This window comes from Salvia hispanica, chromosome 6 (genome assembly GCF_029641045.1).
Source record: "Salvia hispanica isolate PSC_SH4W2 chromosome 6, Shi_PSC_v1, whole genome shotgun sequence".
Taxonomy (NCBI): domain Eukaryota; kingdom Viridiplantae; phylum Streptophyta; class Magnoliopsida; order Lamiales; family Lamiaceae; genus Salvia; species Salvia hispanica.
In genome coordinates, this window is record NC_142697.1 from 16,462,203 (window position 1) to 16,603,499 (window position 141,297).

Sequence of the window (141,297 nt, forward strand, 5' to 3'; positions counted from 1 at the left end):
ATGCAGCTGGTGCATTAACTAAAACCTTGCCAGTTTCTAAGCTCAAGCATTGCTTGAAGCTGGTGAGTGTGGTGTCAGTTTAAGGTGGAGCAGGTTTGAAGGGTTGAGAGCAGATGTTTGTTGATGTCACTGCCGAGGTGGAGATTGTAGGATGCGGCCGAGACATGCATGAGCATGGAGTGAGCATTTGGCTCGTTCATTGGTTCATTGGTTGAGGGTGCATGATAGTGAGTTGCATGGGATCAAGACTTGAGAGAGGAGTCAGTTAGTAACTAACTTGAGCTCTCTACAAGTGTGATATATAAAAGGCAGTTGCCTCATTGTAACTAACTACGAGAAACAGAGAGTGTGAGTAGTGAAGGAAGAAAAGAAAGAGCTGTGAGTTCACCATTGTAGAGTGCAGTCGCTCGAGAGAGTTTTCATCTTCTTGTTTCCATTTCTGTGTAATCCACCGAAAGAATAAACATCTCATCCCTTCCGTGGACGTAGGCAAATTGCCGAACCACGTAAACCGCGTGTGTTATTTCTAGTTTCTTGTTTCGTTCTTATCAATCTTCGATCAAATCTCAACACATACTAACAATAGTTATAGCCTAATGAGTCGGGTCCTGGTTTTAAGATCAAGTCAAAACGCATAACTATGGAGATTTCATGCACATGTGGACATTTTATATATGTATACACACATTATGTTCATTACAGGGAGGTAGTCCACTATACCTATACAAAATGTCAATTATAGATGCATGAAATCTCTGTTGTTATTCGTTTTGACAAAAGATTGAGTTGTTTTTTTAACCACTCCCCTAACGAACCACTATATCCAAATATGTATGTCAAACGTAAAATTCATAATACTTTCTTTAGTGGGTTACATTCTAATTCAAATTGTGATGAAAAAGAGTAGCTCATGAAACTTATATATAATGGTTTCAATTCTCTATTTATATTGATACAGAATATTTATTAATTATAAGTATTTGTTTTGTTTCATTTGCAAATAAGTCCTTTAAACTATTTAAGGTAAACCTTGGAGGAATTGATAGATTTATCATTCTTCCGTTTCACTCCAAATATATACTCCCTCCGTTCTAAGGAAGATGATCCATTCCTTGGACGACACATGATTTTGTGCAGCTTTATGAGAGTAAAGTAAAAGAAAGGAGATAAAGTAGAGATAAAAGAGTTTCTAATTTTTGTAATGGATCATCTTGGGTGGGACAAACTACAAAGAAAAATGAGTCATCTTCATTGGGACGGAGAGAGTACTATCGTATTTGTTAGAATAATTTAACCCACCCTGATATCGATCATATCAAAAGTTCATGAGTTTCATTCGAAAATTAAAGGAATAACATATGAGATTTATATAATAATAATAACATCATTTATTTGAATACTCCATCCGTCCGCCATTAAGAGTCCCGGTCACTTTTCCGCACTCGTTCTCTTACTTTACCATTTCTCCACTGAGTGCATAAAAGTGATCGGGACTCCTAATGGCGGACGGAGGGAGTATTTATTATATTTGTTTTGTTTTCATTTTACTAACACCCTCCCTCCTAGGATATTTATTGTACTTGGTTTCGTTTCATTTGCTAACAAGGCGCACGTTGATTGTTATAAAAGTTGATCTCTATTGTGATACATATGATAATTGACAAATGAAACGCTATGTATTTGAAATAATTTTCGGATATTTCAATAATGCTTTTTCCAATTTTTAGTAAATTAGACATCTGAAATTTTTCAATATTCAAAAATCAAAATCGTATCCTAACGTGTTTATTAACAATTTTTTGTCCCAATAGAATTTTGGTCAATGTATTCCTCGACTCTGAATAGTCGGAAAAATTGAGCGTGTTATCTGCTGCAAAGTGAAAAGAATGATGTACCGAAACGATTTCAAATTTAATTAGATGAGACTTGAGAGTCAGATCTAATCTAAAATACATTATGATTGCCGAACCCAAAGTGTTGTAGGCTCCATTTCAAACTCGGCCTAGCTTGTCGGCCCATCACTTGTGCCTAATTTATAAATAATGGCCCAAATTTGGCTGGCAGATATATAACCAAACATACTAGTAATATTTTCTAAAAGATTCTAAACATATTAATAATTTTAAAATCCATAATTTTCAATGAATAAACGCTCCATTTAATCTTGGATTTTATGATCATTTAAAATGGAAAGAGTTTTGAAGGAGTATGATATTTGGATTTATGGAACATTGGAACCAGTTGAATAATTTCTATCGACCCAATCATATTAAATCTAAGTAATTGAGGCATCAAAGCATCTATATATAATTAAATTATAAAACGAAATAAGAGAATCGATTGTGATTTTTTAGTGAAGAAAGTATTATGCGCCGCTCAAAGTTGATGTAAAAGAAGAATAAAGGACAAAAGCATCTTTTATGAGCCTTCTTCTTGACTATTGCATTTCCATTTGAAATCATAGCTGGATTTATTAAGGTCTATTGGTGTCTATGTGAGAATGGCATCTGATCTAATGCTAGGAATCTATGAAAGCTAAAATGGTAACACATTTTCTAATGTGATCTAGTGATTTAAGAATCTACAAAAAGCTTAAAATGAAACTCATTCCAAGTGGAAGTTTGTATTATTTGAGTAATTGAGTCAACTTGAACATCTCACGCATGAGACGGGGAAAAATATTCATCCAAATAATTAAACTGCCTTATTATTCCAAAAAATAAACCTGATTGCATTTACAAGATTGCCACGAATTTGGCGATATTAATTGAAATAGTGTAAATTACATTATTGCGCAATTTACACAAAATTTGCAAAATTGTAAATTAATGTAATTATTACATTTTCAAGTTTTTTAAAGTCTTTTTTTTTTCTTGACATTTTTAGTTTCATAGTAAGTTTTTTTATACAGTAGTACTATATATTTAGAGCATCCACAATGGATGCTCGATCTCACGCCCGATCGCCCGAGATCAGGCTCGGGCGTGATCGGACATCCATTGCAGAGGTTGGGCGTGCCTGAGGACGACTGAGAGTTCGGTCGCGACCGATCTCTCGCCCGATCCATCAGGCATGAGATCGGGCGCCCATTGCAGGGTCGCGCTCGATGACGCGTTGGCCCGATCGACGCGTTTTTGCTATTTTTTTTTTCAATTCTATAAATATACCTTAAATTTCACTCATTTTTCACACCACTCTCACACATCTCTCTCAAACCTCTCTCCATTGCAATCTCTCTCTTTCACTCACTTTTCCAAAATGTTTCCCGGGGAAGATATTGGTCGGTCTATGGAACGCGCAATGTTTGCTTTCGGGAACCAGATTCTCGCAGGTATTCGTGCAATACAAGAGCAAGAGTAAGCCGAACAGCAGGCCCAAGAGCAGGTCCCGAGGCCCATCCACTGACGGACATCCGTCCATGTCCATCGAGAGCATGTCCTAGCTCATCAACGTCTGTTCGAGGACTACTTGGCCGATCAGCCCCAGTGGGGGTCAGCGGTTTTTCGCCGACGGTTTAGGATGCGGCGAGAACTGTTTCTCCAGATTGTTCACGCGATGGAGGCGCGCGACGAGTACTTCCAGCAGCGGAAAGATGCGGCCCACAGAAAGGGTCTATCCCCGCTGACGAAGTGCATGGTTGCGCTTCGTCAGTTGGCATACGACACTACGACGGACATGTTCAATGAGTATCTTCACGTTCGGGATACAACTGGCCGGGAGTGTTTGGTAGATTTTTGTGCGGGCGTTATTCGGCTCCACATATTTGGGCAAGCCGAATGCCCAAGATTGCCAGAACCTGATGCGGATGCACGATAAGGTGCACGGCTTTCCTGGAATATAAGGGAGTATTGATTGTATGCACTGGGAGTGGAAGAATTGTCCTACAGCGTGGAGAGGCCAATTCACCAGTGGTTATAAGGGTACCCACCCGACGATGATCCTTCATCGTTGACCACAGTCTTTGGATTTGACATGCTCACTTTGGCGTAGAGGGGTCAAACAACGACATCAATGTGTTGAACTCGTCGAGTCTCTTCACCGAGCAATGCAATGGTAACGGTCCGGTTATCAAGTTCACTGCCAACGGACGGCAGTATCATATGGGGTACTACTTAGACGACGGCATTTACCCGAGATGGCCAGTATTTTTGAAGACGATCTCCTGCCCAACGGATGAGAGGAGAGAGCTTTTTGCATCGCGCCAAGAAGCTGCACGGAAGGACGTGTAGCGAGGATTCAGTGTGCTTCAAGCACGTTGGGGAATAGTGAAAGGCCCGGCTCGTTTCTGGTACATGCATCATATCGCCAATGTCATGTACGCGTGCATCATCTTGCATAACATGATTATTCACGATGAAGGTTGTGCAGCTAGCGAGGGGTCCGACGATGAAGCCGCTTAGAGCGCAGGTCATGCAACCCCGCCGATCGTTCGAGGTTTACCCTATGAAGTCAGCGAGAGATTACAAGCTCAGGAGAGCATGCGCAACCAACAAGCTCATCTTCAACTCATGAACAACATGATTGAAGAAGTTTGGAGACGTAGTGGTCGTTGAAATTGTACTTCGTTCGTTGTATTTTTTTAAAAAAAAATTAAGTAATGTATGTTTTTTGCTAGTTTTTTAATTTGGAGTCTAATTTTACTATTTATAACTAGTAAACATAAAAAAATAAAATTAAAATTGAAATGAGAAATGGATAATAGATAGGGCATGCACTAGGGCTTCATCATTGCAGAAAGATAGAGTATGCTGACGTGGCAATCACTAGGGCTCTCACTGGAGCTTTCACTAGTAGATTATTTTGTAAGCAGTGTGGACCCTATGCAGCTATGCTACTCCCCCTCGTGCTATATGAAGTATACATTCATTATCCCATGAAAATAGAGGATTTGAGAACTACACAAGTATTAATGCGAAATTAATAAAATACTTATGAGAGAAATAAAAAATTTATTGGAATGTTAGTTATAAAGAATGAAGTCCATAATATTAGGAAAAAAAAACTTATCAAAAATAGAAGTTTGACTAATTTTAGGAAGGCTAAAGTCCAATTTGGTCCTTTACAGTTGCCCTATTTTTTTGGTCTAATATATTAAGTTCGTGACCTTTTTATTCCTATTTTTCTGTTAAAATTAACAGTCAAAATGTTTAACCATTTTCTGTTAAAATTAACCGTCAAAATATTTGACCAATTTAATATAGCAAAAATTGTCTATTTTTACCTTTATGAGAATGGATGGAGTATATTTTTAATTAGACCACACATTACCTCCCATAAAATTAATCCACTTTATATTTTAAAAAACATTTTCATCATATGTTACGCTACTAATAAGATGAGTCTCACTATTTAGTACACTATACTTCAATTTGTAATATCTTTCTTTCTTAGACTTAATTAATTTCGTATTAAAATTCATGTCCTTTCTACAATCATTAATTTAAGTGGACAAATGGAGTATGAATCAATATTTGATATGGGAACAAAAATAGAAAAATTTAAATAATGTCTTTCTAGTCTGTAATCTGTATCTCAATATAGGTTATTGGTACAATTTCATGAATTGGATCTCCAAACTTCCTTGAACGAGATTATTCAAGAATTCTAGTAGTATAAAATTTGTACTACTAAGATACAAAAAAAACTGCATTATCATTCTAGAATAGAGAATCTGGTTAGCTTTAGCCCTCCTTCCTTAGCTACCAAGAATTAGCATAATGCTGTACCACAGATTATGCTCTCTCTTCAAAAAAACTACTACTACTATGTTGTAGCCTTTCAAATATTACCAAACATTTTGCTCTCATACGAATCAAATTTTCACATACAACGTTTACATTTAGAAGCGATGACCAACCGAGACGACTACAAGATCAAGGACACGAAGCCGCAGCTGGGCGAGCGGTGGCCCCACGGCGGCGTGCGCGGCGGCGGAGGCTGGATCACGAGCGACAGACTGACCAGCACGTACGACCTGGTGGAGCAGACCTACTACCTCTACGTCCGCGTCGTCAAAGCCCAGAACCTCCCCCCCAACCCGGTCACCGGCAACTGCGACCCCTACGTGGAGGTCAAGCTCGGCAACTACAAGGGCAAAACTCAGCACTTCGAGAAGAAGATCAGCCCCGAGTGGAACCAGGTGTTCGCCTTCGCCAAGGAGAAGATGCAGTCCTCCTCCGTCGAAGTCTACGTCCGAGACAGAGAGATGGTCGCCAAGGACGACTATCTCGGGAAAGTAGTCTTTGATCTCAACGAAGTCCCCACCAGAGTCCCCCCCGACAGCCCCCTCGCCCCTCAGTGGTACCGCCTCGAGAACACCAAGGTCAGAGGGGAAGTCATGCTGGCCGTGTGGATGGGGACGCAGGCCGACGAGGCCTTCCCGGAGGCTTGGCACTCCGATGCCAGCTCTGTCACGGGGGAGGGTGTTTTCAGTGTGAGGTCCAAGGTGTACGTTTCGCCTAAGCTGTGGTACATTCGGGTTAACGTGATCGAGGCTCAGGATGTGGAGTGGGAGGACAAGAGCCAGCCCTCTCAGGTTTTGGTGAAGGCTCAACTTGGGAATCAGATGCTCAAGACTAAAATATGTGCGACAGGGGGGAATAGTCCGTTCTGGAATGAGGATTTGGTGTTCGTGGCGGCGGAGCCTTTTGAGGAGCAGTTGGTGATGGTGGTTGAGAACAAGACGAAGGCGAACAAGGATGAAGCCGTCGGGAGGCTGAGCTTGCCTTTGGGGAAGCTGGAGAAGCGTCTGGATCATAGGCCGGTGCATTCGCAGTGGTACAACCTTGAGAAGTTCGGGTTCGGGGCTCTCGAGGGGGACAAGAGGAAGATAAACAAGTTCTCCACTAGGATCCACCTCCGAGTCTGCCTCGAAGGAGGGTACTCTATTCTTTACCATTCTTCCACTCTTATTATCCATCGTTGACTGCTCTCATACCATGATAGAAATTTATAAATTTCCAGTTTCAGTTCTCTTTTTACACTGATTTTGATTTGTTTCATTTGCCAACAGGTACCACGTTTTGGACGAGTCGACCATGTATATCAGCGACCAGAGGCCCACCGCCAGGGAGCTCTGGAAGCAGCCCATCGGGATACTAGAGCTCGGGGTGCTCAGTGCCCAGGGGCTCGCCCAGAATGGCAACGCATACTGCGTTGCCAAATACGGGCATAAATGGGTGAGGACAAGGACCATACTGCAGAGCAGCAGCCCCAAATGGAACGAGCAGTATATATGGGAGGTTTACGACCCCTGCACGGTCGTGACCCTGGCCGTCTTCGACAACTGCCATCTCGGTGGCAACGACAAACCCTCCGGGGCGAGGGACTCCCGAATCGGTAAGATACGGATCAGACTATCCACCTTGGAAACTGACAAAATCTACACCCACTCCTACCCACTACTCACTCTTCACCCCACCGGTTTGAAGAAAATGGGAGAGTTGCAACTCGCATTTAGGTTCACTTGTCTCTCATTAGCCCACTTGCTCTACCTCTACACCCAGCCCTTACTACCTAAAATGCACTACATCCATCCTTTCACCATCAGCCAACTCGACAGCCTCCGGTTCCAGGCCATGACCATCGTGGCCTCGCGCCTAGGCAGGGCCGAGCCGCCCCTCAGAAAAGAGGTGGTGGAGCACATGCTGGACGTGGACTCCCACATGTGGAGCATGCGGCGGAGCAAGGCCAATTTCTTCAGAATCGTGTCTCTGTTTTCAGGGCTAATCGCCCTGAGCAAGTGGCTGGGGCAGGTCTGCGAGTGGAAGAATCCGATCACAACGGTGCTAGTGCACCTCCTGCTGTGCATCCTGATATGCTACCCGGAGCTGATCCTCCCGACGACGTTCCTCTACATGTTCCTGATCGGGCTGTGGAACTTCAGGGCGCGGCCGCGGCACCCTCCGCACATGGACCCGAAGCTGTCGTGGGCGGAGGCGGTGGTCCAGGACGAGCTGGACGAGGAGTTCGACACGTTCCCGACGTCCAAGGCGGAGGCGGTGGTGAGGATGAGGTATGACCGGCTTCGGAGCGTGGCGGGGAGGGTGCAGACGGTGGTGGGGGATCTGGCGACGCAGTGCGAGAGATTGATCGGGTTGCTGAGCTGGAGGGATCCGAGGGCTACGGCGATATTTGTGGTGCTGTGCTTGGTTGCGGCGGTGGCTCTGTATATTACTCCTTGCAAGATTGTGGTCATGTTGGCGGGGTTTTATTGGCTGAGGCATCCCAGGTTTAGGAGCAAGATGCCTTCTGCGCCCAGTAACTTCTTCCGCCGCCTGCCCGCTCGGGCTGATTGCATGCTCTAACTTCACCTCTTTACACTCTCTTCTTTTCTCTGTTTTTTTTTTTGATTATTCAATCTTTAATGTCTATTCATAAAATTAATTTATACTCCCTACTATACAAGATCTTCTTTTTTTTTTATCTAATACACGTATTCTGAGGACTGACCATTTTTGATTCGACACAAATTCGCACGAAATTAACCCAACACAAACAAGCACGTTTAGAATTTGGGTCCTTATAGGATCGACCCAATAAAAACCCGAAGATAGCGGTCAGGTTGGGTTTGGATTGACCCAATAACTACCTAAAACGCACGATTTGACAAGTCTATTCCGGTTAACTTCCATGTGCCACATGGCAGAAGCCAACTCACAGTAGTAAAGTGGAACTACAAAAAAAGAGCAACATAGCAAACAAATAATCTGGTGGAGACATGGCAGGGATAACATGTCATTTCTCTCAGAGTTAATTCACTAATGCCTTTTCAAATCTTTAAGCAACCGAATTCTATCTACGACCTTATATGCCTTCATTATTTGTTTTTTTATTTATGTAATGCCTAAAACCATATTCTCATATACGTAATCGAGAACAACAAGCAACTCATACATCATAGAGCATAATTTAGTCCAAGTTTTTGTTTAATTTAAGATCTTGTATATTTTGCTTAGCTTCATAAATAGATTCTCACATTAACACCAATGTTAATTTTTTTTGAAGTTATTCAAAAACAGATTTTTGCTATCCTAAAAACTCTCTTGATGTTTTGCTATAACTGAAATTTTGATGATCACCTCACCAACCTAGAAATGTGGTGTCAGGAACTTGAGTCTGTCATAGGGGCATTAAAAAGCTCGGTGACAAAGGCAGAAGCAAGCTTCGTGGACCTTGATGAAGCGAAGAAGCTGATAACAGTCAAGGGTGGCTATGGAGTTGTGATGTTCGCAACAAACGTCAGTTTGATAACAGTCCAGGGCTATGGAGTACTACATAAAGCAAAGGGGTAATATATAAAAATGCAGGGAAGGTGGTTTGATTCAAATTCAATGCAAAATCTCAGCAAGTATCCTGGGTTTTATGGTGCATTCTCTTCATCTATTCATTTAACGATTGCTTGAATGTTGCCTAGGTGCGTTTCTGTCCATTACATTCTTCCCTGACCAAGCAGAAAAGCTATTCCAGTTTGCCCCAGCATTAAAAGCTACTAGCATTTTTGCTGCTCGTGTAAATCAGTACAACTTATACTTTGCACCTGCGAAGTTGAAATATTTGAACACCACAAGGAAATAGATTATTTGGTGTAATTATCAAAGCAGAATCTGCAGTTTTACAGTAGCTTCTAAGAGCCCCGAAAAAAAATACTAACTTTTTACATTTTTGCACTTTTCTTGTAGTTAGAATTTGCCAACAATTATATTGAACCTACAACATGATTCGTTAGCGAACTCGGCCGCGTCAAAGCCCCATCAGCCTCCAGATCAACAAAAACGGAACTTGAATCACCTAAATATTAATTTAAAGGGGGAAAATGTAGTAGGAAATTTCACTTCATTCTTGCTTAATTTTGATCTTCCTACAGCATGTGCTCTTATTCGCCCGGTAAGTAGTAAAGCTGTCGAACGTTTCCAGATGCTGTCCATTTGTACAGAAAGGGAAGAGAAAATTAACCACACTTGCGTTATATCAGTTTTGAAAACAAAACAATAAGATCTGCATCTTAGTCACCACACAATATCTTTAAGCGGCAGCATTTAACATAGCATAAACAAGGTGCAATTTAAGTTCTCAAAACTTAATGAATACTGCAAATTAATGCGTAAAACTTTATATAGAGAGGGGTTGCAATATGCCTTAACACAAAGAGTAGATAAAGTAGACATTACCAAATAACCATTCTTTGAAACAAGAATGGAGTGCGCCTGATAATTCGCGTTTCTGGGTATCGTCAAGTTTAGTATCCCTCAGAAGTTGCTTAACTTCTTCTAAACTTTTATGCTGAATATCAAAGAAATGAATCGATTATCACTGTCATATGTATGTGTCAAAGAACAAAAGGCATCCTATCATAATGAGGCACATAACATGAATTTACTTAGAACATACATTTTTCTGTTGTGATGCAAGGTAAGGATCAGGTAAAGGGAATGGGTTATCATTTGTCGAACCAGCTTGTTCACTCACCAATGAGCTTGGAATCTGAGATGATTAAAGTGCATATTAGTCTCTGTAAGACATTTACCAAATTCAGAAAGAAGACAGAGAAAAAAACCTAAACTGAAACGACCCAAAAGTACACCAGATGGCCAAATGGAAGCAAGCAAACAAGAAAGGCATAATCATTAATTAAACAACTTTCATAGAGGCGGTGCAGAACCCATATATGATATTCCCCCTAAACGTTCTATCAGATAAAGCACCTACCACAAAATTGGTATAGTGATCTGGATCAAGGCATGTGGCAGATTCAGATTGGATATCTGAGCCACCAGCCGGATGAGATAACGAATCATGCGGGTCAATCACCCCAAGAATCATAAGTTTATCCCAATTGTTCACTTTTGGATCAATTCCAACTTGATTCATGTGCTCCTCCAGTTGTGGGTAGAATGTGTTATAAGGGGCCACCTGATGAACAAATAAAACAATGGAAAAGAAATTTCAATCACAAAAGTTGATTTAAGAAAAATGAGGAAAACCACTAGGGCAACTTTCTATTAAGGTTAGAATGATCTGAATGATAATGGTAAGAGGAACATATTAGCAAACTAATAAACTCATAAATAAGCCAGAAAGTCGATTGTTGGCTTCACAGGCAGATCCAAACACTACATAAGGGAAGTCTCACCTGCAACTTGTGATTATCACCAACAATGAGGGGTTTCTGATTAACCCCTAAGAAGAATACACATTCACGGCAGTTCGCAATGCAGATACGCTTGGTTGTACTGATAAGATGAACACGTTCACAGTGTTCAACTCTAACAGCCTGTAAAAGAATTACTTTGACTTTTACTTCCAATTACTTAAACGAACAAACTATGAATACTCTAGATATACAAATGGAATCATGTTGCTAACTTCGACTACCTTGCCAACAGCTCCAAGGACAATAGTTGCATCAGAACATCCATAGACTGTTGCATATTTCACAGGCGCCATGATGTAAATTACTGATTCATGGCAATTTACTACCTGAGCAAAATTCGAATCAATAGAAGATACACAAGAGAAGGGTGAAATTTCACATGGTAATCATCAAATATAGAGAAGCTTTAAAAGAAACACCAAATGTAATAGAATTATTGGTTTAATCCTTATCAGACAACAGTTATGGAAACTTTTGGCTCAAAATAAAACTGAAAGAAGATTGTGGAGGATATTTAGAAATTAACAGATAACAAAATTCACCTTAACAGATGTGCCCTTAATATCAGATGTCTGCTTTACGCATGATGATTTAGAGACCCCCTCAATCAAACTTGGACCTCTGATGCTGCTTGAGGGCTTTGCAGAGCTTGCGGCTGCATCAGCCATTGCAACATCCTGATCAGAAGAACTACTAGGCCCATTTTCTTTTGTAGACCTCTCAGAAATATGTTCCTGGGCAGAGGATATGTTCTCAAGAAGCCAATCTAGAACGAGTGGTGCAGGAACAGGAGATGCAGGCATGTTGGGATCTGAATTCGCAAAAAATGGAGTATTCTGGCTTAAGGGAAATCTCTGAGATCCATTATCTCCAAATAAGAGCAGAAAGCCAAGATGTTCGAACTTATCCACAGATAACACCTGAAGAAAGGAGAAGTCAACTCTAGAATGCAAAGCAATAAAGCAAAGCTCAAGTGAATTATAGTGACATGTTCATTAACAACTCTACCTAGAGAAACAATTTCTACAAGAATGCAGAATAAGGAAAAACATTGCATACCATAGATTCATAACCTTCCTCTTCTGCTTCACCTTCCTTATTCCCTTTCCCATCTACAGAATCTGCCAAGAGGCAAAGAATGTTGCCGATGTGCTTATGTAGATACGATAACTGATGAGCCTCTTCGTCACCTTGGGATGGCACAAACCTACGGCTGTTGCTCCGCACCAGCTGAAATAGACAGAGCCATACAGCGACAATGAATTAAGACAACATGCCTGAACCAGTATGATATGAACTGGTGGTTAATTTCACTTTTGCTACACTTAAGAAGTAACTGCAAAAAGTAATGTAAGTTTTTAAGGTAATGAAAGAGTAATGAGAGGTCAAGAATGAGCATATAGGAATGAATAAGGACGTTATTGGTATTAAATGAATATTGCAAACATGAGATTCAGTCAAGTAAAACTCCAATATAACAATATGAAGCAATGCAGAAACAAAAAACGAGAAGCTAAAAAATGATGACCTGCAATGGCGAGAGTACGGATAAAATTCCATCGAAAGCCGACGTAGAGGGCCAAACATCAGCGACAGCAGCAGAATCCTTGTGGCTTTTGGGGAGCAACCTCTTGTAATTCTGTATGTAGAGAAAGAGAAGCAAATCAAAGACATTGACCCCTGCTTTATCCATCTCTTGGGGAGTGGTAGCCTTGAGAAGGGGATCGGAGTCGCGATGCAGGACAACGGATATGGTTTCGATGAGAAGGCGCGAATGGTCGGGGGGGATTTGAAGGACGCGGGATAAGGTTTCGGAGTTAACTCGGTGGTTAGGAGTGGATGAGAGAATGTCGGATTTGATATGGGACAGACTTTGCAGGCCATCTGTGAAGATGAGCTTGGGGATGGGAAGGAGGCCGTGCTCGAAGGCCTCCCGCCGGGGGTGGAGATACACTTTCGGCGGCTGTTGTTCGGAATCCATCACTGCGGATCTGCCAAATGGGAGCTCAGATCTAATGATTTTTTTCAAAGGAAGATACAAAAATAAAATGTAGTCCGTACACTAGTAAATTGGACCCGGCCCGAGAAATATGAATACTTGGCTTACCGCCATATACGGCACATTCATCTCACAAGTAAAGTGGAGTAATAACTATGGATGAAATGTTTACAAATTTATTATCTCACATCACGCAGGGGATGGTTTCACAGTCGAAAATGTGTGAACTGATAAGCACAATCAATACATCAAATGTTTCTTCTATTTGAAAATGTTAATTTCATGTGTTGTATTTTGTGTTAAAATTCAAGAAAACAAGGATCCTGCTGCGATTTGCAAAACAAATATCCAACACCAATAACTTTACATGTCACTGGCCAATGTTTTTAACCACAAATTCTGCGTAAATAATGATTCTCCTCCTCAAAGAAAGTAGTACATGAAATTTATTTAAATGGTCATTTACCATATGTAATGGTACACAAAACAAAGCTCAGTACAGTATTGTTTCACAAAGAGCTCAACTGGAACTGCACCACCATCAGTATCTAGTTGACATTTGGGTTAGGCCTTTTCTCGCGGGTGTACACATAATTAACCCTGCCAGTCTCCCTTTTCTCAATGCCTAATACTTCGAGGATGGCAGAAGTGGCTGCGAATGCACCTCCTGCAGACAAGGCTGATGAAACGCTCCTCCCTGCATTTTGGTCACAGTTCAGAAAAAGCATAGGCTGAAACAGAATAATAGACGAATAGCTATAGCATCTTAGAAAGACACAGAAAGTAGAAAAGATGTGTCCACCAAATATATTGGGGAGATGGACCGAATATGCTGGTTGTGAGTTGCACAGCCACGTCACATGCACTAATTTTTCAGTTGCCTGAAATGTACCTAATTTGATTAGTTTTATGTGTTTCCATTAAAATGTTCCAGGCACCCATCAAAACATGTATTAAATAATGCCTCTCATTCCTTAAGATCATTTTTTAGATTCATAAAGAAGATTTATGTGCAATATACATTAAATAACAAAAACACATCATGTACTTGCAGACTCTCAAATTTTGCTACATTATTATTTTGCTTAAGAAGGTGAAAGATGCCTAGTGTATGAAAAATATTCTTAAAGCATGCCAATCATTGACAAATTTAAATGATAGAATTCCAACAACAATGGGTGAAAACATCAACTTCTGGCAGCTATATGGCATAAATGACACTGAATCAGGAACACCAAAATACACAAAAAAAGCAAATATGAAGAGTCACCTTTGAAGCCAAAGACAGTGGCACCAGCAACAAATCCTCCAACTGCTCCATTAATATAGTCTCTTTTCATACGCTGCTTCTGTGTTAACTGCTCCACCCCCATGTAGATTCCACCAATAGCAGCAAATGTCGCTCCATGGTTACCCATCATCTTCAGTGTCCGGATCAAGCCAGGAAGTGCAATACTTCTTTCGACACGGGGTACATCATGCCAAGTAGCAACAACCATACCCCAAACGGTGCCAGCAACAAACCCGGTGGTTGCCCCTTTCATTGTTTTCATGACAGAAGATTCTTCATCTTCCATCTTCTTAAGCTCCTCAATATCCATTTTAGTTTTCTTTTGATTAATACAAATAGTCTGGACAACAAAGAATAAAAGAACAGTCAGTCCTAATATAATAACATACTATAATGCTATTTTTCCAAAAATCAAGAGAGCCAATATAACAAAAACAATCAGAAGAAGAAACGTAAGGGAATGTGAATGACAGAGCAATATAGCGTGATAATGACTACATCATTGCAGAACAATGTAGCAACAAGAACTCAAGGAAATCAGCATTCAGGAAAACAATAACTCACACTGAAATAATATTAAAAAAACACTAAAAAACATCCAAATAGTTTCACAAGTATGTGACAATTAACAGTAGCAGTCCAACTTCTACTTCACCACTGGCTTTTAGGGGATAATTAAGAGAGAACATTATCAACAGTGTACTACTTCTTTTAGGTGAATTATGTATTGTTAATCAAACGTGAACATTTCAAGGGAAGCTGCAGTCTGCAGTCTAAGCATATAAACTAGGTCAAAATCCACAAATTAAATAAAAACTTCTCCTCCTGTATCTAACAAAAAAAGCTAGCACCTCGGAGTTTCCATAATCTGATCAAAGGTTTCCCTAAGTCAAATGTACGCAAACAGTCAATCATGAAAACGACACAAAAATAATTTTTGCAAAACCACAAAATTCCACCATCAATTCAAACCTCGAATGATAAATTTCCTAACCACAGAAGTACAAGCCCTAGAATCAAATTGAAGCAGCTCGTAACTAAAAATTGAAAAGGGGGTAAGATAATGAATATACTTAAATCGGTACGCGGTTATCCAGTAAGTCGATCCGAGTCAAGGAGCTCACCTGATGAAAATGCGAATTTAGATCTGCTGGAGAGAGAGGGAGAGAGGGGTGGGTGAAGTGGGGGAGCTGAAATGAACTGGATGAGCAAATTGAACATCACGTGCGGGCCTTATTGGGCTTTAACTGTTGCATGAATTTATTGTTTGGGCTTATATCGGTTCTAACTTCCTATTCCACAACCAAAAGAAAGTTGTAGTACAATAAGGCCAATTCTCAATTAAATTACTCCTATCCTATGTGCTTCAAATCATTTTGTAATTTGAACGCATCTTATACAAGCAACTAGTGTAACAGTGCCATTTTTTTAGCTTTTTCTTCTTTAATTATCGTTACTTTTATACTTTTTGGTTTTTTTTTTTTTTTTTTTTTTTTTTTTAAATACTAACACACAAAATACATTCTTCCAATCTTAATATATTGCTCTCAATAATAAATTTAATTATTAAAATATACTCCTCTAATTTAACTGAATTTAAATTTGTATTGTTTTAGGGGCCGGATTGTACTTAAGTTAATATGGACATTTCTCTTCTTTGGAAAATAGAGAGTCCAATGTGCCCACGTTAAAATTTAGATATTAATATTTCCACTTTGAGAGAATGTTATATTGCTAACTCATAACTTAATTGCTAGCTACAACTAAATAATAGCTATTAGATATTCAATTAAGAGCTTAGATCATTAATCCCCAAATGTCAATACGATCAACGAAAAACGTCAATAAGGCCATAAGATTGATTCAAAAAAATATCAATTGGGGTATTAATGTCAATTAACTACATGTTTAGTTATAACTAACTTTTAAAAGAAATCCCAAAATATTAAATTCATATAACATATATCAAATTAAAGATAATTTCATAAGGATTCCAACGATATCATACATGCATATGTTCCAACGTCAAAATTTGAAAAAAAATTCAAAATTTTTTAATTTTTTCGTACAAGCAGAAATGTCAACATACTATATAAAATATGTCAATATAATACATGTAAAATGTCAATATAAGCAATAGGTTAACATTCTTAAAGCATTGTGTTGACATTCTCAAAGCATTGAGTTGATATTTTCGAAACACTATATTGACATTTTCATCCAAAATCCTAATTTGGAGTTTTTTTTTATCTTTTTCGATTTAATTAATAAAAATAAAAATTACACGTGGCAAATTGTAAACCACATGTTTTCTAAAATCCTATGGCCTTAAATTAGTTGTAGTTAGCAATTAAATGTTGAGTTAGCAATTGATCACTCCCCTTCCACTTTATTGGTGTGGCATGCACAATTGCTCATTAATTTCTTAGGACTAGAAAACAATTGACATTAAAATTTAGTTATTAATATTTCCACTGTATTGGTGTGGCATGCACATTAATTTCTTAGGACTAGAAAACAATTGATTTATTTTTCAAAATTTATGAATAATATATTTTATAGATGTATAAATATAAATGTGTAGGTTTTAAATTTGGGAAGTTAAATTTTTTTTTCTAATTCTAAGTGAAAGGTTTAGAAGAGGAATCTAATTCTTTTTTTGGGCTATAGATATAGTATATATTTGGTAGCTTTAAGTCCACGCGCTCACTATCTTTTTTCATTATATTTTTATTTGAATTTTGTGCTAAACAAAATAGGGATACAGTTAATTCAGTTGGTCGGCCTTCTCTACCAGGTTTGGGAGCAGCAGCAGACGTACGAGAGCACTTATACAGGTACTATACCTGATAGATTCTTCTTTTTAAACGAGTAGAAAAATGGCTAGTGTACATGCTTGCCTTTCTTGAGTGCTATCTAAATGGAATTTCAATCTTTTTGTATCAAGATATACCATTTTCAAAACCTATGGTATTCGGCATATAAACATAGTCACATTGGTCAAAAGGAAAAGCTAGTCATGTAAAATATGGTCACTAAGGGGTTGATTGGTTGCCTATGTTGGAAAATGAAGGAACCCATATACATTGGCCACTTTCTAGTTTTTGGTGATAGAGATAAAAAAATTCTAGCTATTGTTTGGTAGTTGATAAATCATTCCTTCGCTACATGAACCTATGTTTGTTTCATTCATCCCAAAAATAGGATATGATCTAGACCTGCCCAAGGTTTACCAAACCGGCGGTTAAAACCGAAACCGTAACCGGCGGTTACGGTTCCAAACTGAAACCGTGAGAATTTACCTGAACCGAAACCGTCGATTTTTGAACTGTGGTTCGGTTTAGGTTTAAAATTTTTTGAACTGAAACCGTGCTGGAACCGCGGTTCTGGGCGGTTCCAAACCGTAACCACGAAAAACCGTGAAACCAAGCCGGAACTGCAAAAAAAAGGTGGTTCAGAACCGTGAAAAACCGTAAAAAACTGCCGGAAAACCGTCGGTTTGGAACCGAAACCGAAACAGGCAGTTTTGGAACCGGAACCATAATCCCGAAACACCCTCGCAGTTCGGTTCCTATTCGGCAATTTCCAAACCGGAACCGGCGGTTCCGAACCGTAACCATTGGTTCCAAAACCGTGGGCACCATTATGATCATGAAAAGACCACTACACCCCTAAACATAATATTCAAATCCCATCTTACCCTTTGAAAACCTAATTTAGCGGTAAAATTTTGGTGAAATTTTCAGAATCTTGCCAATGTCTTTTTCTCCCCTCTACAAATATGGATTCTCTGAGACCCCAAATTCATTTTCTCCTATTGCGTTGAGCATTTGGAAAGACTCGCAGCAATCTCTGTGCGTGTGTTCGAGCGAACAGGACGACGCGGTGCGGTCCATCAAAGCAGAACTCAAATGTTTGTAGGTTAGAGTCATTATAAATTTGAGCTTTCCTGTGTGGTGAACTGCTTCGTGGATTATGTTGTGATTGAGACGCACAAATCTATATATTTGCCTATCTCATTTCTTCATTGAAAGTATTTATTCAATTAGGAAGTATTTTGTGAGTCATGGTTTAACTTGTGATTTTTTTTTTCCGCATGATTTGTTCTACATCTGACCTAATATTATGCTAATGTATGGATGGTGTTAATAATATATAATTTGTTGAATTGTATACTTGTGCCATATGTATGCTAAAGTTGTTTGGATTGTTTTCATAAGAGATGTAATTGTACGTCATATGTTCCTTTGTGATGCTATGTTTTTTAGAACACAAGCATAAAGCCCAATTTATGAAATTGAAGTTTTTGAATGTGTTACCAGTTTGTTAGAAACATTCTCATTGTTCCGCTATGGCGAACTACCAAAGACGTTCAACTATTGTTGACTCAAGCCAGGAGACAAATGGTTAGCTCCCCTTAAACTACTCTATTAAAGTCATTGTATGTACATCCAAATTTCTATCGCCTTCTGCATCGTTTGTGTTGTTCATGTTCAACAGGTCTTGAGGAATTTGGTGGAGGTAATTCATCTTTAAGTGATAGGTCGGTCCAGGCGGGGTTGATCAGATAAGGAGGAGACCATTCTTATTATGGCGATGAAAGAACTCATTGCTGCCGGATGGAGACCATTCTTATTATCTAACACGCGTTGAGAATATAATGCGTCAACACCTTCCTAACACCGATCTGAGGGTCCATCCACATATTAAGTCGAAGTTCACAACATGAAAGAAAAACTACTATGCATTGGACTTCATATTGTCGCGCAGTAGCGTAGGTTTTAATGTCAACAATGACTTCAAGATCGACTGTGATGACGAACAATGGTCTCAGATTGTTAAAGTAAATACTTGTTTCCTTTGTCTTTTGCATTATTTGTTTTTGTATTTTGAATTGAACTTGGTTGTTGATTTGAGTATGGATACAGGGTGATGGAGACACAAGGTATATGCGCAACAAAGCTTGGCCGTATAGGTAGGATTAGAAGGAAGTATTCGGAAAGGATCAAGCCTCTGATAGTTGGAGTGTGCCTACGCATCAGACGATCAATAAAATTTACCCAACCAGTAACAATCTTAGTGATGATCTGAGTGATGTTTATCATGTCAATTGTGACTTTTTAGATGGCGAGGGAGTGCCCGAAGGTTTCTTTCCTGATACCGTTGAAGAGACCCAGTTAAGCAACGAAACAAGTACTCCAAAGTGTACCAAGAAAACTGGAAAGAAGCGCAAGCATGATGATCAGCTGGATAGGGTGTTGGACTTGATGAATCGGATGTATGATGACACAACAGAGCAATTGAAGAATCTGTCAGCAAAGATAGGTTATGAATTCGATCTTAGCAACAAGAGGACGTAGGTGCCCGATCTGCTAAATGTGATACCGGATCTCACACTCAAAGAAACATGCGATGCGTGCGCAAAACTTGTTAATGAATCAGAGCCTCGCTGAGTCAGCTCGCCCATGTTTTGTGATGTATCTTCTGGAGTTGTACAACAAGTGACATTGCCGGCTGATCGGCTCTGCGAATGGGTGATGAACGACTTTTGGGGTTTAAGCATCGGAGGTTTCTGACTCCTATATTTATATGTAGTAATGTTTGAATTGGAGGCCATGAACATCTTATATAGGCCAATATTTTTCCTTTAGCTTTTGCGTGTATTTGCATTAGGAACTCTGTATTAAATTACCTCCGTTGTGTGTTCAGTAGACTTATTTTCATCAGTTATGGTATGTGCTTATCAAATTTTAATTGGCATTGCATTCACTTATTACTTAGGCCTGTCGAACAGAACTCTATCAGGGTAGATCAACCAAAAAATATTGCTAAGACTCATAAACTAATCATACCAACAAGAGAAGCTAAGGTACAACACTTAAAACATCACTAACATTTCACATACCACGTGGAGATCGACAGAAACCAAAGCTATTAATAAACCTCATTTTAAAGATTTAGTTCGAACTAATGGAGTTCCCCATTCACCTCTATGTGAACATTAACCCATAAAACAAAAGAGGGGATATCAACCTAACATAATTTAACAACACACACATTCATCTCCTACAACAACGTCGTCCAACTAATATAACGTACTATTGGATTGACGCTTTAATAAGTTGGTATCCAATCCTTTCCAAAGGGGCTCCACGAAGCATATGAGCTTGCGTTAGGTGATGATTTAGGAGCGGCCTTAGCTACTGGGATCGAGCGACCACGACTGACATTGGATGACTCCCTATCCTATGTGGAGATGATGGCTCCAACGAACAACTTACGACGCATACACTGAGCGACGACAGTAATGGGCGAGGTAACCTCGTCCGTATCTAATGGTAAGAAAACATTCCTGTGGCGACCATTGTCCACAACCTCGGTGGTGTCTGATATTACAATCACCTCAGTTGTATCTAAGACGAAAATCACCTCAGTCTCTTCTTCGACTTTGATATTCTCCATCCCGAACATAATGACGAGTTGGCTAAAAGCGGGTTCATCTTGGTGATAGTATGCTCCAGCAAATAGGTTGCACTACGAGCACATGTTAGAGATGGAGTGATTTAGAAAATAGTGCATTTTCTACCTACATATACATATTAAAAATTCGACAAACTTTACAAGTATACCTCAAAGATCTTCTTCCACACTTCATCGTCAGCCACCACAACATTATCGGGCATATTCCAGTACACACCCGCAGTAGCCACCACTTGGTTGAAAGTGGTGTGTCGTGTTAGGTTTGGTATACTGAAAAGCATGTTTCGAGCAAGTTTCGCTCGAATAGAATCTTGCTTGTATACGTAAAACTCTATAATCCACTTTTAACCTGATTCAGTATTATTCGAGCAGTTCCGCACGAATAGAATCACTATTATTATTACATTGTGTTTGCTTGTGCATTTATAAGATGTTTTATAAACATTTAAATGCATAAGAAGTAAACAAAGTCTAAGTCTTTTGCTTAGTAGACCGGTTGTGGGCGTCGTCCACTTTAAGGTAACACGGTCAGATCTATGCAATGCTTTGCAAAAGAAAAAGAAGAATTTCACAACCTAGATAGGCTTTGGCTACCTATCGTGAAAGGTTGCAATGTCAGTCCGCATATTTCTAAGCCTTACTGAAATAATTTGACATTGGTGTGGTATAGCACTGAACGGATCTAACAGCAAGACGTGTCTTTATGCTATCTACTGAAAGACTAGGTCTTGATAAAATATTATTTCTTAATCTACATATGTTAGCATTGAGCATACGGTATTGATTATGCACTACTTTGACTTATCAAATGGTGCGGGTTTTTCGCAACCCAATAATCCTGATATACTGGGTAGTGGTGATTAATATCTAGCGGTGCTAGGATTGCTATTATGTTGAAACGTGCACGAGGTGAGTCTCGTTTGATAATGTCCTCAAGAGGAGCTCGAACAAGGTTTTATTATTCGGAAAACTGGCCAGTTGGAGTTTTATTACTCTATGAATAATAAATAAATGATTCTTGCTAAGTCCACTCTTGGAATTAATAAGATATTAATTAATTAAGTCCATAGCAGACATTAATTAATTAATGGACATTTATATCTTAAGCGCGGGAAATAAATAATAAAAGTGGAAACCCGGATTACTTGTAATTTCGGATTTGGATGGGGAGAGTTCAATATTACTTCTGTAGTGGCTGCTCGTAATATTCCAATATAAGCTTGTATTAAATTGTGGGTTCAATTTAATTAGTAAAAAGCTAATTGGGCGAGCCCATATCCAAAACCTTCCATAGATCCCTGTCTGGGCCCAAAAGGAACTTAATATAAATAGGAGAATAAAGGAGACAGAATAATCACAATTTTCATTACTGAAATTTTCGAAAATATCAGCCCCATCAGCTGTAGGAATTTTCGAATTCCACTCCTTTTCCCAAAAGGATTTCTTCTGTCTTCTTTATTCGAGTCCTAGTGTTTTGATAAGATCAGCCCACCCTGATATCGAGATACAGTTCGGGAACCAGAGAGAAGATCCGTGGTCTAGTATTGAAGATCATCACGTGGAGAAGGCGCGAGCAATCGACGATTCTTTGGAGAATCAAATCGGTAACCCTAAACCGTAGAATTCATGTTTTAGGATTTACTTTCTTAGAGCATGAATTATTTGCGTTCTAGCATGCAATTATCTGTTTAACATGTGAATTGATTAATCGCATAATCAGTCAAATAGATCCGTATCTGATTTATTTGTTTTGTACAAGTCTTCCGCTGTGCAAGGGGCACCAAACCCCAACAATTGGTATCAGAGCCAATTTTTGGCTCTGATCATGTGGATTAATTTCATGTTATGTGAATTGCTTGAATGCATGAGTTTCTTCGTTGGTTTGTGTGTTTGTTTTTCTTGTCACAATAATGAAGAATCGTGTACGATTGCGTTGCCAAATTGGCAAGCCACGCCGTCGAGAATAGCCGTGATGTGCTGGAAAGTTTTTCAAATTAGATGTAATCAAAAAAATTAATTATTATGTAATTGACCTGTTTTGAATTACTATGTAATGATTAATTGCCATGATTACATGACTCCCACCTCTAATTGTTTGCTGCTGCACGAGAATTGCTTAATTCTCAATTTGTAATTGCGGCTGCGGTGGTTGATCATTGTTGATCGGCGGACACCGAAATTGCTGAAATTTTGACGATCGCGGGCCAGCAGAATTTGGGTTTCGAATGGGAGCTCCTTGTGGGCAGTTTCCCGGGCTCGGAAAACCACCAAGACAGCAGCCGCAGCGCAGGCAGCGTCGCAGCAGCAGCCATGAAACGAAGCGGCGGCGCTGGCAGCTGGAGTGACAGCGATGTCCCAGCAGCAGCGAGCAGCGCCGGTGGTAAACGTCGGCGGTCTTCGCGCAGTGAGAGCTCTGGATTCACCGAGTAGCAGCTGCTGCGAAGGCGACGTCGCAGCAGCGACGTCGACGCAGCAGCAGCAGCGCCGGAGAGAATCGAGCAGCAGCAACAGCAGCTCCGGAGGAGCGACGTCGATGCAGCAGCGTCGGAGACGTCAGGCTCGGAGAGCTCGCGAGACGAGTGGGAGCCCAGCAGCGGCTGCGGTTCAGTGGGAGTACGACGACGCAAGATTAGAGTTTCCATATGCGTGATGTCGTTTTGTCTCGTCTCACGACTTCGCTTTCCAAATTTAGATTAGGATTTCCAAATCCTTGGATTCAAATTTGGAAATAATTCAAGAATAATTTAGAAATAAGATTTGGATATATCTTTTGTGGATTTTATATATTATATAAGATTTAATTTTGTATTAAATCATGGATTAATTATAGATTTTATCCTTATTTTATGGATTTGTAGGGATTTAATTCCTAGATGAATCCTAGTTAAATTTGGATAATGACAATCTAATTTTTTTTATTTATATCCAATGGATTAATGTGGATTTATCCCTAGACAAATCCTAGTTGGATTTAGATAAAAATAATATTATTTTATTCTTATCCTATGAGTTTATTTGAATTTATTCATAGATAAATTCTAGATGGATTTGAATAGTGATAATATAATATTTTATTCTTATCTTATAGATTTATATAGATTTGTTCCTAGATAAATCATGGATAGATTTGAATGATTATAATATAATATTATCTTATTCTATGGATTTGTATGGATTTATTTCAAGATAAATCCTAGATGAATTAGGATAAACATTTATATTAATTTATTTTATCCTATAGATTTGAATAGATTTAATTCTATTAAGACAAATCTTAGATGGATTAAAATAAGAATTAATCCAAGTTATCCTTATCATTTGGATGTATATCCTAGATAGATTAGGATAAAGATGATATATAAGAGATCCTTAATTAATTGGATTTAGATAAATTTATTTATCTAAGAAATCCTAAGTAATGTTTGATATATTCTGGATGTCTATTCTAAATAGAATTAAGATTTGTACAAATCTTGGTTGATAGGAATTTATTTTTATCTTATGGATAATGATGGAACTGATTCTATCTAGTAATACCCTAGTACGATTTAAATAATGATAATCTTAGATCAACGTTATCTTGAATTGTAGGATTTGATTTTATCGAAATAAAATCTTGAATAATCCTAAATGGATTTAGATAGTTAACTCTATCTTGATAAATCCTATCAGTAATTGGATAATTATGATCCAATATAAAACTTAATTATTTAATTAATTCTCCCTTGACTAGATTAAATAATTGTCGATAATTATCCTGTGTTTAAATGCCATGCATTAGATGGATTTATCTGTTTATTTGGTGTTTATCTATTTTAAGTGAATTATCTGCTTTATCTGCTTATGTGATAATTATGCAAAAACCATATAAAAATATCTAAGTGATGATTACAACAAGTGCGTTGTATATGGTCTCCATCGGTTGGACTGTAAAATTTTGTGAAGCTGATTTTCTAATATTATCGCCACCTACAGAGTAGGGACAATAATCCTACGAAAACAGTAAGTTCATAAGGGCAGACTTCTCACATAATAAATAGAATGAACTAGAAAGTGGTTCCCAATATTATTGCCACCTGCAGAGTGGGGACAATAATCCTAAGGAACTGCGAGTTTCAGGGTTCAATCAGAATTTATGAGATAGCTTGATTTTGTTATCAACACATGAACATTGTTATGGGAGTGTGTTGTAGAAATAAAATTCTGTAATGCTAAATCTGATGGTCGCGCTTAGGCAGCATTAGGCGTGTCAACCTCCAGAGGAGGAAGCTATTGATGCGTTGGTGTTGTGACCAGTAAAATTGTCAAAATTTTAATGCGTATTAACCTCCAGAGGAGGATACAATTTATTAATTTTGCAGTTGTAAGATACATAATTGTTTTGTGGTTATTTGTGATTATGTATTGAGCATGAGTATGTGATAATAAGTTTATTTGCCAAATCTTCATTATGTCTTTTAATATTTGTCTGCGATCCTTATAGAAAGTAAACTCGAATGCCTAAATTATGTAGACCGAAAACGAAAGTGGATAAGATTCTCATAGCTGAAAGCTTGAAGTTTATACTCAAATGATTCATGTCCTCCATTTCCTCGACATAATTCCACGAAGAATGTTCAAGAATGCATTATGCATGTACTTGACAAACTCTTTGAGGAATAAGGTCAAGCTATTTTCCTTTAAGTAGCTCGACAAGTCTTGGTTAATGACAATGAAAGATGGATATCAATAGAATCTGTCAAGATGATTCGATTGGAATATCCTAAAGTGACAGAATGTTTTGAGGATCTTTTGATCACTTAAATAGTTTCTGACACAAGTCATCGCCTAAAGTAACAAGAAATGACTATAAGAAGGTTTAACTGAAAAGTAGAAAATCTTCAGAATAATAGTCGTTGTGTTACTATTAGAGGAAAGTAACATGATAGATGACGAATTCATAAAGGCTGCATTTTTCTTAAGTCCTAGTTCATTTGAACAAAAGACTAGATATGGAAATGGGAGAGCCTGGATTGTCATCAATGTTTGTTTAAAGCGAGAAAAGATGCTTTGTGAGTTGGATTGACCTATTTTATAGAAGGACAATGACTTACATGACAATGCAACTTCTAAATAAGAGATCTTGATCCAGTTAGGTTTTTGTTGCAGTGGGAGCTATTAATGCTCAACTATTGTTTTATGGTTGATGCTTAAGGCATCATAGTATTAAAATAATATAATTGCGACAAGGTTGAGTATTCAACAACACATCAACTTCTTAATCATTGAATGATAAAGTATTTATTGCTCTTAGTCTTAAGGCCAAGAAAATACTTAGAAATTGTTCGAACTGATCTAGACTATCAAGATTTTAACATTTCGTTAAATAGCTTGACAGTTGAGAAAGTCTGTTTAATGCACTTTGAGTTAGAATCATTTGATTTTTCAAGAGATTCAGAATACTTATAGAAGTGCAACATAGAAAGACTAGCAAGTCTTAATGGTTTACACCATAAGGAGACGAGCAAAGGGTTATGATCAGTAGTGGGAGTCTAATCTCCATTAACGAATCCAAGCATTCATCTAATGAATGGGATAGTTATGTAAGAAGGAATCAAAGTCTTTCTAAGACAAGTTTGATTAAGTGATGAGTTGTACTCATTAAAATCTTATCATTGATGGGATAAACATTAAAGAAACTACCAACATCAGTACCTTCTACAAAACACGAGTTGTGGACTAGAGCGTCTCTAGTCTAGCACATCTCAAGGTGGAATGTTGTTCCAACACGTGTTGGAAAAGTGTCCAAGAAATTGGAGTTGAGTACTGAGGCATGTTTTAAGGTTTGTCCCAAATGATGTAAGGTTATAAGTTCTGTAATCTTCAAAGATATAATTCTTGTATGAAGATCAAGAGATGAACTACAAGCCTAACAGCGTGATAACTCTCAAAATAAAGAGAGAGATATCGGATTTTCCACATTACCAAGAAGTCATACCATTAGAAACTTTTGCACTAATAAAATCAACTTCAGTACCTAAGATTGTAAGAACCATATCGTAGTGGGAGCGTTCCACTGGAACACAACAAGTTCATGGGTCTAAGAGTGTCGTAAGACTCAGTCTTAGATCAACTTGAACATAATCCCTTTAACTACAATGTAGTATTGGTTCATTTGGATATTCATCTTTGAAAAGGTGATAGATTTCAAACTACAATCTAAGATAGACAACATGTTTTACAAGACTTGCAAAACTACCTATAGGCTGTGTCAGTCAGTGGGAGCTAGTATATTTGCAAGTGTAAATATGGATCTTAAATGGCTAGACAATGACAATGGGTTATGCCCAAAGAGAATTATCTTCTCGCTATCGTTGTGCCAGGATTTATTCGATCCTATTGTCTATTAGAACTTACATAAATTAGAATATATGTATTATGATTGTCTAGACAGCCTTCTATAAATAGAAGTCTTGAGGAAATCATCTACTAGAACATTCTAATAGATATGTAATTAAGGGCAAGAAACGCATGATTGGAAGCTCATATAGACCTTCGTGGTCTTAGGCAAGCATCTAAATCATAGTATATGCATTTTATCAAAATTGTCAAATATTTGGAATTTGACTTGTGTCCTTAACAGTGCTGTAAGCACAAGGAAGTTGAAAGTGCATTACATATGGAATTATTGGTACTCTACAATGATGAATCTACAAAAGTTGCAAACAACTAAGATTGGCATCTAGCGTAGGAAACTGGTTGTCTACCCAGTTAAAGATAAATGATTTAAGAGAAACTAATTACATTCTTAGCATCTAAGTCCTTTTAAGATTGCTAGAAAGAATGTTGAGATTCTCTTAGGAATCCTATATCTACACATTGCTTGGAACATTTAAGCATTAGAAATTCCATGAAAAGGTTTATACCTTTCAAGGTGGAATTGTCTTGTCTCTAGTCAAGTGTCATTTGACGCTTAGTGAGATCAAGAATTATGAGACTAGTTTCGGAGATAGTTGTCTCATGTATGCTATAGTGTGTACTAAGTTTGATATTAGTTGTGCTTTTGCATAGCAAGTATATATCATAATAACCATGGCAAAGGATTTTGATTGAGGTAATGAATATACCCTAGTGCTTGAGAAAGACTAGTAACTATATTCTAGTTTACCAGTCATTCATGTAATGTCCTTGAGGTTACACTGTCTTAGTTTTATTACTAATCAGTGATCGAGTAAGTTATCCTTTGATTATGTGTTTACCTTAGGAATATCTTCCTAATAGCTTTAATCGTAAGTTTGAGTATGCCTATGAGTATTATATTTAATTACTCTAGTGAAGGCTAACTCAAAGGACACACGAGTTTATTAAGCTAAGCAATCACATATGGGGATGATATTAATTAAAGATCAAGTACGCAGCAAAGACATTATGGTGACAAAGATATAATCAGAGAACTACCAAGCAGATTTTTCTTTCACTTAGTGAAATGAATGGTAGTTCGATATATCTAGTATCAATACCTGCTTTGTGTATAAGTGGGAGAGTTTTTGGCAGTGGGTATACTCGAAAGCATGTTTTGAGTATAAGTGGGAGATTGTTAGGTTTGGTATACTGAAAAGCATGTTTCGAGCAAGTTTCGCTCGAATAGAATCTTGCTTGTATACGTAAAACTCTATAATCCACTTTTAACCTGATTCAGTATTATTCGAGCAGTTCCGCACGAATAGAATCACTATTATTATTACATTGTGTTTGCTTGTGCATTTATAAGATGTTTTATAAACATTTAAATGCATAAGAAGTAAACAAAGTCTAAGTCTTTTGCTTAGTAGACCGGTTGTGGGCGTCGTCCACTTTAAGGTAACACGGTCAGATCTATGCAATGCTTTGCAAAAGAAAAAGAAGAATTTCACAACCTAGATAGGCTTTGGCTACCTATCGTGAAAGGTTGCAATGTCAGTCCGCATATTTCTAAGCCTTACTGAAATAATTTGACATTGGTGTGGTATAGCACTGAACGGATCTAACAGCAAGACGTGTCTTTATGCTATCTACTGAAAGACTAGGTCTTGATAAAATATTATTTCTTAATCTACATATGTTAGCATTGAGCATACGGTATTGATTATGCACTACTTTGACTTATCAAATGGTGCGGGTTTTTCGCAACCCAATAATCCTGATATACTGGGTAGTGGTGATTAATATCTAGCGGTGCTAGGATTGCTATTATGTTGAAACGTGCACGAGGTGAGTCTCGTTTGATAATGTCCTCAAGAGGAGCTCGAACAAGGTTTTATTATTCGGAAAACTGGCCAGTTGGAGTTTTATTACTCTATGAATAATAAATAAATGATTCTTGCTAAGTCCACTCTTGGAATTAATAAGATATTAATTAATTAAGTCCATAGCAGACATTAATTAATTAATGGACATTTATATCTTAAGCGCGGGAAATAAATAATAAAAGTGGAAACCCGGATTACTTGTAATTTCGGATTTGGATGGGGAGAGTTCAATATTACTTCTGTAGTGGCTGCTCGTAATATTCCAATATAAGCTTGTATTAAATTGTGGGTTCAATTTAATTAGTAAAAAGCTAATTGGGCGAGCCCATATCCAAAACCTTCCATAGATCCCTGTCTGGGCCCAAAAGGAACTTAATATAAATAGGAGAATAAAGGAGACAGAATAATCACAATTTTCATTACTGAAATTTTCGAAAATATCAGCCCCATCAGCTGTAGGAATTTTCGAATTCCACTCCTTTTCCCAAAAGGATTTCTTCTGTCTTCTTTATTCGAGTCCTAGTGTTTTGATAAGATCAGCCCACCCTGATATCGAGATACAGTTCGGGAACCAGAGAGAAGATCCGTGGTCTAGTATTGAAGATCATCACGTGGAGAAGGCGCGAGCAATCGACGATTCTTTGGAGAATCAAATCGGTAACCCTAAACCGTAGAATTCATGTTTTAGGATTTACTTTCTTAGAGCATGAATTATTTGCGTTCTAGCATGCAATTATCTGTTTAACATGTGAATTGATTAATCGCATAATCAGTCAAATAGATCCGTATCTGATTTATTTGTTTTGTACAAGTCTTCCGCTGTGCAAGGGGCACCAAACCCCAACATGTCGTTCCTCCAAGACCTTCAACCGATTATTGAGATCATGAGATCACTTGCAAGCTCTTCATTTATCGCGGTTGCGGCCTCAACAACGACTAACTCGGGGATGTTGTTGCCTTCTCATAGACGAACACCTCTCAGACGAATAACATTGCTCCAAGCATGAGGTCATCGGTTTTTGGCATCCACTGGCCTTTATAAAAATATGTTGCTTGATTTGTAACATGCATAGACATTTTTTATATTTTACTATCTTTTATCTCACTCCCTCAAAAATTGTATGTAAATAACACCATATAAGATCTATATATAGAAGTAGGGTTGAGTACAAATGTCACCTCAACGTGTTTAATAAGCCTCAACTACCGTTGAACTAGAATCGTTAGTCCACACTATAAACCGTGTAATTTTGTTTTACTAGGGATGTCAATCTGGCCAACTCTTTTCCATTTGTGTTATCCAAATTGGAGATTGAAGCTAAAGTATATATACACATCAGTAATTAGAATACGTCTATGTCTAAATATACCTACATAAGTATACATATTTTGATTATATATATATATATATAGGTTCATGATCAATTGAGATTTTTTAGGCTAATTGAGAAATGAGATGCAATATCAGCCACTCATTTTTATTAAATGAGTGGTCCAGATTTTGCCACATGAAAAATACTTTAGAGTAATTAATTATGAAAGGGCAGAATGGTAATTTAAGTTAAAAACAAATGAAACACGGGCGGTTTCCAGCACTCCAATTCCATTCCCAATTTTCCTCCAATTCCATTCCCAATTTTCCTCCATTAAAGCAACGCCTTCACCAAATCTTCGACCAATTAGCTAATGGAAGGCGTTTCGCCACCGTCTACCGAGGAATCAGAGGCTACTGGCGTCGCAAGGGCAGAAGATGCGAGTTGTCTAGCTAGGCGATTCCGGCGGGGCGACGCGGCAGAGGTCGTGGCGCATCAAGTGACGCTACGGCTGAAGCTTGCCGTGAATCTCCTTCGATTTCTCTTTCGCCAGATCGATCACGCCGCAGGCGATGTATCTGTCACCGTCGGAATCGAAGCGGCGCACCTCCGATCTGAGGATGTTCCAGCACATGTCCGATCTATCAGTTTTGGAGCAGAGATCTCTAATGTATTTTTCAGTGTTGTCACCGGAATCGGAGCCGTGTGATTTTCTCGATCTTTTCCGGTTGTCTCATCGCCTCCGGTGATCTTTGAGATCTCTTCTCAAAGATTTTGACTATTTCTACTTCTCCTAGGTTGGTTGCTTCGTTCCTCTCTCGCTCTGATTCACTGTTTTTTTTGTCGAATTTCAGATGATAATATCATTAGAAGAGCTAATTAAGTTGCTTCATCTAATATTATGTTTTCGTTAGCTAGTTTGACTAGAAGCGTGAATTAGGATTTATTAATTTGAAATTTCAACTGTTTGATTTGCTTTCACTGAATTTCGGAAAAACAGAAACTAGTCATTTGGTTATACTAATTCACAATTCAAAACTAATTTGATTAGAAGAGCAAATTAAGTATGCTGCTTCATCTAATTTTGTGTTTTCGCATAGCGTTGGGAGATTGAAATGCTAATTTGATTAGAAGCGTGAATTGTGATTTTTTCAATTTTTTCAATTTGTGAATTATAAGTGTTATTTTTTAGTTGTTGACATTCGATATTCTCGGTATTGATATGTGAATTATAAGTGTTATTTGTTAGTTGTTGACATTTTAATACTAGTTGTTGACATTCGATATTCTCGATATTGATATGTGAATTATAAGTGTTATTTGTTAGTTGTTGACATTTTAATACGAGTTGTTGACATTCGATATTCTCGATATTGATATGTGAATTGTAAGTGTTATTTGTTAGTTGTTGACATTTTAATACGAGTTGTTGACATTCAATATTCTCGGTATTGATATGTGAATTATAAGTGTTATTTGTTAGTTGTTGACATTTTAATACTAGTTGTTGACATTCGATATTCTCGATATTGATATGTGAATTATAAGTGTTATTTGTTAGTTGTTGACATTTTAATACGAGTTGTTGACATTCGATATTCTCGATATTGATATGTGAATTGTAAGTGTTATTTGTTAGTTGTTGACATTTTAATACGAGTTGTTGACATTCGATATTCTCGGTATTGATATGTGAATTCTAAGTGTTATTTTTTAGTTGTTGACATATGCAAAGAGAATCTACTTTTGTGGTGCATGATTGTTGATGATGCAAAGAGATAATAAGTGATTGTTGTCTTCATATGTTGAGCAATAAATGAAGTGTTTGTTTACTGTAAAAATTGAATAGAAATAGTGTGATCGGTGGTGGAGAAAGATGTGGAGAGTCATGTTGTGGAAGGTGTGGGAGTTGTGGATGAGATGGAGTTGTGGGTGATGGTGAGAAAGGTTGAGTTTAGGTTGTATTTTATGAAAAATGTTGTTGACATAAATTATATGTAAAACATTGTTGTTGACATGAATTATAAGTAAAACATTGTTGTTGACATAAATAATATATGTCGTTGACATGAAAATATTTGTTGTTGACATAATAGTTGACATAAATAAAGTTGTTGTTGACATCGTAGTTGACATAAATAAAGTTTGTTGTTGACATTGTAGTTGACATAAATAATGTTTGTTGTTGACATTCGATATTCTCGCTATTGATATGTGAATTATAAGTGTTATTTGTTAGTTGTTGACATTTTAATACGAGTTGTTGACATTCGATATTCTCGCTATTGATATGTGAATTATAAGTGTTATTTGTTAGTTGTTGATATTTTAATACGAGTTGTTGACATTCGATATTCTCGATATTGACATGTAAATAGTAAGTGTTATTTGTTAGTTGTTGACATTTTAATACGAGTTGTTGACATTTGATATTCTCGGTATTGATATGTGAATTGTAAGTGTTATTTTTTAGTTGTTGATATTTTAATACGTGTTGTTGACATTCGATATTCTCGGTATTGATATATGAATTATAAGTGTTAGTATTTTTTAGTTGTTGACATTTTAATAAGTGTTATTTTATTGAATGTTGAAGATTTGAAGATTTGAAGATTTGAAGATTTGAATGTTGAATGTTGAAGATTTGAAGATTTGAATGTTGAAGATTTGAAGATTTGAAGATTTGAATGTTGAAGAGATTTGAAGATTCGAAGATTTGAACATTTGAATGTTGAAGATTTGAAGATATGAATGTTGAAGATTTGAAGATTTGAAGATTTGAAGACTTTGCAGCTAGAGTTTTAGAAAGGATTTTAGAAAATGATTTCAAACACAATTTAATGAAAAGACAATTATACCCCCTTGTTGACATAATGTGGTATTTGTTGACATTTTGTTAATCTTGTGGATTAGTGGCCCATATTGCATCTCATATCTCAATTTAGCTAAATAATCTCAATCTAACAAGACCATATATAGGGATGTATTCATATCAAAACTCTAAGTGTCAGTAAAACTCAAAACACTTGCAGTCCATTGGATCTTGTGATCTAACGGTCAGATGAATGCCACGTGTCATCTAATAATGTAGATTTTTAGCCTAATAGTGTAGTTCGGATAATAATGTAGCATTTTAGTCTAATAATGTACCTTTCTAGTCTAATAATGTACCTTGTCTAATAATGTAGATTTTTAGTATAATAATGTAGCTTATCACAACCATCCAATCTAAGGATCCAAGGACTGTGATTTGTGCTGTGTTTTACACTAAGATGCTGTAAGGACCCTAACACACCCCTATATATATATATATATATATTGATGTGTTAAAATGACAACCCCTCTTAAAATAACAACATACCACCATTCCTAGCCAATCATTTGTACACGTGGACGAATAATCAGCTGCCATGTGGCAATCATAAAAAATTCGCAAGGGTAAATTTACGCGGATTGCAACATCCAATACGCTAGACTGCAATATCCAATACTCTAGACTGCAAGGTGACGCGGCCTGCAATATCCAATACGCTAGACTGCAATCTATAGATTGTTGTAGATTGCAGTCCAGCGTTTATACTATTGCAGTCTAGCATATATAATATTGCAGTCTAGCGTGGTGTCACAGTGTCATTAGGGTCCAAGTGACCTTTAAGTGTTAAGTTCAAATGTATTTACAGCCTTAGGATTAAGTGGATAGACGGTTTAGATTCATAATTTACATCTTACATTATTATGAGTTTCAAATTACATTATAGGGGTATATTTGGAACAAATACTATTTCAGACGGTTTTTAAAAATGGAAGCTCCTAAATAAGCGACAATTAATTTCAACCAACCTCCCAAATTCCCCTCACTCTCAGTTTCTCACTCCAAAGCAGACGAACTGATGAAAACCTAGAACACTAAAAATCTCTTCACATTCAACCCTAGTGTTCTTGTAATCACTTCATTCCCTCACTTTCAAATTTCACCTAGGCGATTCCTTGTCCATGGCAACGGAGGCGTCGGGAAAATCGAATATGGCCTTGACAATCGAAGCGACGATGGCGGCGGCGGTAGACTCTACCCAAAGCCCGTTACAAAATCGGAAGTTTACAGTTTTGAGGTGAGTGAACTTGTTTTTTGTTGAACTGTAATTGATTGATTTGACTGATGTAATACAAAGATTTGATTTTGATTTACATTACTGAGATTAATCGACCCTAGGTTTACATTACTGAGATTAATCGACCATAGGTTTACATTACTGAGATTATTTGATCCTAGGTTTTTTTTGGGAATTGTAATTTGTTGAATTGTTGGTTTACATTACATTTTTCAGTATAACTGAGGATTGGTTGCTTGTTTGTTTAATTGGTTTAGGGTTTTTTTGTTGAATTCTAATGTTCTCGTTTATTTTTTTTTTCAGACAGTTCTAACAAATGGGAAAAGGGAAGAACGTGGTCAAAAGAGGGCGACCATTCAAGACCAATTCTAACACCGAAGATGGTAAGCTTCGTGTCTCTATTAAGGCTTGAGATCTTGAACTTTGAATAATATAACCTACTAAGGCTTGTGTTGGTATTTTTTGGCATGACCTCTGTTACATTGTTTACATCTGACGGATACATTATGCAATAGGCTACCGATAATAATGTAAAGATTTTTTTTAAACATTGTTGTGCTAAACTTTACCTTATTACGACATGTTAGTATGTTGAAACATAATGTATACATTATGCAATAGGCTACCGATAATAATGTATACATTATGCAATAATGTATACTAATAAAAACAATAATGTAAACATGATGAGTCTTCTGATAGTTTTTTATTTACATTATACAGTTAGTTCTGTAACATTATGCACTTTGAACAAGATGAGGCACATGGAGACGTTCTTTGGATCCAAGGAGAAGGAATGGAGCTGTGGACTGACAGCAAAGGGCATCAAAAGTCAAGAGATATTGAGAATGAAGGTGAATAGCACCTTGATTCTGTTCGAGCACAATGCCTGGGCGAAGGTTATCCAATATTTAGCAACAAGGTACTTGAAAGAGAAGAAGATCAAAGGCAGTTTCGAAAACTGGCTGCAGAGTTATGGGTTGTAATGTGTCTTATGGCTAGAGTTTTAGATTGTGAATCCCTGTTTTTTTTAATGTATGTATTTTGTACTAAGGGCATGATTGGTACCTTTTATTAAGCCATATAAACCCAAAAAGGCCCAAAATTGCATCCATTTTACTCACTTGTCTCATGTTTGGAAGATCTAGAAATTGTCGGCAAATTCGGAAGAAAAACTTCGGATCTTCCACAAATTCGTACTAATTTCGGCGATTTCGGCAAATCCTTTTCTTCGAAAATCTGTGGTATTATTTTTTGCTGAATCTCCGACAAAGTCAATTGTCTCTTCTTACCGATTTTGCCCTCCAACGACTCGGCGACGTAGACGCTGGTGCCCAGAAAGAAGAAGCCAGGAAGGCCCAAATTCGTTGCTCTATAATCACAAATTCCAGCCCCTGCAAGTATTTCAATGTTGTACATAGGTGTAATATGAAATGGCCATTGTTGCAGAAGCTAAAATTTTAGGGTTGGGTGAGGAAAGAAAAAATCATTGTTTCTGGCCATTCTATTACCATTTCTCCTCTCTGTGTTCAATTTTGGTTGTTTTAGGGAATGAATGGTGTTTAGTTTTGGTTGTATTAATCTGTACAGATATTGCGCAGTAACTAATCTTGTGTGAAATAACGCAGTAACTAATCTGTACAGACTGTTGATTTATCAAATATGTTGGGAATCCCTTTGTCAACATCGTGTTTATACAAAAGGTTTATTGCTATGTTTTGGTTATATCCTCATCCGGGTGCCAATACTAGATCTGATCTGTAGGTAGATTTAGATTTTTGTTTCATAGCTGAGTTTGTGGTGCTTCATTGGTTGTAGGATGGTTAATGACAGACAACAAAAAAAAAAAAGGAAACTGAGGTTGTTGTCCTAATGGTTGAGGACGTAGTCTGTACCCAGCAACAAGATTTGCTCACGATGTTGAACATGGTCCAAGCAATGATTTCTTCGAAAAATAAGGGGTGGGGTGGACGTGCAGCAATTGGCTATAGCCTATCTTCGAAAGTTCCCACCCAAGTTAAGCACATGGATCGACTGTATGGCATCATTGATACGGATTGCATAAGCAACTTGAGGATGGACCGCAACGCATTTGGGCGTTTATGTCGACTCCTCCGTGACAGGGCAGGTATGGTTGATCATAGATATTTTCACGTCGAGGAGCAAGTAGCTATGCTTTTAAGTACCCTTGCTCACCATAAGAAAACAAGGATTGTGGGGTTCGATTTTATCAGGTCCGGCTACATAGTCAACCATTACGTTCATAAGGTGTTGCGTGCTGTAATCCATCTTCACAATGTTCTCCTGGTTCAGCCTACGCCAATTGATGATACTTGTGACTATTCACGGTGGAAATGGTTTAAGGTAAATGATCAACAAAGACGGTGAACTTCGTAGTACATAAATATTACTGAATGTGTGTTAAAACTGGTGCAGGGGTGCCTTGGGGCACTGGACGGGACGTACATTAACGCCTGTGTCAGCACAGCAGATGCACCACGATACAGGTCACGGAAAGGATTGTTCTCTACAAACACTCTTGCAGCCTGCGATAGGTTCCTTCGATTCGTCTATGTCCTACCGGGATGGGAGGGATCAGTGGCTGATTCACGTGTCCTCTGTGATGCTGTTTCTCGTCCAAATTGGCTCAAAGTCCCAGAGGTATATTGTAATTTCCCGTTTAGTTAGTGGTTATAATTTGTGCAAACGAATATTCAGTGCAACCTCTTTTTTATGTATGAGACTTCTTTTTGAGCATCATATTCTGTAATATCAAAGTTTGCTTCTCTAAGTCTTTGAAATAGTAACATTGGTTAAGCACTGCATTAGCAGTCATGTTGTTGTAAAAAAATGTGCGCTTGACTTTGTTAATAGAAAGAGAAAGTTGATTTATACATAAACTGGTGGCTTTTGACACTTTGTTGCAAAATCTGTAAAGTGGAACTAAATATTTTGGTCACATCTACTGCAGCAGATTAGTCATTGTCACATTCGACTTTTGTTCTCTTTTCATTTTGATTGACTTTCAATGCAAGCTGTTATTACTTGTGCGATAATGGTTATGCCAATAGTGAAGGAATCCTAACCCCTTTCAAAGGAGTTAGGTATCATCTTAAGGAGTGGGGGCCACGAAACACAAACAACATCTATGGTAAACCCTAAACAACACATAGTAAACCGAACCTTTACAATCTGAGCCCATTGATCGTCATTGCACTCAATCCGGAAGTCGTTGTTTGAATTGAACCCGACACCGCCACGATCAAGGATTTGTGACAAAGCGCCGTACTCACGCTTCCAAATCGTTATCTTAGAGTTGATGTGCGGACTCACTTTTAGCTCAGTGTCTGGTATTTCGCGTTTCATTACCTGATACACCCTTGTGGCATAGCCGTTGCGGAAACAGTTGTCGGCCTTCCACCCTCCGACAACAAGATCATGTAGCGCCACCAATAGAGCAGCTTCCTCACGTTTGGTCCATGACCGACGTGTGCGGTCGACCTTCACCTTCTCGCAGTTACCATCTGCTTCAGCACCTGCACATGATTTCAAACATCTATGACTCACAATAAACATATGATCGAAAGCTGACGACTGATTTAGTAGACACTATGATACCGGACGTCTGACCCTCGTATACCAGCTTTTGCTTTCTTCTCGACCCCATGGAAGACACTTACAGTGTGGTAGTGTGAGTTGGAGGTTAGGCTAGGTGTAAAAATGAAGGAATTAACCACGTCCTTTATAGATGGAAGTTGCTGCAGATGGCGCGAAGCAGGGGAAATTAGGCGCCATTTCAGTGTATGTCGATAAAGATGAAGGGTTGTATGGGAATTGTCTAACATAAAGTAGGGGGCTTTTAGTCATCACATTAATTTTTCCTTAGCTTAGCTGGAACATGTGGGAGTACCATCTCATAGGAATAAGTAGGAAAACAGACTGAACCAAACTGCATACAAGGCGGTAATTATTTTCTCAACATTTGAGAAAAAACCTTATCTTTAATTTCAAGAAAATATTTTAAAGCTACCAATCATGCCCTAAGGTTAATGACTTGGATCTAGCTAATATACTTATTGTTTTATCATCTATTCAGAGTTTATGTGAAAACCTTTATGAATCTATGTATTCTTATTTAAGCCTACAGATTCAGCTTTTAATAATGTAAGGATGCAACTCTATTAATGAAATGATGCAGCTCTAATAATGTAATATTGTAGCACGTATAATGTAATAATACAACTCGTATAATGTGATGCATCCTTTGAGTTAAATAATGTAAGGTGTTTTCATAAATATTTGCGACTCTTATCTTCAATAATGTAAGGATGCAATTCTATTAATGAAATGATGCGTCTCTAATAATGTAATATTGTAGCACGTATAATGTAATAATACGACTCGTATAATGTGATGCATACTTTGAGTTAAATAATGTAAAGTGTTTTCATAAAGATTTGCGACTCCTATCTTCAATAATGAAACTCGTTGTGCCAAATAATTTACTCCATCAATTGGACACAATCCATGCTTATTGCAATATGTCGAGCAAACATGAGGCTCAACCTAAGTAAGTAAACGAGTTACACTCCATCTATTCAAACATAATACGTTTTAACTGCAATATGTGGAGTAAAAAACGATGCTCAATTTAAAGAATGAAACTAGTCCCGGACAATAATGTATGTTAACTGATAAAGTAATATAAAATTAAAAAATAAAACAAAGAATCAACATTTCCTCTTGCCGTTACGCTTCTCCCATGCTTTCTCCTTGCTAAATCTGAATTTTTTTCTGGGCATGTTCTTGAATCATGATGAACCATGTCACCACATGTCCTACACTTTCGAAGAGGTCTACTCGCTTCCTTTGTAGCCTTTTGCCTCTGGGAAATCAGACAACTGTTATGGTCACTACATGAACCCTTAGTTCTCACTACATGTGGAGGGAGATCCTCAACATCTTCAGGTCTTTCCATTCCATATTACTCTTCACACATTCTCCTCTTCTAAGATGCAGACGTATTTGGTGCTCCTGGTTGCAAAAAAACACCAAAAAATACGAAATACATTATACTAAGAATCAAGTTACATTACGTGCGTCAAATTACCACGAATGGGTATATCTCCATCAAACATGACGCGATTAAAGTGCTTAAACGATACTCATACACTACCGTGCAAATACAAAAACCTTAATCGCAAAACAAAACCAAATTACGATATGCATTCATCTTTCTAATAATCTGTAATATACAAATTGGCAAATGAATATAAGAACGTAAATTCAATAAAAAAATCATATGCATAAAATATACTTACAATCTTCCATTGTTGAAAATAGCAAATTAGAGTTTGGATGATGAAGCACGACGCAGAGATTCTTACTGGATGATGGACGGCACAGAGTTTAAAAAAATTCTCAAAAGATAAAAATTATTTTCCGAAATTGATTTGGTTTCAATTACAAGGGAGAAAATAAAATCATGCTATCAAAAATGGCGTGAATCATGGATGTTAGTAACCGCATAATATATGATATGCCATCCTTACCCTTTTTTTATTATAATACTTATTTAAAAAACAAGTAAAAGAGAGCCATATCATCCGTTTGATACTTTGATTGCTAAAATAAAGGGATGAGATCAACATGGATATTTGATATAAATTGGGTTATGGATTTGAGCATATATATATAGGGGTGCACTAGGGTGCCACCATAGTTAAAATAACATTATACCACCAATATAGTCCGTTAGATCTCATCTATGGACGCCTAGGATTAAGTTTCGTGAAAAAACACGGGTTTGCAGTCTACTGTATTAGATATTGCAGTCGTGGTAAACTGCAATATTGTTGTGGTAAAACTGCAATATTCAATGAACAGCACTGCAATCTGGTAAAGTAAAATTAGAAATTTCCTATTTTACCCCTCCGTGTGTTTACACGTGGCAGCATGACAAGCACACGATTTTCAGATCCAATGGCCAAAAATGGTGGTATGGTGTTACACTAAAGAGGGTTGTCATCTTAATACATCCCTATATATATATATATGTGTGTGTGTGTGTGTGTGTGTGTGTGTGTGTGTGTGTGGAAGTAATCAAATGAAAACCATATATTTAATGAAAACTCAAAACTTTAATCCCATCCAGTAATTATATCAGATCTGTGGTTAATTTGTCGTTCAATTCCCATGTCAACAAGATCATATATTTTATCAACAGAGGCTAATTTTGTAACTTAATTTGATCAGCGGTTTATGCTTTCCTAATTAATCTCCCACTTTACGAACCGCAATTATTTACATCTTCTTCGAGAATTTTCACCATTGTAATTGGCTTCTCCTATTATCAACAATTAAATCGATATCTTTTCCTGTTCAACATCGGAGTACTAACCGGCTGAATCTCATCTTGCATAATACTCTGATCCGACTGAATCTCATATTGCATTCGATCATTTTGGGAAATCTGTATCAAAATAGTTTTCTATTATATGGAGGGTTCTGACGCTGATGAAGGTAATTTCATTTGGCGTTATGTGTGTTCAAACGAATTTTGATTTTTCATTTCCAGATGTTTGCTTTTGGTAGGTTGTAGTTTGAATCATCCGTGATTCTTAATTTCTGCTTGTTGAAGTGTTTTCCATATGTTGAAGATTTTTCATTTCCAGAATTTTGATTTTATGTTGAACCTGTGTTGAATTTTTATTGAACCTGTAATGATATTCATGTGCTATTACGTTGATCATGCTGACATGATATTTGTTGATCATGTGTTGAATTTTTGTTAAACCTGCATTGATATTTGTTTGTTGCTACGTTGATCATGCTGACACAATATTTGTTGATCATGTGTTGATATTCATTTTATGAACCTGTGTTGATATTTTGTGCTATTTTGTAGATATGTCGTTGCACGAGGTTGATCCTACTTTGACATTTTCGTTGATTCTGTATTGATATTTTTAGCTATTGTGCTAGTTCATTGAGTTCATTTTTTTTATTCTCTGTTGACGTTAGGCTGCTTTGTGTAACAGTCTCAATCGTTCCAGAATGTAGATCTGACTTGAAGCATTATGCCGACAAGCTTTTTGAATCAGTAGAAGATGGTGTTTTCTTTTATGAAGAATATGCTAATGTCTGTCGGTTTGATACTCACATCATCAAACTCTCATCAAACCAAATTCAACACCAAATCAGCAGAACGGAAACAAGCAACACAAATATGGATTTCATCAAAATCAGAAAAAAAAATTCGTGAATCAACAAAAATATGGATAGACAATGGACACAAATCCCAAAAAAATTTAAACAAAAAATCTCTATGAAATCAACAAAGATTTTAGAATCAGCATAGAATCAACATGATTTCAATGCAACAATGCTTTTAGAATCAGCAAAGAATCAACATTATTTCAACACGATTTCAACATAATTTCAACACAAAATTCAACCGCAGCAGACGAAAAGGGCCAACACAATTTCATCGCAAAAAAACAACAGCAGAACAAGAGATTAGACGATTCAGAACGAAATTCATCGTCCACAAAGCTTCAATGCAATTTCAACACAAAATCCGACATCAACAAAGTGTCAAGGATTCAACATAAAATTCAATATCAACAAAGATTCAACGCCACTTCAACACAAAATTCAACATGCTTCAAAGGCGCAGTGTCAACACAAAATTCCAGCAATTTCTTCTCTCCCGCATTCTCTCAACATGATTTTTTTTCAACATCAACAAAGAATCAACGAGGTAGAAAATCTCACTTCTCGAGGACTCCGCCGGATGCTGCACTGGTTTTTGCCTCCGCGAACTCATTGCAATTGACGTCGCTGCTTCGTTGATGCTTCACAAAAGAGGGTTGGAATGAGGGAGAAGAACTAAATAGAAAGAGGGTTTGGAAGAGAATGAGGATTGTTGTCGCTCCTTCGTTGATGCTGGGTTTTTGCCGCCGCTGGTTTTTGTGAAAATCTCAATTTACGTTATTAGTGGAAGAGAAAGAGGGTTGGAATGAGGGAGAAGAATTGAAGTGGTTTTAATTACGTGATTAGTGGGGAGAGAGATCGATAATATCGAGATTACATAATTATTGATTCACCGTTTCATGAAAATATCTTTTATATCCTTTGTTGCTAGATGTATAGAATTTATTGATATTTTTAAATGATAACATTATAATCGTTGATTAGTAATATTTAGCGGCTAAGATTAAAGTTTTGAGTTTTCATTAAATATATGGTTTTCATTATATCACTACCCTATATATATATATAGGGAGATGATCAAAATAAGAATGCATTTAAATCCAGAAATGCAGCCCAAATCTTGACCCTAGGATTAGATGATCTAATGGTCAATAATTAACCCAAAACACGGAAGGTCATAATTAAGTAGTTTTAGGTCATATTATATGATTTGGGTTTATGTCATGTTAAGATCATTTTAGGTCATACTTTGTTAGCATGACCTAAAAATAAACTAACTATGACCTAAAAATGTCTTACGTATGACCGTGTTCTGCGTTTCTGTATTTAAATCTGGTCTTCATAGATCAAAACCCTATATATATATATATATATATATATATATATATAGGAAGATGATCAAAACAAGTATGTGTTTAAATCCAGAAATGCAGCCCAAATCTTGGCCCTAGGATTAGATGATCTAATGGTCAATAATTAACCCAAAACACGGAAGGTCATAATTAAGTAGTTTTAGGTCATATTATAAGATTTGGGTTTATGTCATGTTAAGATCATTTTAGGTCATGCTTTGTTAGCATGACCTAAAAATAAACTAACTATGACCTAAAAATGTCTTACGTATGACCGTGTTCTGCATTTCTGTATTTAAATCTGGTCTTCATAGATCAAAACCCTATATATATATATATATAATACCAAGTCTCATAACTATGGATATACGGAAGTAAATATGTATATTTATGTATATATAAATTTAGGGACGTGATCAAGTCCATAAGTGAAATTCTGTCAAAAGTCAAAGCAAATCTCAGTTATTGGATCTTGTGATGTAACCGTTAGATTAATGACATGTGTCATCTAATAATGTAGATTGTGTAGTCTAATAATGTAGCTCGACTAATAATGTAACGCGCTTTAGCCTAATAATGTAGATTGTGTAGTCTAATAATGTAACTCGGCTAATAATGTAACGTTTATACTGTAATAATGTAGCTCGGATATTATGATTACAACAATTCAATCTAAGGATCCAAGGGCTGAGATACACTTTGATTTTTGACAGAATTTCACTTATGGACCATAGCGCACCCCTATAAATTTATGTGTATAAATTTGTGAATAATGAGAACGAATGTGTATATATTTATATGTATCTATATAATTTTATGTAGATATATGTCATCATGCTTTTAAAAGAGAATTTAAAATTAGATTATAAGGTGAATCCTTAGAAACATTATTTATTGATATTTAGCTATGCATACATAATTATGTTTTGAAATGAGATTTACAAATTAAATAGTAAGGTGTATTTATGTAATATATATTTATGTTTGACTTTGGTAAAACAAGAGGAAGACCAAATAATAATACTCTCTTCGTCACATGTTATTTGTACTTTTTGTTTTAGGCCGTAAATTTGGAATTGATTTTTTAGAATAGTTAAATTAGTATTTAAATTATAAGAATTTCCTATTTCTTACTCCAAATAGAAAGTGTAACTATTTTGTGTCGAGCTAAAACTCAAAAGTGCATATTATGAGATCGTTATAATGAGCATTGTAAGCATGGTTGAGGAATAAATGAGTACCAACCTCAGCACAAGGCTCGATAATTTGCTTCTTTATTAAGCAAGTCCATCAGCATATGAATAGACTCATCACCAATAACTGTGGGGGCTGGGAGTTAGATTAGTGGCAGCTAGGTAGGAACCAATCAACTCAAAAGTAGTCAATGAAGCTCGTAGTTTGCTGCTGAATTGAATATAGTGGACATCAAGCCTTATTCCCACCATCCTTCACTTTGTCTAAGTAGCAATGGCGACTGGTGGGAGTTCAATTAATGGGTGAGGAAGCTTCAAACCTTTTACGTGCATAGTAACCTTATCTTGGTCCATTCGAAAATAATTCCATTGTTTGATTGTAGAGCAAATGAACTGGACTTTGTGAGGAAGTCATCCTTTTTGAAGTTTTTTTTTCCGGAGCCAAGAATGCCAACACAGTGGTAAGCTTCAATCAAATTACGTAATGGATACGTAACACTGTCATCATCGCTTGTGTTAACTTCAAATACTTCCGATTCAGCGACTCCCACGTGAATGGGTACATACCCATAGAGATGAACTCCCCAACTTTTGCAAACTTATCATGCCTAGTGGTGAATGGAGGGTTCGCCTTTTCAATGTATCTAGTGGTTGTCACTTTTGGGATGGGTGGTCGGATTTTTTCCGCAACAATCGTATTATTCATAAGGAGTTCCCCATATTTACTCTGGTGCGAGAAGGGATCTTCATTGTCCAACGATATGACTCCGGAAGTGGGTGTCCACCAAGAGAGGAATATGATCGTATGTTGTCTATGTAAATTCTTCTAATTTCTCGAATATTATTATGCATACCGTGGGATGCAATAATATTATAAAAATGTAAACAGCTGAAGTCGGAGAATTTGGCGATGCGGTGCTATCTCCCGATATCGACTCCGAGGAAAATATTGTGTTGCCGGAGGATGGATCAAAAGAGGACTTTGGCGTCGAGTACGTGGCTAAACCTCGAGGCCTTAGTGATGATGCATATCCTTCTTTTAATGTGGCCCTCAGTAAATCCAACGTCGAGCGAACCTTGGTGAGTAATGGAATCAGATTGTTTAAGCATTAATTATTCTTATGAGGGTCAATATTCACATGTATTTTTCATGAGTGTAGGAAATACCTATGAGCTTTGGAAGACACATCTTTGTATGGCAGATTTGGCAAGACTATGTGTATTTCATGGTGGAGGATAAAACATGGTCGTTAAGCTTGAAAGCGAGAACGATCGGATTTGGGTGAAACATGGTTGACGCCGTTTCAAATATGACAACATGTTGGTGAATGGAGTTGTATGCAATTTCTTCCTTATTAATGTTGATGAAGTGCAGTTTTATGTGACATTTTCACGTTGAAGCCTTATAGATATAGGCAAATGGGCGAGGCTGTTGTGTCCATGATTTCTCCTAATTTGTAGACCATTATTTTGTGCATCTCCACATGGTCTATTTTGCGTATTATATTATGATCAATTGGTGTGTAATCCACTCTATATAATGTAGTTTTTGAAGTGCATTAATCCCTAATTATTACTTAATTTCTAATTCCACAATATCAACTTGTAACACGACATGCATGAATTGAGTATTTGGCGATGGAAAATAACAAAGATTCCATATATAATTGTTTGTAGAGAGGCATAAAGCATGTTAGTCTTGAAAAAAAAACTAATCAAACTAGTACTGAGTCTCATTGGCTAAAGCTCTCATAAACAGAAAAAAAAGAAATAGAGGAATGCATAAATTTTTGCTTCAATACGCCCTCACGCCGCATTTGCATTGGCCCACATGGAAGTTTCCAGGTCGTCCCTCATCCTAGTCCATGTTGTGGTTGCTTTTACACTGTCGACGTATTCAACAACATCCTCACCGGCTTCGTTATCACAGCTCTATCAGCTTCTCCGTCGAGCTACTCTTCTATTGGGTCTACCGCCATCTCACCTCGGATGAAGTTGTGTAGCAGAAAACATGCTATTATCAAACTCTATTTGAACTTGTATTGGATAGAAGCCGCAACTCCGGAGAATGCCCCATCGGATTTTAAGGACGGCGAATGCCCGTTCAATGACGTTTCTTGCTTTAGTATGCTTCATGTTGAATAATTCCTGAGGGTTTTGAGGACGCCCGCATGCAGGTCCCTACTCTTTGAGATGATAACAGACTCCTTTGTAGGGCGTCAAGAACCCTTCACTATTCGCATAACCATTGTCACATAGATAGTAATATCCTATACGAACAATAACAATTAAATCATCACAATTATCCCCAAATAAATATGCATGACTCAGTAACAATTGAGTCATCAAATATCAAATATCAGGTACTAACCTTTCTGCACTTTGAGTCCATCCTCTCGACTTACAGCGTCACGTAGAATCCTTGCATCCCCCGCGAATCCCTCCCAACCCAGGAGCATGTATATGAATCTGAGGAACCGATCACATACCGCTAGCGTGTTCGTGGCGATCTGCCCTTTCCTTGTACATATCTAGGAGTATCACCCGCACGCACACGAACATTGATGTAGGTACCGTCCAATGCTCCGAGGCATCCCTACATACTCAGCAACAAGGCATCATCTAGTTACAAATCAAGAAGGGAAGACACTGCATATAACAACTATAAATACACCCAAACCTGGAACACTTCCATCATTCATCACGGCAACCATCAGATATTGGTTAAGTTTTTTTTTTTTTTTTTTTTTTTTTTTGGGCAAGGCAGATATTGGTTTAGGTTAAACCAACAAAGTATCTTCTAGGTTCTACACAGCACGTAACATAATGTATACGTATCGGCTAACCGTATATTGATGTGGCGTACTTGTTGAGGCATTTCTGTATCATATTATACCTGACCTGGCCCTATATCGCTTATTTTTTTGGATCTGCCTCTAAGTAAAGAAACAAGGATGCGCAGAAGAAGCATGTTTGTTTTGTGGATACGGACAATTTCCTCAAACACTAACATATATTTAGTCAATTTTTTTCCGGGACGAAGCATCCTAGGATTTGGAACACAGAAATTAGCAAATATCAGTCATGAATGCCACAAAACAAGTCTTTAGAAAACCTAATATTAAAAAAAAACTAACAGTCATCTACCATATTGTTTTCATCGTAGGCATAAAACACAAATTGTTTTTGTAAGTATTCTGGAAAACAAAATCCTTCTCAAATGTTTTGAATTGAGACAACCCAATCATAAATAGGAGTTTTTCTATTCATGCCTCAACTAAGACAACCCATTTTATGAATCTAATTTTGTGAATGGAAAGAACACATAATAAATCAGATCATTTCTATTTAAATCTCAACTACGCTACCATGAGATCCAATGTTTGTGGATGAATCGTTACCTTACGAATCAAGTCTGAATCAACCATAGTTGAATCCTACAGCTTCGTCGTCTGTATGGGAGCACAACCACTAGCGGATGGGTGTGGATTGCCCAATTAGTTTTCGCCCTTTCGCCCTCCACAAGTTTCAGAATTTCTCTGTTTCTCAATTAAAGCAGATCGAAGCCATTTTGGTAAAGTAAATCAAAGACAATTTGGTAAAATGGTTTGTAGCATTAATTTAGTCATTTGTGTATTCAACTATATCGCAGGGGTCATTGAATGATAGAGATATCTCAAATACTTGGCTTACTATATCAAAAACCAATACGAGTCAGACTATTGTCCCGGGTCATGTGCCTTTTCTCAAATGTGAACCAAACAACGAAAAATGCAAGAAAACATTACACTAACCTACACTAACTACGCAACCAATTGAACCCTAAGGATAAACTAGACAATGCATCTAATGTGGATGCACATGTAAATTATACTTCAATGAGGCATAGCCCAATAAGTGTTGAAATCGAACATAGAATTGTTGTCTATGTCCTATTTATGTTTGTTTATTAATTTCTAGTCTAATATACATTTCTGTTTAATTATGTTGCTATACAATAATATATTTTTTTTTATTCAAATAATGGTACGATTGTAAACTAGTACTTATAACTCTGGATATGGAGGTTTGAATGTATGGTTCTTCATATGAGGGGACTTGTAGGGGCCAAGTGGGTGTGGGTGTCGGTTGGTATGAACCAACCAAATGGATGTTCGCTAAGTCAAGAGCTTCTCATCGGTGCAACAATTGTGGATAGATCGGCCACAGTAGAAGAAATTACTTTACATGACATATTGTGCAGTAATTTGAGACTTTTGGTGTGAATTACTTACTTATGTTTTTTTAACTTATGTTATTAGATTACTTTTATGTTATTTTTACATTATATTTGTCATTTTAGATTATTTATTTTAGATTATATTTGTCCTTTTAGATAATTAATGTATAGTTACTATTAAATCATGTTGTGTTGAATAATTAATACTCCTTTATACCATAAATTACTAGTAAATAAGAGTGGCAGTATTAAGGAATTGAGCTTGCGAAATTGAAATTGGAGCTTTCAATTTTAAAAATTTCATGTTTGTTATTACTACCTCCGTCCACTAAAATTTGTCCAATTCTCTATTTCTGTCAGTCCCCCAAAATTTGTCTCATTTCACTTTTACCATTTTTGGTAGTGGACCCCATCTTTCACTAACTCATTCCTACTCACATTTTATTATAAAAAATATATAAAAGTGAGACCCACAATCCACTAACTTTTTCAACTCACTTTCTATTATATATCTTAAAACCCGTGTCGGGTCAAATTGGGATAAATTTTGGTGGACGGAAGTAGTACGGTATATTTGGATTTGAAATTAAATTACAATTTTAATTTTATCAAATTCTACGATTTGAATTTCTTATCAAAATGCTCAGTTGGAATTCCACGTAGTTATAAAATGAACACTTTCAGACACTACATACACGTTACACACTCAATACACATATAGTTCCTATCAATTATACTATTTTTACCAAACAAAAGATTTGAAATAAAATTAAAGTGAATTTCTTCAAATTGACCATATGGAGCCCAATTTGAGTGAAGCCCAAAGTAAAGCCCACACTCAAGCCCACAACGCCTTTCCAGCGATCAGACGAACATAATGACAGTCTGAAACGCACCTGTGAAACTTCAGAGCTGAATAAATTCCAAATGAGATTTATGCATTGCTAAATCCAAAATCGTCATCTCGAAGAAATGCAGAATCAAGACGATATTCGGAAACTCCCGATCGACATCGCTTTTGCTCGTCTCGGAGGTAAAATCATTACTTACATTCAACTGTTAGACTCAACTTTTATTTTGAACACCATCTCTAGTTTAATTTCTCTGTTTTCTTGTTTATTTTTTTCGGAAAAACTTGAGTTGATATATTGGTTGAATTGAAGAATGGCTGGTGGATCGGAAGAGGATCCCGGCGGACTGGAGAAAGCGAATGGCGGCTGTGAGGGCGAAGATTTCCACGTCGTTTGCTGCACTGCCCAAAGACATTGATCCTTTTTTCCAAACCCTTGACCTTGAAGGTTTTAGATCGTTTCTTATTTCTTTAGTTGCTTTTGATTTTTGTTTCGTCAGTTCACTTTTATTTTGTCAAACCGCGATGATTAGGATTTGTGAAACTCCAATTAAGCATTTGTGCTTGAGCGAGAGAAGGTGATGCTTGGGAAATGCTAATCGACTTATTTTATAGTATTTGTATAAGGATTGAAGTATGCTTGTTTAAGACTTAGGTAGGACGTATCTATGGAGGTTAGTGTTTGCAGGATTTTTTTAGAAATCGATGCTACTCCAATTGTTAAATTATGTGTAATCACAGCGGCGACTTTCTAAGTTTCTATCTCTTTGCTGTTGTGTATTCAAAAAAATCTTGTTGCTATTGTAATTATTTTTCAGGAATTGGCTATCTGGAAGCAAAGAAAATATATGAAATCCTCTTACAGTCAACTCCAGAAAGCCGCAATATATTTGGTCGGCTTTCAGGTGCTGCGGTAAGATATCTAGACGTCCTCTTTGAATATATGTCTCCATTAAATCATCGTTTTTTACATTTAGTGACAAATCCCTAAATTTGACAGGGTGATTGGGAGACCATAGTGCGAGCATACGAGAAAGATCATATTTATCTTGGTGAGGCTGCTCAGATAATGGTCCAAAATGTGAATTATGAAATGTGAGATATGTTTTGTAGTTTCTCTTACAAAACCAGCAATAATATGAATCATACTTTATAACATTTTTCTTCTGACTGGTTGGTTCTATTTCACTTTAAAGCCCATTTCAGAAGAAGCAAGTCCAAAAGAGTCAGCAACAGCTTGTGGAATTAGAGCGAAAAGAAGCTGATATAAAGCGAAATGCAGCTCTTTCGGCAGCAAAATATTCAGAGGCTTGTCAGGAGCTAGGATTGCAGGTTTTGTTTTTGTTCACTCTCTTTATATTTGTTCTTTATATTCTAAAATGATCAGTCTGAAATCACTTGATGAATGATGAGTCCGGTTCTGCAGGGTGTAAATGTCAGGTTAGAGTTGTTTGAAACAGCTGTAAAATCTCTTCCGAGCACTTTTGGTCAGATGCTAGAATTGTTGAACAGTGACTCCGTTACAATGGCCATTGAGTTTTACTCAACATTTGTTAAAGATGCTCATACAGAGAAGGATGTAAGAGTTTTTCTCGAATTAATTTACTACCTTTGATATTTTTTTTAGCTTATAATTCATTTGATATCCTGTTTCTGAAATATTTCTGTGCTTGCAGAAAACTCCTAGCCCTGTGTTGCCAAACTTGATACACATTCGCCTAAATCCCCCTTCTCTTACCGTTTTTGTGAGTCCTGAAGTTTTTGGTATTGTCACCACTGAAGTAAGCAATGATGAACCTGCACTCATAGCTGCTGGGGAAGCAGATATTGCAGCTGAAAGCATTGACTGGGATATTACTTTGGGGAGCTCTGACATTGATTGGGATATTGGTGCTGTAGAAACAGAAGATAATGGAAATGGATTGGGTCCATATGAAATTGTTAGTGCTAGTGATGCTTTACCAAATTCTCCTCATGGAGATGATGCTACGACTCACCAGGTCATGGAAAACTTGGAAGGCACAGCTCAAGATGTCTCTCTGCCAGGTATTGATTGGGATATAAGTGTTGAGAATCCAGAGGTTGGCGGGGCTGAAGCAACTGTTGTAACAAGCACTCCCACGGAATCTGGTTTAATCGATCATTATTCTAAAGCTGAAGCAACTGGAAGTAGCCAAGTAAGGAGTCAGCTTATGGAAACAGAATACCGGAACAAGATACTTGATGACTTATTTGAGGTTTATACTGACTTAATGTTACACCTTCCTGCCCTGTGTACTATTTTGCTAAGGAAAAAACCTTCAACCTAGCTATGTATTCCCTCTTTTTTCTTTTTTGAGATATCTTGCTATTCTATTCTGCTTACTTATGTTTCATCTTTCTCTTTGATACCGAGATCAGGTTAAAGCATTTCTGAACCAACGGTTGCTTGAATTAACAAATGAAGAAACCTTATCTTTACAACATCAAGTCCAAGCAGTAGCTCCCTATGTGCTCCAGCAGTACTCTTCTGACTCTATCTGTGAGATGTTATCAAATGTATCTTTAGCCATCTCAAAGTTAACTAATAGGAAGACGCGGGACATGATAATGATATTGAACTCTAGAAGGTATCAACAGTCTTATTCCAAATTATTTTTGCTCTCTCTCTCTCTCACACACACGCGCGCACGCGCACATACTGACCTGCCCAAGTCTTGGCTACTAAAATATGTAGTTAGGGTGCACGGTTTCACTGTGTTCTCATGACGTTCCAAAGATTGTGCTTTAATTTCATAGATTCAAAACTTTCATTTGGTTCTTTGTAGATTCATGATTATCGGTCAAAGTTAATGTCCTAGAAAGCTTTTCTCACTTCCGTACTCTTAGGTGCCTGTTCTCGTGTTTTGTTCGATGGTATCACAAATAATCCTCATGGTTCTCTTAAACATCAGATTTTTGGATCGTTTAGTAACTACACTGGAGGAAAAGAAGCACCATGAATCTAAGTTAAAGGAAGGGCTGAAAGACCTTTATGCTAAACGCCTGGAGCTACAAAATTCACTATCTTCCTCATGGCCCAGACAAGTAAGTTCTCTTGCAAGGGTCATAGTACTTTTTTTATTTTCTTTCCAAGGGCTCAGTTGAGAGAGAAATATGTAGTCAACTTTACAGGTTAAATTACAAAAATGGATTGCACCTGCTATTATTGAAATTGGTTAAAATTTAGCTGAATCAAGAGACTATTAGTCCAAGTCATTCTTTTCTTTTCCACCAGCATTGTAGCTTGCTAATACATTTTTACTATTTCATTTTGCAGGAAGCCGCGCTTGTGAAAACCAGAGAGTTAAAGCAACTTTGTGAGACTACGCTTTCAAACCTTTTCGACGGAAGACCTGTCAATATCATTGGAGAGATTAACACTCTGTTGAACAGTGGCTTAAATGTATAAATTCCATAAACTAGTTGTCTGAGACTTGTAATGATAGTTCTTAACAACGGTGTTATGTTCATGATATCAAAGTGACCTTTGAATAGCCAAAACCAAATTTTTGGCTATAAACTGTTTTTCGAACAAATCATTGCTCTCAAAAAGCCTTGAGATATTTCACTTTGTGAAAAGCAAGATTACACAGAGTAGTAGCTTTGTGTGGGTGATGAGCTAAAGAACTTAGAGTTGGTTGATCTAAAAGATCGATCGAAGTCTGCCTCTGCTACATCTGCTGCAGTTGGATTCAGTAGTCGGCTTAGGGATTCCACAATTTCACCAATTTGGGGCCTGAATTCCTGCTCAGGCTGTTGTATGAGAGAGAAAGAGAGAGATGCAGGTTATTATCATCTCTTGGTTTTAACTTATAATAATGTAACGCATGTTGTCTTTTGCAATACCTGAATACACATAGATACTACATCGGCAAAACGAGAGAGAGACTTGGAGGGGATTTTATTCTTAATGGCTTGATCCACCATCTGTGCTAATGACGCGCTGTCGTGAAGCCTGGATGCAGCCCATCTCACCAGTGACTGCTCTCCTGGTGGTCGTGAACTGCGTGCACACAGAAGAAAATACTACCTCTGATACAATAGCAAAAAAATGGGAAAGTAGAAGTAAACAAAGGAAGAGCATAGTACTTGTCAAATGGTTTTCTTCCTGTCAAAATCTCTAACAGCAGCACCCCAAAGGCATAGACATCAGCCTTCGAGTTACCAGAGCTAGGTTGTAGATTATCTGGGGCAATGTAGCCACTATCAGCAATTGCCATTTCAGAAGCCTGTGCATACATCCAAATTTCAAAGTGAGAAAGCAAAGAAGAAGAAACGGAAGTAGTAGTAATAGAAGTTGACGTGTACCTTGAGCTTAACCGTGTTCCTAGAAAGAGGCTTCAGTATGGCCAAACCACAATCACAGACATGGGGCTTGAGCTCTTCATCAAGTAAGATGTTAGCAGCCTTCAAGTTGCTATGTGGAATAGGTGGCACAAATGATGAATGCATGTAACTGACAAGCAAAAAAAAGCACATTTTCTTGAGATGAACTAGATTGAGGGGTGGAAAACTCAAAATGAAAACAATTATGGCTATCTACTTACTCCAGAGCTCGTGCTACGCCAAGAGCAACCTGAAGACGGGCGCCCCAGTTCAGCGGTTTGTACGCTACACAATGCAGAGCATCGTCAAGAGTCAAGTTCTTGATAAACTCATACGCAAGGAGATGCTGGCCATGCTCCATAGAGTAACCAAGAAGGGGAACAATGTTAGGGTGCTTCAAACGCGATATATTTTTTATCACATCGAAGAACTGTTGTTCTTCGATGATGGATAGAGGCACTGTCTTTATGTTCTTCACAGCCACAACCTACCAAAAGAGAATATATATGCCACACAATTCTTATTTTGGATTTTCAAAACCTAAACTTTAAATAGTATGTAAATTTACCGTGCCATCTGGAAAATGTGCTTTATAAACTGAACCAAGGGATCCTTCACCAATAAAGTGTTCTTCACCAAAGCTGTTTGTTGCTATTTGAAGCTCTGCAATAGTGTATACTCTTGGAGCAGATGCCATTCTGCTCTTTGAGAAACTTTTTGTCCTGGGCAATTTCAGTGTTCTAGTCCGAACAGCAGGCAAACGAGAGGGAGTAATCATGGGTGAAGAGCTGAATCCCGATGTGTGAGGGCTGCCTGTTCCACTCACCGATGTATAATCTGTTCCAGATGAAGCAAAACAAAAATGGTGAGGAAAGCGAGCCATGCGAAATTGTACACAGATTGAGAAAGCACTCAGATGATAAGCTGTGTTCTACAGATCATTAATATATGCAAAAAGTAATATATGAAAATAACAAGCAAGAATGATTTTACATGACATGAGCACTTTCAAAGTTGTTCCATGTTTCAGAGGATCTTATTTCCTTATAAGTTCTTCTTACCTTGGAGCGTATCACTAGGAAGAGATTTCATCGAGTCTTCACGGCCTACTGAGCTTCTGTGTCTTCTCATAGATGACTGTTGCCTGTGAACAATCATAAGAGCTGCACTTCCAGCAACCAGAATGATGCCACCAACTATTAGAAGTATACCAACCACGCCCATTTTCTTCTGTTTGTGAGCTCCGTTTATTTCAAAAGGAAAAGGGTGGTTCTCATAGGCACTAATATTTGCTGATACTACTGCTTCTGCTGTTGCTGCTGCTGCTGCTGCTGCTGCTGGTAGTGTTGGTGGTGGTGGTGGTGGTGGTTGTGTTGGTATGTGTTTCTCTTTCGGCATAGACTCAATAGGAAACTTCCAAGGAGGATAGTTTGCTTCTCTTACAAATTCATTGCCCCCAAACCTGAAAAAAAAACAAAAGTCAGTCAAAAAATTACAGAAATCAAATGTGAGCATGCTCTCTAGTTAAAGACATTTAACATACCGCAAGTTGGTGATATTTTGGAATTGTTCTGGAATAACACCACTGAAATGGTTGTCTTCAATATTCCTAAAATTGGGATTAGTTAGCACACACCTATATATAGTGAAAAGAAATTTAATTTTTTATTTGATACACATACAGATCAGTGAGAGTGAGATTAGCCAAGAAAATTACTGATCCAGTAAATTGATTGTTCTGCAAAAACCTGAAATAGTTCATGTCAGTTCCATACATTAATCAGAGTCAACAAACCGAGATAGAAACTCACAAGCCTGTAAGGTTTGCCAGAGATGTGACCGAGACAGGTAGATCTCCGGTGAAGTTATTGAACGACAGATCCCTGGTGAAAGAACAATACATTTGTCAGAATTGAGAAACAACTTAAATAGTCATTCCCCTTGTGTTGAATGTAGCATACAATTCTTGAAGATGCTCAAGGCCAGCAAACACATTTCCTAAGGATCCAGATAGCGAATTGTGGCTCAGATTCCTACGCGGAGTAAAACAAAATCTCAGTAACATACAGAAGGTTTGGAATCCTCAGAACTAGTCCTATTAAAGAAAGAGAGCTTCTTACAGATGTCGGATGTGTTTCATCTGCTCTATCGAGTATGGAAAGCTCTGATTGAATTTGTTCTCAGCAAAGTTTCTAATATGCATTAAAGAGACCCAAAACAGTCATTACTCTAAAATTGTTAAGCAAATGGTCACAGTTCTTGCACGAAGGAGATAATTTAAGTATCTTACAAGTGTGTGAGGTTAGGAGGTAAACTGTAGGGGATTGATCCTTGAATGTCATTTGAACTAAGATCCCTAATAAAATTATTTAAGAGGTTACAAGGCAGGGCTTGACAACGTCAAAGAATACAAAAAATAACAGAATTTTCTTACAATTTTTTCAGACTTAAGAGATCGGAGAGCTCAAATTCAATGTTACCAGTTAGCCCCATCCCATGAAGTTTACTGCAAAAATAAGAAGTTATCATAGTCAATCTGTAAGAAGAATGTATTTCAATATTTCATCATATGGATTATGAAGAACTACAGTTCGATAATTGATGATCCGATGCAGTGAACTCCAGTCCAGAGTTCTGCACAAGGGTCTCCACTCTCTTCTTTCCAAAGCTCCAGCCGCATCGGCTTGTTAAGTGACCTGTACAGATTTTGAAGAGCTTGAACTGCATAACATGAGTCCGTTTATCAGTTTTTTTTTTTTTCTTCCAAAAGCAGAACAAGTAAGAAGATTGTACATTATGTAACAAGTAAAAAAAATGTTTCAACTTCATTAACTTGAAGGAAATTCAAGAATGGCCCAAATGTAACTTTCATGAATTCTTCCTAAGTTAAGACTATAAGCACAATCTTTTTCCTTTTATCAGCAGAAAAGTTCAACAAAATTGGTGTATAAATTAAGCGATCAACTGTAATTCAAAATTGAAGACTAGTTACCCTCGAAAAAATCAGTGATTGCCCAAGACTCAAGTCCCATAATCACCAAATAGAAACCCAGAATCAGCAAGAACAGATTCTTAGCCATATTTGTCAAAAAAATATTCTGTAAAAATAGCGAAAACAAGAAATGATGAGTATCATAATTAAGGAAAGCAAAAAGTATTAAGTATTAAACCCGAAACATTCGATTAAGATGTGAAAATCAAGAAAAGTATTTGGAACAATATTCTGCGCTGAAAACTTGAATAACAAGTAAAAATTAGAAGTTTGTAAGAGCATTATACTATAAGTTTGAAATTCTTGAGCAACAAAATCGCGAATTGATAGACATACAGAATAGCAACTATTCACATCGCTGATATACACGGATTTGGCGTGGCATGCGAAAATGGGTTACAGAAAAACTCTTTCAAGAACCTGGAAAATGTCTTCGCAAACACAATCTATCAATGTTCGCAATGCATGCAGATGTATGTAGCACACTATCTCGGTTAATTGCAGAGTGATTTACCTCTGTAGAGAGAGAGAGAGAGAGAAAGAGAGAGTTGATGGTGGTGAGTGTGAGAGAATACAATAAGAAGCTGGAATGTGAAAATGCAACGACTCGATTCAGTTATGTAGTTAGAAGAAGCGCGTGCACTCCACGTGCTCGTGCGAATAATTAAATGACGGAACTAGCCCTGTAATTTAATGAATTTATGCCTACTGTATTTTAATACTAATGTGATCATCTATCTCATAAACTTTATTCATGGATGCTTAGCTTCACTTTGACATAAATACCAAGATTGATTGGTCTAATTACCCTAATAAGGTTTTGGGGGTATCTCAGTTCAAATTCTAGTTAGCTATCTCTAGTCTTGAAGTCTTTCTCAACTTGGAGAATGAATGAAATAGTGATACTATTACACAAGATGCACTTCAAAATCCAGGCAATGCGTTTGAGCTGAGGAAGAACAGTGTGAATGCATTTGCTGTTATGTTTTTTGTGCACACATTACAGACTATATATGCTAGCAGAAGATGATACAAACATGTCTAAATTATGATTCTTGAGATGATCTTGCAACATTCCACGGGCTGCTGTTGTTCGAGTGGCTCGGTGTTGTGTTAGTGCGGACAAGATCCTCTAATGTGAATTCGGAAGTAAATGGAGTTGCTCAACTTTCCTTAAAACATGAGATTACTAGAGAATATATAAGAGTTGAGACAACTACTTTCAAGAAAGGCAGTAAGTCAGTAGATAGTTAAACATCGTCATAGCATGAAAAAACAAATGCAAACATGTGTCCTTTACAGAGGCACAAACACCAAACACTAAAGAACATCATCACATGTTCTACAAGTTCCTCGTCGATTATTGTAAGCATAAGATCTTCGACTGAGATTAGTTTAGAGTGACCAATTCATATGCTGGAGGGAAGCGTCATACCCCCTCGAATGAACGAGGTCATGGAAGTGCACATCATTTGGCTGAGCCAAGCCGAGCTCCCCAATGAACTCGTTGTTAGCACCATGAGTGCTATGTCCGCGACCAGGATTGGGTGGCATCTCGTGCAGAGCCTGGTCACATGCAAATGGAGCACCATGAATATTGATGGATGGATGAACCATAGGCGGCGCACCATCGTTCCCGGGAAAGTTACTAGCTACGAGGCTGGTGGACCGGGTTCTTGAGGCCCACGGCTGAGTTGACAGAAGAGAGAGAGCTTTGGTAGAGTCTGAGTCCCCACCGAAACATCCTTGTGAGGATGCTCCGGGACCAGAATAACTGGGCCTTGGTGTTGTACCTTGCAGTTGATCATACAGGGGCCCCTGTGACTGTGAGCTGCTCTGCAGCGGAAGATGGTACTTTCCTGTGATGGAAACCTGACTTTCCATTACTCGTTCGGGCGATGTATCCGGCCATGAATCTCGTCCATTGAGAGCAGCGTAGCTGCTGAATTCCATCACGAAGCCTCCAGATTTGCTATGGTCTTCTCACATGAAAAATATTACTACTTCAAATTTAAGATGAATGAAAGAGAGAGAGACCAAGTCTAGTTCAGTAATGCCTAACCAAAAATAGATGTAGAGAGGCTTCCATAGCGAGGAGACAACAGAGATCCTGCTGGAGGTTTTCTCCTACGCTCATTGTGCTCGGCTAGGCGCCTCCGGCAACTACGCTTTCCTAGGTCGAACTCTGGTAACAGATGAAACCTGGAACAAGGCTAACAAGAAGCTATTATTATTACAGCAACATTTGATGGTTTGTCTTATCCAACATCAGAAACTCAGGTAGATAGGTTAGAATAAGTGATGCCTAGTTGCAACTTGCACGTTTACCAAATTCTTCAATCTGTCTCTTTAAATTAACAATCCCAATTACAGTTAAAGCTATTTCTTTGTTACAGTATTTAATCATCTATGATTTTCACTACTTTTGTCTCGAATATACATACTTAATCTTCTATGGTGGTGTTCGGTTTCCTAGATAAAACACTAGTAGCAAAGTAGCAAGATATAATCTAGGATTAAGTTGTGAGATTATTTAGTAGGAGGGGGTTGGCTATGACCAATTATCACATGACTATCCAGCTAGGATTAAGTAATGAGATTCAATCTCATGAACAAAACATAATACAAATTTAATCATGGGATATAATCTTGCAAATCCAACACCTCCTATGAGTACAAAGTTTATTGCAAACCAGTCACAACCTTGTTTCAAAATTTTCATTCTACATTTGCCTTAGAAAATCGATATCACACTACCCTCTTCTTTTATATCAGCAATAATACCAACTGTAATAAATGGCCTACAGCAAGTACCTAGAAAGGATCTCCCACGATCGACTATTCACCAAGTTAAACTCAAACTTCAAATAGTTGGGTGTATTTCAACCAGAACAACTTTCCACATTGAACTTTGCAACCAAGTTTTGCAGAGGCACCACTCTTTGATCTCATTTTAGCATAATCTCTTTTTCATAAGTTTAACCAACTGCCTCATACCATTTCACAGAAAATCAGAAGTGAAACTATCAAGACTTAGACAATCAGATTATATCTACAAAGAATTAGCTACAAATTATAATATCCAATTTTCTTTAGAAAACTTGATTAGCTGGAAATGGCTGCTCTAATCAAGGATAGGAGAACAAGTACTAAATCATTAATAGTTTTACAGCCTCTATTCTAGCTTCAATAAATATTTGCTTACCTAAAAAACTATCAAGAGAAAAATAATTTTCTACCAAACTCAAGTTGTCTTTCTTCAATTATTGGTGTTGGGTTAAACCAAATATAATCAAGTACATTTATACTTGACAAGTTGTGTGATGAATGTGCTAGAGCCTATTTCCTAACATACTTGCTGAAAAATGCAAACATTTTTTAAACCAATTATTTGGTGTAGCTACCTCATTTCTTGTTTCTTTTGGAAGCATGTATACATAGATGGCAAGTCTCATTTAGAAGCCCTCAGACATCAGTATCAAAAGCAACACAAGAATTAACTACACCACATGCCCAAACAAAATAAATGAAAAGGAAAGCACCATATACAGTAGCAAAGCCCCATCAACATCAAGAAACCAAAGACATAAAGCAATGGAAAAGACATCACCATCAAATATAAGACCACATACAAAAAAAAAACAAAAAAAGGCCCTAAATTAACCATTTTGTGCACAGTATGAGAGAGAGAGAGGGGGGTGACCTGCTGCACTGTTGACAAAACCTTTGCTCAAGGCCAGCAACAATGACCCTAGGAGATTTGGAATGCATTCCACAGACTTTGTGCCTTGAGTAGTAAGGCTTAGCATCACTCAGATCTACTCTGCACCCCTCCACCTGACACATAGGCGGCTGCACCACCGCAGTCCTCCCCTTCTTGGCCGGAGACGGCAGCAGAGGAGGCGCGCCGCCGCTCTTGGAACCCACGCCCTCAAAGTAGATTTTCTTGCCAAACTTCAAGCCATTGAGGGAGTCCGGGCCAGGGGAGGAAGAGGAGGAGGAAGAAGAAGGGGAAGGGGAAGGAGAAGAAGAAGAGCCCTTTTCCATTCTTGTTGTCTAGAACTCATCCATCTAAATCAGATTCCGCCCACATGCATTATTTTTAAATGGAAAAGGGTCTCATTTTTGTATATATAAACGAGATAAAAATGGGATCTTTCAAGTAAAAGTGGGTTCTTTTTGGGTATTCTCCCAAAAATATTTGAAAAGATAAAAAATTGAAAAGAAGGAACAAAACAAAACACACGCACTGACACACACATGCAGAAAGCTTTTAAACATTGACCCTAATTGAAAAGCTTTTAAGCAAGAAGAGTTCAGAAACAGAGTGCTCGAGGAGTTGAAGGCTCCTTTGTTTTTCTTAAAGAAAAATATCGACGTGAGAGAGAGAGTGGAGAGAATGGCGAACCTGACAATAGGCCATCACGCCAGCTTGAGATCTATGGATTTATGGACCAGTGTTCTCAACTTTGAAGAGACTTGTGTCAAAATAATGGAGGCAGCGCTATGTAGAGACTAGAGAGAGCTCTCAGTATCTTTATGTACCATTATATATTTAAAATATGCTGAAAGCTTTTTAAAAATATAGTACTAGTACAAAATAATGAGTGAATTAGTATTTTTTTAATAAACAGTACGAAAAATAATTACATTATTTTTTATTTTAGTCTTCTTCCAAAATTATTCTCACTTTTATTTATGAAAATTTTCTTATTCTTTATCCCCTTACTTATTTTTCTCTCTCTTTATCCTTATATTTTATCAATTATGGTTTAAAACTCGTATCATAGAATAATAAAATATAAGAATCATTCATTTAAAACAATATGAATAAATAATTCGTTCGTTTTAGAGACTTTTAGACTACACAAATTATAATACTATGAAATTGACAAAGTATGAGAGAGAGGAAAAAATAATTGAAATAATATTAGTAGATAATGAGACTCCAACTTATTTAAAAATCTCCAATGAAAAGATGTAAATTAAGAAAATATATTTTTCATTTACCTCTTAAAAAAGCAAATATACATTTTCCAGAAAACGTGAATTCCAAATGAAGAAGTAAATTGAAAAATGTATACAAAAATAATTGTCATACCTTTTCCTTTTGTGAGGAAAAAAAAAATAAAGTAAAAATATCTCTTTAGAATTGAAAAAAGTATTGTATATTCATAAATATTACTTATTTCCGTTGGAAGAGAAGTTTTTATGAAGAATAGGTAAATATGGTAATTATAATTCTTTAGTTCTCTATTTACCTCCTCTCTTGGAGATGTTTTTAATAATGTACCGCATGGTGAAAAAAATTTAAAAATAAAAAGTAAATTAACTTTATGAGACAAACTAAAATGAACTACTCCATCTGTTCTATAGTAATTGAGGCGTTTCTTTTCGGCACAGAGATTAAGAAAAATTGTGTTATATGAGTTAAAATAAAGGGAAAGTAAAGTAGAAAATGAAAAGGGTAGAGAGATGGAGAGAAAATAAAGTAAGAAACTGTGTTGACGTTTACTAAAAAAGGGAAATGACTCTATTACTATGGAGCGTACCAAAATGGCAAAATGACTCTATTACTATAGAACGGATGGAATATTTTTTTAGATGATTCAGTCATATTTTGGCTTATGCACAGAAATCAACAAAATATTACAAATAAGATTTTAAAATAAATATTAAAATTCATATAATTTTTACAAATGAATTTTAAAGTTATAAGGGCATCTGCAGCGCTGACTCATTCCCAGCTCGGTCTCGTCTCGGTGAGATGAGACAGCATCGAGCCAGCGATGCGGCCACTCCGTCTCGTCTCGTATCCCTCCGCTGAGAGCATGTTGGCGAGCTGGCTCGCCACGCTCTCGTGCGGCTGTGACGCCCACTCGCTGGCCCGCGAGTGGGCGTCGTTTATATTCGCTGAAAAAAATAAAACTTTTTTTAAAAAAAAATCTGAAAAAAATCGGAAAAAAAAATCCCCAAAAAATACATGTCGTTTTTTCCAATATTTTAAATTTTTTCTATTTCTTTTAAGCCCTCAATCACTTCTATAAATATCAAATCATTCCCACAAATTATCCACCATAAAAAAAACTCTATATTCTCACTAAAACACTCTACATTCTTCATCTCAAAACATTATTCTTCTCCCAACTGTGTATTTTTCGTATTTTCGGATGTTGTAATTTTCATGGTTTTTAATGATTTTATGAATTATTAGTATTAATGTAATATTTCCATGAAATATTAATTGAATTTGTTGGAAATAAAAATAAAAAATGAAATTGAATGAATAGTTAAGAGATGAGATGGTTAAGAGATGGAAGGTTGCAGGTGTTGTCTCTTAGTTAAGAGATGTGGATAAAAAGTGCAGTGGGGCCCATAAATAATTAAGGGATGAGACGGGGATGTGGATGGCCTAAGACTTGCCAAAATTTAACAAAAATTCAAATATATCCCAGACAATTTGGCCTTAAAAAACTAAATATTGTTCTATTTTCAGACCATAATTTAAATGCAACAAACAACTTCATAAAAACGAGTTTTACATTTTGATCGTTTTTGGACTTTAGGTTATGCTATCTCTTTAATCGTTTTGACAATCTTATTTATTCTATCTTAATTCGAGGTGTTTATTTGTAATCTTTACTTGATAGTTCATCGTCTAAACATAGCAACTAAAAATTGCCGACTTTCACAAAAATAGTTGTACTTTTATCTACTAGTAGTGATTCTAGTGAACCAATTTCTCTGGATATGACTACTTCTATTGGTGCAGCTCATCTCCGCACGGACAAAATTTTACTAATCTTGGTTAAATTATAGGTAAATCACATTTACAAGTTCTCGTACTAATACATTTCACTATAAGAAAAAAACTTGAAAATTCTTCTAAAATCACTCCTGCATCTAAAAAGGGTGATATGCAGTAATCGATGTTGGAAAATGTAGTGTCCACAAAAATTCAAAACACATCTACTAATAATGCTCGAACACTATAGTTTTGGTCATTGTACTCGGATTGTATGCTAATTGAGTGCTATCAATTCAACCTTTTTTATTCATCAAAAGTATATTACATAAGGGTAGTTTATTTTACTAAGCCTGAAAAACTAATACTCCTACTAGACAACACATCTCTCATGGAAAAACTAATACTACAACACATGCTCCAATAATCCTTTTAAATGATTTTTTGTACTAATTGGCGAGGATCACAAGGCAATGGCTACAACGATAAAAGACAGACAAAAATACTGATGAGAGACCATACAAATTTGGTAAAGATAAAAGTAGATTTATACAGCTTAATACTATGTCAGAATAACTTTTTTTCTTTCCTATTTTGGTATGCATGATGTTCCTTCTTTCTTAATGTCCATGTTGATTTTCATTATACTAGGTCCAAATTTATGCATTTCTTTTTTCCTTTTTTCTCTTATTTCCCTCTTTTTATAAGTAGTGAACATTACTCTGTGGAACGATATAGTAGTAGTAAAATAGGAGGATATATTATTGTATGGCATCCAAATATAGCCGCAGAATCATGTCCTAAACTCCATATCAAGAAAACAAGGCAGCAGAGAATTCACAGAAATTGAATGAATATATTATATACTCACATCAGCAGCATCTGATATATAGCTACCTTCCAACTTTCTAGTAGTTCACAGATGAAGTATGACTTGCAATATCAAACGGAATGAGTACAACTCCAAGCAGAAGCAGACGAGCATCAAACTTGATCATAAACACGTTCAATCAATAATCTAATCAGATTTCACCACATCTCCTTCAAATTTTTCAGGTTTAAAACTGAACAAAATGTTCAATTTCAATGTCAAGCATGCAACAGGAGAAGGAGATGAATAGTTAGACCCGGAAATATCTTGTGTCTTCTCTTATAACCCTCAACCATACACCAGCACAAAAATGTTCCAAAGAAACCATCTCTAATATGAGTATCTTCAGAAGTCAAGATATTAAATCAATTAAAGCAAATAAGTAGTATATCTTGTCAAACCAAAAATTGATGCAAATTCGAAACACAGCTTACTCAGAGAGGAACACTAGCTCATAAACTTACCAGGTAGGTTAAGAAACGGTTGCAAGAAATCACGTATACATACAATCAGAATAGAGCTTCCTTCATTCTACAGTGACATTCATATTGTTGAGTAATAGAACTACTACTAATAAGCACAAAAATGCTATATGGAGGGTGAAAAGGCCAAATTTTACCGGACCTTTATGTACAGTCGACCCTGGTGAATTCAGCCAACCACTTCTCCTGCTTCCTCTAATCACCCTAATATTCAACTTCTGCACACTTTATAGTTAAATACTAGCAAAACTTTTTATGGTTCTCAGTATATCCATGTATAAAACAAAATAATGACATAAGGGATAGATGGACAGATAAAAATGTTTTGGCAGCTCAAACCAAATACTTGAATCATGAAGCTATCTAATACCAAAAACATGAGAAACATTCATCAAACATTTGTTCTCAACTAACAAAAAAAATCACGAATTCAAGAATTGTTCTCAACCATATCACCAAAACCACAAATTCAAAAAGAGAGACAAAAGAAATACTGAAGAACCACTAAGCAGCTGGAAAAGTATCATCTCTCAATGTGAAACGGGATCTTCATTGGCACTCAACGCCGACTTCAGCAGCCCGTCTAGGCTTATTTTTCCTTCTACTCCCATTTGGTCGGTATCCAACAGACTTGATCAAGTCTGTAGCACTATCTTTGGCTCCCACACCATTTTCCACTTTTACCGTCTCTGTATTTTCTTCTAGGTGAGATGCTCTCTTCCTCTTCCTGCCATTCTCTGCTGCAGCTTGGGTTCTCTTACTTTTATTCAATGTGGCTTTCGTTGTTTCCTCCACGCCATCATCCTCCTTCTCTATCATCACGATTTTATCCTCTTCCAAAACTTTACCTTTCAAAGGCTTTTGTGGCCTTCCTCTTCTCCTCATCGGCAACTTCTCATTTTCGCCACTTGCAGTATCATCGTGATCAGCAACTGCAGACTGCTTCCTCCCTTTTCCTCTCCCTCTACCCATACTGGAAACTGAACAATTTCATAAAACAACAGTAAATCTCCATAAATGAACAAATAGAACTGAAAATAAAAATTCATATCTCCTTATCTCCTCATTGGAGTTTGGAAAACACAAAAAATCACACCAAAAGAAAGTTAATGGCTACAAAATTAAGCTCCATACCATTATATTCAAAATATTGATTAAATCAAGACAATCAAAAACCTGATCTTGCTATCCACAGACCTAGACAAATGTTCACTCACTAAGAAAGTGAAAAAAACAACCTTAGCAATCTAAGGAGGTTCATGTTCATTGATTAGAACTCACCACAGATAAAACCTAGCATCGTATTCCAGAATGAGTGTAAAATAAATCTACTGTTGTGATAAAAGCAAAAAATGATTAACCAAACAACAGAGCAATACCTTAAATTCACTACATCAGAAAACAAACAACCCAAAAACATTAAACCCCCACACAGCCAAAAGAAACTAATCAAACAAGCGAAGGGCATTACAAACTAAGCTGACCTCAGAAATAAAAGATACCACTTGTGTCCTTAGATGAAAATCCACTTGTTAGATGTACACTTTTCTACTTGCATGAACAGTTTCGATAGTAATGGAAGGAGATAGATGAAGTGTAGATGTAAAATTATTGAAGAAAAATTGATCTAACTCGGGAAAACGAATTCCCAGATCAAGAAAATATAATGGGAATGAGAAAGAGACTCCGCGAATGATTCAAAAAGATTGTATCTTTCCCCCAATTGAAGGTTGAATTTAAGCTCAAGTAGAGAGCAGAGGGAGACAAGTCAGGGAAAGAGAATATGAGTAATATTTGGAACAACTGCTGTGAAAGTATATTTATTTTATTTTAACACTGTTATATTACAAATGTACACAATTAAGGCATAAAATTGTTTTCCTCATGCTCCATTAAAAATCTTATTTTGTTATTTTCATATGATTCCATCTCATTAGAAGTTGCATTTCATTTTTACAAAATTTAACAAATAACTCATTTTATTCACATTTTTATAAAATTAACCCATAAAAATATAAAAATAGTACTCGCATTCTACCAACTTTTTTTTTTACCATTTTAATAAATTAAAGAATTTCTTCAAACCAACATCAATGAAAAAATTAAAAATGAGACTGGAGACCACCAGATGGAGTAATAAATATTACTCCTAGTAATATAGATAAGTGAAAATGAGTCAAGATCATTTTAGGGATGCATTGTATTTTACTGTAGATGTTTGGTAAATTAATAGGGGTGTTCGATTGCCAAGATTAAATCTCATGATTAAATATGTATCATGTTTGGTTCATAAGATTGAACCCTACAACTTAATCCTAGATGGATAGTCTCATGATAATTAGTCACAACCTCTTCCTCCAACTAAAATAATCCTAGATGGATAGTCTCATGATATTAGTCATGACAACCGAACGCCACCTTAGTTTATTAGAAGTCCAATGAGAACAACTGTGTAATTACTCCTTAAGAGATGGAGGAAGTATTATGTTTCAATAAATCAATTCAAGATTCATCGTATTACGGAGTACTATATAGAAGCTTGTATGGAGTGTTCATGGCCATGGCCCCTTCAACAATTAGGCCGATTCTATTTTTGTTTAGTTTGCTACATTATTTTCTAAGTTTTATCTCTAAAAAGTGAGGAATGCTTATAAAAGGAGGGCAATGTACTTCATCCGTTCCATAGTAATAGAGTCATTTTGCCATTTTGATACGTTCTATAGTAATAGAGTCATTTCTCTTTTTAGTAAAAGTCAACACATTTTTTCACACCTACTTTACTATCTCTTACTTTTTTTTCTCTTCATCTCTCTACCTTTTTCATTTTCCACTTTATTCTCCATTTACTTAACTCACCTAGCACATTTTTTCTTAATCTCCGTGCCGAAAAGAAACGCCTCCATTACTATGGAACGGAGGAAGTATTATTTAGAGAATTGGTAAGTGATTTGATGGTCGTGAAGCAGTACTTTACTACCACGCTTAATCAAAACAATACTATACACTATTTGGTTCGTTAGAATTCAATTACAATAAACGTGATCATTATTAAAAATACTTAATATCTTAAACCGATAGTGCAACTACCATATTTTTCCATAACCAATAGAGTGAATATGCTCAAGAGTCAAGAGATGCACATTTGCTGTCCTCCCTATAATTAGAGAGGATGTATACGAAAGTGTTGAAAAAGTGCAAAAACACCTTAAATAAGCAAAGTACAAAATATAAAGACAGCAAATGTACATTTAATACATAGGGACAACAAATATGTATCGCTAAAAGTATAAGGACTTCACTCTAATCAATAATAGTCCTATTGTTAAATCTCATGATTACCACATACTATGTGATAGTGTGAATATTCCAAATTTAATAGTCCAATTCCTGCACTACCTCACTATTGTTTCAGGAATGTCATTTTTAGACTTCAATCACACTCAATCCAAAGTCCAAACTGCAACACAATCCATCCTAAACATTTATCCGTGCCATTAAGATATCGAAAAACAACGACTCAAAAGTAAAAAAAAATAAAAATGAACTAGTTCTATTATCACACCTGACTCCACATCTTGTATATGCCTCAAGAGAAGAAGTGTGAAGCAAAAGATGTTATTTTGATTCAATGCACTAACCAGAAACAGAGATGAGACCAGAAAACTTAACAGATGTCAGCATAATTAGAAATGTGGATGGATCTTCAAGTTTTAGCAATCTTCATTTCAATAGATCATCATCATTTGCCTAACTAGTTTACATCTGAGAACCACTACAAGAATAAGAACCACATATGGTGAAAATACACAGTGAAGCCATGAATTCAAGAAGATACAAACACCTTTCCTCTATATGTCCTCGTTTCATAGGCTTTACAGGCATAACAACACAGTCTCTTTCGTAAAATAAGTGAATGCCTGTATCACACAACATTAACAGAAGACCGTGAGGCGCCCATGTAAGTATATTGAAGAAGCATATTTCGTTTACACTAACAGAAGCTGGTGCTGTTCTATCTGTTGTGAAAGCGATTCCTCCCAACAGTGGTAAAGGAGACTAGAAATCTAGATAAAACGCCGCAATAAAATAGCATTAACAGCTTGAATAACAAAGGCAATGCGAGCAAGATCACTTTTACCAACAATAATAGAAATACGGACATCAACGTCAGAAGAGCTAGTTGAGACTAAATTATTTCTTGATATGCCTTTTATTCAGACTTTTCCAATATTCAAGCCCTCTAGCATGAAGAGCTACATAAGTTTTGATAAATTCTTCATCTGATGTAGCCAAGAGCGTGCTCAAGGACAAACCGGGACGCACTGCTCCTTGATCTTTAAGCCATCTGTACATTAAAAGCCTAAACTTCACCCTCTCAATTGTGTAAGAGAGAATTTTTGGATGAGTGAGTAAATCAGATGCTTGATAGCCCAACTCATCAAAAAAAAGCTGAATCTTCATTTCAATAACATCACGAGTCTGGTTGAGAATTTGAGGAGATATTCTGACCATCTTTATTGCCTGCTCGCGGTTCAGGCCATTATTCACTAAACAATCGAACCTCTCTTGAAGTTCCACTCCTCTGCCCCGAAGCGTTTTAACAGCCTTTTCCATATCCTTTGATTTCTCTTCGAAGCCTAGGCTTATCAAAAACTCAGTTTTCAATGCCATTATTTTAACAGCCCTCTTTTCAGTCTCCAGTGGTTCAACTCTCTTACCCAGGACCCAGGCCTTCAATGTGAACGGATCATCATTGACCATTTGACAGAGCCTGTTCTTGCCACAGCACAGTAGGCTCAATATGCTCTTCACTTTTTTTAGTTCAATGGAACCCAAAAGTGAAGGATACGAGCGAACTATTTTACCAATATCTAGGGCAGCCATGTCAATTCCAGAGAGGAAGATGTAGGAATTATGTAAATTCTTAGTAAACTTCAAAACTGGAATTTGAGGAAACCGAAGAAAAAGAGTGCGTAAATCACTCTTTGATGCTCCAAATTTCAACAATAACCCAATGAGGTCAAAGGTAATGCGTCCAGAGCACTCAAGCAGAAGATCAGGATGCTGCTTAAATAGTTCCCCGACTTGCTTCTCACTCCAGCCCAACTTGCACAACAAGCACATGAGCTGAAACATGGATTTCCAATTGTAAGAATCCTCCTCGCGTATATTCTCCAAAAGCCACTCGTGGTCAATCTCCACCTTATTTAACATTTCCAGAAACTCAACAAATTCATCAACATTTCCCCTCAAAAGATGAGGACTTGCGGCGACAATCTTGGCAACAAGAGATTGTCTCAATCCCAAATTCTCAATAGATCGAAGCTTTGTCTGCAGAGAGCCGTAGTCATACTGGAACACCTCATTGGCTTCCTTGAAAATCTTCCCAATCCTATTCCTCTCAATTCCATAGTTACACAGAACATAATAGTTCTCCAATAACAACTCATCATCAGACAAAAACATCAAATTCCTAGGAAGATACCCCACGTATTCGGAATGCTTCAACCCTATGCTCTCAAAGAAAGGCTCAAACTCATTAACCGGATGGTACCTCAAAAATCGCGTCACAGAATGCTTAATCTTGCTATCATCATCTATAACCACTCTCTTCATCAACCTATTGAAAAACTCAGGGGCATTCTTGCTCATATTCTCAGCATCCATGATCCTAAAACTCCTAGTTAAATGGAAGTATTCTACCAAAGCAGACTGTGCTTGTGCTCTCACAATACGCCCTTTTTTCCCACTCCCACCAAAGCCCACGCCTTTTTTCGAATCAATGGAGCTCTCTGTTCCGTACAACCTAACTTTATGTGCAAGACGATGCGACCCATAACCATAAAAATTGGATTGTGATGGTGTAAAATTGCTATTTGCACGTAGTAAAGAAACCCATTTGAGCAATTGGGGTGCTATAATAATCTGTAATCTGTTCATGAATGATTGAATTTCCAATTACTTGGAACAAAGCAGAGAATTAAGGGAGAGAAAAAGACTGTTCCTTTTCAGCGTAACGGAGTTCGGAGCTGAGTTTGTCACCTTGATGGGGTTTTCTGGAGGCGTTTGGACATGGCTATTTGAGCGTTGCACCTTCGACAACATATGGTGCCACTGCAGCTTCGGTTGAAGAAGAGGGGTGTCGGAGGGTTTAACAAAACCCTAATTCACATTTTAATTAAAAGAAAAAAGAAAGAGAGAAATATAAAGAAGTTTTGCCCTTAATAGTAGCACTATCCAAGAGAATTACTAAAGTCAATAAGTACATTAAATATTCAACTGCACCCATGAGAATTAATCCTATATTACTTACTTGATTCTTAATACTATCCACAGTCATTAAACAAAAAAGTGTTGAATTTAAAAGAAAAGAAGTTTAAAGAACGGGCTAAATAGTTTTTTTTAATCTGATTCGTCGGACATTAAAATCCTACTATATCATATGAACTTGCGAAACCAAAACAAAACATTAGATGTAAAGATATAAACATGTTGCAAAATTAAATTGACTAGTATAGCTTTTCATCACTATTGCAAACACAGTTAGGGCATCCGTAGTGGGGCGGATGATGCGACGGACGATGCATCGTCACTGCAGCATCGCGGACGATGGATTAGCCATCGTCCGCGCCCTATAGATCGTCCGCGGAAGATGCGCGGAGGATACCCATCGTCCGTCGCATCGTCCGCCACCGTGGACGACGCGGACGATGGGCACGCGTTTCCTTTTTGTTTTTGAATTTTTTCAAAAATTTTTTTTTATTTAAACACTACTATTCACTACCATTTCAAACACTCCAATTTCACATCTCTTCAATTACTCTTCAATTATTCTCTCTCATCGACTCAAAAATGAATCCCGACGACTACGATTTGAGTACATCAGATGGCTGCAGACGGGCCTTGACTCGAGCCTTGTTCGATGCCGTTAATGAAGCCAAGGCGAAATGCTTGGCACAAATGCAGCGGGAGCAGGCGGCGGCGGAGGCGCGGGTCCCTCGCCCGATACGACGTCGGACGCATGTCCCGCGCGAGCACGACGTAGCACACGAACGTCTGTTCGCAGATTATTTTGCCGACCAACCACGGTGGGGCCCGAATGTTTTCCACCGCCGTTTTAGAATGAGCCGAGATCTTTTTCTCTGCATTGTGCACACGTTGGAGGGCCGTGATGAGTACTTCCAGTATCGGGAAGACGGGATCGGCAGACCCGGACTTATGCCGTTGCAGAAGTGCACGGTTGCGATCCGGCAGTTGGCCTAAGACACCACAACGGATATGTTCGACTAGTACCTTCACGTCGGGGATACAACTGGCTGCGAATGTCTCAAGAAATTTTGTAAGATAGTTGTGGAGGCTTTTGGCGACACATATTTGCGACGCCCGACTGCTGATGATTGCCATAGGCTGATGAGGATGCACGAGACGGTGCACGGCTTCCCTAGGATGCTAGGGAGCATCGACTGTATGCACTGGCAGTGGAAGAACTGCCCGACGGCGTGGAGAGGACAATTTACCAGCGGCTACAAGGGCAGCCACCCTACGATGATCCTGGAAGCCGTCGCTGACCACCGCCTCTGGATCGGGCATGCCTACTTCGGTGTAGCCGGGTCGAACAACGACATCAACGTCCTCAACTCATCCACCCTCTTCGCGGATCAGTGCAGGGGTCGTGGACCGGCTATCGAGTTCACTGCCAACGGCCGCAGACATCATATGGTGTACTACTTGGCCGATGGCATATACCCAAGGTGACCTGTTTTTTTGAAGACGATCAGCTGCCCAATTGGTGAGAGGAGAGTCTTGTTTGCGGCAAAGCAGGAGTCTGCACGGAAGGATATGGAGCGGGCTTTTGGGGTGCCCCAATCACGGTGGGCAATCGTGAAAGGTCCGACGCGTTTCTGGTACAAGGAAGTCATCACCGACGTCATGTATGCGTGCATCATCATGCATAACATGATAGTCGAACAAGAAGTTGGACATGACACCGATTGGGTGGATGATGAAGCCAGACCTAGCTCCAGCACGGCGACCCCGCCTGTCGCTCGAGGATTACCAATGGGCTTCGGTGATTTTCTACAGCGACAGACCTCAATGCGCAGCCAACAAGACCATACTCAGCTCATGACTGATATGATTGAAGAATTTTGGAACCGCAACCGCTGTTGAGAATTTGTAGTTTTTTCATAGGGCGTCGCTTAGGGCGTCCCACTGTGGATGCCCTGATGTTCAAATTTAAAAACCGTCTACCAAATAGTGCAACAACTGTGTATATTCTTTATGGACAAAAATGATGAGAGATGTAAACAGTAAACATGTACTCTATGACTCGCTCAAACTCAGTAGCTTGATTTAGTGAAACTAGTGTAGTAACTTTTTCAATTACTACTTATTTGCTTCTTAATCCATGGATGAAAATCAAGAAGTTTCGCCTTGTTCCCAATTGGCTTGTCTTGGATGGAAAAATCATATCATCATCAGAGTCCAAGGCAAGGATCTCAAGATCTAAATCAACAATGTTGGACAAGCTATTGAATTCAGACATTTGTTGTTGTCCATGTCTTTTGTTTCTGTGAGATTTCGCATTGTCTTTTGTTGTTGATCAAACAACATCTTCAGCTGTTTTGTTCTGATGTCCAGTCCTCAGCTACAAGTTCCTCTGTATCTGCATCAAAAAAGCATTGGAACTATTGAGTCTCCTTTTGTTCAATTTCATCACACTTCGGGAACTGTTTTTGCTACCTTAAGGTTATCGTGGAGACGCCTGTGAACGTTGAGTTGCATCTGCAGAACCTCATTGAGTTGCATACCACTGCAAAAGAATGATTCTATTTGTGCTGCATTATTTGTAGTATTTGTCTTCTTCTCGGCTTTTCCAACTGTTGCAGAATAATGAATGTAAATCACGCTGAAGATGAAGATTCCACAGGTTCTGGTGAGTATTTAGCGCTTTTATATTTCTACAAATAAATAAAACAGGAATCATAAAAGATGGAAAAATATAACAAGATCCAAACAACAACAAAAATTCAAGAATTGATAGGTCCATCTACATGCCTGCAAAGGGGTCTTGACATCCATCATCTTTAGTACTACTTGTTTCAATGTTGCTTCTAAAACATGAATGTTGGTTAAATCCACGAGACAAGTATCGAGTTGAATAACATAACGTAAAGCATCAGATAACACGATCACTTACTGTCGGGGCGATACACACACTCAACAAACCGGTCATGAAGATCTCGAGTCCACCTTGTTCTCATCTTGTTTGATTGGTGAGCTGTTTATCGGTGTCTGAGGACTCCCAAATTGCTTCATATACTGTGGTGCAACATTGTAATCCACTTACTTAGTTTCTAGCCAGTGATTCTTGAAAATGATCGTTTCCAGATTGGTGAAACGGATTGTTGGGACAACAATCTCAGTTGCACACAGCAGCAGCTGGTGATATGATCATGCCTGCTGAATTTCCATGCCAACAATTCTGCTGCATAGGTTGATTTGAGACAAATGAAGATGGGTGAATTAGTCATGGAACTAGTGTAATTTTGGGAGAATTAGTCATGAATGTCTCAGACAAACTCATTCCAATAATACTTCTCTGCTATATTTCTTCACTTTTTTTCTAACATCAAAACACAGTCAGTTAATTTAGAGTACTGGAATACTTGATTACTCTTAAGAGCATCTCTAATCATTTACTTTAAACTCAAACTCATTTTAGGATATATAGTACATGAAATAGTGATTTTACTCCAACCATTTACATTCAACGAAAACGCATGTTATCTCCCGTCGCATCATCGGACGTATGTCCCCCGCGAGCACGACGTAGCTCACCAACGTCTGGTCGCAGACTATTTTGCCGAGCAACCACGGTGGGGCCCGACGGTTTTTCACCACCGTTTTAGAATGCGGCGGGAACTTTTTCTCCGCATTGTCCGGACGTTGGAGGGACGTGATGAATACTTCCAGTATCGAGAAGACGGCATCGACAGACCCGAACTTACGCCGTTGTAGAAGTGCACGGTTGCGATCTGGCAGTTGGCCTATGACACCACAACGGATATGTTCGACGAGTACCTTCACGTCGGGGAGACAACTGGCCCCGAATATCTGAAGAATTTTTGTAGGGGAGTTGTGGAGGCTTTTGGCGACATATATTTGCGACCTCGACTGCTGATGATTGTCAGAGCCTGATGAGGATGCACGAGACGGTGCACGGCTTTCTTGGAATGCTAGGGAGCATCGACTGTATGCACTGGCAGTGGGAGAATTGCCCAACGGCGTGGAGAGGCCAATTTACTAGTGGCTACAAGGGCAGCCATCCGACGATGATCCTCGAAGCCGTCGCTGACCACCGCTTCTGGATCTGGCATGCATACTTCGGTGTAGCCGGGTCGAACAACGACATCAATGTCCTCAACTCGTCCACCCTCTTCGCCGATCAATGCAGGGGTCGCGGCCCGGCTATCGAGTTCACTGCCAACGGCCGCAGATATCATATGGTGTACTACTTGGCCGATGGCATATACCCAAGGTGACCTGTTTTTGTGAAGACGATCAGCTGCCCAATTGGAGACAACAAAGTCTTGTTTGCGGCAAAGCAGGAGTCTGCGCGGAAGGATGTGGAGCGGGCTTTTGGAGTGCTCCAATCGCGGTGGGCAATCGTGAAAGGTTTGGTGCGTTTCTGGTTCAAGGAAGTCATCGCTGACGTCATGTATGTGTGCATCATCATGCATAACATGATAGTCGAACAAGAAGTTGGACATGTCACCTATTGGATCGATGATGAAGCCGGATCTAGCTCCAGCACGACGACCCCGCCTGTCGCTTGAGGATTATCGATGGGCTTCGTTAAGGTTCTAGAGAGACAGACCTCAATGCGCAGCCAACAAGACCATGCGGCGCTCATGGGCGACATGATTGAAGAAATTTGGAAGCATTTCGGCCATTGAGGATTTGTAGTTTTTTTATTTCGTATGTAAAATTTGAACTTTCAATGGAATGAAATTGTTTTCTCCAATTTTTGTAGTGTTTAAATATTCAACAAATAAATAAAATACTTAGGGCAGGGCTTAGGGCAGACTATAGTCCACCCCATTGCAGGTGGAAAGGACGGAGGATAAAATGCTGATGTAGCGGTGCATAGGGTGGCGGGGCTTAGGGCGGGCTATAGTCCACCCCATTGTGGATGCCCTTAATGAATGAAATAAAAATGGTGTCTCCCAAATGGTAAAGAGAGTAAAAATTTGACATATAGTACACCCTTCGTCCCGCTTTAGTAGTCCTGACTTTTCCGTCCTCTTTTTGTAAAAATGATAAAAAATAGTTAAAGTGGAGAAATGGTAAAGTAAGAGAGACAATAATGTAGATAAGACTCTTCTCTATATTATTCTCTCTATTAATTTACCATTTCTCCTCTTTAATTATTTTTTTATCATTTTTAGAAAAGATGGCATAAAAGTGAATGAGACTGCTAAAGTGAGACGGATAGAATATTATTTAGTGAAGTGATAACTAAAATTCCGGTACTAAAAATATTGAAGAAAGTGCAATGAATTCAAAGCCCTAAATTAATGTCTTTGAACACTATAGAGAGTCTTGGAGTTGCTGCTAGGATTGTTGAACTGATCACAAAATGAAAACCTACGTCACTTTAGGTAATCGATGTTCTTCGTTACGTTTTTGTAGTTAGTTTTGGTTTTGGTAAAACCTATCAGGTTATAAATTAGATAGGATAAGAACCTATCAGGTTAGAATTTTAGAATAAAATAATGATAAAAATACTTTATATATAAATTTGATTAGTACAATTAAATATTACTCCTACTCTTTTATTTTAAACTAGCTAGTTTTATTAACTAACTAAGTAAAGCCCACCTTTTATTTAATTGAAGTTTCCAACAAATCTTACTAATGGTTTGCTTATAGATCGAACTTGACCCAAGAAATCCGTAGATTTGTTATTGGTTTCGTAACCACAAATTTTTAAATCACTTGAGCCGTTGAGCGTAATATCCATTATATGGTGATTGAGTGTTCGTATAATTGTGTAATCAGTGGAATTAGCGATCTCATGACTAATTAAAAGGATCATCATATAAGATTCTAAACGAACTTCAACAATTACACTATTTCGATGGAACCGTAGCATAAATAGGTAAATGTGACTCTTTATGATTTAATTATCGTTTTCTCTAATTAAACCACAGTGGTTCATTAACTAGTTTGATTAGGAAAAGAAACAATGGTACGTACAAAAATACAAATAAGAAGGTTTATCATCACAAAAGCAATTGCGGAAAACATGGAGGATAAATAATTTTGAAGTTAGGCAAGATTTTTCAGGACTAGTTTAGGGTGCAGAAAGTGTATATTTTAAATTTTGAATGCAGTAACATGGCTAATTTTAATTACTTGGATTGTTGGACGGTTGGACCTGTGTCTATCTACTATTTAATGCACTAAACGTTTTCTTTCAATTTCCGCATCTTAATTATTTTGATTAAAGTTGGCACTGAAATTAATCTACATATAAAAATAACTAATACTAACTTGTAGAGGAAAGAAAGATCGGTCCTGTCAAGATACGAGAAAAAAATATTTTTATATATTATTATGGAGCTAAAACAATTTAGGATAGATTTTTATGTACAAAATTATATTAACTGAAAATAGTAGTTAGAGCAGTAGGTAGGAGTATAAATAAAGAAGGATATAGAGATTGAAGATCAAGTGTTTAATAATATTGGAACAGGATCATATGCACTTTATGTATAGTTAATACTAGAAAATTGAGGTTTTTTGTTGATCTTTAGCTGTTGTCTATATCAGAGCATGTTAGAGAGATGAGACATTGGTTTTGTGATATGCAGCGAAGAATATGGCATGTTTATCTCACCCAAAATCTGATTTTGATTCCTGATGCCAAGCCGCAGCACTTGGGCCTCCTATTACTTTAGAGCATTCCCAATGGAGGTGGCGAATTCTCGGCGATAAATCGCCGGTTATCGCCGAATTATCGCCGGCCATTGTGGCGAAGTCGGCGATAATTCGGCGATAATGTTGCCGTTGCTTCGCCGAGTGGCGTTCTAACGCCGGATTATCGCCGAGCGATCGCCGGCCACTGTGGCGACGCTCGGCGATAATCGGCGATAATTAAAATTTTTTTTTTTTTTTTTTGAACCCAACGGCTATTTTACATTCCACCCCTATAAATATTTCCTCCACTTCCTCCATTCATCACCCACAATCTTCATTCTCTCCATTTTCAATCTCTTCTCCCAATCTTCAATTTTCATCAAAATTATGAGCTTTTGGAAGAAAAGTTCCCGATCGGGTAAGGATAAGGGTAAGGGGAAAGAGTCGAGTTCACAAATTCCCAACACGGATGAAGCAAACGAGCAGTGGATGCAGTCGTTGTTGGCGATGGGTTCTCCTCCCGGCCAACTTCCATACGGGGGTCCGTCTCCTTTGCAGACTCCTCCGGCGCGGAGACTTTCTCCGTACTTCAACTCTGCCGGCAGAATGCCCTTTCCAGCCGACGATGTGTATCGGCCCCAGTTCGACACCCCCGGATCAACCCCAGGCGACCAAGAATCTCAGGCCGCGACACTGAGCGCGGAGGACTTCGAGGTGGAAGAAACGCCCACCGAGCCGCCTTCTAGGAGCGGGAGGGGGAAGGCGCCGGCGTCGTCGGCTGCGACTGATACGGGTTCCGATGAGAGGCCGAAGCGGGTAAGGACTACTTACACTCTGCAAGAGTCCGAGCTGATAGCCGACTGCTGGGCGGACACGTCACAGGACGCGGAGCGCAGCAACTACCAGACTGAGATCATATTCTGGGAGCGGATTGCCGCGAAGTACAGGAGCCACAAGACTGCCTCAATGAAGGACCATGGCAGCGAGGCGATCCGTCGGCATTGGGAGCGCCTCATGAGGGACTGCGGGCACTTCAACGGTATTTATTCTAACTTGATGACTCACATGACGAGTGGCCAGAACGAGCACATGGTCCGAGATGAGGCCATCCGGATGTATAGTAGCCAGTACTTGTCGACGAAGGGCTTCAAGTATTGGAACATCTACGATAAGCTGAAGGATCTCCCCAAATTCCGGACGGGAATGCACGACGCGCTGCACGGGAAATCGGTGCGCTCGCGACTTAGCGTTTCGGAGAGCGAGGGGAGCGCGGCCCACATCGACTTGAGTGGGGATGGTCCGCACGAGCGCCCGGAGGGAGTGAAGAAGGCGAAGGGGAGGCGGAAGGGGAAGGGCGCAACGTCGGAAGTCGCGTCGGAATCCGTCATCGACTTAGAAAAAGCCACTTATTCGAGCAATGTCGCCAATCTGACCCAGATGTACACGCTGTACTTCACCGGCGGCGGGACCCCTGAAGAAAAGGCGGCCCTCTGGAAATGCATCCAACACCTGCAGAGTACGCTGGGGCTCGATCCCGACGCCCCTCCGGCCCCTCCGTCTTAGATTTTTTTTTTTTAAATCTTTGTTTATTTGCGTTTTTTATTTGTAGTTTTTTTTTTCTCGTTGTATTATATTTTCCAATGATTAATACAACGATGAATTGTTCATTATTAGTCTATTTATTAAATACATTTGTAGGGAAAATTAAATAATATAAAAAATAATGATGTAAAAATGAAATGTTGAGTTAGGGAGAAATAAGGGAGAAATAAGGGAGAAACCAATGTAGCACTTGGCTAAAAACTGGGGATAAATTTTGGTGCTGATGTGGCGCTGATGTGGCAGGAGTTAGGGAGAAATAAGGGAGTTTTTAGGGAACTCCATTGGGAGTGCTCTTATCAGTAAAAGGTATGAATACATAAAATGCCAATTTCTAAAAGGGGAGAAATTAGAAGATTCATATATTTCAAGATTCACTCTCAATTTTCAAGTTTCTAAGATTTTCAGCAATACTTTAATTCCCCTAATTTCTACTTGGTGAAGCATTTGTCACTTGAATGAAATGCCAACCGGGCCCTCCATTTAAAATCACCTAGACCTACCATATTTAATTAAGTGAAGGAAGTATTTTTTTACCCTCGCTCTCTTCATCCCCAAAGAGTATAAACTATTTACATTTTGTCTGTCCATAAAGAGTATGAACATTCTAAATTAGAAAATCTCAAATAACATACTACCCTTACACATCATTTTATTTACAACTTATATCATTACCATTAACAACTTATACCATTATAATAATATCAATCTCCACTAACATTATTTCCAATACTCTTTCTCTTTTTCTCTTTCTTACTTTTATTTATTAAAACTCATGCCGAATCCATTCTTCATATTCTTTTGGGGACGGAGGGAGAATATTTTATTACAAAATTGATACTATTTCATTCATCCCACAATAAATGTCACACTTGTGTAACGGCACACCGCACGAGATTGTAAAATATATTATTTTATATGTTAAGTAGAGAAAGAAAATATATTTTTATATAATTACGTGAGAGAAAACTTTTTCCATAAAAGGAAAATTGTGATACACAAGTTAAAAAAGAAAAATGCAACATCTACTTTAAGACATGTGAAGTACTAAAAATAGATATCACATTTGACTAACTTTTGCACTCATTGTCTTTATTATTTTTATAAAGTTAAACTATTTATTAAAATTCGTGTCATATGATAATAGGTCTTTAAATGATGGATAAAAGAGAATAACAATTTAGAAATGAAGTGCCTCTATAAAATCCATCCCAACAAAAACACATTCCTCCACACCCCAAGAAAATGGCTTCCCCTTCATCACTAAAAACTCTCAACTCCACCAATCTCTTCTTCTCCATCAAACCACCTCCCTCTGTTTCTCTCTCATCATCAATGAAGCTCAAAACACTCCTCCAAACCTTCATCTTCTCTCATCTCTACCGCGCCCTCTCCAAAGCCAGATCAATCCTCCTCCAAATCTTCAAGAATCTGCAGCTCAAGAACAAGCAGAAGAAGCTCTATTTCAGCTCTTTCAGGCTGCATTACAACTGGTGCTCGTCTTCTCGGACCATCTACTTCAATGCTTACCCCAAGTCGCTCCGCTACGACGTCGGCCCGGCCGGGGAGTGCACTGGAGAGCTGTCCAAGTACCTGCAGTGGCTGGAGGACCAAGAATCGTCCAATGAGATTGACAGGCTGGCCGATTTGTTCATTGCTGACTGCCATGAGAAATTCAAGCTGGAGAAGCAAGAGTCTTACAGATTATTTCAAGAAATGATGGCTAGAAGCGTTTGAATCTTCTATTTATCTTTTAGCTTTTGGTTTTATGTCATCTTCACTGGATTAATTAGGCTTTTCTCTTTGTTTTTTTTGTGACATACTCCATAATTTTGCATATCTAATTTTAACTAAGATGATGTAGGAACGAGATTTTTCAACTCTTTGCAAGTTCGACTTGGCAATTTTTTTTTGCCTTGATTATGACTCGTGAGGTCCTCAAATTAAATGGATAATTCATAATATATGTATGGAGAAATTTCATTTTATTGAGCTTAGCTTAGTATGCTTTGAATACACAATTTGAATCATCATGTCCACAAAATATTAAAATTATATGTATATACCAAAGTTAAGACATGTATATACGCTCTTTATTACTAATACTTTAATAAAGAAACTACCTTGTTGCTAACTTCCACACCCACTTTTAAGATTGAGGATGCTTCGCTTTTTCCACAAAAGCTAATCAAGTAGAATGTCACCTTCATTGAAATTTGAAAATTCAAAACTATAGTTTGGCTGTCTTAATCTCATCCAACCCCCTTACACTACAATGTTCTGTAATCTATAATAACGAACTAGTACTGAGCAGTGAGCACAATTCAAGTTATCTAATAATACTCTCACAATTTTTAGAAAGAAAACGACATTGATGCACAACTCATAACAAGTGTTAAGGTTGTAAAAATGGGCATGATGAGTTCGTCTAGCCGGGACCGAGTCTTGTCGGATGGTCCCCCACCTTTGTCCCTTTCAGCTAAATGCTTTTTTTGTTACAGACTAATGTGGGGTACAAGATGTTTAGCTGTGGTGAAAGTAATAAAATGGAATTTATCACGAGTTGTTGGAGATTAATTATAGGGGATCGATCCTTGTCATTAATTAACATTACCTTTTTTATGTTTTAAGTGACTTCATATATGTGTTACCAACAATTGATTTTTTTCATATCATGATTGTGTTCGTGGCTCGTATATGGATGTTACTCGCGATTACGTTGGATGACGGTGCAAAGATTGGTTCATGTTGTGTCGTAGAATCATTTGGTTATAGTACATTAGAATAATAATATATAAAAAAAGGTTGAGACAATGTTGGACTTCTATTTATTGTCGTAAGTCCTGTCATTTTAATAAGATGTAAGAAGGTGGCTTTTAGGAAATTAATTTTATTTCATGTAGTAAATTAAACTAATTTCGGCTAAGAAATAATCATGAGAGATAAATTTAACTCGAGGGTGCTATGGTAAAGTGGGCTTTGTAGGCAAGCTGCGACTGCTGTAAAATATTGACCCACAAGGCCACAATGACTTTCGATTTGATTGAATTAGCCCAATTAGGCCCATAACACCACACTGCATGTGTTGTAATAAGGGACACTTTTCTAAAACTTAGATAAGATTTTAATCTTGAAATTCAAACGAACATTTACCCGCCTGTATTAATTATATAGGGATTTATTATTTCCAACGATAGAATCGCCACAAATTAAAAAAAAATGATAAATCATGGCTCAATGAATTGATGACTGACAGCTGAATGGGGCAGAAGCTCGATGGAATTATTATTCATATAAGTTTGTACCAAGCAAGTGCAGTGTCACGACCGCACTTTGCTATGGATAGCAAAACCGGGAAACCGTGACTAGGGGTAGGAAGTAAGAAGAGGGGAATAGAAAGGGGGTAAACAATGACCGAATATTCACTTAGAAATAAAGGGGAGACAGTTTCAAATTAATTTTTTTTCACAAGAACTTGAATGAAAATCTTAGTATTCAATAATTATTTATCGGAGTATAGAAGAACAATAAGCAGCGGAATGAATACGGTCACATGTATGGAGACATGCACCACTGAGAGCCTCTACTTAAAATAAAAAGGAAATCATCAACTTTGCTCAGCATTCTCCACCGTCACTGCTCAACCTGCACATTTAGAAATATATGCAGGGCTGAGTATAAAAATACTCAGTGAACACATTGCCGAAATATACATATATAAAATGAAAATATTGTCATGCCATCACAGTAACACTCGAGGGTTTTCACTTAAAAGGCCCGAGCTTACTAAATTCTTTGTGAGCTAAAGTTCGACTGATCAGTCTAAGTTCTTTCTATACTTTTGCCATATCTGAACACCAAGTGCCGTGGAGATGGTGCTCTCCCACGGTCACTTACATCTTTCTCCATCCGAGGAGGTGGCCACCTCCCAACGGCCTTCATAACTTTATTTGTGACCCGTGGAAGGTGGCCACCTTCCACGGCCACTTGTGTACACTAATCCGAGTAGGGACACCACCCTCACTTGGACCCGAATTCGATTCTTACGTTCCAACCAAACAGATAGGCATAAAACATTCATTTATGGCAAGACAACATCATTTACATAAACAACAAACATAGATTCACATTTTCATATTTTCATCCACATTAGTATGTAGGATAGAAAAGTTCACCTCGCTCGTTTAATTTCCTTAACTTGATTTTCTTGTTCCGACCTTAACTTGCGGAGATAACCTTTTTGAAAACATCACAATATAAAATAAAATACTAATCAAACTTCAAGAAATTCTTAAACTTTACTAGGAATGCATGCCTCCTAAGTAACCCCTTTCACTATTTCACTTATCTTTAAGGAATTTCTAAAACTCATTTTATTTGATGTGCCTTCTTCCACTCACTGTTCTCGGGCTTTGACTAAATTGGATCTATGTATCTTTTACTTTGAGGTTTTATTTTTAAGCAAAATTCTAAAATAAATCGAAAGATCAATTATTCTTGCTTAGTTACACGGAACCATATATGAAAATTAATAGAACCTAAATTTTAATTTAGACATAAAATTCATTATTATATTCTCTCTCAAACGATCCCATGTTCGAAACGGGGCCAAGACTCTCTCGCATTTTCAGCCCGCAATGACTAAATCTCGGAATTGGGCCTCTTCATTTATTTACTGCAGCCTCAAATATTCAAATTAGAGTTGGGCTCAAATTATTTACTCCACTCCTTAGTCCAAAGGAAATAAAATGCTAGCCCAAACCATTAAATTCATTAGTCCAATTTATGAACCCACTACTAAGCTTCTCCTCTCCCCCTCGTTCCATCGTGACTAACAAGAAGAGAAATGAGCTCTCTCCCCTTCCTCTGCAGACTGTCGGCCAGCCTCCCTCCGGCGCCGCCGCCCCTTACGGAGGAGTCCCCTCCTCCTCCTCGTCTCTCTCTTCCCTTTTCTCTCTCTCACATCCGCCGCCGCTGCTGTCTCCTCGGCGGAAATCGCCACTGCAGCTAGAGAGGGTGGTCGCCGTTCAGCCGCTGCTGCTGTCCGCCTTCACTGCTGTTCAGTTATCGTCCGGACAACCCCGATTCATTGTTCGATAGCTGCAAGGCGACACCGTGGCCCCCGATTTCAAACGGAACAGCCCCGAAACCAACCCGAACATCCCCGATTTACCCCAAAAGATAAGTTCTTTTACGGTTATGTTCTTTCGTTTCAGTTTTAAATTCGCAGCAAGCAAGGGGGTTTCAGTTGTGATGTTCGATCGGTGTTGATTGTTTTAATTTGGTTTCGAGTTCCGATTACTTTTGTATGATGAGCATGCTTTTTGTATGATGAGCATGCTTGTGAAATTGATGAATTGAAGAGAGGGCAAAAGTTTATACCTTTGTGTAAGTTTTGGTCTCTCCAGAGGACGGCGTAAATTTGGTTTAACGTGAGAGCTTGGTAGATGAGTTTGTGAATACAAAATTTCCTTGAAAATGAAACGAGGGTGAGAGGAAACTATTCTTGCTCGAAATTTATTGGGAGTTTGTGTGAGATTTCAGGCGGTGGAGGGGGATTTGGATGCTTCGGGGAAAGACGCGTGGAGTGGGAGCTGGCAATATGCAAGAGAGAGATGATGAGTTGGGCTCCTCCATGGACTCCAATTTTTTTTCGAAGTGGGCTGGGATTTAATTTATAGGCCCACATATGTACACCATTTTATTTCTTGTATTCCCTTTCGTAGTTTTTAGAGATATACACCGGTAGTTAGACTTTTTAAAAAAAATATTTTGTTCTATTAGTGTGACCATGTTCCTCACTTGTGTATAACATTCATTTACTAGAACTATAATAACTTATATTAGTCTTTAGTTCTTTAGAAATTTTCGGCTAAACATTCGATGACATTTCGAGAATTAAAAAAAATTATATTCTACCCACCTTAACAAAACGATAAAAGTTGGGATGTTATATGCAGTGACGCCGGTTATTGGAGATTTCAGTCGATTGTAATCGGAAGACAAGATTGGTTTGGTTTAAAAATGGAGCGATGTATGTACAAAAGATAATCTTCGTTGCCGGTAATGGTGTCCAGTCCTTGGGAGGTCGATCGCAGATGTGTGTGAGAGAGAGTTAGGGTTGCATCGCTTTTTTAAGGAGAAATTTTGGGGGAAATCAAATTTGATGGGGCAAAGTAGTCAATTCACAAGCTATTTTGGGATAAACTCGATGTATCAGAAATAAATACTATCACCTTTTTCGGAAGTTTCACATTTGGGGCAATTGCATGTGAACAGTGTGGACCGTGTACAAAATCGAGGGTTAGCCTGTTTTAAAACATGTAAAGTGCATAATTGAAAAAGTCCAGATGAATATATCGGACAAAAGCATGTCCTAAAAAGTTCGTAATTTTTCAATATTACTTTCATTAAATTGGTTTTTTCATTTTTATTTTAAGTTTGAGTGAGTGTGTTGCCTCCAAATATTATTCTTTTTTTTTTTAATAAGATAGTTTAAAAACTTGAGTTATAGCACCACTAATAATTTAATAGTATATTATTCTATACTAGTTTAAAAAACTGGAGTGTGTTGCCACGTAAACTTTGAGTGAGTGTGTTGCCTCCAAATATTATTCTATTTTTTGATTGAGTGTGTTGCCTCCAAATATTATTCTATTTTTTTGAATAAGATAGTTTAAAAACTTGAGTTATAGCACCACTATTAATTTACTAGTATATTATTCTATACTAGTTTTAAAAACTTGAGTGTGTTGCCTCCTAAACTCTGAGTGTGTTGCCTCCAAATATTATTCTATTTTTTTTGAATAAGATAATTTAAAAACTTGAGTTATAGCACCACTAATAATTTACTAGTACATTTAGAGCATTTCCAATGGTACTTCGGCCAGAAATCGGTCAGCAGTTTCTCCCCCTGCCACGTCAGCAGCAAAAATCCACCTGCCACATCAGATTTAGGCTAGCCATAGGCCAGCCGCAATAAAAATAATTCAAAAAATACTACATTTACGGAATTAAAATCACAATACGGAATTAAATTTACGACATATATACGGGAAAAATTCGTTAATTTTATTTAAATTAAAAAAAAGTACATTAACTAAAAATCAAAAAAATTACATAATAAAAAAAAATCTGGACTTCCACACACGAGCCACCGCCCCACTCTACTCCTCACTAATTTATTAAAAAAATACATAAAAAACTGTTAGTATGCCTTGAATCTGTTATAGTTTGCCGCTAGCCGAACGGGGCCCAACGGTATGACATATTTCTGTTTTAGTTCTTAATTTTGTATTAGGCCTAGTTGTTGTTGTCCATCGTTAGATGTTGCTCTTGTACAAAAATATAGAGAGAGAGAAAATCGCGTTTATATAGGTTTTAAAAAAAAAAAAATTAAAAATCGGCGCTGGCCGATCGGCACGCCACAATGGCGGCCAGCGGACGCCGATATTTTGGCCGATTTAGCGCTGGCCGACTCCAATGGTTCGGCTAGCGCGACGAATCGGCTAGCCGACCATTGGAGATGCTCTAACACATGAATTGTGAAGAAAAAAAAAAGGTTGAATTTGAGATTTTTTTTTAAAAGTTCGAATTGAGCAAAAAAAAATTAGAGAAACGTTTAAATCTTGATGAATTGTGCAACGTATGCAAACAAGAAATGCCAGAAAATTGAACAAATAACGGATTAACAAAATTTGAATTTTTATCTAAGTCTATAGATAAATGCAAAATGAAATCGACTCCACGATTTACAACCAACTATATTGATCCAATAACTTGAATCACACTTAAAAAAACTTAAAGGTAAATAGGTAACTAAATTTCAATAGACCTTGAACAGATTTAAACACCCTTCAAAATGCCTCCTTCTCTATTGATGTGTTATCACTATCGACTCTACCATCGGCGGCATACTTGCTCCGGTGGTGATCGGAGAATATATTCATTTTCCCGGCTGCCACGTCAGATCTCAAATCAATCAAAGCCTTGCTCAGCAGCCCATTCTCAGCTTGAATCACCTCAAGCTGTTTCTTCACCCCCAAACACGCCTCAGCCACGTCATTGTATGCGGGACCCGATTTCTCCTTCTTCGAATCAGCTCTCGCCACTTGTTCAATCCCGATTTTATCCATCACCAAGTACGGCAGTCTAATTCCAGCCATCCGATCACCAGCCTTCCCCACCACCACAGCATCCATTTCCTCTGCCGCCTCCCGCGGCGGAACCCTAAACCCCCACCTGAGGTTCACCATCGCGAAATCGCGCAGCGGCACCGACGTCCTCGCGGTCAGCTCAGCGCCCTTCAGCAGCCCGTCCAACACCATCCCCGCCTTCTTCGACTCCGCCGCCGGGAAGAATCCGTTCCCGTTAAAATAGTTTCCATCCACGAAATCCTCGCGGCCGGCGTTCAATTTCTCGCCCAGATTCTTCACGGAGGCCGACGAGTGTGACTTCTTCAGCGAGAAATCGCCCAAATCGGGCTTGAAGTGGATGAAGAATCTAGGGTTTTGATTCCCGACTAAATTGAACTCGGCGCTCATCACCAGAGGGCTTTTACTGGGCGAGCCGAAATGCCCGATCCCGGTTTTGAAAACGAAGCTGAAAGGCTTTTGCGAATCATTTGGGCGGTAGGAAAATTTGATAGAGGGGCCGGAATCGAGAAAAGTTCTGAGGTTTAGGGATAATTCTTTGGAATCGCCAGCGGAAACGCCGGACTGAAAGGGGAAATTCATAATATTGAGTGGGATTTTAGCTCTGAGCAATGGCGTCTGCTCATCCCTAAATTTGATTGAAGCCTTCATTTCTTCTAGGGATGATTGTGTGCTGTGAGAGTGTGGAATTTTGGGTGATAATTTATAGAGAAGAGAAAGCGGCGAAGATGTGGCTGAAGAAGGGCAGAGGGAGACTGCAGCCTCTTTTTTTGGCGTTTGTTGTGAATTGTAAAATGACGATTCTGGTTTTTCGTTTATTGAGATGCGTGATTGCTATAGGGGGTATAATTGGAATTTAAACAGGTCTTGCTGTATAACAACGAACTTAAATTTGAAATGAGATCTATATTTTGAAATTTAAATTTTTTTGGAATTATATGGATATTGTAGTACAATAATTGAATCGAGTTTTGTTGACTTTCCCTGCTCAGCAACACAGATGGTGGTGGGATTGCAATGTTTTCGGGATTTACCAAACATACATTTTCTTGCAATATTTTCAAATTGTTTTAAAAAAAATTAGTACTCCATTACCCTACTAGTAGCTCGTATTGGAAATTAATTTTGAGAAGGAATATCTGATTAAAAATGATACTCCCTCGCAGTGGCGGAGCCACGCTGGGGCGTGGGGGGCCCTTGGGCCCCTCAGCCATTAAAAGTTTGCCTATATATAGTATATGTATGCACCAATATACAAACATATTTCTAGCTTCGTTGGCTCCCTGTCTGGTCTAACATCTAAAAGCTCTCTAGTTCGACACTCCTTAGGCGCAGGTTTTAATTTTTTTTATGTATTGCTTTTATATTTCTCTTTTATGTTTAATACCCTATTATATTATTATATTATATACTTATATTTATTCTCTTTCATTTCAAAATGTAAAATCGCACATATATTTAAGAATAAAAAAAATATTCTATAACCTCATAAATATATACAATACTAATATATAGTATTATTGTTTTATAAAATACTAACATATCGTATCATTGTTTTCTTTCATTTTGAAACTTTAATCTATACATATCTATAAATAAAAATTATTTTTTTTCCCATAAATATGTAAATACTACTATAATACTAGCATCGTTAATTTTTATATATAAGTTTTGTTGATTTTCTCACAACTAGTAATTTTATGTAATGAATTTCACACACTCATATTTATTATCTTTACAATTTAGGAAAATAAATTAATTCACATTGTCCATGTTTTTACTTATTTTCTCTATATATAATTATATATGTTCCTCTCAACGATCCCTCTTATTGCTTATGTAGTTATGCCTCATTAATTTTGGACAATATTGACGGTTGATATTAAAAATATTGAACAATTATTAATAAAAAAATTTGGACCCCCCACCGATAAATTCTTGGCTCCGCCACTGCTCCCTCGGTCCGCCATTAGGAATCTCGTTCCTTGGCGGCACGAGTTTTAAATAGTGGTCCGTCCTACCTGTATATATTAGTTTTAAATAAAATGTGAGTAGAATGAGTTAAATGAAGGTGAGACCCTACTACCATTTATGGTAAAAGTGAACCGGGACTCCTATTCGCGGACGGACTAATATGGAAAAATGAGACTTTTATTCGCGGAAGGAGGGAGTACTTATTTCTTACGAGCATACTGATTGCAGAAGTAGTTCTGAATATTTAGATAATGAGCGGTCATCGAGATCACAAGGATTACTTTACAATTTACATGTTAAAAAAGCGTATGTTTTTCTTTTCTGTCATGCGCTTTAATACGGAACTAGTACTAAATTATTGTAAGAGTTGTGAATTGATATGGAAAGTGTTCAACGCAGTCTTTTGTACTACTATTTGTTTATCTTTCTCACTAAGTGCAAATTAGCTAAGTAGGTATTAAGATGGATAAACTATGTATTGCTGAAATTAAAATCAGTGATAGTTATGGTATGTATAATATAATTAGCAGAATGCTTGACTTTTTTTTACAATGGTTGACATAATGTGTCTGTGTGCTACCTTTCATTTTTGAGGAGGCACTCAAGTGACCTATAGCAATTGATTGGCATCATAAAGAGAATGTAGACTAGTTCTCAATTGTGTACAATGGGATGGTTTGTAATGGGAAAAATCAAACATAGGCTTTCAGCATCTTAACTCATAGATCTAATGTAAAACATATCTCGTTTTTTGCCTAATTTTGTAGGCATTGCTCCACGTAGTTATTGATAGTTGGTTGCTCATGTTAGTTCAGAATCACTTCTATACTGTTGTTTTTGACGATCTGCTCAGTAAGAGGACTTATCGATTTTGTTCGAATTCTGCTATTCTGAAAAATTATAACGTCTCTCAGTCTCTCTCTGCTTTTCTTATTTGCTATATCTGCACATATTGTCTAGTCTATGAGCTTGCAACTGTCTTTCTTTATTCGCAAGATGTAGTATATAATTAGGTGGTGTTCGGTTTCCAATATAAAATAATAGTATAATATACAATCTAGGATTGAGTTGTAAAATTATTTTAGTCATAGGGGGTTAGCTATGACTAATTATCCCATGATTAATAATCTAGGATTGAGTTGTAGGGTTGAATCTCATGAACCAAACACACTACAAATTTAATCCCGGATACAATCTTGCAAACTGAACACCCCCTTATTGCTCCCCAAGTTCGTGAACTACCTGAGTCCCACCGTTGCTTATATGCATTATACTAACTTAAGTTTGAAAGAGTGTTATGAGATAGGTATACTGATAGTCATGGCCTCAAAGGGCCCAAGGTCTAAACTTGACCATGAGTTGTGGGCTAAGCGACAGAAGGTGTGTATTTTAACTTCATATTTGCTCATTTTGTTGACAGTATCTGTAATAAGCTCCAAAAACACTTACTGCACCACTTAATTAGCCACTCTTAAGATTTTTTTTATTTTTATTGCTATACTTGGCTTTATCTATACTAGGGCTGGGGAATTATACCGAAATACCGGAATACCGGACTTACCGTACCGAAAAAATACCGAAAATACCGTTTTTTCGGTATACCGTAGTTTTCGGTACGGTATGATACCGTACCGATCTCTATCGGTACGGTAACGGTATTAGATTTCCCATACCGCGGTATACCGAAGATTCGGTATGCCGGTATATACCGATGCTTCGGTATACTGTGGTATACCGGTATACCGATTGATATATATATAATATATAAATATATATTTATATATGTTATATTTAAACTAAATTTTAAAAAATAAGAATTTTTATTATTCAAAAATAAAAGAATCAAATTTGGGAACCCTATTTTTTGAAGTAGTCTAAAACTAGATTTTTTTTTAATATTCTGGATATAATAGATTTTTTCACGGTATAATGGTATAACGGTATGCCGTACCGCAAAACACGGTATAACGGTATATCAGAATGCCATATCGCAGTTCGGTATACCGCAAAAGTACGGTATACCGAAATGCGGTACGGTATACCGATAACACGGTATGGTAACGGTATGGAAAACTGTCATACCGAATTTCCGGTATACCGAACTCCGGTATACCGAAACTTACGGTACGGTATCGGTATGGTTTTTGTCATACCGTAACTTTCGGTACGGTATACGGTATGACACTTCCGGTACGGTATACCGTACCGAACCACCCCTAATCTATACTTCCTTGATACAGAACCCTGTTTTGTTAGTTATTACGTGTTTTTATTCATATAGTTTAAGTTGCATTTGCTTGAAACCTGTTACAAATAGCATTAATAAAGCCATAGGTTTTGAACTGATAGCTGTCTGGTATCATTTTATTGTATCCATGATTGGTTGTTAGAAGTTACAATAACACACACACACACGCATGTATGTACACATTGTACGTAGTAGCTTGATTGGTATGAAAAGCTGGAGTGCATAACAATTCAATGTCCTATCATTCATTCAATGTCCTATAATTGTTTGTACGGGGACTGTTTTTTCTTGAACTAGTTCACTGTAGCTCCAAAAGAACCTCAACGTCCTAAATCACATTGGGATCATGTCCTGGAAGAGATCGCCAGGTTGTCTAAGGTAACCAAGTATGTCAAATTTCAACATGATACCTAATTGATTGACTCCGTTTTCAACTTGCTAAATTTTTCCTTCTGCTCATTGTATTATTGTTTAGGACTTTGAGTCTGAGAGGAAATGGAAGCTTTCTCAGGCAAAAAAAAGTTGTTATACGAGCCAGCAAGGGCATGCTTGATCGGGCCACCAGAGGGGAAAAAAGAGTCAAAGTGCACATTTTTCCTTTTCCATTTTGCATGTAGTTGGAGGAGCTTTTGAAGAAAGATGTCATTTTAACCCCTTTTATTTTGGACTGATGTTATTGCAATTCTTTATTCAAGCCCACTGATAATTTGGTAAGGCTCAACACAATTGATCAGGAAGAGGACCAGAAGTTAAGAAAAGTTGCCTCAATATTTCGAAGGATGTAAAGAATTCTGGATAAAAATGGAGAAGCTGGAAAGTCATCTCCTGAACTTGCTTTACAATGATATGCTTTACACTTTCATTTGACTAAATATCTAGTTATCATGGCAGTGCAGGTATTATACAAGCATCAGTTGGAGCTAGATGTGAAAAAGAAGAATGCTCTTGATAAACAGTTGAGTTCCTTCTAGGGCAAACTGAATGGTGTTGTATTATATGAGAACTTTTTGACTATCTGCCTGTGAATTTTATGTTGAAATATCCCCATGGAGGATTAACATCAACAGGTTCATGATGAACTTAATCTGTGTTATCATGTTTATGGAAGTACTGATGCTCATCAGTCATCATCACCTCTTCTTTTAGGTACTTGTCTATGCTGGCTGAAAATCTTGTTAATCCACCAAGTCTTTGCGAGCCATCTTACTTATGCAATGCTGAAACAAATCTGAGTTCTTCTACAAAGAGAGGTGGCGAATCAGATAATGGTATGTGATAAAATTTTGAAATTGGTTGATTCTACTGTTTTATAGCTTGCTTGAGTTTTGATCCTTTGATAATGCTAGGATCCCAATTAGATATCCCTGCTACAGATGCAGATTATGATTTGCAATCCACTGTTAGACAATTTGCAGTTTTCATGCATTTTATTTTCTAGCCTAATCTCCTTTATATCTGTTTCTTCTAACTGTTTTTGGCAACTTGACCTTGACCTGGGCTGTTAGTGGTTTTCTTTTCCAAATCTCTTCTTACTCATGACTTCTTTATGATTTTTTACAAGGTAGCCAGACTTTCATACTCGAGCTAAACTCGGGCGAGTTTTCATTGACAATATAAGATGTTCAATATATGATATATGATTTTCTTGGAGGATCACTACTAATTATCTAAAGATTATAATTGAAGCCATGCACTTTGTTCAGATATAATTATATTTCTACTGAAAGGGCTTGCATTAGTTCATTGGACATGTTGGCCATCTAGTTTGTGAGCTTGTAGAAAACTGACTTTGTTCCTGTGCTTGCTTGCAAAAAATAATTTGCAGTTATTTTTACAGACCCCAATTTTGTCTTAGTGAAATCTCCTGCTCTTATTTAAAGCCGTTATTATAGAGTATCTCCTCTTTTCTTCAGGAACTGTGGATGCGGATTAGGCTCTCATCATTAAAAAAAGAGCGGGAAGAGGAATTGGCAGCATTACAAAGTGAAATCGATTTACCTCTGAATGAGATACTCAAATGTTATGCTGCTCATGAAGGTACATCTTTATTTACGTCATTTTGGGAGGTTCTATCAATCTACTCTGAAAATTTGGTTTCTTCTCTATATTATGTAGTTATCATTCACACTAATGAGGAATTGCTTGCAAGGTATAAAAAGGTACAGAGAGAGGAGTTCCCTGTTCCCTCCCTTGTGTTCTTATTGGGTGTAGATAGTTTTCTGATGCTACTTTTTTCATTCAGGATTGTGACAGTGAAGGTGTAGATGATCCCTCTATATATATTCTAGTCTATTTCTGGTTCTGAAGAGTTATTAGATTGTAGAAGTAGTTCCAACAGGAGATAAGTAATTGTCACGCGTTAGTGTGTAGGATAATATTCTTGCGAGTGGTGTTCCTGCTGCTGCTTAAACTTTGTTCCGCAGAAGGAAAATGTGGCTGCAGTATGTGTGGATATAGTATTTTTTAACAGTTTTCTTTATTTTTTTATGCGTCACGGAGGACTCCAACCTCAAGCATTAACCTTTCCACCGTTTGACCAACTCACCCGCACAACAGTTTTCTTTATTAATCCATGGCAATGCAAAGGAGGCAACATCCTCTGCAAGGAAATTGCAACATTTGCTCATGTTAAATATATAGTACTAGTAAATGTTTCTCACTCTCTTTATCTATTGAAGTCCAGCAGAAGTTAGCGTGACAATATTGTTTGATTGGAAATCGCATAAATAGCTAAATTAAAATAACTCTAGTTTCATTTGCAAAATTACCATTCTAATTTTAAACAAAAGATTGCCAGTAATTACTTAGAGAACAATAAAAACTTAATCATTTCTTAAATTAAGTAAATTTGGAGGTTACCTCCAAGATGGAGAAAATATTTAGTGGTGTAGAATATTTTCTCCCAAAGATCATCCCTCAATCTCAAACCATAAGGCCATAACTCCTCTTATTTATTGATTAGATAGTTTTGAATAAGGGAAATATTCTTTAATTTGTTTTAATTAAAAAGTAGAGAAGAGAGAGAGAGATCGTGCGCTCCAACCCTCAAATATTTCAAACCCTCCCTTTTGGTATTCCCTCTGCATTTCGAATTTCCCAATTCCCCACTCTCACCATTTTGCCCTCGATAACCCCCCATTCCCTCCAAACTGGGATTTTTAGGAATCCAATTCTGTTTTTCTCCCTCTCTTCTCCAATTCCCAGCCCTGGTTTATGAACTATCGTATTGCGAGAAAAGATGCGAACCGTAAAGAGGGAGATATTTAACCGTAACAATCGGATTTCACAGAACGCCAGTGAGGCACACGATGCAGCGGATAACAGCGGAGCCGACGACGCTTTTGTTAAGCGCAGGGTTCTTCGCTCCAAGTACCTCACTTTCAAAAACCGAATATGCGGTATTTGCACTTCATTAGATTCTCTTCAACTTTAATTCTTACTTCAGCAAATTTTTGGGTCGTGGTACAGCAGTTGTTTGGATGTGTGGAAATAATATTATCCTCTATGTATAAGTTTGTTTGTTGGTAGAATAATATGTTTTGAGTATCATAATGGCTTTTTACCCTTGCATTTCTAATTGGCCACTGCATCAGTATATGGATATATTATCTCTTAATTGATTACATGGGTGAATTTGTTTTCTTATTATACTTAACCTGATCTTATGTTGTTTTCATATTTTATTGTGCAGATGAGAGGGATGATATATCAAAAGTTGATTCTCAAAAGTTCAGAACATTTATTGAAGAAGTAGATAGCTTGCATCAGCTAGGTAAAGTTGCAACTACTTATAATTGCATCTTTTTTTTATGCGGATGGACTCTTCGTGTCTTTATAGATAGCTACTGTCATTTGTTTTGATATATGGGTAGGTGTTCTACCGTTTCTCATGTGGAAGTGGTTTGCATTCTTACTACTTTCTGTCAATAGCATAAGATTAATGGGAACTGGGTTGAATTCTAACTTTTTTATGAATTAATATGGAAAATACGATTTCATATAATGATACATGAAGAAGTAAGCCAATTGATTGTTGGGAAGGGCTTGGATAGCATAGCATCTACAGTGTAATCCATCAGGGAACATTTTATTGGGTGTAAATGGGACTCATTGCTTGCTTTACTCATAGCATCTACACTATTGTTAAGTTGTTTCTGTGATGTTATACCTTATTGCTTCATTTGCTTTTGATTCTCGGTCGACTAAACTTATAATTATTTTTTTTCCTATGTGTAGTACAAAAGCCCAGGGAGCAAGTAGCAGATGCTGAAGCTCTGTTTGACATTACAAATACATTGGTGACCTCTGTTAAAGCGTATAACAATGATGGCTTAACGCCTTCAGATTTTGTTAGCTGTCTTCTTAGAGATTTTGGAAAAGAAGGTGGACCAAGTAGTAACCGAAATGAGCAAAGTGGTTCGATAAGATGGGAAGACATTGGACAAGTTGTCTCTGTTGTTTTCAGCAGTGCTCCTGGTTGTCGTACAATGTAATCTTTTTTCTACACTCGGCCAATTTACTTTTGTTATTTTTCAAAAATTTGCAGGATGCCTAACTTTGTTATGTTTACCATGGACGTATAGGATTGGCCCCATGAACACTGAGTTAAAGGAGCGTAAGACTGCAGTTCATAGAAAGCGCGCAAAACCAACGGAAAATTCCCGGCCAGAAGAGGTAAAAAATCTTATAAATCTTTGAAAAAGAGAAGTAACATTAGATATCAATACTTTTTCACCCCCATGGGAGAACTGAAGCACCAAGCTTTGATGTTTTATTTTTCCTTTTTTTTTGTTCCCTTCACTTCCCACTTCCAAAAGGTCTTTACTTCTCTCGGATGTTTTGCCTCACCATATAACAAGGATAGGGCATGATAACCAAGCTGACTCAAATGTTTTTTATTTTTTGGTTATTTGACAGCTTGAAAATGATAGTGGTGAGAAAACAGATACCGATAAGAATATGGCTACTATGTTTAATGTCTTGAGGAAGAATCGCAAGGCCAAGCTCGAAAATCTAATATTAAACAGGAAGTCGTTTGCACAAACTGTGGAAAATTTATTTGCTCTTTCATTTCTTATAAAAGATGGACGTGCTGAGATTTCAGTGGACGGCACTGGACGACATCTGGTTTGTAAGTATACCTCTTACTCTCTAGCGGGGTAAAATCCAGTGTAGTTTCATAATATTTTCTGTGATCTCATCCCTCACTTCTACATGGAATTGCTTTTCCTTTCAGCCCCAAAGAATGCTCCTAGTGCTGATGCAATTCAATCTGGCGAGTCTGCTTATAGTCATTTTATATTCAGATATGACTTTAAGGACTGGAAGGTACTTTTAGCCACCTTTTATCCCTAATTATTTGTTATATCACCTTAGAAATATATCACTTTTCTTGTTCTGCATATTCAATATTCACAATCAATTCCTCATACAAACTTGATTTTTTTATCTATATAAATATTTCCTGGATAATGTCAACTTTTAGGCAATGTTGGATTCTGTTGCTGCCGGGGAGGAACTCATGCCCCATAGACTCGAGGCAAATGAAGCTAGAAGTAACGCTGAACCAGATTCAGAGTTTGATGGATCCCAAGCTGCACAGCCTTCAACTCCTATAAGGAAATTGTGTAGGAACCGAGGCTTGGTTATACAGGAGCAGACTGTTGTGGAAGATTCACCTGAAAGTGACACTAATACAGCTACTGATAGGGCTGCTGCCATTCGTAGAGGAAAGCGAAAATTAAGATGATACATTGACAACTCGTAAGGTGCATTCTTGGGTGTCATGCAAAACTGAACAAATGGTTAGTTTGTTCGTGCTGTGCTGGGATTTGGTATGCCAATCTCTCCTTGGCTCGAGCATCAAGTAGTTATTATTGTTTCTTTTTTGGATTTTTAAATGCGTAGAAATTTGAAGACTGCTCGATGTAGTTGTTTTATTTCTCGATGTAGATGTGCATAGTTTGGCTTATCAGTTCTCTTTATCGTTAATATTGTATGTCCTTTCTAGAATGCTGTAGTAGCAGTTGAGGCTGACATTATTCTAGAGTTTCCTTGGAAATATTCATGTATAGTAACGGTTCTAGAAACTTATATTAATATATTATGTATGTTTATCCAACTGTGCATTTTCATTCTTGTGATAAAGATGTGCCCATAATCGTCATTCGAGTAACTTCATAGTGAGAATCAGAACATGGTTGTTAGAAATCCGAAATGGACTGGAACTCTGAAAGGCGTTTGATCCGACTTTCGTGCATTTTGATGCGTGGTCCATCCGTTCTAACGTCTAATTAAACCATTATTGTGGGCTTGTGGCTAATGAATATCGGTTTAACTTTTCTATATATCTACTTTAATTATTTATTGCGATTTTTTTAAAACTGAGTTAAAAAGGAGGTGATTCAATTTTTGGAGAGTTGGAGTAATTAATATCAGTATTACTGTATTAGAGCTAATTATAGTGGTTGGGCTCTTGACACCGGAGGCCCACTACATATATGAAGCCCATTTACAGAGATGTGGGCACGTGATATTGAGGATCTTTCCATTTTTATTTATCTGAAAACTCGCGCGCGGAATCCAAATTTTCTTCAACTAAATTTAATAAGAAATAAATATCCCTTTAGAAAATTCACCATCGCGAAAATTTTATTATCACTTCTTTATTTTAGCTGCATCTTCCCGCTTCGGGCAAACCCTAGATAGATTTACATACTGTGGTGATCTCGTTCAATTATTTCACTCGGATTCCAACTTTAACCGAATACTGCATCGCAGATCCTTTTCCGGTGGTTTTGGAATCGTATATTTGCCTTTTTTGTTTTGAGTTTGAGCTTCGATCTGAGCTTCGGAGCTATGGATATTCGCAAGAGAGGGAGAGTTGAATTCGATCCGAATGCTAATGGTGGACCGAAGAGATCCAAGCCAGGTATATTTCGTTTCTATTTTTTTTTAATGAAAAATCATATTTTAAGCTTAGTAGTATCTGATTTGTGCATGAGTGTCTATCGTGCTCTCTGTTTATTTTATGTTCAAATCTCATTCTTTACTATTGTTTCCATATACATACACGGAATTATGTACTGTATGAGGATTTTCTAAATTAGCGTTTGTTATTATATACTATTAATGTTCATATGGATCCAGTTTGATTTTCGTGAGTTTGATACATTAAAATTTATTCTATATCATATATCTTTAGTCGCTTCGCGGGTGCTGCTTTTAAAATATTAAAAGTTTAAGTTCTTAAAAGATCTGTAAAAACAATTTTACATAGTTGAGTTAATGATTTTGCTACTTAATTCAAGGAATAACTTTTTTAAAATTAAGTTGTCATTTTCAAGAATTTTGGATTGATATCTCTTGTGGTTGTGGTTCCTTCTTATGGCACGTAGCTGACAAATTCCGCTAATTATGAGTTCCTTCTCGAATTACTTGTTATTAGAAAGTAAAAATATCTCTAGAAACTTATGTTCATGATGTAATAATAGACTAAAGGTTTTAACTCAGAAGAAATAATTAATGTTTTGCAACAGAATTGGACTCCTTATCAGGTGGTATAGGCAGCAAAACGAAGCCTTGCACGAAGTTCTTCAGGTTCAAATCTCAACCTACCTAATGTAAAATTTGAATCTTAAAGATGATTGGCATGCTTCAACGCTAGTAATGATAAAATTTGTAGTAATTTGCTCTAAAAATATTGTTCTAATACTATCAACTGGTTTTTTTAAACTTGACCTGGTTCATATTCAAAGCTTTTTTGGATATAACAACACATCTACTTTAAGCCATTAGCAAGAATTGATGTTTCTTATATTATGATTTAGATTCATCTGTATCCCAAACCAGTTTTAGCATTCACAATGTGTGCACTAATGCCATGGGGCAGTTCATATCTAAAAATTGGGAGCTTTCTAAGAAACGTGTTAAGAGGAAAAATAGAGTCTTATTGTGAAGAATTTGAGATTGGCTGAGAGGTTCTGAACAGGACTTTTCTTGTACAGCAGAAGAATTGACCTCTTTTTTGTGCTTATCTCAGATCAAATACTATAAGGTTTATAAGGCAACGGTTCATTATTGTTAACTGTGGCAGTGATCCTCCAATTGTGTATTGGGATTGATCTGTTACTGGGGACTTTGTTGGGACTTTCTTTTTTATCAGTTTTCCTAGTCCATTTCGTGTGCCTTTAATGAATCTCTAGTTTATTTCTTTCTTGGAAGGTGTAGTGATTTCTTCATACATTATTGAAGCTAGACTACCTAGTTTGATCAAGTTTCAGGGCTCTCTCTGTCCCAAGAATTTGGACCATGCAGTCCTTGAACCCTGTTAATTCGCAAAGTATTCTGGCGTGCTGCACTTAAAAAATGTGCGGCAACTTTATATAACCTTCTATTTTTCTGCAGCATGGCTGGTTGTCCCTTTGGTGAGAATTGCCACTTCCTTCACTTTGTTCCTGGTGGCTTCAAAGCTGTAGCCCATATGATGAATCTCTCTCCTGCCCCCGCCTTAAAGACACCAGCAGGGCCACCCCCAAACCAGAATGGTTCTTCTTCAGCTGCTGTGAAGACCAAACTTTGCAATAAATTTAACAGTGCCGAAGGTTGCAAGTTCAATGACAAATGCCACTTTGCTCATGGAGAAAGGGAGCTCGGCAGACCTATTGCACACTCTCAAGAGGATCCACGTGCAGTGGGACCTGTCACTCCCTACTTTGGTGCTCGAGCAGAACCACCTGCACAAGGACTTGCAGCCAGTTTCGGTGCCTCGGCCACGGCCAAGATCAGTGTGGATGCTTCTCTGGCTGGTGCCATCATTGGTAAAGCTGGAGTCAATTCCAAGCAAATCTGCAGACAAACAGGAGCCAAGCTATCCATTCGGGATCATGAAACAGATCCCAGTCTAAGAAACATTGAGCTAGAGGGCACATTCGAGCAAATTAAGCAAGCAAGTACGATGGTGAGGGAGCTTATTGTCAGCATTGGATCTAGTAATGCCCCTGCGAAAACTTTGGGAGGTGGAGGCCCTCCGACCCCAGGAAGCAACTTCAAGACCAAGCTCTGTGAAAATTTCTCGAAAGGCTCGTGTACATTTGGAGAGCGATGCCATTTTGCCCATGGTGCAGCTGAGCTACGTAAAACAGGTTTTTGAGTTAATCCCATGCTTTTTTTTACCTTCCTACTACTCTGTTATGTTCCATGAATTAATGAAGCAAACTTTACTTGTTATTTATTCTAGTTTTGATTCTTGCGCATTACCAGTTTCTATAAATTGATTGGTTCTGTTTTTTTTTTGTTTTTTTTGTATCTCCTTGGCAATATTTGAGATGGCAACGAGACCTAGCATGGGTTCTTTTTGTTCATGGAAATGTGATAATGCTGCTAATTTAATTTATTTTTTGTCTGGTTTCATCATGGAAAATTACACTCTAGTCACAGACGAAAACAGGAGTAGTATTTTTTATAATCTTTTATTATGCCAAGATTAATAGTATCCAGAATGTTTGTTGGTTAGAGACGAGTGTTTTATTCAAAAAATTGAGGGGCTATGCTAAGAAAAATGAAGGAGTGAGCTTGTTGATTCTAATGAGCGGAATCTAATTTGGAAGCAGCAGCCTCCTGTTTAGCGGCGGCGTTGTGCTCGCGCGTCTCTTGCTTTCGGAGTTCAGCATTGTGTTTCCTATCTTGCATTTTTTCTGTCGCCAACTCCTTCTCCAATTCATTGTTTGCGGTCAACTTTTCCACCTACATGCAAATTCTATTTTATAAATATACTTTCATCTCCCATTACAATTTACAATATCACTATTTTCGTTTTTCAATATATGTAAATAAATCAATATTTATTTATCAAGTGATCAATCAAAATTCAATTTTCCATCCTAGTAGATTCGTGACAAAAATATACAGCAAATAAAGAGTTTGCAATCGCTATTAATAATAAAACCTTTTCTTGAGCGATGGCCTTGGTTTTTTCCAAGCCTGATTTTGCCGATGCGGCTACGTTTCCAGCTTGTTCTTTCATCGAATGCATTTTCCACCTTTTTCCTTCAAAATTTTCTGAAAAATTCGTACACACAATACAAATACTAGTAGGAGTACAATTTAAAATGAGAACCAAATTCAAGCAATAAATAGATTCCCGGGGCCTACTTTGTTGGGTTTTCGACACATCTCAGCAGGACCGCAGGTTTCGGTTGTACATTATACATCGAGTGGTAATTGCTGTTTGAGATTTTTAATTTTCAAGGTTTGTCACATTATTATCATTTTATAGTGTATGTCTCGAGCAATATCACAAAATACACCGACTAATACCAACTTTTGTTTGTAGTTAGAAATATATTTAGCCGAGAAATAAAAATTCAAGGATGCATTCATTAATTTAATTCGACACAGTGACTAATACCAACTTTACGTCACAACTCACACATCATTAAACATCGGGCCTTGATTATCAAACCAAATTCACATTGTCAAGTTATTTGTAAATTGTAGCAATATCTTGTTGTTTATTTTCCTTTTAAAATAAAACTTCATAGTTATTACTCCCTCCGTCCCAGTTTTATAGTCACATTTTGCCATAAAAGTCCGTCTCACATTTATAGTCACATTTAGAATTTTCCATATTTGGATATAAAATTTTACCCCATTATTCACTAAAATTACACCCAAATGTCATTATCAACATAAAAATAAACCAAAACAAAAATAAAAAACCAAAAAGTCAACAAGGGACCCACCTTCAACCAACTCATTTAATTTATTACACACTCTTTTATCTCACTTCATTTATTACATACTCCACCATCTCACTCTTCCATCTCACTTTATTTATTGCATACTCCACCATCTCACTTCATTAATTACACACTCCATCAATTCTTTAAAACTCGTGTCCTAACTAAATATGACTATAAATGTGGGACGGAAGGAGTAGTATCAAACTATACAATGTAGTTATGGAGAAGGTGGCATTTTATTCAAAGACACGTTTTATACTTCGCATGTGACCAACACGTGTCTGCTCTCACTAGATTTGTTTTGTCCGTCACATTTATATACAGAGTATAGATACTCAGACAACCATTTAAATTTCCTTATTAAAAGTAAATTTGAATCATTGAAGAATATGGTCCCAAATGAATTAACTTCAACAATTTCATACTCCTTTAAATTGTACTAGTAGTATTTTCCAGCGAGAAAATTTAACGTATTTTAAAATTCTATGTAAAAAAGAAAGGGACAATTATTATTAGTCTATAAAGGCGGACACACGTTCAAGAAGGGTAGGGCTTAAGCCGTTACCCAAATTTTTTCTTTTAGTTTTTTCTATTACTAAAATTTTCAAAAATTCTAAAACTTATCTCTCAGCCCTTACCAGAGGAAGTTATTTAAGACTAAATCATCAGAAGTTATAAGGAAAAAGGGGCTGAACAATCAAGGGAAAAAAATGTACAGAGGAAGAAATATAACAAAGGCTACGGATATGGTAGGACGAAGAAGATGACTGAACTTAAAGAAGTTAATAAATTATTATTATTATATTTAAAAAATTTTAGTAAAATGTGTCATGCTTTATGTCAGTGTGTTTGTCGGCTATTGAATTAGTACTCTCCTTCTGTTTCCAATAGCTGAGACAAAACTTTTCTAACACAAAATTTTAGAAAGAAATATATTATATTAAATAAATAGATAAAAAAATAAGAGATGAGAAAAATATGGAGATAATAAAATATAACGTGAACAAAGTAGAGAGAATAAAGTAAGAGAGAGTAAAATAAGAAAGAGTAAAAGGTTACCATATATAAAAATGACCCAACTATAAAACTTTCAAAAATAGAAAAATGACTCAACTATAAAGAAACGGGAGGGAGTAATAGTGCAATAATTTTTTAAAACTTCTCCTTTTATATAGTAGTGATAACTTCCATTAATAAATTCAACTGATACTAAAATTATCTTCTCTACTGTATTCTTTTCTGTTTTCTTCGTAAATAATCTAAGCAAACTCAAAATTTGTTTTCATAGTGACTTTAAACAATAAGTTAATTTTTCTTTTTTTTTCTTTTTAATTTAATTATACAAACTTTTTATTATTTTCATTATATACTTTTATCACAAAAAATTCTTTATCTGTTTACGAAAAATTGTCTAAACTATTTTTTGGTATGTCCACTGTCATTTATATTCATGGAAATGTTTTCATCAATTTTTCTCATTTTCTATTGTACTTTATCTACTATTCACTTCGTCCGCTATTAGGAGTCTTATTATGGACAACACGGGTTTTAAGAAATGTTAAGAAAAAGTGAATGGAAAAAAGTTAGTGGAATAGGGCCCCCACTTGTATATATTAATTTTAAATTAAATGTGAGTGGAATGAGTTAGTGGAAGGTGAGACCCTAATACCATTTATGGTAAAAGTGAACCGAGATTCCTATTCGCGGACAGACTAAAATGGAAAAATCGGGAGCGCGAGTAATTCTCTTTATTTATGTGGCGTTACCAATACGCATTAAACTTGTTCTGTACATATATAAGACTATTATTTATTGATAGTGCTAATATACGATAAAGCCCCTACTAACAAAAATTTCTGCGTCCGTCCTGACTAGCAGTATATTATATAATTCCGTCCCATAAAGTACTAGTAATATATTAATTTATTTATAGCTCATATCACTATGATTACACTAATAATAACAACGTGGGTTCAACTGTCCACTAACACTACTTTGAAACATTTACAATAGGAACAACCCTCCTCACAGCCCATCCACATCATCAACTTATCTCACAGTCAATCGTTGTTGTAATGCGCTGTAGTAGTTTTTTATTTGCTTCAAGTTTCTTGATTGATTTGGTTCGAATCAAGTATTTTGATCGTATATTTCTTTTGTTTTTGTTCATATGAATTTCTTGTTTGATTTAAAACTTATTTAGATGACCATTATCTCTCTTGTAGTCCATCTGCAGCTTTTTGTTTAACCAATATGTAAATATAATCATGACTAATAATTTCTTTTTCATTTATCCGACTTTCCCTTTTCAAATCACATGTTGCAATTATTAATTAATTAATTAATGAGTTTCAATTAATAAATTACTTGGTGTAGATCAGTAGATATTCCTACATGTCACCTACATAAATAAACACAAGTTCAATATGTAAATAGCTTGTTCTGGTCGGTTCGAGGAAGATTGATGAGATTTGAATATTTCTTAATTCGCAACAGCCACTTCGAATCAAGGAACAATATCTAATATGGTAGAATTGAATCATCAATTTAGTAAATATCTTATGTAAGATCATCATTTCAATGACATCAAAACACATGTACATATATATATGGAGTAAAGATTAACATATTATAGTAAGTAATAATTTATTATGTCAAATACAAAAAAAAAACGACATCTCTAATTTCGACCTCTGCCGATATATAGTTCATATAAGAGCAACAAATAACAAAGCTTTCTATCATGTCCGATCGAGTGGGCATAAAATATCTTATTTTGGTCAAATAAGCGATTATAAATACTAAGGAAATTGTTCTATTACTATTTCATGTTTTTATTGCCCTTGATTAGGACATTTGGTTAATGACTTTATTATCGATAAAAGCTATATGTACGTGTTAAATAACTTAAAGTCTAAGAGCATCCCCATCCGTGCTCTTAGCTAAGAGTACGGAAGTGGGCCCGAACCCACTTTTACTCCTTATCCTTAACTAAGAGCACAACACCCATATCCGTGCTCTTAGCTAAGAGCACTCCCAATGGTTATGCGTTAGGGTCGGCGAAAAATCGCCGATTATCGCCGGGCGTTGGGGTGATTTCGGCGATAATTCGGCGTTAATTCGATAGAATTAACGCCAACTCCCGAAAAATCGCCGGATTATCGCCGACCACTGTGGGCGATAATTCGGCAATAAAAATAGTTTTTTTTTTTTTTTTTTAATTTCCCCCCTATAAATACACACCTTCTCTTCATTCTCTCCCCATCCTCATCCCTTTTCTCTCTTCATTCTCTCCTCATCCTCATCCCTTTTCTCTCTTCATTTATTTTCTCTCTCTCCATCTATATTTAATGAATTCTGAATCATCTTCTCATTCTCGGTCCGACGAGGAGATATCTCATTCTTCTTCCGAAGAGGAGGTACCTCCCGCTCCCACCGGATGGGATGATCGAAGAATTGTAGGCAAATAGAAACCGCGCCCACCGCCCTTGAATTTTTTTACTTTGAATTTTTTTTCCATTCTTGTACTATTTTTTTTAATTAATTTTCGTCGTTGTAATGTTTACTCGTGTTTAATACAACGAACTTTATTACTATTATTTGTTTTGTCTTATAAATTAAATTAGCTAGCTTTATTATATACAAAAATAAAACAATTAAATTAGTAATGGTGTAAAAATGAAATGTTGAGTTAGGGAGAAATAAGGGAGAAACCATTGGAGCAGTTGGCTAAAAGTTGGCTAAAAACTGGGGATAAATTATGGCGCTGATGTGGCGCTGATGTGGCAGGAGTTAGGGAGAAATAAGGGAGTTTTTAGGGAGACCATTGGGAGTGCCCTAAGGACAAGCTCAAGGGTCCCACCATTCTATTATTCAATTTAAATAAAAACATTTTCACAATATTAAAATGAATTAAAAATACCCGAAATACTATTACAAATTACAAAATAATTAAAAATTACATAATTAAAATCCTAAAAATTAAAAATTACACAATTAAAATCCTAAAAATTAAAAATTACACAATTAAAATCAATAAAATTAAAAAGACACACTACTCGTTGCCGAATTTCGCCTAAATGTGATTGATTAGATCTTTTTGTAGCTCAGTGTGGGCTCTTGTATCGCACATTGTGTATCTTATTTCGATCCTCTCGTTCACCGTCGTATGCATACCTCGGCGTGGGGGAGACCTCGCGGTTGAGCTTCCGGCTTCATCCTCGTCGTAAAAGTTAGCCGCCATCGGTCCTTCGTCGGCTATAATCATGTTGTGCAAGATAATACACGTTTACATGATGTCAACGATATTCTTAACGCACCAAAGCCGAGAAGGGGACTTCACAATTTTGAATCGGCCTTGAAGGACTCCAAAAGCTTTTTCGACGCCTTTCCGAGCAGACTCTTGACGCTGCGCAAAAAGAATCCGTCTTTGCTCTTGTGGATTGCTGAACGACTTCACGAAAGTCGACCACCTTGGGTAGATACCATCGGCGAGATAGTAAGCCATGTGGTATGCATTTCCGTTGACGGTCAAAACATCATCGAAGAGTGGTGAAGAATATAACACGTTCAAGTCGTTGTTGGATCCGGCAACACCGAAATATGCATGCCAAATCCATAGACGGTAGTCGGCGACCGCTTCAAGGATAAGCGTTGGGCCGCCACCTTTGTGGCCGCTTAAATGTTGCCCCCTCCAAGCAGTCGGGCAATTCTTCCACTTCCAATGCATGCAGTCAATGTTGCCTAGCATACCGGAAAAACCGAGGACTGTTTCGTGAAGACGAAGCAACCGTTGACAATCGTCGGTGGTGGGTGCCCGAAGGAATTCCTCGCCGAAAGCAGAACGAACGCCGTCGCAAAAATTCTTGAGGCATAGGATTCCAGTTGACTCACCGACATGCAAATACTCGTCGAAGAGGTCAGCCGTTTACCTAGTATCAAGTTGTCGGATGGCACAAGTACACTTTTGCAATGCCGTGAGACTTTGCCGACCGGTTGCGTCGCACCTTCTTGAAAGTATTCAACGCGAGTGGACAATGTGTTGACAATACGCATAAACAACCATTTTGACATGCGAAAACGGCGCCGAAAGTAATCTTCTGGATACCGCGGCTGGTCGGAAAAATAGTCGGCAACGAACCTTTCATGGGCTCCCTCTCGATCACGAGGGATGTAGCGACGTTTTGCTCTAGTTGGTTGAGGAGGAGGGGCGGGGGTATTGGAGGCGACATAGGCTTCATAGGCGGCACGATATTGTTCATAATATTCTTGTTCTTCGCGCTCCGCTTCTTCAATGAGATTGGTGAAATCCATTTTTGAATTTTTTAGAAAGAGTTTGGGTGAGAGGAAGATGTAGATGATTTAGTATGAAAAAGTATGAATGAGAGATAATTTGATGTGAAAAGTGGATGATGAATGTGTGTATTTATAGATAATTTGGGATAAAAAAAAATCACAAAAATCCAAGAAAAACGTCCATAAACAGCTCTACTTTTTGGGAATCCAAAAATATATATATTTTTAATTTTTTGGTATTATTTTGAATTATTTATGGATTTTTTTTTTAAAAAAAAGAAAATTCGAATTTGCCAACGAAAATTCGAATTTGCCAACGGCATAGCCGTTGGCCAATAAGAAGACGGCACGTAGGGCTGCTCAACGGCACGGACGTGCTCTTAGCTAAGAGCAGCGCCGTGCCGCTGGCACGAACTGACAGCTCGCAGCGGCGGACGAACGAGCTCGTGCTCAGCGGCACGGACGGACAGCCCACCGCTGCGGATGCTCTAAACATGTGTAGACATAGTTTGACATATATACTTCTTTTATCTTAACTTATAATTACAGGTACCTCAATTATGTCGTGTTTGTAAAAAAAAAGTGCTCAAAATCATGTGATAGCAAGCCAAACAGAATTATAATAGTTAAAAAAAACAACCCAATCAAGCCATCTGATAACATCTAAATCGACAAAGAAAAAATGATCCAAAAACAACCAAAGAAAAAACAAATAGGTAAATCAACAAAGAACTTGATCGAATAATTCAATCCATCCTCTTAACAATCAGTCATCCGTGTCATAAGTTTTTTCTTCTCAAATCTCTAAATTCAGCTCAAAACTTAGGAATGTAGCTTTAATATGAAAATTCTAAATTGACCATGATATAACGTAAAATATGGGAATCTACAACTTCATATCAAATTTACAAAAAATGAGCATCCAACTAAGAGAGAAAGAATGTTGTCAGTTCTCTAGATAGACAAATAGAAAATTTTCACTTATGACAAGTCACAATAGTATCAAATACTAGAGAAAATATGAAAACCAGAGAGAACGTGTGTTCCAGGATCTCCTACTTATCGATATAAATATATAGAATAGTACTCCCTCCATCCCAAGGTATTAGACCAACTTTCCTTTTTGGGATGTCCCAACATATTAGACTCGTTTCCTTTTTTAGCAAAAAGCATCTATCTTATTTTATTCCACACCTACTTTTTTCTCTCTTCTCTCCCCTACTTTTTCCCTCTCTCATACTTTACTCTCTCCACTTTAACTATTTAAATATCAATTCCTTAAATCATGTGCCCAAAAGAAGTGAGTCTAATACTCCGGGACGGAGGGAGTACCAATTTTGATCAGCCTATCCTTAGTACCGAGTATATCTTACTGGATAAATCATACATGAATAATTGCTCGTGGCAGGCTAGGTTCTTCTAAGCAACGCATCCATCAAGGGCTTGAGAGTAGGAAGCGAGCCCATAACTCAAGTTGCGTTGCAAAATTTTGGAAGGTAGCTATTCAACAAGCTTATATACTTGAAGAACATGCACATGTCCGCTTCCAAATCGATCTCATTGAAGAAATTTAATCATGCATCAACAAAGTTTAACATCAAAACTCATCTTTAATTTTTAAGAATTTAAATTATGCTCACTTTGCCCCATTATAATTGAGGCATTTTTTGTTCACGAGATTTTAAAATGATGCTTAAGAGCATCCACAATGGGGCGGACGATGCGACGGACGATGCATTGTCCGTCGCATCTTCCGCCACTGTGGCATCGCGGACGGTGGCTTAACTATCGTCCGCGCCCGATCGATCGTCCGCGGACGAAGCATGGACGATGCTTATCGTCCGTCGCATCGTCCGCCACTGTGGCATCGCGGACGATGCGAACGCATTTTCTTTTTTCTTTTTTGATTTTTTTCCAAATTTTTTTCTTATTTAAACACCATAATTCTCTACCATTTCACGCACTACTATTTCATATCTCTTTAATTATTCTCTCTCATCTTCTCAAAAATGAATCCCGGCGACTACGATTTGAGTACATCGGATTGCTGCAGACGGACCTTGACTCGAGCCTTGTTCGATGCCGTTAATAAAGCCGCGGCAGAGTGCTTGGCACAAATGCAGCGGCGGCGGCGGTGGCGTGGGTTCCTCGGCCGATACGACGTCGGACGTATGTCCCGCGCGAGCACGACGTAGCTCACGAACGTCTACTCGCAGATTATTTTGCCGAGCAACCACGGTGGGACCCGAATGTTTTCCACTGCCATTTTAAAATGAGCCGAGATCTTTTTCTCCGCATTGTGCACACGGTGGAGGGACGTGATGAATACTTCCAATATCGGAAAGACGACATCGGTAGACTCGGACTTACGCCGTTGCAGAAGTGCACAATTGCGATCCGACAGTTGGCCTACGGTACCACAACGGATATGTTCGACGAGTACCTTCACGTCGGGGAGACAACTGGCCGCGAATGTCTCAAGAATTTTTGTAAGATAGTTGTGGAGGCTTTTGGCGACACATATTTGCGACGCCCGACTGCGGATGATTCCCAGAGCCTGAAGAGGATGCACGAGACGGTGCACGGCTTCCCTGGGATGCTAGGGAGCATAGACTGTATGCACTGCAGTGGAAGAACTGCCCGACGCCGTGGAGAGACCAATTTACTAGCGGCTACAAGGGTAGCCACCCGACGATGATCCTGGAAGCCATCGCTGACCACCGCATCTGGATCTGGCATGCCTACTTTGGTGTAGCCGGGTCGAACAACGACGTCAACGTCCTCAACTCATCCACCCTCTTCGCCGATCGGTGCAGGGATCGCGGCCCGGCCATCGAGTTCACTGCCAACGGCCGCAGACATCATATGGGGTACTACTTGGCCGATGGCATATACCCAGGGACGGATCCAGGAAATTATAGTAGGAGGGGCAAAAACATTGATATATAAATTACTAAATATAAAAATATAACAAAAATATAATATATTATAATATATGGGACAAAATTTATCGACCCTTAACTAAGGTTACCTAAGAATTACAACTGTTCTCGACGGGGTCTCATAACCTGAAAACTAATCAAAATTCTTTCACGATCAACCTTACAAAATATGTCTTTCTCAATGTAGGTAATCAAACAATCATTCATCCAAGAGTCTCCCATCTTATTGCGAAGGCGAGTTTTCACAATTTTCATAGCTGAGAAAATTCTCTCCACTGATGTCGTTGCAACCGGTAATACCTGCTGGTGTTTGGTGCCCCTTGCACAACGGAAGACTTGTACAAAACAAATAAATCAGACATGGATCTATTTGACCGATTATGCGACTAATCAATTCACATGTTAAACAGATAATTGCATGCTAGAACGCAAATAATTCATGCTCAAAGAAAGTAAATCCTAAAACATGAATTCTACGGTTTAGGGTTACCGATTTGATTCTCCAAGAATCGTCGATTACTCGCGCCTTCTCCACGTGATGATCTTCAATACTAGACCACGGATCTTCTCTCTGGTTCCCGAACTGTATCTCGATATCAGGGTGGGCTGATCTTATCAAAATACTAGGACTCGAATAAAGAAGACAGAAGAAATCCTTTTGGGAATAGGTGAAGAATTCGAAATCCTCCACAGCTGGGAGTTCAAAATTTTCGAAAAAATTTGAGAATAAAAATTGTGATGATTCTGTCTCCTTTATTCTCCTATTTATATTAAGTTCCTTTTGGGCCCAGACAGGGATCTATGGAAGGTTTTGGATATGGACTCCCCCAATTAGCTTTTTACTAATTAAATTGAACCCACAATTTAATACAAGCTTATATTGGAATATTACGAGCAGCCACTACAGAAGTAATATTGAACTCTCCCCATCCAAATCTGAAATTACAAGTAATCCGGGTTTCCGTTGTTTATTATTTATTTCCCGCGCTTAAAATATAAATGTCAATTAACTAATTAATGTCTGCTATGGACTTAATTAATTAATATCTTATTAATTCCAAGAGTGGACTTAGCAAGAAACATTTATTTATTATTCATAGAGTAATAAAACTTCAACTGGCCAGTTTTCCGAATAATAAAACCTTGTTCGAGCTCCTCTTGAGGACATTATCAAACGAGACTCACCTCGCGCACGTTTCAACATAATAGCAATCCTAGCACCGCTAGATATTAATCACCACTACCCAATATATCAGGATTATTGGGTTGCGATAAACCCGCACCAGTTGATAAGTCAAAGTAGTGCATAATCAATACCGTATGCTCAATGCTAACATATGTAGATTAAGAAATAGTATTTTATCAAGACCTAGTCTTTCAATAGATAGCATAAAGACATGTCTTGCTGTTAGATCCGTTCAGTGCTATACCACACTAATGTCATCTTATTTCAGTAAGGCTTAGAAATATGCGGACTGACATTGCAACCTTTCACGATAGGTAGCCAAAGCCTATCTAGGTTGTGAAATTCTTCCTTTTCTTTTGCAAAGCATTGCATATATCTGACCGTGTTACCTTAAAGTGGACGACGCCCACAACCGGTCTACTAAGCAAAAGACTTAGACTTTGTTTACTTCTTATGCATTTAAATGTTTGTAAAACATCTTATAAATGCACAAGCAAACACAATGTAATAATAATAGTGATTCTATTCGTGCGAGACTGCTCGAATAATACTGAATCGGGTTAAAAGTGAATTGTAGAGTTTTACGTATACAAGCAAGATTCTATTCGCGCGAAACTTGCTCGAAACATGCTTTTCAGTATACCGAACATAACAATACCAACGCCAACTTCACGAGCAAATAAACAAATGGATATACAATATGTTTTCTTGTAGCAACCAACTTCTGAGAAAGATCTCCGATACTTTTGAGACTTGAGAACTCTTTATGTGAACTTAAATCACGAATGTAAGTCTCAAGTTGTTTATCAAGCGACCGAAGATCAAATTTGTGAACTCCGATGGATAACAATGGGCAAGCTCTATCAATTTGGACTTATCAAAAGCAGCAAAAGAATCCTTTGGGCTTAAACAAGCCACACATAGAAGCAAATGTGTATTTATCTCATTGAAGCGATTGTTGAGCTCTTGAATTTGCCAATCGATAACACTACTGAAAAGCTCAAACCGGAAGTAATTCAAATTGGTCAAAACTTCTCCTTTCCTTTGAGGTCGTCCTGGAGTCACATATTTGTCATCCATATTTATGATATCAATATCATTTTTCATGGAAAATACAGATATTTCGCTCAAGAGAGACTCCCATCCTTCTTCCCGCATATCTTGTAAATGTTGTTTTTCCACCCTAACTATATCCATGGCATTCACAATATCTTGATCTTTCCTTTGCAATGCTAAAGATAACTGATTAGTGATTCCCAAGATAGTCATCATCAAGTGCAAAATGAATGCAAATTCATAAGTAGGCATAACACTTAATATGGAAAATGCTTCACCTCTCTGACTAGCTGTAACACCATCCTCTTGAATAATTTGGAGAACCTCAATAACCGAAGAGAACATAATCGAAAAATTTGTCAATGACCTATAATGAGAACCCCATCGTGTATCACCTGCTCTTTGAAGACTTCTCTCTTGATTGGAACCCTTTCCAACTAAGAGTTCACCACTTTCAAGTGCTTCTTGAAGTTTGTCAAGTTGTTTCTCCATGAGTAGATCTCTGCGTTTGCACGAAGCTCCAACAAAAGTAGTGATATTATTCACTACGTTAAAAAAAGCAGCAACTTGTGGTTTTTTCTTAGCCACGGCAACGAGAGCTAATTGGAGCTGGTGAGCAAAACAATGAACATAATAAGCAGAAGAGTTCTCTTGCAATATTAGTGTCTTTAGCCCATTAAACTCACCTCGCATGTTACTTGCCCCATCATAGCCTTGCCCTCGTACTTTAGACAAACTCAAATTATGCTTCAAGAACAAACCTTCTAAAGCCACTTTTAATGAGGAAGCTGTCGTGTCTCCTACGTGAACAATACCAAGAAATCTTTCAACAATGCATCCTTGGGAATTGACAAATCTAAGAGCAACTTCCATCTGTTCCTTCACTGAAATATCACGAGATTCATCAAGCAATATCGCAAAGAATTCATCACCTACCTCACGAAGAATATCACTAGTAGTCTCCATAGCACAAGCACGTACAAGATCTTTCTGGATACTAGGAGCTATCATTTTATGGTTTCCCGGTGCATTACTCAAGATAACCTTCTTTATATACTCATTGTGATCACCAAGAAAGTATAGAAGCTCAAGAATGTTTCCATGATTTTCAGACTCTTCTGATTCATTGTCGCCACGGAATGCAAGACCTTGAGATAAAAGAAATCGGATGCAATCAAGTAAAGCAGTCAAGCGAGTGCGATAATCATTTCGTGCTTGTGTTGATTGCTTCATAAAAATAGATCGGATATGTTGTTGTTGATTCATCAAATCCTCACAATTTCTCCATGCTTTGTTGTGTGCACTATCTGGACCTCCAACATGCTCTTTGAACTTCTCTTTTTTCTTCCAATTAGTGTAACCATCTGATACAAATACATCCCCACCTGCTTGTGCTCCAATATCAGGCCTATACAGATAACAACACAAACAAAATGCAGCATCATTCTCAATACTATATTCCAACCAATTTCCATGCTCCTCAAACCATTTTGGAACAAATCGTCGATATATGTTGCCAATTTTTTTCTGAGGAAAATCACGTCCCTTCGGTTGACATGGACCTTGTTGCAAATAGTGTCTTCTAATTCTATCACGATCATTAGGATGATAAATGGAAATTCTCTTCCTAAGCCCAGGATCAGAAGGTAGACCGTCCAAATTGATTTCCACGTGTTGTCTTTTTGAAAGATCATAACTTGCTCTATTTCCGAGTGAAGATGTTCCTTCCACCGTTAATTTTCTTTTCAAAAATTTCTCCATCTTCTACTAACAATTCAAAATATTTGATTTATTTAGTGAGCCAGTTATTCAATCAAACAAATAAAGATAAAATTTTAGATGAGTGCAATGCATAAGACTATTACTAGAAGAATTAACAGAGTTACAGAGAACAAACAAACATATTCCATATAAGAACAACTGAACAAGAATGAACAATTAATACCAAATACATTAAATTTTGGTAATAAGAGTTAGCTTTACAGTTCACAACACTCTTTCTCTATTTGTATAATATCTAGTTTTAGCAATCCAAACTCCAAAATTATCTTCCGCGGTTCCGCCGCTGTCTGCTGAGGCTGTCTTCAAAGTTCAATTTCAAATGAAGACAAATTAGGTCTTTTTCTAATTTATAAGGCTTTGTGGAAAACGTGTATTTTAATTTGGGGAAAGGAAAAATAAATATTTTATTGTAGTGGATACGTGGTGTGATTATTTAGGAGAAGGGGCAAATAACTAATTTTTTTTTTTTAACGAAGGAGGGCAAATTAGTGTTAGAAATATATAATAATAATACTTTATATATATGTATATATGTTAATAGAAAGTTGAGCTGGGGCAATTGCCCCTTCTCAATCTACATTGCATCCGTCCCTGCATATACCCAAGGTGGCCTGTTTTGTTGAAGACGATCAGCTGCCCAATTGGTGAAAGGAGAGTCTTGTTTGCGGCAAAGCAGGAGTCTGTGCGAAAGGATGTGGAGCGGCCTTTTGGGGTGCTCCAATCGCGGTGGGCAATCGTGAAAGGTCCGATGCGTTTCTGGTTCAAGAAGTTGGACATGTCACCGATTGGGTGGATGATGAAGCCGAATCTAGCTCCAGCACGGCGACCCCGCCTGTTACTCTTGGATTACCGTTGGGCTTCGGTGAGGTTCTACAGCAACACACCTCAATGAGCAGCCAACAAGATCATACTCAGGTCATGACCGACATGATTGAAGAAGTTTGGAACCGCAACCGCCGTTTAGAATTTGTAGTTTTTTTTTTATTTCGCATTGTAATGTTTTAATTTTAATGAAATGAAGTTTTTTTTTTTTTTTTTTTTTTCAAATTTTGAAGAATTTAAATATTTAAATAATAGATAAAATGCTTAGAGCATCTCCAGTAGCGGCTAGCCCACCGGCTAGCCGATTCGCGTCGCTAGCCGAACTACTGCAACCGGCGAGCGCCGAATCGGCGAGAAATTAGGCGAGCGCACGCCGATTTCCAGGCGCTGGCCGATTCGCTCGCCGATGCGCTGGCCGCCATTGCAGGCTGGCGATCGGCGAGCGATCGACTGGCGCAATTTTTTTTTTTTTTTTTTTTTTAAATTTTTTTTGAAACACTATATATTCGCGATTTTCACGTCATTTTCATTTGCACCACTTGTTTTAACAAGTTTTCTCTCTATCTAAATTTTTGTACAAGAGCTACATCGAGAGATGGACAACAACAACCAGTCTACTCCGGCGACGAGCGGGTCTCAGACTCCCACGGTACCCGTGGAGTCTGGATGGGGGCAGATGGGCGGACAATACAACATGTACCCTTGGCAATAGTTGATGGGATGGATGGCGGGCGGGCAGGCGATGTCGGGCGGGGGGCAGGCCAGCGGCGGGCAGGCAATGTCCGGGTGGGGAGGTATGCCGCAGATGACGCCGCAGATGATACAAGAGATGATGGGGATGATGCCGGTATGGCAGGGGGGTGCAGCCTGGGATGCAGGGGTCGCCGGGGGAGGGGGGGTGAGGACACGGTATATCGTCCTAATCTTGACTTTTTGACGGCTTCGTCTCACACATCGATCCCGGTGGAGTCGCAGTTCACTGGGGATGAGACTTTCTCATTACAGGAGTTGGGGATCGATGTCGAGGAGGCAGACACTCCTGTTCCAACGGGGGGAGCAGAGCGGGGTCGGGTCGCGCCGAAGAAGAAGAAGAACAACAAGGGGAAGAGCAAGGTGGTCGACGAGTCATCGCAGTCGGCTGTTGACGACACCACCCCACGGAGGAAGTGGACGGACGATGAGAACGTTGCCCTGTCCAAGGCGTGGGTGTCGGTTTGCGACGATCCCCTGGTTGCGAACAACTAGAGGATCGTCAACATGTGGGCTAAGATTAGAGCAGCCTACAAGAGGAACTGCCCGCATGGAAAGGACTACACCGGGGATGAGTGCTGGAAGGCGTGGGAACGCACCAGGGCCGCGGTTGGCCGATTTTCGGGCTTGTACGCCAACGCCCTCCGCATGCAGACTAGTGGGCAGACTGAGGAGGACTGCCAGAGGATAGCGGAGAGTCAGTTTCCCGTGCCGGGGAGTTATAAGGAATTCACCTACTGGAACTGCTATCTGATGCTGAAGGACTCCGAGAAGTTCCGGGCGGGGGTCGACGCTGGGTGGCCGAAGAAGCAGAAGCTGAACTATTCTAGCGATTACTGCGGCAGCAGCGGCGGTTCCCACGACCTCCCCCCGGATGCTGAGGAGTTTCCGTCCCCTCCATCGTTTGCTCGCACTCGCCCGGTTGGCCAAAGGCGGGCGTAACGGGCAGCGAGGGGATCCTCCCCCCTATCGCCCCAGGAGGTTGAGTCGGCAACCCCCCACCCGCGCTCACCTTCTTCTCGCGTCAAAAAACGCGGGAGCAGATGTACACGGTCTTCCAAGATTGGAAGGCCGCAACTGACCCCATGGAGAAGAGGTTTCTTCACTCGATGCTCGAGAGCATGCAGGTCGATTTGGATGCCGCGAGGGCACAGTTGGGGGGCTCAGACGCGGGCTCAGATGCCACAGATGTGGAGGTCCCGGGTGGCGGCGGCAACGGCAACAAGGAGTAGAGAGAGGCGGGGCTCGTGTGTGGAAGCCCGTTATTTTTTATTATGTAATTTTTTTTAATCAATGTACCTTTTTTTATTTAAATGAAATTAATAAATTTTCTCGTATATGTCTCGTAAATTTAATTCCGTAATTTGTCATAAATTTAATTTTGTAAATTGAATTATTTTTATTGCGGCTAGCCTATTTGCTTAAAATGATGATGTGGCAGGTGGAATTTTAGTGCTGATGACGTGGCAGGGAGAGAGAGTGGCTAGCCTATCTCCATTGGAGATGCTCTTAGGGCGTGACTTAGGGCGGGCTATAGTCCGTCCCATTGCAAGTGGAAGGGGCGGAGGATAAAATGCTGATGTGGCAGCGCATGGGGCAGGGCTTAGGGCGTCGTATCCTCCGCCCCATTTTGGATGGTCTAATGCGTCAAGTAGAGAGGGTATATAGTAGATAAATGAAAAGATGATACGGTGGATATGAGAATAAAGTAGATAAATAATGAACAAAGAATAAAGTAGAAAGAGTTTTACCAAAAAAAATTAAATAAAGTAGAAAGAGATATTAAATTTGTTGTTTTTTCTAAAAATAAATGAGTGCTTAGTTATAGTAGGACTAGGGGTGGGTCGATACGATATATCGTATCGAAAACGTTGTATCGTGTATCGTATCGAAAATATCGATATGAAAGAATTTCATATCGTTATCGTATCGAAAGTTTCGATATAAAAAAATTTCATATCGTTATCGTATCGAAAATATCGATATGAAAGAATTTCATATCGTTATCGTATCGAAAGTTTCGATATAAAAAAATTTCATATCGTTATCGTATCGATATTTCGATATATCGTACCGAAATTCGATATATCGTTAAATATCGATATATATCGAAAATAAAATATCGATATGTATCGAAAATATTGATATATCGAAAATTTTTGATATATATCGTATTTTCGATATAAAACGATATATCGCGATATAAGGAAATTCATATCGTTATCGTATCGAAAATTAACGATACGATATCGTATCGTATCGAAAATTGCGATATATCGAAAATTCGATAATTTTTCGATATTTTCAATACGATACGAGCGATATATCATTTTTCGGTATTTTTCACTAGCCCTAAGTAGGACAACTGAAATATAAGTATAGTAATACAAATGAAGTATAATCTTTATTTTTTCCGTCCAAAAAATAAATAAATGGAAGTATAACCTTTCCATAGACTAAAACATTCACAAATTGTAGTAGAATTAATGAGCTCGTGTACGAAACATAATTCAATATAAATGACCGACCTCAACAATCCAAATAATTTGTGTGGTATATGGGTGGCCAAGTTGCATAAATGAGAGGTAGTGACTAGATTTTTCAAATTGCTTCTTATGATCCTCACTTATTCATATGGATCCAGAAATTTTTTTGTCGTACCACTTACTACCATTTACTATTAAATTTTTATTAAATTACTATTAGATGTTGATGATCGATATTTATTTGGTAGGCCAAATCACAACTCGCATTGATAATAGCATTTTAATTTTACGGCGATTTAATGTCGACTAACTTAGTTTAAGATATTTGGCCTTTTGAACTTAGAATTGGCAAATGTCATTTCATAAGTTTGATACCATATGCGAACTTAATCGCACATATATACGTGGGTGTATCAAACTTGGTACTCTCACATTCTAACTCACCCCACTCACATGACATTATTAAACTAATACTCTCTCCATTCCGCAAAAAGTAGAGTCATTTCTTTTTTATTCAAAAAAATTAATAAAGAGACATATAGTGTATTAAATTAATACTCCCTCCGCCTCTTAATATTTTTCACTTTTGCCATTTTCGTCCGTCTCACATTAATTATCCAATTTCATTTTTTACTATAAATGGTGAGTAGGTCTCATATTCAACTAACTCATTTCACTAAATTTTTCTATTCACTTTCTTTTACATTTCTTAAAACCCGTATCAAAATCATAGTGGACAATTATTGGGGGACAGAAGGAGTAGATAAGGGCATCCACTATAGGGGCGGCGCGCCGGCCGCCCCCTTCCCGGCGGCGCCGCGGCGGTGTATAGGGGGGAAGGCGTCCGCCGGCTTTGCGGCGAGGACGGGCCGCTGGAGAGAGAAAAGCGGCGGCCGCCGCGCCTACCTATTGCGCGGCGACACCGCCGCGGCGGACCGCCGGTTTCCCTTTTTTTTTTTTTTTTTTTTAATTTTGAATTTTTATTTAATTTATTGACTTATTTAAATAAATATCCACCAATTTGTCTTCCACTCCACACCCATTTTCACTCCACCCCCAATTTCACAACCCTAGATTTTACCGAGATGCACGGGAGAGACGAAGATTCACCCGGCACGGAAGAATCGGGATATGGATACTATCCTTCTTCCCAGCCATCTCAGCTGTGGGGATCGAGTCCCACCCCCCGGAGATCGAGTCCCAGTGCCCCTCCATTCCAGTCGTGGTCACCGACATCCCCGCCATGGCAACAAAGCCAATATCGGGCTCAATCTTTTTAATTTTATTATTTATTGTCTCGTTCTTTAATTATTTTTAGTCCAATAATTTTAATTGTAAAATTGAATTAAAAAAATACAACAAGAAAAATAAAGTGAAAGTTGTCCACCAAAAAGTGTCCACTATTGCTGCGGACACTTTTTTTTGGGGCTGTGGACAAATAAAATGGGGCTATGGACAAAAAAAAAAAAGTTGTCCACCAAAACTTGTCCACCTATAGTGGATGCTCTAATAAATGACTCGATCACCATGGAATGGAGGAGTATATAAAAGTGGAACTCAAACGCTATTAACTTGTTCAACTTATTTTCATTTACATTTCATAAAATTTGTGTCGAGTTAAATGTGAACTCCTATTGTGAGATGAAGGGAGTATAAAAATACTTCCTCCGTCCCATAAAAGTTGAGTCGTATTCATTTTTAGTCTGTCCCAACAAAGTTGAGTCATTTCCTTTTCTAACAAAAGACAAAACATCTAATCACTCTTACTTTATTCATCATTTACTTTACTCTCTCTTATCTTTTTTACTTTTTTCATCTCTCCTATTTATTTAATATAAATTCTTAATCTTCGTGCCGAAAAGTCTTATACCAACTTTTATGGGACGGAGGAGTATAAAACTGATGCGCCATCCTGTGTAAGGAGATGTACAGAGACTAGCAACCTTGCAAATTTGCAATCTCAACAAATTCAAATGCATACCACAGGAAATGTATAGAGTTTTGCAACCTTACCGTATCCACGAATTCAAATATATACCGCAGAAATGAAATCTTACAATATAAAGATTTTTATAAGTCACTCTAAAATAAATGAGTGGTGAAAATTGCGGCAATATCATAGAAAAGGAACAAGAACAAGTAGCAGCATTTAGGTTGGTGGGGCCCATTGGTGTGGAGTGGGCCCGGGGGAAGGGAAAAACGATAAAAAGGCAATTTAAGTAGTGAGTGTTGCCCACTGTTTTGTCACTCACGTGAGCTCGCCTCTATTTATAACGCTGTGGTGCCGGCCACCTCACTCCGCACCGCACCTCTTCCCTTCCCTTCTCCCAAACAGGACAGACAAACCTCGCCTCCCTCTCTAGGTTCGTTTCCATTTTTTGTTGCTTAATGCGTTTCGATGTTTCCTAATGTTGACTGTCTCTGTTTTTTTTGGTGGATTGGGGGAAATGTGCCTACATTTCCTGTGATTGGTGTTGTGTGGCTCCTAATCGTTTGGGGATTTTGGCGATTTTAGCTGTGCATGCGATTTTATTTAACCGGATGGATCTGGATTAGCTGTGGATGTGATTGTGTGAGATTTTTGTGAATTTGTTGAGTGATCTGCCGTCTCTACATGCTGAATCTGGAATAATGGATTGGATTGGGGGTGTTTGTTTGCTTTTTCCCCCTGTCCATGAATTTAGCAATCACATTTTAAAATACTGTTAATGTGGTTTGATTTGTGAATCTACAGTCTATGAGTTTGGGTCTGGATTGCTGATTTTCACGTTTCGGCAGCTCCTTCATGTCTGCACTTTCCCGTAGCTGTGGGGAATTGAAAAGGAAAAAATAACTTTTTTCTGTTCTTACTTCCTAACAATTTTCTTCTTCTGGAGTAGGAGATATGACTCACCATCCGAGTCTCAGAAATATCTGCAATATATTAATTTCAATGGCATAATGTATATGCAATTACACACTGCAAATGTTATTGCGTACATGCACAGTCTGAATTATAGTACTCCCTCCGTCCCAGAGAAGATGTCACATTTGGGAAATGGCACAGGATTTTAGGAGATGTTATTTTGTGTGTTAAGTGGTGAGAGAAAATATAATTTTATAATTGATGTGATAAGGAATTTTTTCCAAAAGAGGAAATGTGACATCTTTTGTGGGACAGACTAAAAAGGAAAGTGTGACATCTTTTGTGGGACGGAGGGAGTAGTTTTTATCCACCTTGATGGGATCTGCTGGCAGATCCAGATTTTCTCAGATTCTCTTGTAGGCGTATTTTTAGTATTTTACCACAAAATCCGACTTTGTAGATGCAAAGTATATCAAATATGGACCCACTAATTAGTTTCGGTTGGTGCTAACCTTTATGTTAAAAAAGACACTAAAATGCTGCCTTCTCATTTTTGGGCCACCATTTGCTAGGGGTCGTCTTTTCCTAGTCTCTAATAAAAGTTAAATTATTTCAATCGGCTCCAAAATCTTAAAATAACATTGTATGTATGTGGTAGTGCAGTTCATCTATTGTCTTGTTCACTTGATTTCTTAATGAGATAAAATATGTGCATTTTAAGCAATTGTCTCATTTCCAATACTCATACTTAGCTTGTTTGTGCATCTTTCGTTTACATGTATTGCCACTTTCAAACTTGGAATGCTTGTTTGATAGTTGGGAAGGATTTTATTAGAGCCTCAACTTTTCACATGGGCAGACAGGACAAACTGCTTGGTGGCCATGTCTGCTTTCAACCTTCAGTGTTTTTGTTTTTTAGTTAATATTTTATCTGCAGTTTTCTGGGGTTCTATATTTTCGACATTGGATTTGTTTAATTTAACCTATTTGTAAGTAAAATATTCTGTAATATTCTCTTTTATGTGATATTATTATTTAGCCAACTTGCTTTGTCCATAAAGTTGTTTCCCTAGCAACTATCGCCCAACGACCCTTTTGATGTGACTGCTCCTATTGTTGTCAATGGAAAATGGGCGGACAATGAAGGATGCAATGCTACACAGGCTGCAGTCTAAATAACAACTGCTGCTTATTTCTTAAGGCTAATAATTATCTCGGGGGCCACAAATAATAATTTACCAACTGTTTAATTAGGTGGTGTTGTAATCATGCTGTATTGTCCAATAAGTGGTCTTAGCTCTTAATGCATGAACATTACTTCTTTGCTTAAGATGCATCTTTGAAATTCACCTTCTCTGCAGTTTCCATGGTCACATCAATTTTTATTTTTTTTTTTTTAATTATTATAAATAGTCACGGTCAAAGAAATGTTAAGGGGAGCTTTCTAAAATATGTTGCATGAGAAAAATTTACATATAATTAAACTGGGCCCGGTTATCTCTTCTGATTGGATATTGTGATTATTGTTCTGTTGATAGCCTTCAAACTGTGCTTTATGCTTATGTGAGGCTAACTTAAATAAATGTAAGCGTGTGGTATTAAGAGTGTTGGATGTATCTTAGAAAGTTTTGTAGATGTGTAAGAAGTTATGATATTAATTGAATCTTGCTTGATTTCTTTGTAGATATCAAGCCAGGATACTTTCTTGTAGATGTCTAGGATACTTCCCTTAGGGTGTACCGTGTACATGATTCATATGAAAGTTTAATAACTTGAGTTAAGGGATTAATGCTTTATTTTCTTAGTTGCCAAGCATGTACATTTTTTAATTATTTGTACTTGTTTCAGTATTAGTCAATTTGTGTGGTCTGTAATTCCTGTTCTTCCATGCTATAAATATTTTCATTGCCCAATATTAATAAAATAGTATAGTTGTTAAAAGTCACTTTGCACCAATGTTTTCACAATTACTTTTTTAAACGTGTTATCCAATGGAATTAGCTTGTCATCATTGTTCAATCTTAGTGGGCTATATGGTACCACTAGCATGTAGACAAGTTAGGCGCAGAATTTTAAGTCAATTGAACTTTTCATATAGTTGCGTGATGAATTTGGATGGTAAAAGTACATTCATTTGATTTTGTCATGTAGTAGTAGCTTATAAATAGTTGTTACATAAGGCCAGTGTTTTGAAAGTGACTAACACTTGAATTCTGCAGGTCGCTTAACAATGGGTGCTGGAGGGCGTATGTCCGTACCCCCTGCAGAGAAGGCGGCAAAATCTGACATTGTCCAACGAGTTCCGCACACAAAGCCTCCATTTACGCTCGGTGATATCAAGAAAGCCATTCCACCCCATTGTTTCAAGCGATCCATTCCTCGTTCATTTTCCTATGTCGTATATGACCTTGTCTTTGCCTCTCTGTTTTACTATGTCGCCACAAACTACATCCATCAGCTCCCCCACCCACTCTCCTACCCTGCCTGGATTCTATATGGGATATGTCAAGGTTGCATCCTAACTGGTGTTTGGGTCATCGCTCATGAATGTGGCCACCATGCCTTTAGTGACTACCAATGGCTTGACGACACTGTCGGCCTAATCCTGCACTCATTCCTCCTAGTGCCGTTCTTCTCTTGGAAGTACAGCCACCGTCGCCACCACTCAAACACTGGCTCACTCGAGCGGGATGAGGTGTTTGTCCCCAAGGTCAAGACAGGGGTCAGCTGGGCTGCCAAGTACATGAACAACCCACCTGGCAGACTCATCACCCTTGTTGTCCAGCTCACTCTAGGCTGGCCTCTGTATCTTATGTTCAACGTTTCTGGAAGGCCTTATGACCGGTTTGCATGCCACTTCGACCCAAACAGCCCTATCTACTCTGATCGTGAACGTGCTCAGATATTCATCTCTGATGCAGGCATTCTTGCCGTCACCTATGGACTATACCGTCTGTCTGTAGCCAAAGGACTTGCCTGGGTTCTCTGTGTCTATGGTGGTCCATTACTCGTGGTTAATGGATTCCTTGTCTTGATCACTTTCTTGCAGCACACACACCCTTCCCTCCCTCACTACGACTCATCAGAGTGGGACTGGCTACGCGGGGCCCTATCCACAGTCGACAGAGATTATGGTATTCTCAACACTGTCTTCCATAACATAACGGATACCCATGTTGCACATCATCTGTTCTCGACCATGCCGCACTACCATGCAATGGAGGCGACAAAGGTTATCAAACCAATCCTGGGAAAGTACTACCAGTTCGATGGGACGCCAGTTTTTAAGGCCATGTTCAGAGAGGTGAAGGAATGCATCTATGTCGAGCCCGATGAAGGCGAGGAGAACAAAGGTGTGTTCTGGTACAATAACAAGCTTTAGAGTTGTGGAAGCAATGTAGGAAATGCAGTTTCTGGGCTCTGTTTGTTGTAGGAGATTCTGCTTTGTCTATGGTTTAAACTTTAAAGTCTAGGTTTGTGTTGGTTGCTTGTGCGTTCCAAAAAGGTCTTTGTTTTCATGTCAGTTGAGTTAGACTTATTAGAACTGTTGTGTTCTATTTAAGTCTTGGTTTATGTTGGATGGAAATAAGACTGTAATAACTATTTATGTATTGTTGTCTTAAGCCGGAACTTTCGACTTGTCAAAGCAAAGTTAATTTAAGATGAGATAATACTCCACTGTTTGCTTGGGCTGAAAAGGGCTGTATAGCCAATTTTTCAGCCCACATTCAATTGTTTGGTTGTCTTGTGACGAAGGTGGGAATAGAATGATAATTCCATTCAAAAGGAATGGAATGAGAAGGGAATGGAATGAGAAGGGAAAGGAATGAGAAGGGAATAGAATGATAATTCCATTCAAAAGGAATGGAATGAGAAGGGAAAGGAATGAGAAGGGAATAGAATGATAATTCCATTAGGGCTGTATACAACTCTAAGGCCTACTTGATAGGATGGAATGGAATGAGAAGGGAATGGAACGAAGGTGGGAATAGAATGATAATTCCATTCAATTCTTGTGCTTGGTAAGTACAAGGAATGCAAAAGGAATGGAATTGTTATTCCTTGATTGATTTCATTCCTATGTTTGATATCTACAAATTAATATAGAAATAGAATGGAATGAAATATGAATAATTAATATGTTGATTCTATCAAAAAAAGTACTACACACACTTCATACAGTTGTGAGCATGGAGTGATGTGTTATTGTGAGCAGAGATTCTATCATTTCGCTTGAAAGCAATTTTATTTCCCCCCTTTACCTTCTCAATCTCCAATTGCGCAAGAACCATCCCCCTTCCGTACGCTCGGTTGAACCAATTGGTGATGCTGCCGTAGTGAAAGACAGCGGCAACATTGGGCTCATGTTTATCATTTTTCAAAGATTTTGTTAATCAACGTGGTACAAAGGAACAAAATAAGGCCCTTCATGGTATAGTGGAATGGAATGACATTCCTACCTTTATTCTATTCCTTTGCTTGGTAAATATTTTTGTTAGGAATCACCATTCCTTTTGGAATGGCCATTCCATTCCAAATGAGAATACTCATTCCATCCATTTAGCTAAGGAATGACCATTCCATTCCGTGCTATTTTCCTTTCTTCTTATTTTAAAATTTAACAAAATTATATAAGTATATTTTTATATTATATTTAAATTTAATATCATCACAATTTTATAATAAAATAAAAATTAAATTTTTTTTAATAATTGAAAAATCCACACACACACACTAAACACACTTCACACACTTTACACACTACACACATTTCACACACTTTACACACTACACACATTTCACACACTACACGCACTACACACATTTCACTCACTACACACATTTCACACACTACACATATTTCACACTTCACACATTTCACACACTACACACAATTCACATACTACACACACTTCACATATTTCACACACTGCACACATTTTCACACACTTCACACACTTCACACAATACACACACTACACACATTTCACACACTACGCACATTTCACACACTACGCACAGTACACAAATTCAAAAATAGGATGCCTGAAAATGTGTTAAATGTGAGTAGTGTTTGTAGTGTGTGAAATGTGTGTAGTGTGTGTATTGTGTGTGGTGTGTTAAATGTGTATAGTATGTGTAGTGTGTGAAATGTGTGTATTGTGTGAAATGTGTGTAGTGTGTGAAATGTGTCTTGTGTGAAATGTGTGTAGTGCTTTTTTTGGTAGAATCAACATATAATTATTCATATTTCATTCCATTCCATTTCTATATTAATTTGTAGATGTCAAACATAGGAACGGAATCAATTAAGGAATAACTATTCCATTTCTTTTGCATTCCTTGTGCTTACCAAGCACAAGAATTGTCATTCCATTCTCATCTCCATTTCATTTCCTCCTCATTTCATTCCATCCTTCAAGTGGGGTAAGACTTTTTCCAGCTATCATCAGAAATAATTGAATTATAAACTGTTAGAATGCCGCATCCGGATTCGAAAGAAAATTCAAGCTGGAATCTCTTTAAAACACTCATAGCGCCTTTGCATATCCAACTAAAAACTGCCGCCAGAAAAAATAAAGAAAGAACAGAGACTACTATATTGGCCATACAATCATAAATAAGACTATAGTACTAGAATAAATGAGCCCCTCAACCAAACACGAAACATGACCCATCGAAGAAAAAAAATCAAGACTCGATTCAACCGTGCACGTTAGCAGAATCTAGCTAAATCTGCACCCTAACTACCAATAATGCTAATGGGAGCCACGTTGAAACGGTCCACGTAAACCAACCCATTCCGCCACGTGGCAGAACCTCCTTCGAATGGCTCTGTTATAATCTCTCCGGTACATCACAATTACTAGTAGTAGTATTTTAAAAATCTGAATCTTTGGCCGGCCACATGTTTTTTATATTTTTAATTTTACTTTTCTTTATATTTGTAATTTGATCGTGTTGTGTAGGTTCACCGTTCATAGTAGTAGTAGAATGAAACGTATTCAATGAGAGCAAGACCTAATTAATAGTGCCTTGCTCGATTCTCAATTAATATTAATTAGTGGAATACAAAATTACTATTTCCTCCGTCCCAAGAAAGTTGAGTTGTATTCTTTTTTAGTCCGTCCCAACAAAGTTGAATCATTTCGTTTTTTAACAAAAGACAAAACATCTGATCACTCTTAGAGCATCCGCAACGGCGGACTTCCCGTCGGACGTCCGTCATTAGGCGCGGGAGCGAAGGATGCAGACGTCCGGTGAGGACACCGCTCATCCGCGGCTTTTCGACGACATCTGTCGTGACGTCCATCGCGACGTCCGTCATTGCGTCGCTGACGCGGACGTCCGGCGCGGAAGTTCCGATTTTCTTTTTTCGTTTTTATAAAAAACTCTATATATATATACGGCTCGTTGCAAACTGTGTATATACGATTTTTTAAAAAACTCTAACGCATGTATTATCATCGAAAATTAAGACATAAAACAAAAACATATCATACCGTCGGACCGAGGACACTTCGTGCCCCCGGACCCCCAGCAAGGGGGCATCGCCCCCCTGCCTCGCCGACAGGGCAGCGAGACCCTCGTTCAGCTAGCGGCAAACTATAGAGATTCAAGGCATAACATGTACTTATTTTGAATCGTTTTTTGGTTTGGGATGGTTTTTTTTGGTGAATCATGTACTTTTTTTAGTTTAAATATGTATGCTTTTTTTAAAAAAAATAAAATCATTGCATTTTCCATGTATTCGTGTCGAAATTTTAGTTCCGTAACGTAAATTGCATATTTGTGAATTTGTGAATTTTTTTATTGCGGGAAGTCCGCGCAGGAAGTCCTTGGGGATGTCCGCCATCGTGCAGTGGAAAGTCCTTATGACGTGGCAGGAGGGTGGGAAGTCCTTATGACGTGACAGGAGTTGTTTTTGGGAAGTCCATCGGGAAGGGCAACGGGACATCCGCAGCATTGCGGATGCTCTTATTTTATTCCATCATTTACTTTGTTTTCTATTATCTTTCCTATTTTTTTCATCTCTCCTATTTATTTAACATAAATTCTTAATTTTTGTGTCCAAAAAATTTGTACTCTTGGGACGGAAGGAGTACTATGTCTCTGGCTACAAGTGTAAGTGCTCTGCCATACAAGGATTTAACCAAATTAATACCTCTAGCTTGTTATGTCATATATTCAAGTACATATCCCTAAAAAGTACTCCCTCTGTCCAATTAAAAATGAAACGTTTTTCTTTTTTGGCTATCCCATTAAAAATGAAACGTTTCCTAAAATGGAAACAACTCTAACTCTACTTTTTCATCTCTCTTACTTTACTCTCTCTTCTTTCACTCACAAAACAACACTACATAAAATCCTGTGCCGATTCCTAAATGTTGCATTTTAAGTGGGACGGAGGGAGTATAAAACATTTGGTTTAACACGAATTTTAATGTATAATTGGTAAAGTAAGAGATAGATAAATGGTAGTATTAATGAAGAGTGAAGATTGGACTCAACATTATTAGTAGTATAGTGTAATAATATAAGTTTAAATAAAATGATGTGTAGGGGTATTGTGTTGTTTAAATATTCCAAAATTAGAAAGTTCATAACTTTTCAGGGACAGACTAATAAAAAAATAGTTCATACTTTTCCGATACTTTTTATGGACGAGGGAAGTACGTGGAGTGATTATTCAAAATTAATTTTTCCATCAATTTCTTTTCACCTCTCAATCTCAAAACCCCACAATATGCGCCCAAACACAACCTCAACACCGGCTATATCCCAAACTATATAAAAAACGAAGCCCAAAGTTGGAATAATCCACATTATCGCAGCAAAAATCATCAAAACCGACGCAACAAACTTCAGGGAGCTGGTTCAAAGGCTCACCGGCAAGACGAAGACCAACCAAGAAAGAAAGAGGCAAGAACAAGTAAGAAAATGGAGATAGCTATGCCCATGAGAGCCAGATTCTATGCTGGTTTTGGTTTTAGAGAAGAGGAGGAGGAGGAGGAAATATGGAGGAGTGCAAATTCGGAGTTTGATGGCTTCATGCATGAAATAACAATTAATCCACTTTCCATTTTTGGAATCGCTTCATTAATTAGTCAATACTGATTCATCATTCTTTGTTGAGATTTTAGTTTGGATGTATATTTACAGAAAATTAATTGAATTTATCATTTCAAACACTAAAAAAAATTGGCTAAGAATATTTTAAATACAATTAAGGATACTAAGTTGTATTTATACATATACCACCAAAGCTTCAAAAATCGTTTTCATTCTTGATATCCTAACTAAAATTAAGAGATGAGGCGTCCGGAAAAAGCAAATAATTAGGTTAATTTCTAAAAAAATTTTAAAAAATTTTCACCACAACTAATTATGTCTCTGTGTCATTTTTATAGTAAAATTTCTTATATTAGTCAAATTCTCATTTTGTGTCATTTATTGACAACGGGTCTCCTCCCCCAAGACATGTGTTACGAACAATTGTTCCACAATTTTTTTTTTAAATCAATGATACTTCCTCCGTTCCATTTTAGAAGTCCCAGTTTACTATTTTAGGGTGTTCCACTTTAGGAGTCTCGGTTGGAATATTCTATAATAGGTAATATGCCCCACACTACAATCACTTTTTTTCATTCACATTTTATTATAAAACTAATATATAAAAGTAGGATCCGTTCCACTATCTTTTTTCACCAACTATCCTTATATTTCTTAAAATCCGTGCCGAACTCAACCGGGACTCATAAAGTGGGACGAATGGAGTACTACATTTTAAAAGTGCATAGGTAACTAGAGATATTGATTTCAATTTTAAAGCCATCTCCGTACTCCTTCCTCCCTCCCCCCAAATAAAAGAAGAATGAAAACCATGTGAGATTTCGTATCCATCTCATAAAACTGAGTTTTAAGAGAAAAGATTATGATGACATACTATTTGTTTAATTTTCAATAAACTAAAAGATGGTGCCGTCTATTTCATTAATTTTCGGCTAAATTAAAAGGACGGAATTGATAAATATTTGAAGTTGAACAAGAACAAAAGCCAAATTAGAAAACACCACATTCATGTACGCGTTGTAGTCATTTTAGAACCATTCATATACGCGTTGTATACACTTTTTCGTTTGTATTATGCAATTTACTTTTTCATCAGGCAATATCATGTTATTTAATTTGCATAATCTCAATTATTTTTCTTTTACCCTTCTCAATCTATTTGCTTATACCATTGCATATCAAAAAAAAATATTTTAATTGATAAATGTACAAAAAATATTTCTTCTAAAAAATACTCGTATGAACTAAAAAATCTCAAAGTAATCCTCGTGTTATGAACTAAATCGATCTAAAACTAACCTCCATAGTTAGTTATTTGGTTCATGTGGATATACATTTATACTACTCCCTCCGTCCCAGAAACTAGACCTGCCCACGGTTCATGAACCGCCGGTTTCGGTTCGAAACCGCCGGTTCCGGTTTTGAGAAATATGGAACCGGAACCGAACCGTTAGGCTATTTCACGGTTTCGGTTTCGGTTCGAAAACCGGCGGTTTTGGTTTCGGTTCCGAACCGTCGGTTTTCAAACGGTTCGTAGCGGTTTAGGTTCGGTTTCGCGGTTTCGCGGTTTTTTTCCTCTTTTTTTTTGCCATGTAGTTTGAAATTATTAAATTGGAACAAAAAAATGAATAGTTTAAAGTGAAGTAAGATGAGTAAGGTGAAAATTATATTAAATTTACAATTTACATATACAAATCATAATATGAAAAAATTTACAAACAAATGACAATGTGATAAAATATACAAACAAATTACAATGTCATAAAATTTACAAACAAATGACAATGTGATAAAATATACAAACAAATAACAATGTGATAAAATATACAAACAAATTACAATGTGATATAATTTACAAGTGTCGTACTCGTATAAAAGTAAACAAAAAAAATATGAAATGCGAGAAAAAGGAAAAAAAAATTGAAAAAGGGCTTGAGCTCAACTTAAACTTTCAAAGTTAGACTTTTCAAATTTAAGTTGAGTTGCCTACGTATCCATAATTTTATTGAGGAATCAAAGCCCATGTAGTTCTCTTACCTCGCTTACCTTTTTGGTCGGCCGTGCTCGTCGTCGCTTCTCCTTCAAGTCCAACCACTCAATTTCGAAAATTGCATGTTCATTAACCAAATATTAATTAAGTATATTATTAGCATATAACGGTCAAATTATAGGATGAGCTACCCATCAAATATGTGTCATCTTTAGAAAAAAGTTATTTAAACATTAATGTTGAACTATTAACATAATCAACCATTTTATTAATATAAAAACTATATATATAAATTATGTATGACATTGACGTTGAACTATACATTGATGTTTCTAGACATAATTAACCATATATCCTCTTACTCCTTGTTATAGTGTAATTCCAGTTATGTAATAATTATGTGTTTTAATAAAATATTGAAAGTAACAATCTTATGTTTCATTAATCAATTTTGAAAACTGCATATGAGTGAATTCATACGTAAAAAACTGTGTTGTGCTCATTTAATTTATAGTATTAATAAATTATGTGTGATTGGATTAACTAAATCTTGATTAATTAAATTAATTTTTGTCGAAATCAAATCATGTTTAACTAATTTATAGTAGGGGTGTCGAAACGGGTACCCGCGGATACTCGCACCCGATTTCACGGGTACCCGAACCCGAAAAATGACAATTTGTACTACCCGACACCCGTCCCGCAAGACATTGCGGGTATCCCGATATCCGCATCGGGTATCCCGCACCCGCAATCGCGGGTACCCGACCCGCCGGCAAGATTAATGAGTGCAAATATGCCAATATTTATACATTGATTAAAGACTCTTTTATTATTAACTCGGTGATATGAGATGGTTTTCAATATGTAAATATGCCTATTACTAATTACTAATAATATTAAACTTGTGAATAAACTTATTAACTAATATTTTACGTATTTCTTTATATATTTATGCGATTGGCAGCATGCTAAATTCCAAACCACTCAGCATAAATTAAAGAATATTCAGTGTTGTTGAATATAACAATGATTATATTAAACAAAAAAAGATAGAAATAGACACTAAATAAGACGGCAAACCTTCAAACTATATCATCACGTGTAGAATATTGATGTAATTTCTCAAAATTTACAATATTTAATAATTTTTTTTGAAAATGACTATCTTTGATTTTACTTTTCAATTCTGATGTTAAATTTATTTTACAGTTTTTTTTGTCAAAGTCCAACTATTTTGTAAACTTTGTTGTTGATAGTTGTTTATTGTCAAATGATATAAATTAACAATAAAAGTTTTCATTTCATCTTAATTCAAACTAATATGGTATTTGAATTATATCTGGAAAAATAGTGGTGGTGGCTGACTATTCGAAAGTGAGGTAAATGATACTAGTAGAATATTTGTGTTGTATAAATATAGGAAAATCATTCTCTGCCCAAATCTGAATCGGGTATTTATTCGGGTATTCGGGTATACCCGATCGGGTATCGGGTTACCCGATACCCGACGTTCTGAAAATTTTGCTACCCGATCCCGAATTTTGCGAGTAACGGGTATCCAATACCCGTCGGGTATAGGGTCGGGTTGGGAAATACCCGATACCCGCTACCCGTTTCGACACCCCTAATTTATAGTAACCAAATCTTGATTAACTAAATTAATATTCATGATTCGACCAAAATTGTGTAATTAGTTAATCAAAATTAATTGAATTTAGTTAATCTTGATTAACTAAATCATATTTCCCTATTAATTTTGGTCGAAATCAAATCAATATTACTTCATAAATATTTGAGAATCTTCTGTGAATTTGTTAAAATGCTAATCCTAAGATTTTTCACATGTGAATTTTAAAATTTTAGTTTAATTAGTTATAAGATTCAAAATTAGAATAATTTTGTCACATGGAACCGTGAAACCGCCGGTTAACCGGCGGTTCGGAGCCGTCTGGAACCGGCGGTTCGGTCGCGGTTTCGGTTCGAAAAATTTGAAACCTGAACCGAACCACGGTTCTAAAATTTACGGTTTCGGTTCGAGATATTTCTCACGGTTTCGGTTCGGAACCGTAACCGGCGGTTACGGTTTCGCGGTTAACCGCCGGTTCGGTAAACCTTGGGCAGGTCTACCAGAAACTGTCACTCATTTCCATTTCCATCCAGTCCTACACATTCCATTAACTCATTTCCACTCAATTCTATTATAAACTATAAAATTAAGACTCGTTTTCTATTAACTTTTTCAACTCTCTCTATATTAAATTTCTTAAAATTCATGTCGGGTCAAAACATGATAAAGTTTGTGGAATGGAGTGGGTATTATATAATGTGCATGTGAATATATACTTCATCCGTCCCATAAAAATAGTCTTCTTTTTCCATTTTGGTCCGTCCACAAAAATAGTCACTTTCTCTTTTTGGAAGTGTTTATCTCTTATAAGGTAAACCTCATTCTCCACTAACAATATTTCAATCACTTTTTCTTTCTACATATCTCTTACTTAACCAATTTTGTATTAAAATCCATGTTGACCCAAAGTCCCTATTTTTATGGGACGGAGAGTATACTCTCTTCGGCCTACCGAAAATGACACCCTCTCCTTTTTGGTTGGTCTAAAAATAGACATACATTTATCTCTACTTTATCCACTAATTACATAAAATTATTCTTCTTCTTTATTCTCTTCTCTTCCCTTCCTTGTGATAGGAAGAAGTATATACTCCCTTCATCCACGAAAAATAGACCACATTTGTTATTTTTAGTTGTCCACGAAAAATAAAAATAGACCAAGTTTGAAAAAGGACCCCATATTTGCTACCTAACACAATTAAACACTACTAATAATATAGACCTCACATTTCACTAACAATACTTCTCTCTTACTTTACTAATTCCACATTAAAACTCGTGCCTATTCACAATGTGGTCTATTTTTCGTGGATGGAGAGAGTATATATTAGTGATGTATATGTGCTCCATATATATAATGGGAATCAGCTGAGATCCTTGAAAATGCAAGCCACGATTTCTTAACTGGTTAGCATATCTCTGTAAGTCATGAAATCACGTATGCTAATCGATCTTTTCTTTTGAGAGAGAGAAAAGAGAGAGGGGATCGTGCATACATCTAAAAGTCGCAGCGAAAAAAGGAGAGTTGGGTAAGAAATTAGTTGAGGACAACTCTTTTGCCCAAATTTGGGTAAAAATGCAAAACAATATTACTGAATATTCATAAATATGAAAACCTTAACAAAAATTGTATCTTTTCTCAATCAAGAAAAAGATTTTAGAACTTAAGTAATTTGTAAAGAAGAGGAGACTCCTAAACACGATTAATGACAGCATTCATATGCAATATTTTATTTAGACAAGTTGGCAACTAGATACATATCTTCTATCCTAAAAGGGTATATACTTTACTTAAAAAAAAGTAGTGGGATTAAATTCATCTTTCTTTACTTGCATGGATGCATAGAATATGATTAATATACATATCTTATGAGATGAAAAAGAGGGACCATTTTATTTTATTACCCTCTCTCTCTTACACACAAACATACGTCATAGCATTGATCATCCAATTCCTGCCTCAACACAAGACTTTCTTAGCTGTTCATTTCCTTATTTTGGTTTTGTACCTTTTTTATGGAATTTTAATCTTCTATCTACGTGGTAGTGATAAAAAAATAAATAAATTTTAATGTATTGCCGAAGACCAAATCTCAATTATTAGATTAAAAATGAAAGAGTGAGATTAAAAATACGGAGGTCATTTTTTAAATACCAATTATGTCATTTTAAGATCGTTTTAATTCATATGAGGGTATAAACTCTTACAAATAAAACGATATAAAAATTATGTCCGTGTTGATTATTTGATTATGCATTAGAATTTGATTATTTTTTAACACTATCATGTTTTCCAATATTTAATATACCGTGTTTTTACCTTTCCCCCTTATATAAATCAGCATCCCAACTCCTTTTCTTTCAAACAAATATCACACCAACTCCTCTCAAAATTCTCCCCTCTCATTATAAGAAAACTTCAACAACATGACAATGGAAAACCAAATGTGCTGCCCAAAGACAGCCTCAACAAACCTAGCCATGCACAGAAAATCACAAACGATTTCAAAATCAAAGCCGAAAATCCGAATAATTCACATATTTGCACCAGAAATCATCAAGACTGATGCTGCAAACTTCAGGGAGCTGGTGCAGAGGCTCACCGGAAAGCCTGATCAACACAACGGCGTTACGGAGACAAAAGAGGGATCAAGAAAGAAAAAGTCAAGAGCGGAGGTGGGTGCTGGATTTCATGTGAAAGAAGAGATTTGGATGAGTGCAAATTCGGGAGGTGGATTTTTGGGAGGTTTTACGGAAATTGAAGGATTCATGCATGAGCTTAATCACTTTCAGTTTTTGGAAGGTACAACAGCTCAGATGCAGGATGTTTATGGAGATCACTGTCTGCAGCTTGCTTGATTAATGATAAGCTGGATTAGTGGAGCTAGAGTTAATTTCTTGATTAGCTAGGGTTTTCGATTAATCATGATTGGTGTTATTTGTTGGTGATCAATGATTTTTATTTAATTTGTTGGCCCTCGGATGATCATTTGAGGTTTTCTAATTTGGGATGCATGTATGTATATAATATGTTTATAATTTGGTGAGAGTTGTGCCCTTTTCTGCATTTTGGTGTAGTAGCTGAGAAGAAAGGATTTTGTACATTTCTAGGATGATGTTCTACTAACGTATAATTCTAACCTTTTCATTTTAGTATACTTGGGTTTTTTTCACATAAGTTTCACTTGTATTTTTATTTCTTTTTTGGGATTTTTGTTACATACTCCATTTTCGGATGGTTGTCGAAAAATGCATAAATTTATAATTTCGACAAATGTTTGTTTAACATGTTAATTATTTTGAAAAGTGCATCACTATATATGACGGTGATTTGCAATCGTACATATATTCGATTTTGAAATGAATTAATTGAACGTGGAACAATTAGAGAGATTCAGAGACTGTGGATATTAATTATAATCACTAAAATAGTTTTGTTTTATAATAACATCAATACATCATCATATCTTAATTATTTTAAATAAATTTATTAGATGTTGTAGAATGTAGAGTATATATGCCTTGCTAGTTTGCTACAAGGAAACGTAATCAAATTAAATCAATGAATAAGGGATCCGTCAAAAATATAGCTACATAAACAAATTAAGTTTGTCATAGTATTGAAAGATGATACTATTAGAAAAGTATATTCATAATTACAAGTTTTGCTCCATTACCCCAAATGCCAAATTTGATATCATGTCTATAAAAATCAACAAACTCCCACTCATAATGCTTTTGGTCACCACGTTCTAAGACAGTGATGATCTCCATTATCATCCAACAAAACATTTTAGTATTTTACTAATCAAACACGATGACGTAATTCACAAATTAATTATGTAAACGGAAATATAACCAGAATAATATTGTAGTAATGACGAATTTGTTGTCAGAGGAAATAAATTAAATGCTAGCATGGTTGATTGAGGCTATCCAATAATGAAAACCCTAGTCCGGCGCAAATTAAAATTGACTTATAATTAATTTAGAAACTCCAAAGTCAAAGTCAATTATATTCGCAATTTGCAATATAAATTCTAGTTCAAAAGTCCTAATTTTTTAAGCAATAAAAAGAAGGTGATAACATTAAAAAACATAGATTTCCATATAAAATAAAAATTAGTACAAAGAAATTAGTAAAACCTACCTGAGTTGGGGCTTAGGTTTGACTATACGCCGAAAGAATAATAATTTATTCAAGTTAGCCTCTTCATTTTGTATTTTAACACATATGGTAATTAACTGTATTTGTTCATAATGTCCGATCCAGATAGTTTTGGATGATGATACAATGTAACCAAATCTTAATTGAAATTACCACTAAAACATCCTATATGGTGCATCCATTTAATTTTCTGTATTTTTCCCTTTGTCTTAACTGCTTCAAACATGAAGTTATTTACTGTATAAATTATAACACGATATTTTCCATGAATAAAAGACTGAGTTTGGCTTCATGACTAAGACCATGAAAGGGACTTGGATTCTACAAGGTCAAACAAAATAAATTTGGATATATATAAGAATCCCAAGTCAAACAAAGTAAATCACATTTCATTGAAGAGAAAGACTCAGGATTCACATTTGACAGTTTCCTATATTTCCAAAATTCTAGAGATGAATATGACAAGAAACTAGCTGCCCATTTTCCACTTTAAATCAATTTCTAAAAAAGAAATGTGAACAAGGGAAGAAGGCTTCAATATTTACCAACTCTGCTAACTACCACAGCTAGTTGTTACCTGCATCAACTACTGCTAAGAGCTGATCTCAAATTGCATCCGCGGAAAAGGAAAGTTACTTAATCATAAAAATACAGAAGCTTCTATTATAAGTAAAACTTGAGCCATAGTTTTGCTTCGGCTATCCTTTTACAGCGTGATATATATGCTATGTTAGGTGCCTTCAACTTTCGTATTCAGATACGGGTTCTACTAGAGGCAATGGCCCGGGATCAAGGACTTCGGGTATTCCATCAGTATCTCGTAGAATCTGCACACAAATAACCAAAGCGCAACAAGTAATGGGACAAGATGAGTGACACAAATCAAGACTCTTCCTAGTTTATGGAAAATTTGTATATCAGATTCAGACTCCCCTTTACTAAGTGTAACTATAACTATGAGTTATGTTGAAATTTATCCTGTTTATGTTGGCTAAATTTTTTATGATAATTGCAATCATGAAGTCTGGATATTCTGAGTAATATGAGCCTGCTGCACTATGTAAGAGATTTCTAGCACCATAATATCAGCAATAAGAAGTAAACCTATTACCAGGATCTCTTCATCGAGATAAGATATCATAAACAGCCTGTCAAATGTTCTGGCTGCAAACCGATAAAAGCAAATGATAACAGGTTATTAGGACTTTCAAATTGATGCAATATATAAGTGAGTAGCAGAAGCTAAGAAAAGAGAATACAACTGCTGCAAGAAGAAAATATGTAAACCCGATGGATACAAAAATTAGTTAGATGACACAAACAACTGTAACGACATAATTTGTCCATACAAGCAGAAAAAACATTAAGACGTATCACGTAGGCAATGTATTCACAGAGCCAGACAACGAGATCCAGAAAAAAGGGACTGGAAAAGCTACATTTAAGCAAAATACAGAAAAGGGGGGTCTGCCTGTGGTGCAACAAAAGCACAATCATTCAGGATTATATTGAAGAAGTTTTAAGTGAAATAGTTACTATGATTAACATATAAAAAGAAGTATGCCTCTGAATTTTAATTGTGAGTGACAATTAACACGATGATCATAAAAATCATTAAATATATAATGAAATATACAGATTTGATATTTGTCCTTTCTTGATGAATAATCAAGAGGTACAATCCTCTCAAAATACTTACCAAGGGGGGGGGACCTTAAATCCATTAGCCAATGCTTCTCTGCTGATGGGAAAAAGGTAGCTGCTGCAACGTGTTAGTAGCCTGAAGTAAAGCACCTCTTAGCTATTCAGGCATTCTTTCTTCATTAACTTTTGGGGATTCAAATATCCCTTCAATGTATTCCTCTTTCATTCTAAGTGGCTCCTTGACAGATAGCTGGGTGGAGACAGTAAATCTGCTCTTTATCTGCATATAGGTCAAGAATAGTTGGCTTCTAATGAGCATAGATCTTTTGTACATACAAAAATATGGGGATAAAGCTCCTTAATGCATGAGAACAATATTCAAGTTTAAAATCTGCCAAAAATAATGTCATTTTCTGTGTTTATAAGCATTGCCATCACCTTTTTACTAAGTTAGTATCTTTAACTAACTACTACTTTTTAATCATAGGTACACAAACCTCATCATTCAAATATACTTCTAATTCAGCTGCACTAATTATTCCTTTTATGGTCAAAAATTAAAAGGGCCACTCATGTCTTTCTCAAAAGAAGTTGCAGTCAATTAGCTAATTTAAGAATTTCACACCTGCAGAAACATTTGCATATCCATCATTGATCACTGCATCAAGGTTTAACGAACTTGTCAATGCTGGAGGAAACCTCCTGCAAAACAAGTAATGGATATAAGAAAGTAGCGTCCACCCCACTAAAACAACTTGCAACTAAAATGTGACTTACTCGAACAAGATCCGAGCAGCAAGAAGCCCAGGGCTTCCAGATCCAAACCACTCGATGTTCCATTTGCCTCTCAGAAAGGGAGAACATGATATGAACAACCACATCGAGAACCTATGTTACAATGATGCCTTGACAAAAGTAAACACACGTTGTTGGTCTTGTAGTCGGGTTCAGCCTCTCAAGGCTACACGTCTATTTGTTGTACGCTCGTTGTCTTCCCTGTGACGAATGCCTCAAATCCTCCAGCAACTTTGAACTGAAACACACAATCTAATCATTGACATTACAAAGGAATTCACAGTTTGATCAATCTAGCTTCAAACCATTGTCCTGAAATTCTAAAACCAATGCTATATCCAAAGAAAAAGTCAGTGCATTATGTGTTGCAAAAACAAAATAACATTATACTTCACTTCCTTTTGCTAGTTTGCCACTTCAGAAAATCATTAAAACTAGGAAGCTTAAGCATTATTCATTAACAAGCACAACATAAAACAGTAACTTAATCCAACAATAACATTAATACCAAAGAAAAAATACAAATTATATCAATAGACGGTATTTAGTGTATGAAATATACTCCAACATTAGTCAAATATATATATATCCAAAAAGAGTGTATGTAGCAAATATAGCCTAGCCCTAATTACTACTTGCAAAACCAGATCATGTCGATTGCAACTTATTTTCCTTCAGAAAGTAGAGAAATCGATAGAATACACACCAATTTTATTGACCACAAGCAGCTGAAGGACCTTGTACAGATTGCTCTGCATTTTTTGCTTAATTTACTTTGCCCTCTCGCAAATCCGCATCCACCATCAAGAAAAAATAATACGATCAGTACTATGCATTAATAGTACTTAATAGGGTCTGAGTTGAAATTGATAATTGATTTCTGAAGCTAGTAGTTAAGTTCGACTTGGTCAATCAAGTACTAGTAATTTTTAATTAAAATTCTTATTTTGAAGTAGATTTCAATTCAATTTTTATTTTTATTTTGAAGTAACTTCCATTTTTGTTGTTTAGTAGTAATAATTTTGATTCTTCATCCAAAATGCACGTAACTAAAAAACTCACAAGTGATTCTTAACAGAATCATTTGCTCTCAAATATCTCATGTGCTTAAAAGTTTACAAGATGACACGTAATTCTAACACAAGGAGTGTCACCCTATGCTTGCAGTCACAGCATTTCTCATGTGCTAACAGTATATTAAGCTCACAAGATAACAAGTGATTCTTACCCAAGTAATGGTATATTACACTCATAAGCCTCCCATATATATTTATTGTGAGTTATTATGGACCTAATTGTATTTGGGCTTGATTAAT

General features: G+C 37.3%; 16 protein-coding genes, 4 long non-coding RNA genes and 2 pseudogenes across 29 annotated transcripts; 11 read left to right on the top strand and 11 right to left on the bottom strand.

The window, feature by feature from the left end:
* The first annotated feature begins 5,666 nt into the window (after window positions 1–5,666).
* FTIP1 (C2 calcium/lipid-binding plant phosphoribosyltransferase family protein) lies at window positions 5,667–9,919 on the top strand. Its single transcript, XM_048102264.2, has 2 exons — window positions 5,667–6,879; window positions 7,013–9,919. Exons 1-2 carry the CDS (start codon window positions 5,735–5,737, stop codon window positions 8,304–8,306), a joined length of 2,439 nt encoding a protein of 812 aa, XP_047958221.2. The 5' UTR covers window positions 5,667–5,734; the 3' UTR covers window positions 8,307–9,919.
* On the bottom strand, window positions 9,553–13,341 carry LOC125205512 (uncharacterized). The gene is made up of 9 exons (XM_048104501.2): window positions 12,681–13,341; window positions 12,212–12,382; window positions 11,695–12,072; window positions 11,374–11,478; window positions 11,132–11,272; window positions 10,708–10,911; window positions 10,390–10,482; window positions 10,170–10,281; window positions 9,553–9,918 (listed from the first exon to the last, which is right to left on the bottom strand). Exons 1-9 carry the CDS (start codon window positions 13,131–13,133, stop codon window positions 9,875–9,877), a joined length of 1,701 nt encoding a protein of 566 aa, XP_047960458.1. The 5' UTR covers window positions 13,134–13,341; the 3' UTR covers window positions 9,553–9,874.
* Window positions 13,342–13,456: 115 nt separating this feature from the next.
* On the bottom strand, window positions 13,457–15,720 carry OEP16-3 (Mitochondrial import inner membrane translocase subunit Tim17/Tim22/Tim23 family protein). Of its 2 annotated transcripts, none has more exons than XM_048104502.2 (3): window positions 15,567–15,720; window positions 14,422–14,782; window positions 13,457–13,848 (listed from the first exon to the last, which is right to left on the bottom strand). In XM_048104502.2, the coding sequence occupies exons 2-3, from the start codon at window positions 14,750–14,752 to the stop codon at window positions 13,700–13,702; spliced, it is 480 nt and encodes a 159-aa protein (XP_047960459.1). In that variant the 5' UTR covers window positions 14,753–14,782; window positions 15,567–15,720; the 3' UTR covers window positions 13,457–13,699. The 2 variants fall into 2 exon arrangements, with proteins under 2 accessions (XP_047960459.1, XP_047960460.1); XM_048104503.2 differs by having other exon boundaries at window positions 15,516–15,651.
* Window positions 15,721–17,182: 1,462 nt separating this feature from the next.
* Window positions 17,183–20,148, top strand: LOC148923289 (uncharacterized). The gene is made up of 4 exons (XR_016132343.1): window positions 17,183–17,279; window positions 18,765–18,848; window positions 18,943–19,285; window positions 19,371–20,148. It is a non-coding gene; the product is annotated as an uncharacterized LOC148923289 (long non-coding RNA).
* A 16,335-nt stretch (window positions 20,149–36,483) lies between these two features.
* Window positions 36,484–37,590, top strand: LOC148923290 (uncharacterized). Its single transcript, XM_089061454.1, has 3 exons — window positions 36,484–36,975; window positions 37,048–37,272; window positions 37,486–37,590. Exons 1-3 carry the CDS (start codon window positions 36,484–36,486, stop codon window positions 37,588–37,590), a joined length of 822 nt encoding a protein of 273 aa, XP_088917580.1.
* An 11,879-nt stretch (window positions 37,591–49,469) lies between these two features.
* LOC125205978 (CDK5RAP3 protein homolog) lies at window positions 49,470–52,997 on the top strand. The gene is made up of 10 exons (XM_048105217.2): window positions 49,470–49,623; window positions 49,754–49,888; window positions 50,259–50,353; window positions 50,441–50,535; window positions 50,637–50,772; window positions 50,867–51,019; window positions 51,117–51,677; window positions 51,841–52,049; window positions 52,374–52,506; window positions 52,739–52,997. The coding sequence occupies exons 1-10, from the start codon at window positions 49,563–49,565 to the stop codon at window positions 52,868–52,870; spliced, it is 1,710 nt and encodes a 569-aa protein (XP_047961174.1). The 5' UTR covers window positions 49,470–49,562; the 3' UTR covers window positions 52,871–52,997.
* On the bottom strand, window positions 52,859–57,353 carry SRF2 (STRUBBELIG-receptor family 2). 5 transcript variants are annotated; one of them, XM_089061707.1, is made up of 17 exons: window positions 57,294–57,351; window positions 56,780–56,885; window positions 56,376–56,508; window positions 56,222–56,293; window positions 56,078–56,143; window positions 55,908–55,979; window positions 55,749–55,820; window positions 55,599–55,670; window positions 55,470–55,535; window positions 55,331–55,396; window positions 54,849–55,249; window positions 54,356–54,624; window positions 54,009–54,274; window positions 53,770–53,917; window positions 53,551–53,690; window positions 53,308–53,464; window positions 52,859–53,214 (listed from the first exon to the last, which is right to left on the bottom strand). In XM_089061707.1, the coding sequence occupies exons 2-17, from the start codon at window positions 56,865–56,867 to the stop codon at window positions 53,047–53,049; spliced, it is 2,256 nt and encodes a 751-aa protein (XP_088917833.1). In that variant the 5' UTR covers window positions 56,868–56,885; window positions 57,294–57,351; the 3' UTR covers window positions 52,859–53,046. The 5 variants fall into 5 exon arrangements, with proteins under 5 accessions (XP_088917833.1, XP_047961173.1, XP_088917834.1 ...); XM_048105216.2 differs by having other exon boundaries at window positions 57,200–57,326; XM_089061708.1 differs by lacking the exon at window positions 57,294–57,351 and adding an exon at window positions 57,116–57,227.
* A 646-nt stretch (window positions 57,354–57,999) lies between these two features.
* Window positions 58,000–61,315, bottom strand: LOC125204333 (squamosa promoter-binding-like protein 17). Of its 2 annotated transcripts, XM_048102956.2 has the most exons (4): window positions 61,188–61,315; window positions 60,483–60,850; window positions 58,842–58,981; window positions 58,000–58,758 (listed from the first exon to the last, which is right to left on the bottom strand). In XM_048102956.2, exons 2-4 carry the CDS (start codon window positions 60,824–60,826, stop codon window positions 58,175–58,177), a joined length of 1,068 nt encoding a protein of 355 aa, XP_047958913.1. In that variant the 5' UTR covers window positions 60,827–60,850; window positions 61,188–61,315; the 3' UTR covers window positions 58,000–58,174. The 2 variants fall into 2 exon arrangements, with proteins under 2 accessions (XP_047958913.1, XP_047958914.1); XM_048102957.2 differs by having other exon boundaries at window positions 60,483–61,276.
* A 3,905-nt stretch (window positions 61,316–65,220) lies between these two features.
* LOC125204646 (uncharacterized) lies at window positions 65,221–66,663 on the bottom strand. The gene is made up of 2 exons (XM_048103353.2): window positions 66,362–66,663; window positions 65,221–65,857 (listed from the first exon to the last, which is right to left on the bottom strand). The coding sequence occupies exon 2, from the start codon at window positions 65,847–65,849 to the stop codon at window positions 65,427–65,429; it is 423 nt and encodes a 140-aa protein (XP_047959310.1). The 5' UTR covers window positions 65,850–65,857; window positions 66,362–66,663; the 3' UTR covers window positions 65,221–65,426.
* Window positions 66,664–68,579: 1,916 nt separating this feature from the next.
* Window positions 68,580–71,061, bottom strand: LOC125203717 (uncharacterized). The gene is made up of 2 exons (XR_007173426.2): window positions 70,920–71,061; window positions 68,580–68,794 (listed from the first exon to the last, which is right to left on the bottom strand). It is a non-coding gene; the product is annotated as an uncharacterized LOC125203717 (long non-coding RNA).
* Window positions 68,672–70,920, bottom strand: LOC125203716 (transcription termination factor MTEF18, mitochondrial-like). The gene has a single exon (XM_048102136.2). The coding sequence runs from the start codon at window positions 70,815–70,817 to the stop codon at window positions 69,069–69,071; it is 1,749 nt and encodes a 582-aa protein (XP_047958093.1). The 5' UTR covers window positions 70,818–70,920; the 3' UTR covers window positions 68,672–69,068.
* Window positions 71,062–71,837: 776 nt separating the features above from the next.
* LOC125206295 (uncharacterized) lies at window positions 71,838–73,046 on the top strand (annotated as a pseudogene).
* A 7,551-nt stretch (window positions 73,047–80,597) lies between these two features.
* Window positions 80,598–81,388, top strand: LOC125206294 (uncharacterized). The gene has a single exon (XM_048105567.2). The coding sequence runs from the start codon at window positions 80,646–80,648 to the stop codon at window positions 81,135–81,137; it is 492 nt and encodes a 163-aa protein (XP_047961524.1). The 5' UTR covers window positions 80,598–80,645; the 3' UTR covers window positions 81,138–81,388.
* Window positions 81,389–82,875: 1,487 nt separating this feature from the next.
* On the bottom strand, window positions 82,876–85,178 carry LOC125194234 (uncharacterized). The gene is made up of 3 exons (XR_007171735.2): window positions 84,783–85,178; window positions 83,576–83,636; window positions 82,876–83,045 (listed from the first exon to the last, which is right to left on the bottom strand). It is a non-coding gene; the product is annotated as an uncharacterized LOC125194234 (long non-coding RNA).
* A 1,909-nt stretch (window positions 85,179–87,087) lies between these two features.
* LOC148923291 (uncharacterized) lies at window positions 87,088–88,315 on the bottom strand. Its single transcript, XM_089060359.1, has one exon. It carries the CDS (start codon window positions 88,202–88,204, stop codon window positions 87,257–87,259), a length of 948 nt encoding a protein of 315 aa, XP_088916485.1. The 5' UTR covers window positions 88,205–88,315; the 3' UTR covers window positions 87,088–87,256.
* A 3,741-nt stretch (window positions 88,316–92,056) lies between these two features.
* On the top strand, window positions 92,057–94,216 carry LOC148923292 (uncharacterized). Its single transcript, XR_016132334.1, has 6 exons — window positions 92,057–92,153; window positions 92,251–92,730; window positions 92,922–93,043; window positions 93,689–93,812; window positions 93,891–93,934; window positions 94,018–94,216. It is a non-coding gene; the product is annotated as an uncharacterized LOC148923292 (long non-coding RNA).
* Window positions 94,217–94,779: 563 nt separating this feature from the next.
* On the top strand, window positions 94,780–97,896 carry LOC148923293 (non-structural maintenance of chromosomes element 4 homolog A-like). Its single transcript, XM_089061104.1, has 7 exons — window positions 94,780–95,173; window positions 95,467–95,547; window positions 96,012–96,264; window positions 96,359–96,449; window positions 96,693–96,906; window positions 97,012–97,103; window positions 97,261–97,896. Exons 1-7 carry the CDS (start codon window positions 95,014–95,016, stop codon window positions 97,522–97,524), a joined length of 1,155 nt encoding a protein of 384 aa, XP_088917230.1. The 5' UTR covers window positions 94,780–95,013; the 3' UTR covers window positions 97,525–97,896.
* Window positions 97,897–98,413: 517 nt separating this feature from the next.
* Window positions 98,414–101,032, top strand: LOC148923294 (KH domain-containing protein / zinc finger (CCCH type) family protein). Of its 2 annotated transcripts, XM_089061105.1 has the most exons (3): window positions 98,416–98,706; window positions 99,314–99,374; window positions 100,182–101,032. In XM_089061105.1, the coding sequence occupies exons 1-3, from the start codon at window positions 98,634–98,636 to the stop codon at window positions 100,924–100,926; spliced, it is 879 nt and encodes a 292-aa protein (XP_088917231.1). In that variant the 5' UTR covers window positions 98,416–98,633; the 3' UTR covers window positions 100,927–101,032. The 2 variants fall into 2 exon arrangements, with proteins under 2 accessions (XP_088917232.1, XP_088917231.1); XM_089061106.1 differs by lacking the exon at window positions 99,314–99,374 and having other exon boundaries at window positions 98,414–98,706.
* A 9,818-nt stretch (window positions 101,033–110,850) lies between these two features.
* Window positions 110,851–114,757, bottom strand: LOC125195392 (uncharacterized; annotated as a pseudogene).
* Window positions 114,758–121,060: 6,303 nt separating this feature from the next.
* On the top strand, window positions 121,061–125,311 carry LOC125205310 (delta(12)-fatty-acid desaturase FAD2). Of its 2 annotated transcripts, none has more exons than XM_048104157.2 (2): window positions 121,061–121,199; window positions 123,901–125,311. In XM_048104157.2, the coding sequence occupies exon 2, from the start codon at window positions 123,912–123,914 to the stop codon at window positions 125,061–125,063; it is 1,152 nt and encodes a 383-aa protein (XP_047960114.1). In that variant the 5' UTR covers window positions 121,061–121,199; window positions 123,901–123,911; the 3' UTR covers window positions 125,064–125,311. The 2 variants fall into 2 exon arrangements, with proteins under 2 accessions (XP_047960114.1, XP_088916853.1); XM_089060727.1 differs by lacking the exon at window positions 121,061–121,199 and adding an exon at window positions 121,354–121,408.
* Window positions 125,312–135,755: 10,444 nt separating this feature from the next.
* On the top strand, window positions 135,756–136,527 carry LOC125205979 (VQ motif-containing protein 17). Its single transcript, XM_048105218.2, has one exon. It carries the CDS (start codon window positions 135,802–135,804, stop codon window positions 136,231–136,233), a length of 432 nt encoding a protein of 143 aa, XP_047961175.1. The 5' UTR covers window positions 135,756–135,801; the 3' UTR covers window positions 136,234–136,527.
* Window positions 136,528–137,910: 1,383 nt separating this feature from the next.
* On the bottom strand, window positions 137,911–140,851 carry LOC125208091 (putative plastid-lipid-associated protein 13, chloroplastic). Of its 2 annotated transcripts, XR_016132592.1 has the most exons (5): window positions 140,688–140,851; window positions 139,964–140,219; window positions 139,812–139,888; window positions 138,654–139,466; window positions 137,911–138,369 (listed from the first exon to the last, which is right to left on the bottom strand). XR_016132592.1 is itself a non-coding variant. In XM_089060652.1 (4 exons), exons 2-4 carry the CDS (start codon window positions 140,065–140,067, stop codon window positions 139,414–139,416), a joined length of 234 nt encoding a protein of 77 aa, XP_088916778.1. In that variant the 5' UTR covers window positions 140,068–140,219; window positions 140,688–140,851; the 3' UTR covers window positions 137,911–139,413. The 2 variants fall into 2 exon arrangements, 1 of the variants encoding a protein (XP_088916778.1); XM_089060652.1 differs by having other exon boundaries at window positions 137,911–139,466.
* Window positions 140,852–141,297: the final 446 nt, after the last annotated feature.

Coding starts and splice junctions, on each gene's coding strand:
- FTIP1 (XM_048102264.2), top strand. CDS start 5,735: ATGCTCTCTCTTCAAAAAAACTACTACTACTATGTTGTAGCCTTTCAA. Junction 6,880..7,012: donor CGAGTCTGCCTCGAAGGAGG/GTACTCTATTCT, acceptor ATTTGCCAACAG/GTACCACGTTTTGGACGAGT.
- LOC125205512 (XM_048104501.2), bottom strand. CDS start 13,133: ATGGATTCCGAACAACAGCCGCCGAAAGTGTATCTCCACCCCCGGCGG. Junction 10,483..10,707: donor ATCACTATACCAATTTTGTG/GTAGGTGCTTTA, acceptor TAATCATCTCAG/ATTCCAAGCTCATTGGTGAG. Junction 10,282..10,389: donor TTGCATCACAACAGAAAAAT/GTATGTTCTAAG, acceptor TTTGATATTCAG/CATAAAAGTTTAGAAGAAGT.
- OEP16-3 (XM_048104502.2), bottom strand. CDS start 14,752: ATGGATATTGAGGAGCTTAAGAAGATGGAAGATGAAGAATCTTCTGTC. Junction 13,849..14,421: donor CACTGTCTTTGGCTTCAAAG/GTGACTCTTCAT, acceptor ACCAAAATGCAG/GGAGGAGCGTTTCATCAGCC.
- LOC148923290 (XM_089061454.1), top strand. CDS start 36,484: ATGGTTGAGGACGTAGTCTGTACCCAGCAACAAGATTTGCTCACGATG. Junction 36,976..37,047: donor CACGGTGGAAATGGTTTAAG/GTAAATGATCAA, acceptor AAACTGGTGCAG/GGGTGCCTTGGGGCACTGGA. Junction 37,273..37,485: donor ATTGGCTCAAAGTCCCAGAG/GTATATTGTAAT, acceptor CTTTGTTAATAG/AAAGAGAAAGTTGATTTATA.
- LOC125205978 (XM_048105217.2), top strand. CDS start 49,563: ATGCAGAATCAAGACGATATTCGGAAACTCCCGATCGACATCGCTTTT. Junction 49,889..50,258: donor CCAAACCCTTGACCTTGAAG/GTTTTAGATCGT, acceptor ATTATTTTTCAG/GAATTGGCTATCTGGAAGCA. Junction 50,773..50,866: donor GTCAGGAGCTAGGATTGCAG/GTTTTGTTTTTG, acceptor CCGGTTCTGCAG/GGTGTAAATGTCAGGTTAGA.
- SRF2 (XM_089061707.1), bottom strand. CDS start 56,867: ATGGCTAAGAATCTGTTCTTGCTGATTCTGGGTTTCTATTTGGTGATT. Junction 54,625..54,848: donor TCCTAGTGATACGCTCCAAG/GTAAGAAGAACT, acceptor CATCTGGAACAG/ATTATACATCGGTGAGTGGA. Junction 54,275..54,355: donor CACATTTTCCAGATGGCACG/GTAAATTTACAT, acceptor CTCTTTTGGTAG/GTTGTGGCTGTGAAGAACAT.
- LOC125204333 (XM_048102956.2), bottom strand. CDS start 60,826: ATGGAAAAGGGCTCTTCTTCTTCTCCTTCCCCTTCCCCTTCTTCTTCC. Junction 58,982..60,482: donor TTTTGTCAACAGTGCAGCAG/GTCACCCCCCTC, acceptor GCCTTGTTCCAG/GTTTCATCTGTTACCAGAGT. Junction 58,759..58,841: donor CCTCTCTACATCTATTTTTG/GTTAGGCATTAC, acceptor TCATGTGAGAAG/ACCATAGCAAATCTGGAGGC.
- LOC125204646 (XM_048103353.2), bottom strand. CDS start 65,849: ATGGGTAGAGGGAGAGGAAAAGGGAGGAAGCAGTCTGCAGTTGCTGAT.
- LOC125203716 (XM_048102136.2), bottom strand. CDS start 70,817: ATGAACAGATTACAGATTATTATAGCACCCCAATTGCTCAAATGGGTT.
- LOC125206294 (XM_048105567.2), top strand. CDS start 80,646: ATGGCTTCCCCTTCATCACTAAAAACTCTCAACTCCACCAATCTCTTC.
- LOC148923291 (XM_089060359.1), bottom strand. CDS start 88,204: ATGAAGGCTTCAATCAAATTTAGGGATGAGCAGACGCCATTGCTCAGA.
- LOC148923293 (XM_089061104.1), top strand. CDS start 95,014: ATGCGAACCGTAAAGAGGGAGATATTTAACCGTAACAATCGGATTTCA. Junction 95,548..96,011: donor AGATAGCTTGCATCAGCTAG/GTAAAGTTGCAA, acceptor TCCTATGTGTAG/TACAAAAGCCCAGGGAGCAA. Junction 96,450..96,692: donor AAAATTCCCGGCCAGAAGAG/GTAAAAAATCTT, acceptor GTTATTTGACAG/CTTGAAAATGATAGTGGTGA.
- LOC148923294 (XM_089061105.1), top strand. CDS start 98,634: ATGGATATTCGCAAGAGAGGGAGAGTTGAATTCGATCCGAATGCTAAT. Junction 98,707..99,313: donor ACCGAAGAGATCCAAGCCAG/GTATATTTCGTT, acceptor GTTTTGCAACAG/AATTGGACTCCTTATCAGGT. Junction 99,375..100,181: donor CCTTGCACGAAGTTCTTCAG/GTTCAAATCTCA, acceptor ATTTTTCTGCAG/CATGGCTGGTTGTCCCTTTG.
- LOC125205310 (XM_048104157.2), top strand. CDS start 123,912: ATGGGTGCTGGAGGGCGTATGTCCGTACCCCCTGCAGAGAAGGCGGCA.
- LOC125205979 (XM_048105218.2), top strand. CDS start 135,802: ATGACAATGGAAAACCAAATGTGCTGCCCAAAGACAGCCTCAACAAAC.
- LOC125208091 (XM_089060652.1), bottom strand. CDS start 140,067: ATGTGGTTGTTCATATCATGTTCTCCCTTTCTGAGAGGCAAATGGAAC. Junction 139,889..139,963: donor GCTGCTCGGATCTTGTTCGA/GTAAGTCACATT, acceptor CTTGTTTTGCAG/GAGGTTTCCTCCAGCATTGA. Junction 139,467..139,811: donor ATATGCAAATGTTTCTGCAG/GTGTGAAATTCT, acceptor ACCTATATGCAG/ATAAAGAGCAGATTTACTGT.